At 36.7% G+C, this 144179-nt stretch overlaps 6 protein-coding genes and 2 long non-coding RNA genes across 8 annotated transcripts; 7 read left to right on the top strand and 1 right to left on the bottom strand.

Annotated features, from left to right (window-relative positions):
• Positions 1–5100: 5100 nt before the first annotated feature.
• Positions 5101–10500, bottom strand: LOC114273877 (monooxygenase 2-like). Its single transcript, XM_082866809.1, has 5 exons — positions 8865–10500; positions 8475–8537; positions 7764–7941; positions 6343–6571; positions 5101–5824 (listed from the first exon to the last, which is right to left on the bottom strand). The coding sequence occupies exons 1-5, from the start codon at positions 9083–9085 to the stop codon at positions 5259–5261; spliced, it is 1257 nt and encodes a 418-aa protein (XP_082722935.1). The 5' UTR covers positions 9086–10500; the 3' UTR covers positions 5101–5258.
• A 19833-nt stretch (positions 10501–30333) lies between these two features.
• Positions 30334–35952, top strand: LOC114274122 (uncharacterized). The gene is made up of 3 exons (XR_003633299.2): positions 30334–31106; positions 33332–33409; positions 34623–35952. It is a non-coding gene; the product is annotated as an uncharacterized LOC114274122 (long non-coding RNA).
• A 4388-nt stretch (positions 35953–40340) lies between these two features.
• Positions 40341–41649, top strand: LOC114295674 (uncharacterized). Its single transcript, XR_003640977.2, has 2 exons — positions 40341–40552; positions 41180–41649. It is a non-coding gene; the product is annotated as an uncharacterized LOC114295674 (long non-coding RNA).
• A 4167-nt stretch (positions 41650–45816) lies between these two features.
• On the top strand, positions 45817–51070 carry LOC114274146 (BolA-like family protein). Its single transcript, XM_028216018.2, has 3 exons — positions 45817–46041; positions 50546–50568; positions 50665–51070. The coding sequence occupies exons 1-3, from the start codon at positions 45979–45981 to the stop codon at positions 50861–50863; spliced, it is 285 nt and encodes a 94-aa protein (XP_028071819.2). The 5' UTR covers positions 45817–45978; the 3' UTR covers positions 50864–51070.
• Positions 51071–51146: 76 nt separating this feature from the next.
• On the top strand, positions 51147–57896 carry LOC114274130 (Plastid-lipid associated protein PAP / fibrillin family protein). The gene is given in 8 exon segments (XM_028215996.2): positions 51147–52475; positions 52580–52695; positions 52854–52976; positions 56925–57023; positions 57171–57215; positions 57407–57480; positions 57644–57674; positions 57677–57896. Coding segments are annotated over 8 exon segments (870 nt in total). The 5' UTR covers positions 51147–52147; the 3' UTR covers positions 57731–57896.
• A 9773-nt stretch (positions 57897–67669) lies between these two features.
• On the top strand, positions 67670–114054 carry CDKE;1 (cyclin-dependent kinase E;1). Its single transcript, XM_082922573.1, has 17 exons — positions 67670–68298; positions 75160–75270; positions 86643–86746; positions 86834–86876; positions 86985–87083; positions 88599–88668; positions 88817–88911; positions 89032–89065; positions 89141–89225; positions 89418–89495; positions 91571–91618; positions 92681–92713; positions 92911–93019; positions 104216–104434; positions 104525–104594; positions 112956–113014; positions 113854–114054. The coding sequence occupies exons 1-15, from the start codon at positions 68029–68031 to the stop codon at positions 104591–104593; spliced, it is 1467 nt and encodes a 488-aa protein (XP_082778699.1). The 5' UTR covers positions 67670–68028; the 3' UTR covers position 104594; positions 112956–113014; positions 113854–114054.
• Positions 108302–109358, top strand: LOC145824195 (uncharacterized). The gene is made up of 3 exons (XM_082923812.1): positions 108302–108562; positions 108653–108712; positions 108843–109358. Exons 1-3 carry the CDS (start codon positions 108302–108304, stop codon positions 109356–109358), a joined length of 837 nt encoding a protein of 278 aa, XP_082779938.1.
• Positions 114055–116403: 2349 nt separating the features above from the next.
• LOC114274164 (gamma-secretase subunit) lies at positions 116404–128303 on the top strand. Its single transcript, XM_028216039.2, has 2 exons — positions 116404–117498; positions 127929–128303. The coding sequence occupies exons 1-2, from the start codon at positions 117192–117194 to the stop codon at positions 128087–128089; spliced, it is 468 nt and encodes a 155-aa protein (XP_028071840.2). The 5' UTR covers positions 116404–117191; the 3' UTR covers positions 128090–128303.
• The last annotated feature ends 15876 nt before the right edge of the window (positions 128304–144179 follow it).

Raw genomic sequence — 144179 nt, 5'->3', positions numbered from 1 at the left:
AGATTCGAAAGAAAGAGTTTAGAGAGAGAAAAAGCAAGAGAAATCAGATGCAAAAGTGGAAAAATGAAGAAAGGGGAAAAGGTTTTGTCAAAAATGAAAACGGCGGCAAAAAATAATCAATACGCCTAGAAGAATGCATACGTCAGATGGCGCACGTGAGAAAGAGACGGCTTGCAAGCACGTCATGAACATGGTCCAATAAGGTAAAGACGCGTGAATGAAACGGTTGAGTAAATGATGCATAACAGCTCATACACGTGAAAGAGTTCACTGGAATTCTTGTCCTCTGAAGAGAACATGTCGGCCTGAAATGAATGATCTCGGCTGAGGAGTTCTTAAGCCGATATACAGGAGGAAATATCGATATAGGTTCCATCACCTCAGAATGCCGAGGTAATAGAACCTAGGGGGAAGTTGTGGGGATATATTTTCTGAGGACCAACATGTGGCAAGGTGACGCCGACGTGTCAGCTGAGGTGCCACGTGTCTTGGTCGTGACGCCGAGATGATCTCGGCAAGGCCGAGGTTATCTCCGAAGATATCAGAATCTGAGATAAACGGATAAGGGACAAGAGTCCTAGAATGAAAAGGAGACTTAGTCAAGATGAGGATAAAGCTCTTAGGGAGTTTATCTTTATCTCTTGAAGAATCCAAAGTAAGTATTGAGTTGGAATCCATAGAAGTCAGGCTTCTAGTGGGACAAGGAATGAGTTAACTTTAAAAGAGAGGCACCCCCGTGGGTCTAAGGTATGCAATTTAGGCTTTGAGCAGTGAGTTTAGCACTTGATTATCTTTGAGAGATATACTGACTTGATCGTCGGAGTGCCCTCGGGTGGAAGAGCCACCGCCGGAACCTTTTCTTTCTGTTACAGGTTAACTGAAGCTATCTATTTTGCCGGTGCTCTCTAGCTGATTACTAAACGGGCAGTGTGGTCAGAAAATTTCCCACACAGTACATGTCATCCATAAATTGATGGGCAAATAGAGGTAGTTGTTGATACAGTTTGTTCTAGTGAATGGATCGGACTGGTCCAAGCTCCTCAAGCCCACGTCCATATGATCAAGCCCACCAGATAACCTACAAACAAGTTCAACGGGGAACTGGGTAGTCCCCCAGTGAACCCTCCGACGAGCAAGTTAGGGAGAGAAGTAGAGTGTAGAGAGACAGATTAGAGATAGAAAAGCTTAACTTTCTTCTTGTCTTCAACGTTTGCTTATATCCTTTGGTAATCATTTCGCTGTCCATTCCGACCTGAGCTCCTCGCCGAAAGTCTATGCTGTAGCTTACCTTGTTCAGGGTAAGGGGGTCCTGTTCCAACGAAGAGGTGTTGTCGTAATAAATGCTGTGATGGGCTGCATTAATGGTGATGTGCAGTGGCAATAACTTTGCAGATCTTTGTCTGCTGATGTGGCTCGTCCTTCACCTGCCATGTGTCTGAATGTCATTGGTTCTTTATGCCATGTTGGATTCTAGCTGTCCTGGACCTCACCAGCTGGGTTATGTTTTGGGCTCTGAGTGATGGGCTTGGGTTGTTCATAGTGATTCATGGCCTTTATGGGCTTATACACGTCAGTAGTAAACAAAACCTTGGGAAATATTTTACGCAATTTGTGCCATGACAATCCAAAATAGTGGGACTTTGATGTATCTCATACTGAATTTGCCTATAACAATGTCCCTATAACAGATCGGGTAGCAAATTCCCATTTGCGATTGTCACTACAAGAAAAAGCACCTTTGGCGACTAAATTTTTAGTCGTCAAAAGTCGACTTTTAACTTTTCCCGACTAAATATTTTAGTCCCCGGTTTTGTCGCGAATACATAGTCGCCGGAGGTATTGGCGACTAAAAAAGTTTTAGTCGGCAAAAAGCAGGTCTTTAGCGACCAAAGCTTTTGTCGCCAATAGTCAATTACATTTTTGAAAATTATACATTTAGCGACTAATCTTTTAGTCGCCAATAGTGAATTATTTTTTTTATTATTTATACATTTGCCGACTATTTTTTTCGTCGCCAATAGTCAAGCTTTTGGCGACCACACATTTTAGTCGCCAAAAGCATATTTCAGAAGAAAAAAAAAAAAATTACCCTCTACTAAATGTTTTTAGTCACCAAAAACCTTGACTTTTGGCTACTAAAACTTTTTTAGTCGCTAAAACCCATATAATCGGCGACTAAACTGATTTTTAGTCGCCAATAACTATACATTTGGCTACTAAACTGTTTTAGTTGCCCTAATTCCATTTTACTCACTGAAAGTGCTACTTTCAGCGACGAAATTTTTTTTTTTTAGTCGCCATTTGTGCTTTTTGTTGTAGTGCGTCTATATTCGATCGCCTTTGCACACCTTGGATTTAGTTCTATTGCCCAAACTTCCTGCTACGAGTATATCATTGTAGATCATGTGCCCAAACTTCCTCCGTTTGAGAAGTGGGTTGGCTTTTTGGCTTTTTGACTTTTTTGGCTATTTGAGCCTGGGCTCAAAAACTTAGTTTGGGAAGAGCTTTTTAGCTTTTTGGCTTTTTTGACTTTTTTTGTGAGAGAATAGTGTAATGATTATGAGTTGGATGTGATGTTTTGTCTGTTGTGGTTCAAATAGCTTATTCTGTCTTTTGTGGCTCCGAGAGTCAAAAGAGCCCAAATGAACTCTTCCCAAACAACACCTTAAAATTCATTCAAAGGTTAGACAAAAACATGAAAAGGCTATTGACAACTATAAAATGATTGTTGATCAACATCGTCGGAAACAGACTTTTGAGATAGGAGTCATGGTGATGGTACATTTGAGAAAGGAAAGGTTTCCAGTGGGTACATACAACAAGATGAAACAAAAGAAAATTGGCTCTTTCCGCATCCTGCAGAAATTAATGATAATGCTTACTTGGTGGACCTTCTTATAGACTTGGCTATTTCAAAAACTTTCAGCGTTCATGATCTATTCAAGTTTCATGCATCTCCATCTTCTGTCATTCTTGTGAACCTGGAGGACAGTTTATTTTTTATTTATGGAGTTAGATGCAGAAAAAAATTCTATAATTTTTATATTTCTTAATTTTATTATTTTGAAGTTAGATTTTGATTAGGATTTTAAATAGTTTAGAATTTTTGATTTCTAATCTTTTAGGTTTTTTTAATTTGTGTTGCTTTAAGTTTCCTAATTTATTTTAGAATCACTTTTCTTACAAGTATTAAGTTTAGTTTATTATAAATAAGCCTACAAGTATATGTAATTCATTCAGTCATTCGATCAATAATATTTTTAGAATAATATTTTTAGAGACTTTTTTTTTTCTTTTTCTTGTGAATGGGTGTTCTTGTGAATTTAAGAAGTCTCATCTACTACAACGATATCTAGTCTCCATTTCATCTACTATAATGAAATTTAATTCCTTCCTACACTATTGCTGCGTCAAATTTGGACCAACTAGAGCGTCTCCAACCCATATCAAATATTTCATCAAATTTAAATTTGATGAAATGCGCCTATATTTTTTGTCCTCTAACGTTGGCATCAAAACCATATCAAATGAGAAAAAAATCAAAAAATTTATCAAATTGAGAAAGGCTTCATTGATCATCAAATTACTGTAGATAGCAGTTGGGGATTGTATACCGAACAACCGGCCGGTTGTCCATTTCAGGATTTCGTCAATTTACACAAGTCGGACAACCACCCGGACGTCCACCGGTTAACCGGTTGTTTGATGTAAATTGAAAAATCAACATTGGAACGCAATGTCACTACAAGAAAAAGCACCTTTGGCGACTAAATTTTTAGTCGCCAAAAGTCCGTTTTTAGTCGCCAAAAGTCGACTTTTTACTTTCCCCGACTAATTTTTTTAGTCGCTGGTTTTGTCGCGTATAGATGGTCGGCAGAGGTGTTGGCGACAAAAACTTTTTTGGTCGCCAAAAAGCAGCTCTTTCGCGACCAATATTTTAGTTACCAATAGTGATTTACACTTTTCAAAATCATACATTTAGCGACTAATCCTTTAGTCGCTAATACTCACTGAATCGCTGACTAATCCATTTAGTCGCCAAAATAAAGACTTTTGGCGACTAATAATTTTAGTCGCCAAAGGTGCTTCCATGAAAAAAAAAATTACCAACTTTTTTGCTTTTTCTGAGATTCGAACCACAGACCTTCTACTTTGTACACCTTTACAAACACACTCCCTCCACTATGCCACCATAACATCACATAAACATATATGCAATATATATTATTTATATAGTATATTGATCCGTATTAATTTAAAACTATATATATAAATATAATTATTTTTATTCAATATTAATTTATGTAAAAAATAAATTAATTATTAAAAAAAAAGGGAGCCACTTTTGGCGACTAAAGTTTTTTTTGGTTGCCAAAAACCTTAGTTTTGGCTACTACCAATAATTTAGTCACTAAAAAAATTAATTTCCGTCTAAAAATAACCACTTTTGCCGACTGAACTCAATTTTAGTCGCCAATTGTCCACTTTTAGCTACTAAAAATTTTTTAGTAGCCAAAAACCTTTACATTTGGCTACAACATTTTTTTTGTCGGTGCGATCAAACCAATTTTTAGTCGCCAAAGCCTATACTTTTGGCTACTAATCTTTTTTAGTCGCCAAAAACTTTCACCTTTGGCTACTAAAATTGTTTTAGTCGCTAAAACCCATGTAATCAGCGACTAATCTGATTTTTAGTCGCCAATAAGTACACATTTGGCTACTAAACTGTTTTAGTCGCCGACTTTTGGCTACTAATTCAATTTTAGTCGCCAATTGTCCTACTTTCAGCAACGAAATTTATATTTTTGGTTGCCAAAACTGCTTTTTGTTGTAGTTTGTATCAAATGAATTTTTTACTCAAATTTGATAAAAAAATTTGAGTAAGCGTTAGAGATATTCTTATATACAAATTCTAAAATCCAATGAAATTTTTTTGTAACAAATGAAAGTACATAGACTAAATTTACACAAGGGACATTATATAGACCAATGTAGTTTATTTTTTGTGTCATTGTTCCATTTTCCCAAATAGATGTGACTATTCTTTAAAAAAGAAAATATTAACAGAAAAATTATTGCAAACGAAATTACAGGATCAAATTTACATAAGTGGTATACTCTATTATAATTTGCCCAATACAATTTTAAGGAGAAGAAGTAATTGCATGCAAAATAAAATGCAAAAGTGACTAGTGAAGTGAAAAAGTTAAAAATGTAAAGAAAATTCATGAAAATGTTGCACACAAAGAATCTGAGCGTCAAGCATTAGTGTGGTTGGTTATCTCTGATTCAGTGGAGCAGGAGGAGGGCTTAGGCAGGGTTCCACAGTCATAACGAATAACATCCTTGATCTTCTTGGAGAGAAATCTATAGTGTATCATATCTCTAATGAACTGCATCCACCATCCAGACCCATATTGTTGCAGTACCCAGCCTGAGAGATATGAAGCAGTGATCAACTCGGCTGCACGCCATCTCCGCTCCTTCACGTAGCCGTCTATGGCCTTGTTGGCGTCTTCAGGGACAAACTTGCCATTTCCAATGCAGGATTCGCCAATGTTTCGGCCTAAGGCAACTGCATCCTCTAAGGCAGAACAACCACCTTGGCCTAGATCAGGTGTCATAGGGTGCATGGCATCTCCAGCAACTGTGATAGTCCCTTTGCTTACATTTCCAAATAGTATCTCCCATGGATATCTCAACAGAAGTGGGGCACAAGTAAGTGTTGAAGGATCACAGTGACCAACAACATCCAAGTATACTGGAGGGAAGTTCTTGGCATGCTTGTCCAACACCTCTCTTTGTATCAAATCTACTTCTTCTCCTGCCATGTTTTTCTTAGAATATTAATTGTAAATTTATTTTCAAAGGATATTATTTGTTAAGCTTTTGTAATTGTAAATTATTTTTTATTTTTTATTTTTAATTGTAAGCTTCGGTTTTGGTTTGTGGAGGTTGGGAATTGTGATAAGAAAAAAACAGTTGGGTTTTTAACAAAAAATATGTGACAAAAAAATGATTTTGTCAAATTTTAAACCAAATTTAATATAAAGTTTATCATTTTTTGACAGTATTTTTGACTCACCATTAAATAAGATTTTTTACAAGGTTTAGTTATTTTAACATGTCTTTTAACTTAATTATTGAAGTTGGACCATTTGTCTTTCTGATTAATGTGAGTATGACACGTATGAGATCTTAAGTTCAATTTTTATGAAAGAGAAAAGTTTGATACCTTTTAGTATTAATGTTGTCATATTTTTTTATATTTCTAATTATTCTCTTATCAATTGAAAAAATAAATATATAAATTCTTGACCATTGAAAGAGGACAAAGCTAACCTTTGTTAGTGGATTTGGAAATGAAGAACCAGTAAAGTTCTTTATCATTGAGAGGAAGAAAAGCACCCCTTTTGCCCACATCTATAAACTGCTGCATGTCATGCTTAAACCCATGGCCTTGCGGGTACACTGCTAACCCACGCACTGCTGACCGACCCGAATCCACTGCCGCCCCAAGTCCTAACCAACGAGCCACCACCGAGTTCACCCCGTCACAACCTATCAACACCTATAAACCCCAACAAACAAACAAACAAATAATCAATTAAAACGATTAAAAGCATAAATTATAATTGTATTTAGGAAGTTGGTTATTGTAGTATGCTATTTTAATTGTGTTTGGGAAGGGAATTGAATTTTTTTGTAATTTGATGTAATATTTGTGAAAAAAAATATGAAACGATTATGAATTTAATATAATATTTTATTTTATTAACTATTTTAGCCTATTTTATCCTTTAGTGCTATTTTAACCCAAAAAAATCTTGCCCAAATGGAGCCAATAATTTCTCTTAAGATTGAACCTGAGGTTATGCCACATGGCAAAATTGTATTGGCCGAGGTATCAGACTATATCCTAGTTGAGATATTAGGTCAGAGGATGAATCCTGTTGGAAGTGTGACTCCTAAACGTTGGTATAACCAGCTCTTTGAGGAGGTTTATGACTCCTAGGTTAAGTGTAATTAGGGCAGGTTTATTCTATAGGTTAATTTATTTTATCCTTAATCGTTTGAGTTTGAAATACTTTAGTCTCTATGATTCAAATGTAATTAGAAAGTCATTATGCGATTTTAGACTAAAGTGCTACTATTAATATTTTCATCCAAATTAACGGAAGGCATGTCACACACTTCATTTTTTAGGATAGGTTTGATATTCTAAAAAAATAAAGTGAAATTAACACAATAAAAATATAATTTTACCCTAATTTTCTTCAAAGCTAAAAATAAATTAATATGTTAATAAAAATAAAATAAAATAAAATATAATTAATGATTAATTTAAAATATAAAATATAATTAAGGATTAATTTAAAATATAATTAAATAAAAAATAAAATAATGAACAGCCCTAGTGAAGATTAATTAAGATGAAGGACAAAAAAAAAAAAAAAAGTGAAAAAAAGTAAAGGGGAAGAGAGAAAGGTAATGTGTTCATCATGCTAATGGGAGACTGTTTAATTATATAACGATATTAGAGATACTTACACATTTACTAACAATTTTACTAACACACTCGCAAGTTTTGATAAGATTAACCATCACTTGGTATGGGATTCATATCAACTTGTGAGTGTGTTAATAAGATTGTTTGTATCCCTAACATTTTTCTTAATTATATGTCATATTAACGAGGTTAAGTGTAATTATGTCAATTGTGTACGGAGAGGTCCATATAATTTACACTTGTTTTTTGTTACCTTGGTTTTGATTTCAGTTCCATCTTGCAAGCGAACCACAACAATGGAAGGGTCTTCTTGGTTTTGGGCTTCAATGGAAGTTAGCTTTGAATTGAAACGAATTGTATCAGTTGATAGTTCCTCTGCAAGGGCTTCTAGTAAGGCTTTTCGATGTACAGCTCTAGTTCCAGCTTCTCCCCTATATCATGCCCAAATCAAATACCATTAATTATTTTAGGAGCTTATATATAATTTGTGTTGAATCAAATTGGGTGAGAAAGTACAAGAGAAAGAAATAATTATTTTTTTAATAATAGCTTTTTTTATTTTATTTTATATGTATATACACTGGGAAAGGGATTGAAGGAAATGGATTAAAAGAAAGAGCTTTGGGAACTTGAACCCGAGTGTCAAACTGTTAATTTTTAAGAGTTCGATATTTTTTCACTCCAGTACACAAGTAATCCATGAATTAACTGATTATATTGCTAGACAAAGCATAGATAATGGACAAGGTAGCTGAGATGGTATGTGATCGGTTTGTGGTTGTTTGGATCATGAAATTTGAGTGGAGACTTGAAAAGAAAAATAAAAATGGAAAGAAAGAGAAAATGTGAGTTAAATGTGAATGTAATATAAATAATTTCTTTTTTCAAATTTTTATTTAAATTTAAAATCTAAATACAGTGTCAAGGAACACAATTATCATTGGGTGATAGTTCGTGAGCTAACCTGTCAGCTCCAACCATAGGGACTTCTTGAAAAGCTCCATTGGCAACATTGGTTATGCATGCTCTACACCACTCAAAAAAATAAACAAATAAAACAACAACGTGGACAATAATAGAATATTTGAGAAGAAACACCATGTAAATCTCTCTCTCTCTCTCTCTCTAATGCCAAGCTTTTCATTGTACTTATGAGGAAAAATGACACTACCATAGAATACTTGTACTAAATGTAGGGGCACTGGGCAGTGCTTAGAATTCATGCAAGCAAAACAAAATCCAAACATGGAAATTATCATTACCAAGGAAAGAAAAGGAAGAAGATTTTTCGGGTAAGTAGAAAAGGAAGAAGTTATTTGTAAAGAAAAATGAAGGATACGAAAGTAATAGTTACTTGTTGAAGGGATTATAGATGGAACTGAGCTTTTGAGCAATACCAAGAGCATCAAGTGCAAGCCAAGCATTTGGGAAAAGGGTTAAGGCTGCACCGGTGGTTCTCAGCCCTTCCGATCTCTCTAAAACTAATGCTTCAATTCCCACTCTCTTCAATGCCACCGCCGTTGCCAACCCTGCTATTCCTGCTCCTACTATCACCACATTCGCCACCACCTCCATTTCTCTCTCTTGCCGGCCTGGAGGTATCTCTTAAGATAGGTGTTAGAAGTTTTACAAACAAACACACACACATACATATATATAATTTCAATTAGGGTAGTACATATTTAACTTATATCTCAACATCATTATACCAACGAAACAAAACAAAATTGTCTATGTCAATCAGTGATTGTGATTGTTTAAGAGAAATAAAAATTTCACTTTTAAAACTTAAAATTGCAATACTTCATCAAAATTCAAAATTCTTTATATATTGTTATGCCATTTTAATTAACTTTCTTGATTTTTTAATTTAAAATAAAATTTATGATTTATTGATGTGACACATTCACAATCATTAACTATAAAATGGAGATTGCTATTTCTTGAAATAAATAGGATATGGATTCTTTATTACTTGATAATTTTTCAAAATAATTTTTTTTTTTTTTTTTTTAACTCCACGAATTAGCAATCGAACTCTCCTCCTCAAACTCCTAAACAAACATGGACTTAACCTTATCTAACTTTATTTATTAGTCTAAACTTGAGAAGACAATAAATAAGCAATTACAAACAACTGATAATGGGAGAAAAAATATATACCCCACAAATATTAAGGCTGTGTTTGGTGTGAGTTTTTAATCAATTTTTCACTCTTACATTTGAATGCTATGCTTAGTTTTAGTTTTCAAAAATCAATTCCAATGCCACATTTGAATACACATTCCAATGCATGTTTTTTTGAATTTGCAAATTGGGTCGTTCGCCCGGATGTCCAGCTGGTTGACCGAAACAGTTTTTTTTTTTTTTTTTTTTTTGCAATTACAACCAATTATTTGAAAGCAAAAAATTTATATTTGTTTTTGTTATTTGTTAAATATACAAAAAAAAAAATTAGATTGTTTTCAAACAAAACAATTAAAAAAAAATTCGAACCAAATATACAATCAAAAGTAATTTTAAAACACTAGTTGAATATTTTTTTAATATTTTAAATAAAAAAACGTTTTCAGAATTTTTTAAATTTTTAAAAAAAATTATTTTTTTCAATAATTATTTTTTTGAATTAAATTTCAAAAAGAGTTTGGTTATAAGTTTTGAATATAATTTTCAATAAAGTTTTGAGTTTTGTGTTTGGTTATGAGTTATATATAAGTTTTTCAATTAAGTTTTGAAAACCCTTTTTCAAAACTCATAACCAAACAATTTGTCTTGTTTCAAAATTCTTTTGAAAAGTCTTTTCAAAACTCATAACTAAACAAATTTTTTCTTTTCAAATCATAATTCAAAAACTCACAAATTCAAAATACAATTCTACACTCAAATCATAATTCTAAAACTCAACTAAACGCTACCTAAATTTCTTTTCATAGAAGTTAAACCATCAATCTGACACCATAAAGTAGTATTATTACACACAAGAAAAATGTCTAACACCCCCAGTGGGGGTCACTGGGGGTCGCCCCTGATAGGCTGAAAATTTTTTTTTTTTTTTTTTTTTGAAGTCCACCCAATGGCAGTGTGCCACCTGCCACTGGGGGTCACTGGGGGTGCCCCCAGCTGGGGGTCTGTAGCATAGCCCAGGCCCTAATTATCCAACTTAATCCTAGGATTAGACATGTAAGGATTTGGCATTTGATATATTGACAAGTTAATTAAATAAATTGGCATCCAAATTTTAAATAAAACAAAAAGATAAAAAAAAAAAGAAAAGAAAAGGGCATATTTGCAACGTAAAGTGCAAGATGGCTGGTCTTTGTTCTGTTCTCCAAATGAAAACTGGGAATTTGTCAGTATTGAAGGATTATATTATATATAATAAGTAGTCATCAATTTCACAACGATTTTGATCCTCATTGGTTTATTATATATAATCTCTGGTCGTAAATATCAATGTTAGAAAAATGGTTTATACAAAAGTTTTTAGTGAACTTTCAGCCACAATCAAAATGGGTGTCCAATTAAGAATTCCAAAGCACTCAATGAAATTCACTAAAAGATCTAAGAATACAAAACAAAGTGAAGAGGACTTACAAATTTTACCCAGACTTACTTAACACGATGACTTGTAAAGGATTCTTGATCTTCAGGACACTAAAAAGCTTTAATTTCGATCTATGTTCACAAGCGGCTCCGATTATCCAATCGGCCTTGAGTGTAAATTGAACAATGTAATGATGTAAAGTTTGGGGGTTTTTGAAACTCAAACGGTCGCGTGGGCCCTGACCCCGGAATAATCGGTTGCCAGTCAGGAATTAACTCCCACCATGTGAGGGACCCACCACCGGGGTACCAGGGGAGCTCAACTATACGTCACAGACCGCCGAAGGTTCGAACCGGAATACAAAAAGGGGTCTCAAAAAGAACACTTCCACACTCCCCTAGGATTCGACCCTGGGTCCAGCCTGTGGAGACGAGTTGCTTTCTCCACTGGGCCACCACCCCCGGTGGTAATCAGTGTGTTTGATTTGAATTTTTTGTGTTAGTTTTTAAAAATTAATTTTTTTAATTTTCGTATTTTTTTGTTTTTAGTGAATATTTTTAAATTTTTAAATATTTTTTTTTTATTTTTTTAGATGCACCTTATTTAGATGTATCTAAAAATTAAAAAAATGTGAAAAAATATTTTTAAAATTAATAAATACATAAACTTACAAAAAATGTATTGAATTCTCATATTTTTTTTTTATATTTTTGGTATTTAGTGAATTTTTAAAAAGTTTCTTTCACAAATTTTTTATTTTTTAGGTATATTTATGTTAGGTATGTCTAAAAAATAAAAAATAAAAAATGCTTAAGTTATTAAAAAATTCAGTAAAAATAAAAAAATACAAAAAATAAAAAAAATAGAATTTTCTGAAAAGAGTTTTTAGAAAATTCTAACCAAGTTTTTTTTTTTTTTTTTTTTTTTACTGAAATGAAGCTCAATAGTTGAGATACTGAAAAACAAGTTAAAAAAGTCTTTTAATAGAAAAAATAGTATAAAAAAAGAAACAAAATTAGATTTAGCAAAAATTGCAGCTGCGATCGATCGCACTTGAAAGAGTGACTGATCGCTCAACGATTGTTAGTAAAAATATTTAAAAAATTATATTTTATTGATAAATAATACAAAGAAAATGAGATATAAATAGATCAGGTTGATACACCGATATCTCATTTTTTTAAAAGAGATCAAGTCCACACTGCGGTAGAAAGAACTTAAATACCAATGCAAAAGTTACAAAACTATGACTTGTCCCCTCCAGGATATAACAGTCCAACTACTTGTCGTATGGTTCAGGCCAACTCTACATAAAATGGTGAACCCAAAGCTCCACAAAAAAAAAAAAACACCCTTCTTTGGCTAGTAATTTCTCAAGTATAAAAAATAGTTGGTGTAGAAAAGAGTAGATGAAAGGAACTATTTACAGGTTACTAGGACCTTACAATATACACAAACAAATAATAATGACCATTAAATTAGAGAAAAAAAAAGAGTCTCCAAATATTAGCTCACCACCAAGTTCATGAACTTCCAATTAATCTCCATTCAGAAACAAAACAAAAGGTCACCAAAAAACAATGAATCTCTATTCACCAAGCAAAATAAGATTCATGAACAAGACAAAAAGTCAAATTAAAAAATATAAATAAATAAAAGATATTAAAATGGTCCAACAATCCCTCACTTATTTTAATATCAACAAGGACAAGAGAGATTACCAAACAAAGATAGATTAGTATGCATCCTGAAGGTGTGCTCTGCTTGAACCTTCATTAGTGAAACAACAACTTCTACTCCAGAGTCAGTAGTGGTCTCAGACTTGAATTATGACTACTTAGGGAAAATAAAGTATTACTGCTTACACGTAATAATTCAGGTGTTGACATGAGTTTTTAATAGCTAGCACATTACGGCCTTGTGCCAATCCCAGTTTTCATGAGTATATTTGAGAATAAGCCTTATTCTCATAGAAAGCGGCCCCACTTCCATGCTCACATAGGTGAAATCTATCAAGGATGTTCCTGTAATTTACACACCCCACTTAACAAGAGCTACATAATTTCATTAAGAATATAAAAACTCAACCCTCCAACATTACAGGACAAATGTACTTACATCATAGGGATGGACAAAAAAATATTAAGGAGGGCATTTTTTACAACCACCATATGATTCGTTCTTCCCATTGAATCTAGTTACAAGATCTCTGGTCCTCAAGTTGGATATCCTCATACATAGTTTATGATTTTATAGGCTTCAAACCCATCCCTCTCAATGTATTCCAGATCCTATATCTCGCCAAGGCCTTGGTTAACGAATCCGCAAGATTATCACAAGATTTTACATAATTCACAATTATGATGCCATTACTCAAATAGAATCTCACATTACTGTGTTTCCTTCAAATAGGTTTGGATTTACCATTATAAAAATGATTGTTCATTCTACCAATAGCAGTAGTGTTATCACAACAAATTAACACAGGAGGATTTGGTTTTTCTCAAAAAGGGCTTTCATATAACAAATCTCCCAACCAATTCGCTTCCTCACATGCTAAAGCTAACACTATAAGCCCAACTTCCATTGTAGAATTAGTAGTTATAGTCTGTTTTTTAGACTTCCAACATATAGCACCACCACCCAAGGTAAAAATAAAACCTGACGTAAAGAGAGAATCACCTGACAAAGTGTTCCAATCGGCATCACTATATCCCTCAAGTACCACAGGATACTTGTTATAAAACAGACCATAATTTTTGGTACTAGATAAATATCTCATAATTCTTCGCGTGGCTGGCCAATGATCTCGACTTGGCTTGCTAATAAACCTGCTAAATACTCCAACAACATATGCAATGTCAGGTCTAGTATAGTTAGTAGCATATCTCAAACTACCAATCATGCTAGCATATTCCTTTTGACTAATCATTTTTTTTTTCATTTGTTACAACATATAAATGTATGCTTGCATCAAAAGGAGTAACAACATGTTTACAGTCTCGAAAATTATATTTCTTTAAAATTTTCTCAACATAATACGACTGATCAAGAAAAATACCATCATTAGTCTTGATAATTTTAATTCCCAAAATAAAATTGACTTCACCAAGATCTTTCATATCAAAGTGGCTATTAAGCATATTTTTAGTCTTATTTATAATATGCTAATTAGAGCCAAAGATAAATAGATTAACCACATATAGGCTAATAATCGCATGTACATTCTCACAAGTTCTATAATATATGCACTTATCACATTCATTAGTCTTATAGTCATTCTTAAACATGTAGGAATCAAATTTCTCATGCCACTATTTAGGTGCTTGTTTTAAACCATAAAGGGATCTAGTTAACTTACACACCTTACTTTCTTGCCCAGACTCCACAAAGCTTCGGGTTGATCCATGTAAATCTCCTTATTTAGATCTCCATTTAAAAATGTTGTTTTCACATCCATTTGATGAATTTTTAAATCATGAATTGCAGCCACCGTTATCAATAGTCTAATGGATGTAACTCTAGTAACCGGAGAAAAAGTATTAAAGAAATCAAGATCAACTTGTTACTTAAAACCTTTAGCAACAAGCCTTGCTTTATATTTATTTATAGTTTCATCCGGTTTAAGTTTTTTACGAATGACTAATTTACACGCAATAGTTTTACAACCTGGAGGTAAATCTACTAGCTTCCATGTTTTGTTTGAAAGTAGTGAATCTATCTCATCATTTATAGCCTCTCTCTAGAAAATAGCATTAGGTGATGATAAAACTTCTTACACTGTAAAATGAATTTCTTCCACATTGTAAAGATAATAGTCAGGGCCAAAATCTTTTTCAACTCTAGCTCGTTTACTCCTTTTTGGTTGGATTTGAGAATTTTCTTATTCTTGAAAAACTTGAAATGGAGTAGAAGAGCTAGGCATGTATAAAATATTGTTAGAAATTATTTGGCCCCACTATTTCTAGATTTGAAAGGAAATTTATTTTCATGAAAAATAACATCACCTGATTCAAAAATAATATTATTTTCCTTATAAAAAAATCTATAAGCTGTACTATTCAATGCATACCTAAGAAAAGTACAAGCGTTAGTTCGTTCACCCAATTTAGGTCATTTAGGGTCTGCAAGCCTCACAAAAGCTAAACAACCCCAAACCTTCAAATAACCTAGATTTGGTTTATGCCCCCGTCACAACTCAGAAGGTACAATTTTAGTCTTTTTGTGTGGCACTTTATTTATCACATGCAAACTGTCAAAATAGCCTCGCCCCAAAGATTTAAAGGAGCACCTGAATCAATAAGTATAGCATTCGTCAAGTCAATTAGCGTTCTATTTTTTCTTTCAGCTACGCCATTAGATGAAGGTGAATATAGTGAAGGAGTCTCATGAATAATTCCCAATAACTAAACAAAAGAGTTGAATCGAAGAGATTCATACTCCCAGCCTCTATCACTTTTAATATTTGTAATCTTTTTACCGAATTAATTTTCTACTTCCAGAAGGAATTCTTTAAATTTCTCAAAACCATCACTTTTATTTTTTAATAAATATACGTTTGTGTATTTTGAAAAATCATCAATAAAAGTGACAAAATGTTGGTTACCACCACGAGTTAAAATTTCTTCAAACTCACACAAATTAGTATGAAGTAATTCTAGCAATTCGGTATTTTTCTCAACACTTTTATGTAGCCTCTTGGTAATTTTTGCTTTACTACAAACTTCACATTTACTGTTAATTTTTGCTCTCAAAATTTTTTGTCACTTCAGGAATTAATCCTAAACTACTCATAATTCCCACATATTTACTATTAATATGACACAAGTGAGCATACCAAAAATTAATAGAAGACAACATATAAATGAAACAAAGTTTACCTTTGTAGTGGAATTGTCATTACCCTCTTGTGTTATTAATGCATCTTGGCCTCTAGCCTCCTCTTCGACTCGGATGCGAGTGATCAACACCTCTAAGGAAGTCTCATTTTGTTTGTGGCACATGCTCTTTTGGAATTCTCTTCAAGATGGCAATAACTTGTCAGCAAGTCCTATAACTACCAAGTTGTCACCAATCTTGATGCTTTCAGATCTTACTTCTGCAACTATCATTTGGAAATCTTGTGCCTGCTCCATAACAGATTTTTCATCCACCATTTGGAAGCGAAAAAAAAGGGCTAGCTGCATACTTTTTTTGCTCATGCCTCTTCAGTATCATACTTAGTCTGTAAAGCTTTCTAAATTTTCTTTGTGGAAGTGTAAGTGGTGTCATAGTAATCATAAAATTAATCAGCAAAGCAATTTAACAGAAAAAAATGACATTTATATTCATTTGTATTGTAGGAAGCCACTTTTGCTTCATGTGCCTCGTAGTCTTCATCATTCATCTCCTCGGTTGGGATTTTGTTTGGGTTTTTCTTGGTAAGAATATAAGCAATTTCAAAAGACTGAGGTAAAGAAGAACTTTTCATTTCCGCCTCTTAAAATGAACTCCCTTGAATTTGAAAGGCTTGTTGAGATCTCCAATTCCATCATTAATTTTTTTTGGTACTTGTTCCATGGTTGATCTCCTTAAAATTGTTGGTGAAAATACCAAAAAAATTATATTTTATTGATAAATAATGCAAAGAAAATGAGATACAAATAGATCAGACTGAGGCACGGATATCTCGTTTTCTTTAAGGAGATCAAACTCATTGTGGTAGGAAGAACCCAAATACTGATGCAGCAGTCACAAAACTATGACTTGTCCCCTCTAGGATACAACAGTTCGATTACTTGTCATATGGTTCAGGCTAACTCTACAAAAGATGGTGAACCCAAAACTCCAAAAAAAAAAAAAATACCCTTCTTTAGTTAGTAATCTCTCAAGTATAAAAAATAGTTAGCGTAGAAAAGAATAGATGAGAGGAACTATTTATAGGCCACTAGGACCTTACAATATACACCAAAAAATAATAATGATCATTAAACTAGAGAAAAGAGAGAATCTCCAAATATTAACTCACCACCAAGTCTATGAACTTCCAATTAATCTTCATTCATGAACAAAACAAAAGTCACCAAAAAACAATGAATCTCCATTCACCAAACAAAATGAGATTCATGAACAAGACAAAATAAGATTCATGAATAAGACAAAAGGTCAAATTAAAAAAATATAAATAAATAAATAAAAGATATTAAAATAGTCCAACAGGGATCAACCGTCTAGTGATTTCTAAGTATTGTTAAACAATTAAAACGAAACAATCATTTAACGATTGATCGCTAAGCGATCGCTTGTTTCTACTTGAATTGCGGTCACTAGTCAATCGATCCCTAACAACTGTTAAAAGTGTAATCGATCGCCCTACTTTAGTGGGGCCAGAATTGCACATGTTTTCAAACTCTTTTTTCAAAAATTCTTTTCCAAAACATTCAAAACATGTATGTAGTCCTTGCTTGAGCGGGTAATTGTGCGTAGTTTTCAATCTCGTTGTACGAGGCCAATTGAGTGTGCTCAATTACAATAACACCCTCACACATTTAAACTATTATGACCAGTTTTAATCACAAAAATAGTCAAACAAAATATTCTATTTCATTTCCCCCTTTGGCATTTTTGTGACAAAATATTACAACTCAACTGTCACTTAGTAAGGCTACAGCGGTATATAAGATGGTGGCGATGATGTTAGCAGTAAGAGGTTGGAAAGGCATGAGGTGGCCATGGATGGTGGCACTCATTAGGGTTTTAGAGAGAGAAATGAAACTTAAAGAGTCATTATGGTTTAAGAGAGATAAATAAGAGAGAGAGAGAGAGAGGAGAAAAAAAAGGGAAAAGAGAGGTAAAACAATAAAAAAAAAAATCACATGTTTTTACAATTAATTTTGAACTTTCCACTTTTATTGTATTTATTTTGATTATCCATGATGTTGTATTTTTTAGCCTAGCTTCCATTTTCTAAAAAATAAAATAAAATTGGGCGTGTCTCTTGATGAATAAATAAATAAACAATGTTATAAAACTAAAGTAATATAGAGAGATTAGGTAAGAAATTGCAAGGCACAAATGTACAAAAATAATTTGTCAAAAACTATCAATGATTGATTTTCAGGATCATCCAACCCATATTTTATTTATACGTGTGTGTTTTCCTACTTGTGAATATCTCTTTAAATAGGTCTTTAATATGGCACGATCAGTGTATTAGGTGGCTGTGGGAAGAGAAAAACCTTAAAGGGCTTTATTGAACCTAACATATTCTGGGGTTTGATATGGTCTTTGAAATTACTGAATAAAATAAGCATTCATTACTGAAGGGATTACGTGTTCGCGACTAAGGTTGGAGACTTTGTGGGTTTAGAAATTAGGATAGTGTGTTTGGTAGAAGAGATGTATGTCAATGGGTCATGGAATTTATAAACAGTTCGAACAAGGCAGTGGTTGAGTTACTTGCTGCCATTGTGTGAATTATTTGGGGTAATAGAAACAATGTTCAATCTGAGTGAAAGGGTAGGACCAAAGGTGAACTAGCTGACTTTGCAAGACGTTGGAGTATAAGAATATTAGCAATCGGGTGGCACCTCAAGTAGCACATCAAGGGCTAGTTTGGTGGAACCTGTTGGATTAGGGCATTTACAAAATTAATTTTGACGGTATTGCCTTCAAAGATGGCATGGCGGGAGTTGGTATAATAGTGCGTGATCATCACGGTGCAGTAATTTTTTTTTTCCCTAAAAAATTGGTAGGTGTTATCGGGATTGATTTTATTGAAACTGTGGGGATATATTTTCTGAGTACCAACACGTGGCTAAGGTGACGCTGACGTGTTAGCCGAGGTGCCGCGTGTCCTGGTCATGACGCCGAAATGATCTCCGCGAGGCCGAGGTTACCTCCGAAGATATCGGAATCCGAGATAAGCGGATAAGGCACAAGAGTCCTAGAAAGGGGGAAGACTACAGTTGGGAAAGGATAAGACTCTTAGGGAGTTTATCCCAATCCTACTGGGAGTCCAAGATTAATAGTAATCCTAAGTCCATTAGAGCTAGGCTCCTGTTGAACAAGGATTGAGTTAGTTATAAAAGAGAGGTACCCCCGTGGGTCTAAGGTACGCACTTTATGTTCTGAACAGTGAATTCAACACTATTGATTATTTTTGAGAGATATACTGACTTGATCGTCGGAGTGCCCCCGGGTGGACGAACCACTGTCGAAATCTTCTCTTTCTGTTGCAGGTCAGCCAGGTGTCATCTATTCTGCCAGTGCACTCCAGCTGATTACTGAGTTGGGCAGTGTGATCGGAAAATCACTCACACAATTTGGCGCCATCTGTAGGAAAGAAAGGAGAATAGATGGCCAATAACGGACAGAAAGAAAAGATTGGGGACGACACTCCTGCTGGAAGTAGGAGACCTATTGACCTTGATGTCGAATGAGAGGAATGCAACGCAGAAAATCGTGACCAGAATCACGGAGTGAAAGACGTCGGCCAGACTGGCAACGCACCAAAGAAACCAGATCGAAGTGGATGCTACAACGAGGACGACCTCCAGGTATGGAAGGATAGGTGCCTGCGGAGGGACGAAGAGGTAAAAGAGATGGCAAACAAATTGGCAGACCTGCAGTCGGTCGTCAATTTCATGATGCAAAATAACGTCATGCAGCCACCGTTCCCGCTGCAGGACACGCCGATTCAGCGGCCAACGCCCAAAAGGGAGGGCAAAAACCAATCCCCGTAGCCCCTCAGCACAACGGGAGCGGAAGATACTCTCATCGACCTTCTAGGGAAGTCGGACAAAGAGAGTCAAGAAGAGAAGAATCACGGAGGATGCATTGCATAAAGGAGGCAGACCCCAAAAGACATCGGCATGTTCAGGAACAGGCACTGTGCTTCGACACAACTCATGGAGAAGGGTCGAAAAGGACTCACCACGAAGCTGAAAGTAGTGCACCAAAAAGACTGAAAGTGGGAGATAGCCGAGCTCCTGGGCAGACGAAGGAGGACTTAAGAGATTACCTCAAGAGGAAGCAACAGAACGTCGATGCCGAGGTAACCTCCCCAGATAAGCCGAGGACACCATTCTCGGTGGAATTGGACAGGTTTGAGGCGCCGAAGAGATTCAGTATGCCGAGGTTCCAAATATACGATGGTAAGTCAAACCTCAACTTCCACGTTGGATTATATTTGAACTCAATGGCATTGTATAGTGGGAATGAGCTGTTACTCTGCAAAGTATTCCCCTCATCCTTCGGGGAGATTGCATCAGATTGGTTCCACAAACTACCAAAGGGAAGCGTGAAGACTTGGGAAGGCCTGGCTGAGATGTTTGTGGCCAGGTACATGACAAACAAGCTGCAGCCATTAAGGGTGGACGCATTGATGGCTCTGAAGATCAGCAAGGATGAAGGCCTTAGGGCCTATGCAAAAAGATACTATGAGGTGTTCAACCGAATACCCGAATGCAATCAAGAGGTGGCGGTTGTATCTTTCAAGAACGGCTTGAAAGACAACTGTCCACTACGAAAGTCTTTGGCAAAGACATTGCTAAAAAGTATGGAAGAGCTCATGGCGAGAATTGAGAAGTATGCCAAAGCCAAAGAAGACACGTCGGGGACTAAGGAGATAAAACAAGAGAAAGGAAACGGCTCGCCGAAGCGAGGCCGAGGTAACAATGGATCGAGCAAACAAAAAACAGAACTAAGGGCTGCACAGGCAGTGACAACTGTGTTCCGAATCCCAATTCACAAAATCCTGGAACAAATTCGGAATTAACCCTATTTCAGAGCGCCAGTAAGGGCTCTAGGAGAATTTATGGAAAGAAACCTTGGTAGGCGTTGTGCTTACCACAATGAAAACGGGTATATGACTCAGGGCTGTAAAGCCTTGAAAACACACTTGGAAGGCGTGGTGAGACAAGGCCATCTAAGAGACCTTGTCGATGAAGCCAAACAAGGGAAGAGCAGGCAAGACTGCCTCAGGCACTAGCAGCTCCGCCTCCCCCAGCACAGCAACCACAGACAGAAGGACCTCGGGTAATTAATATAATTCACTCGAAGGTCAACGAGAACGAAATTAGGGGGGAGACCCAAAAGGTGAAGCACTTGCAGCATGTCTACCAAGTCGGAGAGAAGAGACATCGGGCAGAGGAGTGCCAAGGACCAGTAGTGTCCTTTTCTGAAGCTGACCTTGAGATGGTGTAGCATCTGTATAATGATGCCTTGGTAGTATCCCTCCAGGTTGGGGAATGCCAAGTAAAGCGCACCCTGATTGACCAAGGCAGCTCTTGTGACATCATGTACGTCCGATGTTACAAGGAGCTTGGCCTTCACCCAGACGACATGGAGCAATCCAATAACCCAATGATCGGGTTCAATGGAACGCCGACATGGCCACTGGGAGCAACCAGCTTGGAGGTGCAGGCAGGCACCAGGAAAATAACAACAAAGTTCACCGTAATCGACGCACCCTCCCCTTACAACATCATCTTGGGAAGGCCATGGTTACATGCAATAGGGGCTGTTTCCTCAACACTGCATCAACTATTGCGGTTCCCAACAGAGCATGGGATTGAAGAGGTCAGAGGAGATCAGCTGCAGGTAAAAAATTGCTCCATGGCAGCAATAAAATCTACCTGCAGCATTCGAGAACCAGAAAAGGCAGAGATCGAAGACGAGGACGTGGAGGTCCTTGAAGATGTCGGCAAAGAGCCAGCCGAGAAGAGTGAAGAAGCACCGAAGAAAATCCTCGTTCAGGAAGGGGATGAAGAACGCTTCTTTCTTCTCGGCTTGGGGCTTAGCCGAAGAAGAGGAAAAATAATTGGAAGCTTTTTTGAAAGAAAACATTGAGGTGTTCGCGTGGACACTTTACGAAATGCCAGGCATTGACCCCGAGGTCACTTTCCATAAGCTGAACGTTGACAGGTCGGCCAAACCTGTAATTCAACGAGCAAGAAGACCGACGTTGGTACACATCGAAGCAGTGAAAGAAGAAGTAGACAGACTTCTCGAGGCCAGGGCCATTCGAGAGGTAAATTATCCGACATGGCTATCGAACACAGTAGTGGTGAAAAAAAAAACGGTAAATGGAGGGTCTGTGTAGACTTTACCAGTTTAAACAAAGCCTGTCCCAAAGACAGCTTTCCTCTACCCAAGATTGACAGCTGGTAGACGCCACTTCGGGGCATAGGAGGATGAGCTTCTTGGATGCATACATGGGATACCATCAGATAGCCATGTACCCCCCAGATGAAAAGAAGACTGCGTTTATCACCTCCAAAGGGCTGTACTGCTACAGAGTGATGCCTTTCGGGCTAAAAAACGCAAAAGCAACTTACCAAAGATTGGTAACCAAGATGTTCAAACACCTGATTGGCAGAACGGTAGAAGTGTACATTGATGACATGGTCATGAAGACTAAGGAACCTGAAGGTCATCTGGCTGACCTGAAAACAGTCTTTGACATCCTTAAGACATATCGACTCTGACTCAATACAGTAAAGTGTGCATTTGGAGTAGGATCTGATAAGTTTTTGGGATACCTAGTGACTAGAAGGGGCATAGAGGCCAGCCCAGATCAGATCAAGGCCATCCTAGATTTGAAGAGCTCGACGTCAGCAAAACCGGTGCAAATGCTAATTGAAAGGGCCGCAGCCCTGAATAGGTTCATCAGCAGAAGTTCAGACAAATGCAAACCTTTCTTCAACTTAGTGAAGAAAACCACGGACTTCCTATGGATCGAGGAGTGTGAAGCCGCTTTGGCCGACCTGAAGAAGTACTTGACCACAGCTCCAGTTCTTTCAAATCCAGAACCTGGGAAGGAGTTGTTGCCGTACTTAGCGGTTTCAGAACACGCAGTGAGCGCAGTGGTAATCCGAGAAGAAAAATTGGAGCAAAGGGCCGCTTACTATGTAAGCAAAACCTTGGCCGATACAGAAACAAGGTATCTACCCTTAGAGAAATTGGCACTGGCTTTAGTAATGGCTTCAAAGAAGCTAAACCATTACTTCCAGGCCCATAAAATTGTGGTGCTAACTAAACACCCCTTGAAGTCCTTACTGCAACAAGGAGACTTGACAGGAAGAATAGCCAGATAGGCAGTCACCCTAGGCCAGTATAACCTGGAGTACAGACCCAGAACAACAATTAAAGGCCAAGTTCTGGCCGACTTCGTAGCCGAGTTCACACCAGAATCCATCGTACATCGGGCTCCGTTGAGCCAAGATGAACGATATCCAAACAAGTAAGGAGAAGCCCAGGTAAAGGCGAAAGAACAAAAGAAAGAAGAAAAACTCAGACCCTGCAGCATTTACATCGGCGACTCCTTTTGACTATTCGTTGATGGGAGTTCCAACCGACAGGGAATAGGGGCAGAAGTAGTTTTGACATCTCCAGATGGGTGGATAATAGGACAATCGATTCGTTTGGGGTTCAAGGCCTCAAACAATAAAGTAGAATACGAAGCACTCATTGCAGGGTTGAAGCTGGCAGCAGCAGTGCAAGCAGATAAGGTAATAGTTTTTTGTGATTCACAACTGATAGTTAACCAGACAACATGCGAGTTTGCAGCCCGAGATGAACGAATGTCGGCCTACGCAAAGGAGGTCATCAAGCTGTCAGCCTTGTTTCAGAACTGCCGACTACTTCAAGTAAGCCGAGATGATAACAACCACGCCGATGCATTGGCCAACCTAGCTAGTTCGGTACAACCTGGAAAAGCAAGGACCATAATGGTTAATTACTTGTCGGGCCCGAGCATCGAACCACTGACCACAGAGCGCGAAGTGATGTGTGTGGACATGGGACCAAGTTGGATGGATGCAATTATTACATTCCTGAAGAAGGAAAGCTTCCAGACGACCACAAGGAGGCACACAAGATCAGATTGAAGTCGGCAAAATTCAGTCTGACAACAGAGGGACACCTCTACAGAAGATCCTTCACTGGACCCCTTTTGAGGTGTGTACATCCTTCACAAGTTGAAGATTTTTTATATGAAATTCATGAAGGAATTTGTGGAAGCCACTCTGGAGGCAGATCACTTGCCCATAGGGCCATTACCCAGGGGCATTGGTGGCCCTACATATAGAAAGACGCAGAAGCCTATGTGAAGAAGTGTAAAAAATGTCAAAGATTTGCACCTCTAATACACCAGCCAGCAGCAGACCTGAACCCAGTATCCAGTCCCTGGCCGTTTGCCCAATGGGGCATGGATCTCATTGGGAAACTGCCCCAATCAACTGGACAAAGAAAATACCTGCTGGTGGCAACAGACTACTTCACCAAGTGGATAGAAACTGAACCCCTTGCCAAAATCCGAGATGTTGATGTAAAAAGCTTCATATGGAAGAACATCATCACTAGATTTGAAATTTCAAGAGCAATAGTTACCGACAACGGAACACAATTCGACAGCAAACTGATTAAGAACTTCTGTGCAAAGTTCAAGATCAAGAACTACTTTTCAACCCCAAGCTTTCCCCAAAGCAATGGACAAGCAGAAGCATCCAACAAAGTTATCTTGGATGGGATAAAGAAGAGGCTGCAGGCAGGGAAGGGAAAGTGGGTGGATGAACTACCAAGTGTGCTCTGGGCATATCGAACTACGCCAAGAAGATCAACGGGGGAATCCCCCTTTGCTATGGCCTATGGCACAGAAGCTGTCATTCCGCTGGAGGTCGGCATCCCTGGGATCAGAATCCAGGGAGTAGAGAACGGGACTAATGATATACTCTTAGCCCGAGATCCGGACCTACTAAAAGAAAGAAAAGAGAGAGCTGCAATTCAGCTGACAGCATACCAGCAGCAACTTGCCAGAGCTTACAATAAAAAAGTTAACCCAAGGGAGTTCCAAGTTGGCGACCTAGTCTTGAGAAAAGTCGTCGGCAACAAGAAGGATCCCAGGGAGGGCAAGCTTGGCCCAAACTGGGAAGGACCTTACAAAATCACTTCGGTATTGGGAAATGGGGCATATCGGCTTGAAGATAATGAGGGCAAAGAATTGCCAAGGCCTTGGAACACTTGTAATCTGAAATTCTTTTATCATTAGATTTTCCTTGTTTCTTGCCGACATAATGAATAAAACTTCAGCAGAATTCTTCTACATTTCTTAGATACTTGCCGATATTTCTTGAATACCTGGATAATGAGAACCCAAGTAGAACTGAGATTCACATTGGGGGGCAGAGAGACGATATGATGTTTAACACTTGTTGAAACTTGAGAACAGTTTGCAAGTTGAAGTTAAACCGATATGATGTTTAACACTTGTTGAAACTTAAGAAAAGTTTACAAGTTGAAGTTAAACCGATATGACGTTTAACACTTGTTGAAACTTGAGAAAAGTTTACAAGTTAAAGTCAAACCGATATGATGTTTAACACTTGTTGAAAACTTGAGAAAAGTTTACAAGTTGAAGTCAAACCGATATGATGTTTAACACTTGTTAAAACTTGAGAAAGGTTGACAAGTTAAAATTAAACCAAGTCTGTATGACTGAGGTGTGTTGCCCCGAGAAGGTTACACAAAGATTGAAGTACATATTAAAGATACGAAAAATATTCTAAGTATAGAATCTTGCAAAAGCAGTAAAGAGAAGACAAAAATACAAGCATTCAGAGAAGGAAAGTTGTATTAATATTCAAAATAAGCACGTCGGCCAAAAGCTTACAATTGTTTAAAAGCAAAAGTACAAAAGATGGAAGAAAAATACATGAAATTAAGAGTCTTCAGCAGTCGGCTGGATTTGGACCTCGGAGGATTGCTGAGAAGACAGCTCAGCAACCTTCTCGGCTGTAAGTTCAGCATCGATTTCTTGCAGGGTTTCATCTAGACTCTTGTCGGCAAGAGGGACGTCGGATAATGCTTTCTCAGGAGCAGCATCCTTGGGAACCTCCTCAACCTCCTCATCCTGGGTCAAGTCCAGGACTTGCTCATTTTGAGTAAGTGACTTGGCCCCAGTAGCTTTCTTGGGCTTCCTCACCAAAACCTCCTCCTCAGACTCAGAGTCGTCGTCGGCAGGTTGGCTTGGAGTTGGGGAGAATGGTAGAGGAATGACATCGGTATTCCTGAGGGGGAAGTCCTCGGGGACATCAAGCCTTTTCAGCAAGGCCATCCAGCCAAGGGTAAAACCCCTGTTGCATGCCTGCTTCACCTGCTTTTCGTAGTCTGCCGTGACGTCGGCCACCCCCTCGTTGTAACCCTTTTCGTCGGCGACCTTGACCTCGGCCTCTTTGGTGGCCAGGGCGTCTTGAAGCTCCTTCTGGGCTTGGGCCATCTTTTCCTCTACTTCTCTCTTCTGGGCCTCAAGAACCTTTTTGATGGCCTCAATAGATTCTACATTTTCCTCGGCATCATTTTGGGCCTTGAGCCTCAGCCTGGTCTTCCAGCTTCTTCATTTTTTATTGTAAACTTTTGTTGGCTTTTTGAAGGCTGGAGACCTCCCTCTTCATCTCGGCCAGCCTCTCCCGGTTCTCGAAAGATTGTACCGAGAAAGAATAGGCATGCTGGATTGCTTGGGAAAACATAAAACAGAACAGAAGCTGTTAGAAAAATTACAAGTATGGAATGAACAGAAAGAAAGAAAAGTTACAAGATAAAGACACTTACTTGAACGAAGCGTTGAAGCATCAAAGCGTAATTTTCATACTCGCTCAACTCGGCGTTTCGATCAAGGTCGCCGGGGAGGAGTAGAGCGGTGTTGAGGGCTACGCCGACGTTGATATCATCAGCACTATCATTAGCCATAACTGGCTTATCTTCCAAAGTAATTTTGGGGTCCCGGGGGCATCTTGTTTTTTGGACCCTGGGGTGGTTACAAAAGATGACCTCGGCCTCTTTAATTTCGGAGAATCAGATAGTTGGGCCTCGGTACGCCTCTTCTCTGCGGTAGGCTGGGACTTGTCACTCTCAGCCAGTTTGGAGATCGGCAAAGTGTCCTCAGTGTCAATTTGAGTCACCTTGGCCTTTGGTTGAGCCTTTTTTATTCTTTTCTGTTTTGGTGGAGGCTGGGTTTGTGTTGGCTGAGCGTCGACATCAGAAGGGATACTGGCCAGGAGATCTTTTGCAACGGCTCTTTGACGGCCCATCTCGGTGGAAAAAACTGTTCGGCGTCGGCGACGGCGCTGGGATATCAGAATCAAGTATGGAGCCGAGGTTGAAGGTTGCTCAGCTGTATCAGAGGTTGATCCTTGGTTTGTCCAAGATGTGGACGCGGCTAGTGAAGTTATGGCAGATGGTGGAGAAAGGCTTTTTTTCTTCTTTTTTGGGACGTCGGGGAGAGCTGACTTTTAAGTGGGGATAAAGTTAAGAAGCAAAGGGGCCTTCCGCTTGTGAACTGGTAAATTTAGTAGTTTCTTTAAGTCTTTGCTGGGAAAGAAAGACTGATGGAAGCCCTTTAGTGGCTGAGGAAGAACTGCAAAGAAGAAAAAAGCATAGACATTAGAACAGAATGTTAAAAACTTTATACAAGAAAGCAAGAAAATTTGTAAAGGGTGGCCCTTACTAGCTCCTTCCCCGAAAATTGTTCGACTAAAGGGATAAAGATGGAGGTCATCGTTTGGCTGAAACTCCCAGTCTCCCGAGACGATGAAGTAATCATCCCCCGCTCCTTTATTGGAGTCAGGGAGCTCGGCAATGATTTTGTATTCAGTGGACCTTGGCTTGAGGTAATAGATGTGGCCTTTTTCGGATTTCAGGCGACACATGGTATAACAGTACTAGAAATCGGCAAGAGTAATCCTAGCACTCTCTTGTTTGGCTAAAGCTATGGTACCGTTAATAACTCGGTAAGAGTTGATGGCAAGTTGCATTGGGTTCAACTTATAGAAAATGAAGGATTTGACGGAAAAAAGGGTCAGGTGAAAACCTAAGTCCACACTCAATAAACGCAACCACTGGGAAATGCATAAGGTTTTCATCAGGCATGATAGAGTCATCCTCTCTAGCCAACGTCAGATGAACGTCGGCCGGGATTTCGAACTCCTGCCTAAAGTACCCTAATTTTTTCGGGGTGTTTACCCTATGTTCCCACATACCCATGACGTCGGCTTAAATGGAGATATCGGATTTCAGGAAGAAGTATTTTTGGAGGGTTTAAAGGACCTCGGCTAAAAATCTACAAATATGCTATGATAAGGGTTTGTATGGATCAAGAAGGAATTCGTTTCAGTTTTTCCTAAAAATTGTGGGTTCTACAAACAAGTCTCAAACCTAAGCTATGGAGATGAAGATTGAAGGAACGAATCTGGAAAACAGAAAAACAGGGATCCGTTTCAGAAACAAGAATGGTGATGAAGACATCAAGAAATAAAGATAAAAAGTTTGCACAAGTGTATCAGGCCAAGAACAGTGGCAGAAAGCAACAGGCATGTGAACAGTGCGAGTGTTCAAGACATGGACAAAGAGCAAAATTATGAAATACACATGTTCAGATACATGATTCGTGAATTAAATATTCAAGTAAAATAGCAATGGCGACTAAATGATGAAACAGAATTTCATGGAACACAACAAGAACTGAAAACCAGGAGGAATGGTGACTTACCAAAGAAAAGAAGCCGATGCTTGAGATCGCCGAAGTTAGAAGAACGGCGGCAGCAGAACAGATTGGCAAGAACTTCGACGGAAGAAATGAATGGAGCAAGTTGCAGAGCTTCAGAGCTTGGAAAAATGGAGGATTAGAGGAAGCTAGAGAGAAAAAGAGTACTGAATAAAGACAATGTAAAGTGAGAAAAACGAAAGAGGGAAACAAGTTTTGTCAAAAAATTGAAACGACGGCAAAAATAGGGCAATTAATGCGCCTGGAACAGCGAATACGTCAGACGGCGCATGTAGGCGCGAGACGACTTACGAACGCGTAACAAGTACGATCCAGTAAGGGGAAGGCACATGGCCTAAAACGGTTGAGTTGTTATGTATAACAGCTCATACGCGTGAAGAAGCTCTTGGAATTCTTGATCTCTAAAAAGACATATCGACCTATGATGATGATCTCGGCTAAGCCGATGTACTGGCAGGAAGGAATGATATAGGTTCCATCACCTCAGAATGCCGAGGTAATAGAACCTAGGGGGCAGTTGTGGGGATATATTTTCTGGGTACCAACACGCGGCTAAGGTGACGCGAACGTGTCAGCCGAGGTGCCACGTGTCCTGGTCATGACGTCGAAGTGATCTCAGCGAGGCCGAGGTTACCTCCGAAGATATCGGAATCCGAGATAAGCGGATAAGGCACAAGAGTCCTAAAAAGAGGGAAGACTACAGTTGGGAAATGATAAGACTCTTAGGGAGTTTATCCCAATCCTACTGGGAGTCCAAGATTAATAGTAATCCTAAGTCCATTAGAGCTAGGCTCCTGTTGGGACAAGGGTTGAGTTAGTTATAAAAGAGAGGCACCCCCGTGGGTCTAAGGTATGCAATTTTTGTTCTGAATAGTGAATTCAGCACTATTGATTATCTTTGAAAGATATACTGACTTGATCGTCGGAGTGTCCCCGGGTGGACGAACCACCGCCGGAATCTTCTCTTTCTGTTACAGGTCAGCCAGGTGTCATCTATTCTGCCAATGCTCTCCAGCTGATTACTGAGTTGGTCAATGTGATCGGAAAATCACTCACACAGAAACTATAAGTGTTTTGAAGATTGTGGAGTTGGCAAAAGATTTGGGTCTCTTGGATATACACCTAGAAAAGAATTCTCTTATGACCATCAACGACATCAAGGCACAAGGTGAAGATCTTTATACTATTGATAAAGATCTTTTTACTTCCTCCATCAACCCTTTTGGAGTTTCAACGTTGCGTTCACATGTTAAGCTCCAGGAGAATCACTACAACAAAACTGACTTTTTACAGCACTACATCAACGACATACAATAAATACACGCCGTAGTTTCTCACTTTTACGACTTGTTTTTTTTGTACGTTGTAAATACTTTTCTAATCACGGCGTATCTATTGCGTAGGCTGTGAATGGTAGTAACGATGATTTTTTTACGACTTGCAATGTTTGCTGTAAATAATAAAACTTTCTATGACATGCATATGACGTACCGTTAATACATCAACTATACAGGACACATATACGCCAGCCGTGAAAAGTATTGCACTTTTCACAATGCACATAACGCCCGCCATTAAAAAGTATTGTACTTTTTATGATGTACACATCACCTGTCATTAAAAGTATTACCTTTTTACGACACACAATGCATGTCGTGAATTGTATCTTTAAAAAAATAAGCGCCAAAATGAAATTTTCTAGCTTTACCAAAATATATATATATATATTAGAAAAGGAACATATAAATCTTCAGCCCCAACATTAATGAAACCAACTGATGGAATAAAACTCTCACCACCAATGCTTCTCTATTGCCGATCTATATCCTCACCCTTCTTATCTCCGATCTGTCCCTCCTCCCTCAATCTTCCCAGCGTTGATCTACTTCACTTCACCCTTTTGAGCCCTAATTTGAGAGAAAATTCCTATTTGAAGAGAAAGAAAAAAGGCTCTCTCTCTCTCTCTCCAACTCTAAACCCATCACCCCTTCTTTTCTCTTTCTCTTATCTTCCCTCAAAACCCCTCTCAAATCATCCACCTTCATCCTCTCTACCAGGCCCTTCGATTTCCCTCAAAACCCCTCTCCGACCCTAATTTACAACGATTCGGATGCGAAGTCGAAGCCTCAGAAGTGACTCATCAAGAAGAGCACGACGGCCAAGGAGAGCACTCCTGATTTTGGAATTGGAGAAGAGGATGATGGAGAAGAATTAGGGGATTTTGTGAAGGGAGAGTTGGACTACGATGATTCCAGGGATGGAAAGACGAAGAAGCTTGAGAAATATGGTACTGGTAGTAGTAAGAAGAAGGACAGACATTGAGAAACACACATTCACTCTCTACTCTCCTCGTTCTTTACCCTAGCTACTCCCTCTTCAGTGCCGCCGCGGACTTCTCCCATTTTCCTCCTTTAGCGCTACCACCGACATCGTAATTCTCAGCAAGCGTTAGCGCCGCCGTTATTGCTTCAAGTATTAAAGAATTGGGGACAATCACTGAGAAACATCACGAGGTATTTTTGATCCTTTCTCTATCTCTCGCTATTGAGTCGGTTTTGGCTATGAATATACTTTTCATCTTCTCTCTCTTGGTTTGGTTTTGAATATTTTGTTTCATTTCCTTTTTATGATTGCTTTGTTTTTTGATTGTCCCTTTGTATATCTTTATTCTCTATATGCTTGGATTTTATTTTCTTAAATTTCTTTAACTTCTCTTCATGTATGCTACGTGTTTGATCAAATGTCACAATGTACAAGAAGAACTTCTTTGAAAATTTAGACTATTTCATTTGCTTTATTTATTTATTTATTAACCTAAGATACAATGCATTCAGTTTTAATAAATAATAATAGTTTGCATACATGTGAAACTATTATTATTTATTAAATTCATTAAAGGAAATGAAACGTTAGGTGCTCCAACTGTTTTAGACATGGAAAATAATCCCACAACTTTGTTGGTAATGAACTGCTGCAAGAATTTTGGGCAAGACCAACAAAGAGGTTGTTGGTGATGTTGGTGCAGGGGAGTTTCCTCTGAAACTAAAAATTAAGGGAATGGTAGTTAACATGGATGCCAAATGTCTCAAAGGTAAATGTAATAATTGAGAGCATTGATAATGTAGGTTGTAGATTTGTAAGGATGATTAGAACTTGGTTGGGTATGGCTTATTATGAACAATATTTTTTTCATCTTTTTTGGCCCTACTAATTCATACAATTAAGTGGATCAATCATAGATATCAATTGATACTTAGTTGGATAACATTTTACACCTAAGAGTGGCCAATTTTGGAAGAAATTATTCAGTCTCTTGGAGTAATGCTTCAAGCCCGTAGTTGGACTTAGTTGTTGTGTGTTGCTGCTGGGTTACATTTGACTTTATGCTGCTATTGGGTAGCATTTTCAGCTGGAGGGTTGTTTGGTGTGTTTTTTCCCCCTATTTTTCTTATGTTGGTTGTTCGTTGTTGCAGTGCTACTTTTCAGGCTTGTGCTTGGTTTTTTTGGGCACTTATTGATTAGTTTTTATATATTTTAATATTTTATATATGTATATCAACATTGGACTGTGGTTATTATTTTCATTAAAAATTTATGAGATTCTCTTCAACATTAATAAACAAAAACACTTCAGATTTGGTTTCATTTCAAGAATCTATTTTTTGAATTATGATGTCACAAAGTGTTGGATTACTTCGGAGTATTATTTTAAGGAAGCTATTGCGTTCGTGGTAGAGAATTTTGTTATAAACTCTCTTTCTCTCTTTTAATTCTCTTTGAGGTGACATGTATTCTTTTCATGTGGTTGGCAATTTAGCAGTACTTTTAGAACAGTGGAATATATTTCATATTTGAGAAATGTTAAAAGAAGAAATGACTTTTGACTTGTGGTTAGAAAAAGAAGATTCACCAAAGTTTCTTTTATTTCAAAAATAAAAGTTATAAAGTAGAGATATCTTCAATCTATGTATTGTCATATTTATATACTCTAAAGTATACTGATTCCACTTCTCCATAAACTCCACATCAAGCACATAGGTGCCACCAACCAAGTCTTTTGCACCCTCATTGAATGATACCCATCTTGACATTGACAAAGGTTGGTTAAACCCAAGAAATGTGAAAAATGGAGAAAATTGAGAAAATTAATGATCTTCTTATTACACAATTTTGAGAGTCCTTTAGTTGAATCTAATTTGCTATACTATAACATGGCTTCTTATCTTATGGTCCATTTGTGTTGCTCATATAATATTGATGATGGTTTCAATTTTGTTTCACTTAAAGAAAGATACGAAATGGTATAAACCTATATCATCACTTCTCTTAATTGATCAATATCTATCTTGCCTGGCTAATTGATATGACTCCATTTTACATGTTTTTTAAACCAACCCAACGCAAAAAATTGATATTATATGATGTGTAAATTACCTAGTAGTTTATGTCAACCATTATATCTATGCAAGAAGTGAGGTTCCTTAGTCACACTTTAGTTTTGACCTTTGCAGTCTTCTAGAAGATCTGTTGTGTGGATAACAAACTATTTATTAATGACTTGGGTTGGCAAGGTTTTGATTTGTTTACCTTATGTTAACTTGAGGTGTTCACTATTAGTTGGACAAAATTTATTTGTTTGGCCTAAGTTCAACTTTTATTACTCCATTCATTTCCTTTCTTTGTATTCAACACAAAGATAAAAATTACGTATTTACGTATTATAATCTTTGGGGTTTAGGTGTGAAGCTTTCTCCACATATCCAAGGTCTTATGACTTAATTCATGCCAATGGGGTTTTCTATTTGTACAAGGACAAGTGAGTATTTATTTACTACTGCACCTTGAGTTTTTTGTTGAATAGAAAGTATTTTTTTTTTTTTAATATGGTTCTGGCCTTCATTGTATGAAAAAAAAAAATTTCTCTAGCCCTTTAAGTTCACAACTGTGTAGAGTAGATCGTTCAACACCTGTGGCACAAACCCATTTTTGACCTATTGGTCCAGTACCCTTATGGTGTGTTTGATCCGTGATGTTATTTGCATATCACCATTGGCGATAGTGTCATTTCTCACGCTGATTTGTTTATCAAATCTTTGAAACAAGGGTTCAAGTGTTATGTAATCATATGATTTTATTTCTATGTAATTATTCACAGATCTAAATTTATTCTGAAAATTGAGTTTGATTTTGATCCCTAAAGTTCACACCTTTTTTCTATTCTTCCAAGCACTTTATTGAACTGAAGACTTTAATAGAAACTATTCAAAGGATCTATGTGGCAAAATCAACTGTTGCTAGTTGAATTAGATACTAGTGAAAAATTAGAGAATAAGAAAAAGATTAGCTTAGGAATTATTTGCTACTAAATACTCAGGTAGAATTACATCACATTGTCCCAAAAAACGCCTAAAGCTACTAAAACTTACCTAAATTTCTTTTACAATGGATTGAACGTTTCTTTTTAAACTTGTAAATAATATAGACTCTACTTTGACTTGGATTCTTTATTTTGGAACTTACAATGGTAATGGATAAAATCTTTATAAACCTAAACCTCATACATAAAGATCCTTTAACATAATCATGCAAGTCCCAAGTAAGTGCTGCATTGAAGTAGATTAATTGCACCTCTTCCTCTTTTTTTAATTTTTCTCTTGAGCTTCTTATGGCCTAGATTTAGTAGCAAACTATATTTTCCTGTACAAACATAATGGTTCGTTTGAAAATTTCTACTTATTTCCTTTTAGAAACATTGCAACAAAATAGGTAACTTTATCTGAGGCATGAAAAAAAGGTTTTGCTTTATGTAGATTTTATTTGCATATACGTTGAGACTATTGAGATCTTGAATTTTTGCTAATTTTTCATTATGACATTGCTTTTATGGGGCCATTGAATTTTCTTATTAATTTTGGAAATGTTTTGTTGATGTTTTAAAATTTCTTAATCATTTCTTAATACCTCAAGAAATATTTTTGTCCTTGAGTCGTTGGTTTTTGTACTTATGTGAAGTTTATTTTGTCATGCAGACAAGAAATGCAATAGGGTTAGTTGCTCCAGCTATTGCCACTAGGGGTGTGTGCGGTGCGGGTTGGTGCGGTTTAGGAGAAAAATAGAAACCGTATGGCGGGTAGCGGATTGATAAAAGTATTATTAGAAATTGTCATTTTTTCTATCAAAAACCAGCGGTTCGGTTGGCAAATAATGGCAGTTTTGACTTGGTCGTTCGGGTGGATTGGCGGTTTTTAAGAAAACATAATTTAAATTATAAAACTTGAATCAAAGAGTAAAAGATCTAATTTATAAATTAACTAAAATAGTCAAAATTAAAATATTGTGTTTTCATTATGTGCTCTTAGACAATATTATGAGAACACTTTGATTAAAGTAAAATAAATAAAGCACTTTCATGTGTTCACCAGACAATATGATGAGAGCATCACTAATTGATGTTTTATACCACTAGAAAACCTTTGATACGACAAATAAACAACTAATAAAACACTGCCTATTTGTCCACTTTGATAAGAGATAGATATTGAGGAATGGAGAGAGAGCAGAGAGAGAGAGAGAAAGGAAAAATATCCACATACCAGGCAACTCGGCGAGCAGAGAGCAGCAACGGAGAAGAGAGAGCGGACAGCAACGACGACGAGACTAACGGCAGTGATGGAAAGGCTAGGAGAGTGCCGATCGGCAAGGTAAGGAAGGAGGAGGAACAAGAGCATACAGCAGCACCGATCAAAGAATGAGATGAGATGTTTAGATGTGAATTAGGTTTAATTGAGAATTTATTGTGTGTGTGTGAGTGTATGTACATTTGGTATGATAGATGTAATCTTATGGTTGGAAACGTAACTTGGATGTATATACAATGGCAGCGGAAAATCTTTTAACAAAGTGACAGTGCGGGTCGGTTTTTTCAGCGGGTTGGTATTTCCAAACCGTCACTTGCGCCGACCCGCTAGTCCTGGCATCTCAACCCGAACCTGTCTGCCAGAATTGGAAAAAAATCGCAGTTTAGAGCAGTTCGGAGGGGTTTTGGCAGTTTTGACGGTATTGTGCACTGCCTTAATTGTCGTAGGTTTAGGTGACACATAGGCACTCTCGTCCCTGTGATAGGAGCAAGTGAATTTGCTACAACTGCAACTGTATGCTATAAGAACTGTTGTCTGTAGTTTTAGATAATCTCTTAATAGTTGTCGATATGTTTAGAAAGTTTGATATGCATAGTTTTGGATGGTTTAAACTTTTTATACAGTTTAGAACTTAAGGATATAATTTTCGAATATTTAGAATGTATAAACAATTGTTGAATGTTTATAATTTATGGATATAATTTCTTTTTGATGTTTCAAACAATATTTTAATGGTTGATTGATATTTTGTGATACTTATTTGTAATATTTGTTAGATTGTACAAAATTGGTCAAATAAAACATGCTAAATTTAAAAATAAAAATAAAAACTGCATATTCTATGACAGACATAATAAGTCGTTGTATTACATATTTTGCGGCGCGCAATTAGCGTCGTTATTTGTCTCACCAATTAACGGCATGCAAAAATAGTTGTAGAAAAAGTAACAACGATGTACAAAATTTGCCGTTAAATAGTTTTTAACAACGTACTATAGCATGTCATAGAAAAAGTAACAACGCCGCATAAAATCTGCGCTAAATAGTTTTTAATGGTGTACAAAGCATATCGTTGAAAATGAATGACTTTCCATAACTGATCATAATATGACGCGAGCTGCACGTCGTAGAAGGGTTTTTACGGTGTGCATTGCACGCCGTAAAAACCCTTTTTTGTTGTAGTGAGTGAGGCAGCACACATTTTGACTAGGATAGCAATCCAGGTAGAAGACAAACAGGTGTAGATGGAGGAAGTCCCAAACTCTCTAACTAAAGTTGTTGTTGATGAAGTTTCCCTTAATCTTTTGGCTTCATGCCCACTATATAAAAAATAAAAAATGACTCCAGTGAGAAATCCAATGTTGGATTTTCTTTGTTCAAAAGTTCAGGTGCTAATTTATTATGTCCATAGTGACAAGTTCTCATAAAATGACTCCCTCCACTACCTCCATCCTATTTCACACTTTTATTTCGGCTCTCTTGTTCTCTTTCTCTTTCTCTCTCTCTCATCAACATCAAACCTTCTCTCTCTCTCTCTCTCTCTCTCTCTCTCTGCTTGAGCAACCAAACTATTTTCCTATCTGTTTATTTTTCTCCCTCTCTCTCCTCATTCTCTGACTTTAACACTACCAACACACCCACTGCTGGCACCATCGTCGTTGTTGTTGTTATTGTTGATGATAATGAAAAAATAAATTGCAACAAATTTAAAAAATGATAGATAATATGACAGATTTGTTCAAAATTTGAACATATAAGGGCTTGTTATTGCAACAGACAAGGGTTGATTTGGCTTTGTATTTCAACAGATAGTGGTTGATTTGGCTTGGTATTTCAACACAGAGAAAAAAATAAAATACAATAATAAAACAGATAATAAAATTTGGACAAATATTTGAATAGATAGGGAAAATTTGGACAGATAGTCAAAAAAATTGAAAAGATAGATATAAATTTAAACATATAAAAAATAATTTGAACAAATAGATAAATAAAAGTTAACAGATAAATTAAAGGGATAAAATTGAAAACAAAATGTCTTCCCAAAAAGATAAAAATGATTTCTCACCAAATTATTTTACAAATGGTAAAACTTTAACTAAAAAAAAATATCTACTGGATCTAATGCCTTATACCCTTTTTAGATTGGATTTATCATAAATTTCTCAAAATAAAAAATCACAAAAATAAATATGATATTTATTTATAATATAAAAAAATGATGGAGCAAACCAAGAAATGCCTTTTAAAAAAAGAAAATTATATTTTAATTGAATAATGTAAATAAAAAAAAAATCATTTTTATAATGATACAAGTCTCTCGTGTGCATAATAAGTATTTCTTATTTTTGGTATCTTCTTGGCACGTTACGCTAGCACAAAAAATAAAAAATCTTTTCACTTATAATGTAATTATTTTAAAAGTACATCATTTATTTGTAATTTTGTTTTTCTAAAAAATAGTCATAATGATTGAGAAAGTGGTGATGATGCTAGTGATTCATTTATCCATATATATTCATAATCAAATAAATAAATAAATAAATAAAATTCTCAATGGGCTTTGTGGATGAGAGGGCTTTGCTTACGGTCCACCCAAATAGAATCTTTCAAAATTATTTAATTGGGTAAATTTTAAATATTCCCTTGAAATTGATTTAAAATACTGATTATTTTTTATAATATAAAAAATTATAAATATTTTTTTATTATAATTTTTTATTTAACATAATTAATTGAAAAAAATAAAATTTCTAACTACTTTTCTATAAAATAATAAAATTACTTAAATTATTAATTAAAATAAATTTCTGACATCATAAAAAATTATGAATTAAGTTAATAATTTATTAATAAAATGAATTACTTGTTATAAAAATAAAAACTTCAAAGGAGAAGATGTAGTTTTTAAAGGAAAAATTAGTCTATCATCTCTTTTCAATTTTTAGTAATAGAATAGGTCCGCAATATTTTCTTTTGTAGTGTCCCTCACCCTTATACCCTTATATCACACTACACTCTCATTCTCTCTCTACTCTACTCTCCTCTCTCTCTCTACTCTCTCCTCTCTTTCTAGGGTTTCGATTGGGGCGAGAGAGAAGAGGAAGACGATGAGGATGATGATTGCTCCGATGAAGATTCTGATCACTACCCATAATTGGAGGACAAATATCAAGATCGGCTTCGAGAGCTCACTGTTCACAACACTACGTTTGTATACCGTCATCTTAGTGTGAGAAGACTATATGTGTATATATGTACACTCAATTTAACCTTGTTTCTTACAACACCATTCTATCTGGGTTCTTCAAATCTAGCTTGTTAGTTTCCTAAGCATTAACATTTTTCGATTCTATACTTGAAAAGGATTGTCAATCCTGGAATATAGTCATCTCTGGTTTTGCTCAGCACCAAAGATTGCAACAAGCTTTGACCCATTTCGTAAAAATGCATTGTTGTTCGATTAAGCTGGATAATTATACTTATTTGATTGTATTCCCTTGTGATTTTGAATTCGGGAAACAAGTTCATGCAGAGGTTGTTAAGGTTTTCTCTTTATCGGATGAATTTCTTGGGACCAATCTTCTTAGGATGTATTCAGGAGCTAGGGACATGGATTCAGCGAAGAATGTGTTTGATGAAATGCCAATGAGAGATTTAGTTACATAAAATGCTTTGATTTTTTGTTATTCCAAGTGTGGAATGGGTGATGTGGGTATAGAGTTGTTTCGACAGATAGGTGTTAAAAGAGTTATTACTAATGACTATACTTATGCTATTGTTTTGAATGAATGTGCTTTTCGCTCTCAAGGCTTTGAAGCAATTCAAGTACATTCATTGATTTTACAATGTGGGATTTGTTTGGATCGCTTTATTAGTAATTCTTTATTAAATTTGTACTCTAAGTGCGATTTTATGTTTGTCATTATACTCAATTAAAAATTCCGACCATTACTTATAATCGGAGGACAAATATTAAAAATCAATTTCGAGAGCTCCTTGTTCACAACATTGCGTTTGTATACTGTCATCTTAGAGTGAGAAGTCTATATATGTACATATGTACATATAATTTGTCTATACGAGTTTGTCAATATACTAAATTTTATCTGGTTTAAAATTGTGAACGAACACTGAGAAATTTGTAAAATTTCTCTAGTTTGATTAAAATTTCTCTGGTTTAGTTAAAACAATTTCTCTGGTTTAAAATTATTGTGTTAAAATTTCTCTAGTTTGGTTAAAATAATTTTCCCTGGTTTAAAATTGTGAACCAACACAAAGAAATTTGTGAATAAAGCCAGAGAAATTTTTTGTGAATAGAGCTAGAGAAATTTCAATTCTCTGTGAACAAAGCTAGAGAAATTTGTGAACAAAAATTTCAATTTTATCTGGTTTGAACCCAGAGAAATTCTTTGGGAAGTCTAGAATTTCTCTGGAGAGAAGTTCTTTGGGTTTGAAATTTCTCCGGTCAATGTTGAGGGACCTTAGACATTATGAAAATATTTGTTCTCTGTTATGCTATAAAATCTTAATACCAAGGACCCTAAAATAAAATAAAAAAATCCCCTTTTTCAAAAGGGTTAGGCTTCTTTCATGTTTACATCTCAATATAAGAGAACTTGAGGGAGTTGTGGAGCTCACCACATGTTCCGTTTCGATAATCCGAACTGTTCACTTTTTAGAACTTGTTAAGTAGAATATTTATATAAAAAATCAAGATGATAGGATATCGACAACTATATGTTTGAATTAATTTTTATTATAAAAAAATGGATGGTTATTTTTAAAATTATATTTGTCGTTTATTTTTTAAAAAAAATAAATACCATTCAAGGGTTTTTTATTGATAAATTCCATTGAAGGATGTTCTAACCCAATAAGTCCATAAAGAAAATTTATAACCTAATTAGTCCTATATGTTTGTACTTTTATTCCACGAAGTCCTTTTTTTTCCTAATTTTATATTTTTTTGGACTATTATACCCTTATATATTATGTTGATACATAACATACACAAAAAAAAGAAATACACGTTTCTGTTTTGTTTGTTAGCGTTATTCACGTTGATGATTCTGATTCAGTTATAATCAATGTCGATCGTTTATGGTAGGGTTTCATTGTGGTAGGGTTTCAATGCAGTGGAGAGAAGACGACGACGAGTTTCTGTACCGTGGGAGAAAAGACGAAGACGACAGGTTTCTGTCTGTCAGTGTGTTCATTTTCGTAGTTTGGTGTTTTTGTGTGCTTTGGTTCGTTACGTAATTGTTGGAGATCAGTCGTTGATCGGAGGTGGAGAACGATTACAAAATTTCTTTCTCAATGTTAGTATCATTTTGTTTATGAATGCATGTTAATTTATGTGAAGGATTGCATGCTCTGTTTTTTATTCATGTGCATTTTCTAGAATACATGGGCAATGGAAGTGCATGTTTGATGAATGAGGTTCTGATTTTTTTACTAATAATGCATGTATATTTTTGTTGTTTGAGTTTCGGATATTTAACAGAGATGCATATACAGTTGTTTGAACAAATTGATTGTAGTGAATCATTAGTGAAAAGTTACATATACAGTTATTTTGATTTTTTTTGTTAACCTCATTATTAATCAGTGTTAATATTCACATTATCTATAATGGAAATTTGTCATTTATTTTATCAATCAGTGTGAATATTCACACATCTATATAGTATTGAATAGTATATATATTTTCACTATGTTCATTGCCACTATGCAAAATGTTAAAGTTCATATCAAACCATTATATTCAATCATATAATCACAAGCCACAATGTTTATTTAGATACAAAAATGATATGAATATTCACTTCCTTGTTTTGTTTCATCTCTGGTTGGTTAGATAATTCAAAATATGTGAACAATGTAAATGTTCACATATTATTGGCTATAATGTGTTTATTCATTTCCTTATTTTTGTATTTTTGCAGCAGATGGATACATTCATGTTGTTGGTGTGCTCATAAGGGTGTAGTACTATTGTAATAAATGTGGAGCGAGCTCTGTCTTTTTCACTTTTCATGGAGTGTGTGTGTAAAAAATGGAGCGCGTTATCTACTGATTGTGTTTCATTGTTCTATCGGCTACTTAGGATTAATAGGTATTATTTTGGACAGTGATGATGAGCTTCAAAGTATGTTCTTGCTTGCCAAATCAATAAGGGTTCAACATGCAGAGGTTGTTGTTGGATTGATGTAATGTTGGAATTGCATGGGTAGTGATAATGATGAAGATAAGAATGTGGGTGATGGTTTTTTTATTTTTTGAGAGTTTGAGATTTTATGGATTTTTTTGTTTCTGGATTTCTGGTTTTTTGTACTAGAATTTTGTCATATGTATTGTCAATTAATGTTAATATTTACACTTTTATATAATATTAAATGGTGTATATGTTTTTGTTGTGTTCATTACCATTATGCAATATTGATGATATGAATATTCAAGGACCATTTTGTTTTAAACACAAACATGATGTGAATATTCACAATGCAATAAATAAATGTGAAGATTCACATTAATTATGATATGTTTGTTCATGGGTCGTACACCTAATTAATGTATAATGTGAATATTAACATTTGTAGTCAACCACAGTTTGATGTGAATATTCATAATGCAATAAATAGACGTGAAGATTCACGTTTATTCTAATATGATCATACATCTAATTAATGTATAATGTGAATATTAACATCTGTAGTCAACCACAATAAACATAAGACATAATTTGAACATTCACACAAACTTCAACATAAGAAAACAGATGTGAATGTTCACAGTTTATATTGTTTAGCACACGTAACACATCAACACCAAATATACCATCAAAACACATAGGTATGTGAGAAGTATATCATTGATTTATATATATATATATATATATTGTCAAGTGTTTTCAACTGCAAGTTATCAAAGTTACAAAAAAAAAAAAAAAAAAAAAAAAAAAGACACTAGCACTGTATTCTGGTATAGCTAGTGAATGGTGGACAACCCCAACTATCAAACAATGAAGTTTGCCTCAAGTAGTCCAGCTGAAAATTCGAGAACTTGGTGCTTCTCATCGGTTTTACTAAGCCTGTAATGTTTGATCGATAATTGACATGTTGCATGTCGATGTGGGTGTTGCTCTTTTCTTTGACATGATACTCCTCCCTCTTCCTTTTTGTGCAAAATTTAGATGCAACATCTGTTACATGGACATGCACAAATAATGAGTGTTTGTACGGACATTAAATTTGATTTCAATAGAATTGGTAGGGTAGACATGTACATTGATATCAGCACATCATTAATCAGTGTGGATGTTCACATTCAACGATATTCATATAAGGAAAAGCAACAAAGTGCTATTTACGTGACAAATATAGCAATGTGAACATTCACATCATTGGAGATGTGAATATTCACATTACTACTAGGGTACAAATAGTAGTGGTCACACCGAATGTTAATATTTATACATCCATATAAAATTAGGTATGTCTATGTATATAGAAGAGAATGTTAAAGTTCACATCAACATTTGGTTACAACAATTCACAGTAAGGCAATGATGATATATACACATTTATAAGCAAATAGCACCAATGTGAATATTCATAGTGGCTATAAACAACCAAACAACATGACAACATCACCCATTCATTACCCACAAACCACATATTTTCAGTGTACACAACTGTGATGTAAATAATAAGTGGACAAATATGAACAACGTTAAGGCTCACAATGTCAAGGTTCACGTCAAAATCGAACTATAAGTAGAAGAAACATTTTTATTTGGAGATTTGATTGACACAATGTTCACAATCATGTAACAAATTTATTCAGGACATGTCCCCATGTGAATGTTAACATCATGTCAACAACAACAACAACAACAATATCCGAAACAACGACAATTTCTGTTTTCTAGGAAAGCAACAAATTTGAGAGTTTACATAATTTCAACAATACCAACAACAACAAAAAGAGGGAAAATAACAGCAAAATCATGAACAACAAGGACCAAAAATAATAATGGCAACTTGTGAAAAAGTTTGCATTAGGACAAAAAAAAATGTAATTTGATTACACAAAAAAAGGGAAAAAATGTGCTTACATTTGGTCTCCATATTGAGTTGATACACTCTGATATATAGAAATGTTTACAGCGTTGTTTCTTCTTCGTTGGAGTATGGTTCCAGTAGCCGACAACGATTCGATAACGGTGGAATGGTTAGAGAATGGAAAGACACAAATGGTGGGTCGACCCGCCGCATGTCAACATTGTTGCTAGAATTTGCATGTGAGCTTTCTTCTTTGACATGGTACTCATCTCTTTTTCGCTTTGAAGTTTTCTTCTGTGCAATATTTGCAAAATAAAGCATAAAAAAAATTAAGATAAGGCTTATGTGATTAAAATAGCGGCACAAATGTAAACATTCACAACATTGGCATAGATGTGAATGTTCACAGTTGTGTGCATGAGTGTGAATGTCTACAGTTGTGTGCATGGATGCGAATATCCACATCTGTCCATGGATGTGGATGTTCACTGTGTCAACAAAAACACAATGTGCGTAGTGTGTGTGTGTGTAAAAATCAATGTGTGTTTATACATTGATGAACAACATTCAAGAACATGCGGATGCTAACCCAAATAGATTAAAAGATGTTGTGAACATTCACAGTACTAATTTGGCTAACAATGCACAGACTTACTACAATCATGTTATGCCAATTTTATAGTACAACCTCAAAATTGAAATATGGTTTCAAACATGGGATAACAAAAGTGATATATTTCCTCTAAATGTAGTGGTGAATGTTTACAAAGTGTCTAATTAATTTACACATGTTGTGAATGTTCACAACATAATTATATATCACAACAACATCTTACACAAGGAAATTGGACCATGATTCTTTGTTTTCATGTGAATGTTCACTACAGTTAACAACAACAATTTGATTGGCCAAACATTTTCAATCCATGTGAATGTTCATATCTTTCAACAATAACAACAATAACATCTGAAACAATTTGATTGGCCTAAAATTTTTTAATCGATGTGAATGTTCACATCTTTCAACGACAACAACAACAACAACAACTAAAATAATTTGTGTCCAACAATTTTCAATTTCATGTGAATGTTTACATCTTTCAACAACAACAACAATAATATCTGAAATAATCTGATTGCCCTAACAATTTTCAATCCATATGAATGTTCACATCTTTCAACAACAACAACAACAACAACAACAACTGAAACAATTTGCTTGCCCAACAATTTTCAATTCCATGTGAATGTTCACATCTTTCAATAACAATAATAGCATCTGAAATAATTTGATTGGCTCAACATCTTTCAATTCATGTGAATGTACATATCTTTCAACAACAACAGCTAAAACAATTTGCTTGCCCAATAATTTTCAATTTCATGTGAATATTCACATCTTTCAACAACAACAACAATAGCATCTGAAATAATTTGATTGGCCCAACATCTTTCAATCCATTTGAATGCTCACAGATTTAAACACAACATAATGGCAACTGTAATGTTTTTGGGTGAAAAAACCCATATAATTGGGGATAGGGATTGAGAGTTTAAATTAACGATTATGGCATAAACAATAACAATATAAAGTTCCATATATTGTATGAATAGAAATAGGGGATATTGGTGAAAGCTCACAATGTTGTTTGTTGAAGAAGAGATTTAGGGTTTGCATACAAGAATAATTAGATTACTTACGTTTTTGCTCATTTCGATGGTTGCGTTGTCACAAATGGTTGTCGATGGTGATTTTGACGAAGATAGAACTTACAGATGTTCAACAATGGTGATTTTCATGATTTCGGCGACTGACAACGTAGGGATGATGAAGAAGACGATACGACGATGTAATAAGGAGAGTCTTCTAGGCGTTGAGACGATATGGAATTCGGTTTTGGATTTTTGGAATTGTGGAGATGCTATACATGATTTTCTGCAAGAAGAGAGGGGAAGAGAGACATGACTATTTGATTCAAAGATAGGCGCGTGTTTGTTTGAGGGTCTTTTGGTCTTTTAGTATGAAATAAGACCTAATGGAATATTACAAAACATTATGGGTCTAATGGAATAGGACGCTTAGAGAATGGATTTACTAAAAAAGCTCCCATAATTCAAATATACAGCTACCAATAGTTAATCATCTTAATTTTATGCATAAATATTTTACTTAATAAATCTAAAAAATAAATGATTCAAATCACCAAAATTGATTTCAAAACAAGTCTATTAAACCTAAATATTATCTCAAATTGAAATGATAACTTAGAAAAACGTCTTTAAAACTATATAGAACGATTGGTATTTTAAGTAAGGGCAAATTACATATACCTCCCTTGAGGTTTGGCTAAATTACAGATACTCTCTTGAAATTTTGGAAATTACATCCCGTCCCCTAAGGTTTGTATTTTCATAACAATTTGTCTCCTAAAATTTAAATTTCATAATAAATTACCTTTTAATTTATTATGCAAATATAGTATTCAGAAAAAAAATTTATAATTTCCCAAACCTCAAAGTATTTGTAATTTAACCAAACATATAATTTGCCCTTTAAGTAAATATGAGGTATCTAATTTTGTGCCAAATATATATAGCCAGGCGGCAGCTACATATAGATGGCGTAATATATAGTTTTTGTGTCTTCTTTGTCGCAGGGAGAGATAGAGTGAAAGAGAGAGATGGGGGTGACAAAGGAGGTGGTTAAATCTTCATTGACTTCAAAGCTGAACCCTTCTCATCTCGTAAGCTCCTCTCCTCATCCTCTCTTTCCTTTTAGTAATTCTATTTGCTTATTTGATTTCGAATCCCTCTTCTTTTTGTTTTTTGTTTTTTTGTTCATTAATCAAACAAATCGTTGTTCCAGAATTCAAATCCCTTGCTTTGATTCTTCACACTTTTTATTTCTTTAAATTTAAATATCGAGGATTTTCTACTCTTACATGTACACAGGGAATCACAGTGAATAAAATTAAAAAATAAAAGAAGGAAAACCGAAAAGAAAGATTTTTTTTTACATATATATATATTTTTTATAAAGGGTTAATCTCACTTTCTAAGTTTCTATCCCTAAACTTTTGTCAATTTTATTTATTTATTTGTCCTCTCTAAACTATGAATTTCATCTATTTAGCCTCTGAAGTTTTTTATTTCAGTTTATACAATTAGAAACAGTGTCCAAATCAGTAAGGGTGTAAACCTAACCTAATGGGCAAAAAATGTAATTTTATAATTTGGGCAACCTAAGTTATACAATAAAACACAGATCTTCTTATTCACACAGATAACTTGCATCTACAACCAAACACCCATCTTGTTCTCCACCCTTTATTTCAAAATAGTGAATAAAAATATAAGCTTTTGCCTGTATGATTTATGTTGTTCAAATTGTGACATGTTACTGATTTGGACAAACATCTTCAACTGGACAACATTAGCTGAAATTAGAAGGACGATAAAATTAATAGTTTTAAGTATAAAATGAAAAAAAAAAAAAGGGCTATAGTTTTAGGGATGAAAGAAAAATTTTGATAGAGTTAATTGAAATGGTGAACTCATTTATCTTTGTTTTGATTGATTTATTTATTGGAACGGTGAACTCATTGATTTTAGATTCAAATGGAATGGTGAGCTCATTTATCTTTGCTTTGAGTGACTGATTTATTGGAATGGTGAACTAATTTAATTTTCAATTGTTTGCATTTACCTGTATCCTTTATATTATAGTTATTATGTTAATCTATCAAAAAGGACAATAAATTCATCTTAGACTATCTCATTGATATGCAATGCATTTATCCTTTGTCCAATGATTTTGTGAGATATTCGTGCTCGTCTAGTTTTCCACCGTGTACGTCTTGTCTGGCCTTTTTTTTCTATGCCCTTCGGAGTCATTATTGGCTGGTTTTGGCAGTACTAACTGGTCTGATATTGATTTGTTTCATATGCTAAGAACCACTATACTCAAAGTCATTTTATTTATTTGTTAGTCTTGTTTTTTCTTGTCTTTTTTTTTTTTTTGTGGCTGTTTGAACTCTGGCAGGCACATATACCTTCTGATATTCATGTGTCAAATGCTAGTCTGCTCTAGTTTTCTAGAGTACTATTGCATAAGTAATGTTTTTTCGTTTTTGGAATCTATCACATGTTGGTCAATTTCTTCTCAATAATATCCAAAATGATTCTTTCATGGACCTCTGGCCTTGTCACAAAACGGGCAATCTACAGTTCTATGTGAACAGTTTGGGGATTTACTCTGGCATTGGCTAAGTTAGTTGTGTCCCTTTTAATTGGTTTAGCTTAATTCCTTTATACTGAAAACTGTAACTGTGATCAGTTCAGGAAAGACAACTTCTAAAGACTGCTAGAATCCAATCTTTAGCTGGCTTTGCAACTGTTAAACCCATCCTCACTGTATAATGTTTCTTAGAAATCATAATTGATATGATTCCTAGAAAATGCAAGTACACCCACTAGTAGGAGAAGTGTGTCCATCCATAAACTCCTAAAACAAATATTTCCCAGAAATTTTTAAACATTATGGTCTTGCTTGGCACTTGAAAGTTATTCTCATATTTTTGGTAAATGTGTTTCTCGAAAAGTCCTTCGGCATCAAAAAGTGCTTCCACCTAGTAAATTTATATTTGGAAAAAGATTTACCTGAACTGAATTATATATAGTAGTGGTACAATCAATCAATATATATGTGCAAGGATACAACCTATTGATTGATTAAATCCCCATTATAAGCCTATGTTACATGGACTTGGGTATGGGTATGGGTATGGGTATGGGTCCAGAGGTTGGATCGATTAAATATCAAATTTAGGGATTCGTGGACTCGACAAAGAGGAGCATAAAAAGCTTAACGAAGGTTAAATTCAAAGAAGTAATGATATTTGGATGAAGGGATTCTAGGAGTGATTCCTAGGCCTATCTTCTTCTTTCTTTTTCTTTTCTATTTCAATTTACTATTCTTGGGTTACTATTCACAGTCCTTTAGAAGTGTAATTTTCAACCTCAAAACCCTATCCAATCACCTCCAAATCAACCCTAATCCCTTCCCCTATGTATTAGCCTTCAATTTAACCCTTTAAACCCTAAATTACTCACTGTTAAGGTTGCAACTGACCTCTGTTTTCATAATTCAGCACCGTCCTGCATTAGAGGGGGTCATATTTTTATATTTTTAATCTATTATGTTAAATAAAATAGTGTTATTTGTAACAAACAATGTCAAAAAGGCATTTTACATATGTTATAGCAATTATGCAACAATATATATATATATATATAATGGGAGTGCTAAATATAATTATATAAGAAATGTTTGGTGAAAAATATTGGACACATATCCCACACCCTTATTCAAGTGATGCATAACACGGGTATTTGATTTATTTTGAAGAGTCCATGTAACATAGCTTGCAACAACCCCCACTCTACAAACCTATAACTTCATTAGGAGTAGGCATTATACAAATAACAATAAATTTATTTCTCACTGGAAAGATGCACTGACTGCACCAAATTACCTCCACCCTAAAACTAACCTAGATTAACTAGCTGACTTTTTTTAATTTGTTTAAAGTCAGAATGAATCAAAACTTGATTAAACAAATGATTCTATTGGATGGCTAAACAAGTAAAATAGGCTTTGGAAGCACAAAACAAAAGAGTCCCATGATCGACAAGAAGCTTTTTTGGTCAAAAAAGAAGTGTCCATGGTAGTGTTTAGTGATTAAGGATGTTTAAGTAATATCATAATTTCTTGGACGTTGGCTGTAAGGGGTTCATCCATGGATTTTATTTTAGGTCAAGTTATTTAATTGGTCATTATATATGGATTTTATTATGTTTAGAATAATTTTAGTGGTTAAAAAGTTTCAGGCTTCCTATTTTGAAGTTCTAGTAGAATTAGAAGTGATCAAAATTTTCTATTATTATTGGAATTGGGAGTCATAGTCTTAGTTGGTCTAGAATATTGGTTGTTGCAAAATATTATGAGTTTCCAAATTTGAATCATAGTCCTTATTGAAGTAGGAGAGTCTTTGCCTATACATATGTGTGTAATCTCAAATCTTAATGATTCAATAGAAGAGTTGATGTTATGAGAATTTGAGATTGTGTTTGTGTGTGATTGGTCTAACCCTTGCGAGGGTGAAGCACCTCTTCTTCTACTTCTCTTCTTTTTTGCACACATACCCAAGATACTATTCTTGGGTTACTATTCACAGTCCACTAAAAGTGCACTTTTCAGTCCCAAAACCCAATCCTATCACCTCCAAATCGACCCTAATCCATTTCCCTACTTCTTAGCCTTCAATTTAATCATTCAAACCCTAAATTACTCGCTATTTGGCCCTTAAAAAACGTCTGTTTAAAAATCCAGCAAGTTGTCCTACATCAATTTGTAAAGAAGCAAAGACCACTGTGACGTGGATCCACACAAAATTGCAATTGCAGAGATGGAGAGGCTTCTATTCTGTGGAGAAGTAGAGACCAATGGATGAAATTACTTGTACATTTATAGGTTAGGGATTGTAAATATCATAATACAAGGGGTTATTACTAGGAGTTTGTTATAACAAATAAGGATAGCATGGGTATTTAAGTGGATGTCATTTTAGTGGCTGTGCACTTCACGTGAAGTGGATTTGGACGCTGTTTCAGAAGCCACCTGAGCTAGCTTCTTTGAATGGGGCTTCCGAAATCCATGACTTTTGGATGAATACCTTTCTGTGGACTTCATGAAACACAGAGTTATTCAAAATGACTTCTATACTCGGGAAAGGACTTTGAAAAGCCCTTCCAAACATTATATATGTTTATTATCCTCTCTGTAATTTTAGGTAAAGTCTCCCTAAAAGTAGGGCATGTATATGACACCTATGGGAATTATTGGATCAATTGTGAAATCTGTTGGGTTGAACTACTGTCTATTTTACAGAGGAGACCAAAGAATTGTAATGTAGGGTGGTATGTCAGAAGAATTGGCATTTGCGAAGATCAACCCTGCAGTAATAAGATTATTATATTATGTGTAACATGAAGAAAATTACCACAGCTATGTGCAGAGTTACCCATCAAAAGCCATAAAACTATTCTTCCTTGGAGTTGCTACCATATGCACTCTTAATAAGTTTTACTCTCTTTATTTTTTACTGCAATAATGTTCTCCATTTGTAAATTTTTATCTTTGAAAGTTTTTCTTCGTGAACTAATCTCTGTATTTGTTTTGTGTTTCAGGAAGTAATTGATACATCAGGAGGGTAAGTTTTTTCATTCTAGGCAATAGCTGCACTTTGAATGTTGAGGTCATTCTTGTCATTATCTTTTACTAAGAAGAGTTCTAGTGCTGTTATCAGGTGTGGTGCAAGCTTTGCAATAGAAATTGTATCAGAAAAATTTGAAGGTAAGAGGTTGCTGGAGAGGCATCGAATGGTAAATGCTGCATTGGCAGAGGAGATGAAAGAAATCCATGCGCTCTCAATTAAGAAGGCTCTAACCCCGGAGCAATGGAAACAGCAGCCAGAATCCTCCAAAAAAACTCAATCTGTTGCTTAAGAAATGGGCTTATAGGTAGTTAGTACTGTAATTTCAAAATTTCCTGAGACACTATCTATCTTATGCAGTAGAATGTGTGGAAAAAAATGTTTTTGACATAAATAATTGTCCCTAACATTACATAACATTTAGGGAAATTCTCTCTGTGTATCATATATCTCAATTATGAAACTATTGTGGTGTTAATTATGACTTGATTATGAATTATTGTGGTGTTAGTTATGACTTGAAGTGATGTTGGTTATGACTTTTTGTGATTATTATTTTGTTAATGGTCGAAAAGGGAGCTTGGGAAGAGGACAAGAGGGGCCTTAGCGAGAGGTCGTTGCTAGAGTAGGAATGCCATCGCCGTCATCACCTCGGCCTCCTTTCCCATTGCCGATCAACGCTGACGACCCTATCCCTTGATTGCTTTGTTACTGTAAATGTTTTGGTTGCTTTGTCACATTATTGCTATAATGTATTTGATTGCTACGTTTAATTACTTCATCTCCCTACTTCCATTTCATATTGGCTTTTGATGAGTTTAGTTAATATTGTTCCATGAATCAAAAGGATGTTTGATGAACCCAAAATAATTCAATGAATCCTTGTATATATATTGTTCTCATATAAATATAAATAATATATTTACAATGTGTATAAATATTATGTTTGGTCAGGGTTTCATATTCGTTGGAGAAGAAGATGATGAAGGGCATATATGTCGTTTAACAAGCATTTTGACTTTGATTTGCAATTTTTTTCATTGCCCACTCTATATTTTAGTGTGTACAGAACACTTTCTGTCATTTGTCATTTGCAAAATGATAAAAATGGCGAGTAGGTGTATTAGCGATTTGTAAATGATAGGAGATAAAGTATTTTTAGAGTGAAATTATGCTAGATAAAATAAATTTTATCCATATATGAATAAGAACTAGTTTGGTTTTAATTTTTTATTTTTATTTTTTTAGGAGTTGAATAGTGATTGAATATGCCATATTTTTTAGAGATTAGGCTTGCGTAGGAAATCTCAACCACGTGCACTAACAACCTATCCTCATCCTCAAGTATTGTCAAATGCAGAAACCCCCACCTCATATCCTCATCATGTCATAAAAGGCCTAGTCGATTAAGTAATAGCAAATGTAAATGAAAATCTCATCTGTATAAAAGAAGTACATTAAATCCAGATCTATATCTATTCTATGGATTGCCAAAAAGAAAGAAAGATGGAGATTGATAGCTAGGATAAAGAGGCTCTGTGAATGTGTTGTGAGGTTTTAGGGATTGGAATTTGGAATGCCCATGGCTGCTGCTACAACTGCAAAGCTTGCGCAGCCACCAATCCCATCTTGTTCCCAAGTGGTCCCTCAAATGGGCACTAGTATGACAAAGATGATGATGCTGATGATGATGAGAAGTCATAGGCCATTCTCAACCACTCAATCAATGAAGAAGAAAAGTAGTACAAGATTTGGAGTTGGAGAACAGAGGAGAAGGAGGAGGAGCTCTTCTTCTGGCTGCTTACTTGGAAGTGAAGAAGACCAACAACATAAAGTAGCAGAATCATCATCATCAACCCCCACACCAACCCTTATCAAACAAAACCTTTCTCTGGCATTACAAGGTATACCATAGATACCCACATAAGTTTCCAACCACAACTTATTCTCTTTTTTTTTTTTCTTTTTTTTTGATACAATGGTTAATTTAAAAATGTTTCAAACAAAGGTATAAACAGAGGTATTTTTGGAGTTCCATCTGCAAAGAAATCTGAGATTGAAGGTCTGGTCAAGCTGCTGGAGTCTATGAATCCAACTCCAGACCCTACCCTCTTTCTAGACAAGGTGAAACTTCTTAATCCCCATTACTTCTCTGCCCTCCAATTTATTATGAATTTTTTAGAATACAAACTCAACTTCATTTTCAACTTGGTAGTTGATAATTTTAAAATAATTTTTTCTTTTGTATTTTTTTCCTAAAAAAAAAAAAAATTGGAAAAAAGCTGGGTGGATGCTGGAAGCTTGTTTATAGTACGATAACAATCCTGGGATCAAAAAGAACTAAGCTTGGGTTAAGAGATTTCATCAGTTTGGGGGATTTCTTCCAAACCATTGATGTTAGTCAGGTAGCATATCTTCTCAGACTTGTCTCTGCTTGTTTTTTACCCATCCTAATTAAACAAGGTTTTACAATTTTTTTTAGGGGAGATTAAAACAAACAAAAAAATAGAATGTATAAAATTTATAATAAAGTGTGAATCATTACTCACAATAACTTAAAAACATCTCCACTCTATTTGGTTTTTAATTTTTCAAAAACAGTTTCCGAGTTATTTTTTTTATTTTTAATATTTTAATTAATATTTTTTACTTTTAAAATTCACTTAATCTAGATACACTTAAAAAGTATAAAATTTGTATCGAAAAATACAAAAATTAGTTAATACAAAAATTCGGTATATTTTCATTTTTTTTTTTTTGCATTTATTGAATTCTTATTAGATTTCTTCATAAATAATTTACATTTTAAGTATGTTTAAATTAGGTAAATTTAAAAATTAAAAAAAAAATCTATAAAAAATTTCTAAAAATAACAAAACACGAAAAATAATAAACTCAAAAATTGCTTTTGGCTAAAATATATATATGCCTTGGATTTTTTAATTGGAGGCCATCTGAATTATACTTTTAGGACAAATTACGTTAATAGTCCTTGTATTTTGGTCTTTGTGTCATTTTTGTTTTTATAGTTTCAATTGGCTCAATTTTAACCTTAAATTTATGACTTTGTCTCAATTTACTCCAATTTCTTACAATTGTTAGCATTTTTAATAAGAAATATGCACATAAGTGACATATATCATGTTTTTCAAGACAAAATTAAAATTGTTCAACTTAGTGAGTTAATTTCAACCAATTCAGTTATAATTTTTTTTTATCTCAAAAACACTAACGGTTTTATCAATTTGATCAAATTGACACAAAATTCAAAATTAAGAGTCAAAATTGAGTGTAGCGACTAAAATGACATAAAAGACAAAATGTACAGACTATCAGTCTAATTTATCCATATTTTTATTAGGATGGCTTTCAATTAAATTCCAAAGCACAATTCTATTGGGTTAATTTTAATTTTATTTTTTAAATTATCAATTTTATTTATTTAGTCTCTAAATTTTTTATTTTAATTCATATAATCCAATTACGAACCGTTTATCCAAATCAATAAGTTTAATAGGCAAAAATATAATTTTAAAATTTGCATAACTTAAATCATATAATTAGACATACATATTCTTACTTACATCTACAAGCAAATACACATGTTCTTCTCCACTCTTTATTACAAACTAGTGAATAAAAAAAAAAGAAAATGAGTTGGACCCTCTCAAAGAGGCACCCTCTTAACCTCCTCTCTCTTTAAATGGCCAATTTTTCTTTTTTCTTTTTCTTTTTTTCCTTCTCCATCAATCACCACCCGCCACGTGTGGGGGGTTGATTGGAGGCGGTCTCAATCACTTTCCAAAAAAAAAAAGAGTATTTGGTTATTACGGTTTGAGTTGTCCAAATTTGGAAATGGCCTTCTTACTCGTCAAATTAAGTTCTAACAGACACTGATGTGGATAAATGTCTTCAATTGGACAATAGTAACTGAAATATAAATATATATATATATATATAAAATTAGGAATTAAATGGATAAAATTAATAATTTAAGGATGAAATATATATATATTTTTTAAAAAAGGCAACAGTTTAACGGAATAAAATAAAAATAAGGGTACTCACCTCAGAGGCCGATTTTAAAAAAATTTGAGCCAATAAGTTCAAATTCTATTCTTTTGGACTCAAAAGAACAATTATAATTTGAAAAATCATTTTATCCCTGCATAATTTATCTATTTGTTCACTTATCTGTCCTGTGGAGAAATTCTATGTCCACACATTTAATTACCTTTGTGCACATATTCTCTTAGTACACACACTTATTAATTTGATTATTAATTAATTTTCTTAATCCACACAATGAAAGTTACAATTGTACTATTTACTCATTATCATTGTACACACATCATTCAACTCTCTTTTTCATATACTTGTTCAGTTACCCTGCTTTCAATTTGTAGACTACCATTCAAGACCATAGTGTGAAGTGAAGACAAAGTCTTCCAATAAAGACCCTGTTGAACCTCCATTAAAAATACCATTGGAAATCCTTCAAAATATTGTTGAAGATGAGGCATTTTTCTATTTTGTTATTACATGTACTATTTTCAGATCTTTGTGCACTCCATTGCCATAAAACCCTCACTTTTTAAAAAAAAAAAATTATTATTTTTATGTTTTTTGGTTTGGGGATTTCAGCATTGATTTTCCAAAATTATACATTTAATTCAAAACTTAACTTCCGAATAAAAGTGATTAGTTCGACAAATTTGTTCAAAAAAAAATAATGAAAACTTTCGGCAGTTAATGTCTGAATATAATGAAATAATTCGACACTAGTTGTCCGATTGAAAATTGCGAAAGGAAAAAAAAAGAAAAAAGTTCTGCACAAAAAACTAACATTTTCATCACTAATAGAGTATAAATATAGAGATTAAAGCAATATAAAAGTTGTTATAAAAGTATTGCTTTGCAAGCAATAGAGAAGTATAGAGTGTGTTGCAAGCAAAGTAATAACAATGGAAAAAAATAGGGTTTAGTTTTTTTTATTTAAAAGATGTATATTGAGATTTTTTATTTTTAAAAGATCTGTATAGAAAATATTTTCATATAATATTATAGGTGCTAGTGGATGTCCATTATGGTCATTTAGTTTAGGGTATAATTACCGTTAATATAATATTTCATCACTAAGGTAATTAGATCTGTGGAAATAAAATTTCCTGTCCTCTTATTATCTATATATCCATGTGTTATTTTACTATTTGTCCATATGTCACATATCTGTCCATCGAACCTATCTATATGTCTATATCATCACCACTACCATTGTTGCCACCAGCTACTGCCAGTAACTTTTTCGACGAACTTTTCTGACAATAAAGGCATAATTTGAAAAAATATATATTTAAAAAATAATTTATCCTTCTCACTAAATAATTCCATTAAATACTTCTTCATCATAAAAAACACTTAAAACTTTAGACCAAATAATATATGACTTCCTGTCCAAAATAATAATAACAATAATATATGACTCCGTGGGTGTGGACTTTCCACCGATTATCCCTAAAATTAAGCCAAGTCTATATTATTCATGCAATCCATGGCTTTCTAGGTGCATACATAAGAATAGTGGTGTTTATTGGTCGGTTTGATTTGGATCGATATTAAATTTGGATTGATATTAAATTTGAAATTAATCTAATTATGATCGGTTTTAAATTTTTGGATTCAAAATCAAACTAATTATGCACTAGAATCAACCCAATCAAATCCGATGTAGCTCAGGTAGGTGCGAGCTGAAACCACAATTCCACCACACAGAAAATAAGTGAATCAATTAATAATAAATAATTAAAATAAACAAGTATCTAATATTTAAACATAACACAAATAAAATATATATATATATATATATATTATTTAATACCTATCAACAATTGTAAATAGCATAGTAGAGTCCAACTCAAACTTAAATATACCATGAAGACATTTCAATATAAATAGAATTTTGCATTTTATATATATATATATATATGTATGTATAGGTTCGGTTCTTGAATTGGTTTGATTTAAGCAAGTCCTAAACCGAGACTCAATCCAATCCTATCGGATTGATGGTTTGAAAACTAAAACCAAACTAATGTACTCAAAAACCGATCCGAACCGAACCAAACCAACCCAAAAGAGTTGGGTTGATTCAATTTCTCAATTTACAGGTATGTTGTACACCCCTTCATATGAATATAGAGTAAAATATCAATCCGATCCAAAACAAGTCTAAATTTGATTTCATATAAAGAAATTAAAAATTAAAAAAAAAGTAGATAATATGTTAAATGTTTTGATATAATTTTGTGAGTGGTTAACTAAAGTTTGAACATTTTTGTGGTGGGAAAATGGAGGGTAAAGCAATTAATGCGATCATGTTCAATGTAAGGGGTTTGAATTTGTTCAATGGACAGCTCAAAATTGAAGCCTCCTTCAATATTGCATCCAACTCAGTTAAGTCTCTTCTCAACTTGCTCTTCCTCTTCCTCTTTTAAATATATATATATATATACATATTTCTTGTTTCTTCAACAAATTCAATAGACTTTATCTCATGACATTAATAACCAAAAACCATTTTTGTACCAAATCTTACACAGAGAGTTGACATAAAATACTGCAACTCCACGATCACCCCGAGCCAGGTATGCAAGGTTCAAAACTCCCATCCATGTCAAGGAACTAACTACTTAATGCAACTCTTGCAATCTCACACAAAGAGGCTTTGGACGAGCTCTTCTGTTTTGCTCCTTCAAGCTCAATTACAAGTTTATTATTATTTTTAATGAAAAACCAATTAATATAATTCAGCTGTGTTTGGGAAACCAATTTGTAGTTGATGAATGTCTTCCGGAAAAACTATGATCTTCTGCTTGACATCTTCAATCCGGAGGGCTGGCTTGAAATCACGTATCCTTTTTTTTGTTCTGCTCTGCTCTGCTTGTGATCATCGACTCGCCTTACATTAATTTGGTTTTTAACTAGCTAATATATATATATATATATATAGCCAGGGTTAAATATGAACATGTGGACAAGATACTGGTTCCTTAATTGTGGCTGTGGCACGTAGATATGTTGATGATACCCTGAGGATCGGGAGGGAGATGATAAGGGCAACATCTTTATACTTGAGAGATATGAAGAGAACAAAACTTGAGGAGCATTTTCTTTCCTTGACAACTCAGCTACCCAAAATGGAGAGAGTTCATTTTTTGGAGCACTTGGACTTGTCACTCACTGATACATTTTTACATACATAAATTGAAAATATTGGAGTGTGAATATTACATGCCTGCAATGGTGAAGAGGCTATTCAATTAAAATTTTCAATTTTTAGGTTCGATTTAGTTAATTAACCCAATTAACACATGAATAATCAAGTGCACATGAACATAAGATTTTACGGAAAAAACTTGAAAGGGTAAAAAATCAGAGTCCAAACACTCATGAGAAATAAAAAAGCACTCGCTTACCGATTGACTGCTCAGTGATCACTTGTTGCTGCTTGAAGTGCGATTGTTGGCCAATTGATCACTGATCACTGCTAAAAACGCAATCCCCACTTTGATAGGGCTAGGATTGCACAAGTTTTCTAGACAGAATTTTGCATGGGATTCAAACTCTTTTTTCCAAAAAACCTTTTTCAAAACATTTAAAACATGTATGCAATCCTTACCTAATGCTGTGTTTGGTTGATGGATTTGGGGAGGGATTTGGAAAGGGAAATGGAAAAGGCGTGTAAAAGTAGGTGAAATATAAGTATATTTTATTCACATTTCACCAAACTTTTCTCAATCCCTTTCCAAATCCTTCTTCAAATCTTCCAACCAAACACAGCGTAAGAGGGTAATAGAGGGTAGCTTCCAATCTCGATGTGCAGGGTCGACTGAGTGTGCTAAATTACAAAAATACCCTCACACATTTAAACTGTCCCATTACAACTGGTTTTGATCACAAAATTAGTATTTCATATTTCATAACTGTCCAATTTTTCAATGATAATACAGTAGCATTTATCTTAAATATAAACATTTCGGCCTGTATTCCGTACAATGTACAATATATATAATGGAAAGATCACAAACATTGCTAGTCCCTTGCTGCCATCTAATAACTTGTGCTTCATATTTAGTGTCAAATTATTGCTTCCTTCAAATCAAACCGGCATGCTCACCCCACCACACAATACAAGATTTTGCTCCAACCCAAAAGCGCATCCTCCTGTTCTGCTACTTATCTGTCCCTAAGTTGCTTCGGGTCCCTGACATGTCGAATAATAACTAGTGTGTTCATGTTATAATTGTTGGAATGGTTATAAAATTCTGGATAAAACCAGAATTTTTTCCTAAGTTCGGTCTATTTTTTAGGTGGGCCCCGAGTGTCGATTTACTCGGGTCAAAGTGGTAACGCGTTTTATGCCGCGTTGTGATTCACGTGGTATATTTGGTTGCTCAAAACCATTACCGAGTGAATGGGAAATTGAAGCCAAAGTGTGCTCCATGGAAATGGAGTTTTGGTGGAAATTCCTTAAGGTTGTAAATTGGCTTGTCCCACATTGATTTGGTGGGAAGTTTTGAAAGGGTTTATAAGGCTTAGGGTGAGATACTTGGGGTGTGCCCTAAGGGGTACCCAAGTGTTTTAGAGGGAGAGGTTATGGGCAAAATGGGCTAGACCCATTGGACCCAAAAATCACCACACGCGCGTCGCCGTCCGGTCGGGCGGGCTGGGCTTGGGCGCTGGTGTGTGGTTCTAATCTTTTTGGGCCAAAAACATTTGAATTTAATTTTATTTTTTATTAAAATAAAATCCAAAATTCAAATTAAATTGGTTTGGATTTTTTTTTTGTTCATCCAAACAGGGCCCTTCCCGTTTTCAAACAGAAATAAACTGTTTTGGAATTAGTGCACACCCAAACAGGGCCCTTCCCGTAATTGCTATCTGTTTGAATTGTTGAATCTGTTTGAATTCAAAACCCAACAGGTATCATACCTGTTCAATTCAAAACCAAGAGCCACATACCTGTTCAATTCAAATCCAAGAGCCACCTTCACATCTATAAATAGGACCACCCTTATTTGATGTTTTCCATTCAGAAATTTCGTATTTCACTTCTGCTATTTATATTCTTCATCTTGCTGCATTTTATTTCCAAAAGAAAGAGTGTAAACACTTAGTGTGTTCGTAAGGCAAACAATTTGTAGTGCTGCTATTGTTTGTGGTAAGATCATTTCATCCTGGGAGATAGACGTCCAAATTCTGAAAGCACCGTGGAGAGGACGAATCTGTCTTAAGGACACAGTGTCAAACACTGGACTTGATCAGAAAATAATTCAAAGAAATTAAATCAAGTAAGTTATTTAATTTATTTTCAGTGTTGTTGTTATTTATTTAAATCAGATTTTAACTTTGTTTTTGTAACAAAATAAAATCTGGTTTTATTTATTTATTATTATTTCGAGTTTGATTTTTGTAATCAAACAAATTCTCTCCTTTTATCTATTTCTTTTATTCTTGTTGTTGTTTTGTACACAACAGAATTTAATCTTTTTAAATACTGTGAAGATTGTCCAACAATAATTACAAACATGTAGGATAAATTCCCATTATTGGATTTTATGATTTAATTATTTGTGTAAATAAGAAGCGCATACCCACTGCCTTTTGTGCTCTTGCTTTTGCTCTTCAAATTTCAAGCATGGAAAAAGGAGAAAAAAATTGGACAAAACCTAACTAAGCTGGTAACAGGGGCACAGTAGAGCAAGTCGAATAAGTTTAATTGAAAACTGAGAGATATACACAACCCACACCACACGAAGGAAACTAGTTAAAAATTGAAATCTTCATAGACAGAGACAATAGCAAACAGTTGCCCCTAATATATATATATATATATATGAGTGAACTTGATGCCTTTCTCATTCTCTCATGCTATGATCTCCAAAGCCAGTGCCTCCACCCATTTCCACACCAACACAGTTCAGACCAATAAATAATAACATATTAACTGAAAGCCGCAAGTGTAAATTTGACCAAACCAAAATTTTGACAAATGCAACCACAACATATTGACCCATAAACGAAAGCCACCTCACATGTTTCTATATGTACCTGAAAGTTAAAGAAAACACATTTTCAGCTTCTTCAGAGTAGAATGAGCACCTCTTCCATTGTTCTATTGATTTTCATTCAGAACAAGCACCATGTTAGACAGTTACAGAATGAGACAATTGTTGGACAATCTTTACTGTATTACGAATAAATTATGTTTGCATCCTTAACAACAAATAGAAGAAATAAAGAAAAGGAGAGAGATTGTTTGATTACAAAAATCAAACCAAAATATGAAATAAATAAATAAAAACAGATTTTTATTTCGTTACAAAAACAAAATCAAAATCTGAAACAGAAAAAATAATAAAACAGAAAGTAAATTAATTACTAACCTTATGTATTTATTGAACAAAATTCTGATCAAGTCCAGTATTTACCACTATGTCCTTAAGACAGATTCATTCTCTTCACGGTACTTTCAGATTGTGGACGTTTATCTCCCATGATAAAATGATGAACTGCGAATAATAGCAGCACTACAAATTATTTGCACAACAAACACACTTTGTGTTTGCACTCTTTCTTACAGGAAATTAAATGCAGCAACATGCAGAGAGAGCAAGCAGAGTTTGAGACAGAAATTGAGTAAAAAAACCAAATGAGAGACTGCCAATTTATAGATGGCATGGTGGCCTTTCAATTTGAATTCAACAGGTATGGTACCTGTTCGGACAGATCTGGTTTGATTTTCAAACAAATAAAAAACTGTTTTGGGTTTGAACAGATTTGGATTTGTTGGACAGATATGGAACTGTACAGAAATTCTGAAGAGGTGCAAAAAGATTTGAATTCAAAAATTGAAATTAAACTAGACAGATTTTCAAAATTAATTTCGAATTCTGGACAGATTTTATTTTACCAAAAAATAAAATTAAATTCAAATGTTTTTGGCCCAAAAAGATAGGTATTGGGCCTGCAAGCCCAACCCCACACCAGTGCCCTGCCCTGCCGACCTATCCGACGGACAGCGGTGGCGACACGCGTGTTTATTTTTGGGTCCAATGGGTCTAGCCTAATTTGTCCATAATCTCTCCCTTCTACAAATTTGGGGCCCTCCCCAAGTTACAAACTCAAGCCTTATAAATCCATAAAAGTTTTTCCCACCAAACCAATGTGGGACAAGCCTTAAATCAAACCTTAAGGAATTTCCACGAAAAACTCCATTTCCATGGAGCTTACTTTGGCTTCAATTTTTCATTCACCTGATAATAGTTTTGAGCAACCAAATATACTACGTGAATTACAGCGCAACATAAAACGCATTACCACCTAAAAAATAGACCAAAGTTGAGGAAAAATCTATTTTTCCAAAACTTCCAAAACCCATTTCTAACAACAATTCAATACAATCATGAACACTTCAATTTTTGTTAAAATTCATCTAAAGCACTTTTCAATAATTAACAACATCAACTCTTTACAAAAGGTTCCTCACATATTTTCCTATTATGATCACCCATCTGGCCACATCAGCTGCACTTAATCAACTTTTTAAACTCAGCATGAAATGCGATTCTATTTGTCTTCGGCCTCCTAGTTAGCCTGTTACTCAAAAAAGGTAAAATGACAGCAACTTCCATTGAAAAGTTAGGTTTCCCAACTGTCGGTATTGGCGTAATAGATTTTGAGTAACATTTTCGATACAAATCAGCATAGAAAAACTATTCAATAAACACATTCAAATCTTTCACACTTTTCTGAATTGCAGCTACCGCATACTGACATGGAAAGCCCTTAATTTGCCAATTACAACAAGAACAATTACACAATCCAAGATCAATGGTTATAGATGGAAATGAGTGCATTTCAAAAATGTTCTCAAAAAAACAACTAACAATCTATGTAACAATGGGAAAGTCTATAGTATATTTTGTTAAAAAATATACGGTATATAGAAAATCAATGGTTAAGATTGAGCCACATCATTAAAAGTGACCTGCTAAACAGGTCACTTTTTATAGTTATAAGCCAAAATCATATTTCTTCATAACTATAATCAAATTGATCATAACTTAGTCATAACCATATCTCATAACCAACAATATTTTTTTCATAACTAATATCACATATTTCATAACCAACACCATTTTGTTTATAACTAATATCACATATTTCATAACCATAATCACATTTTTTAACTAACCCCTTTGAATCATAACCAACATCACATATCTCATAACCACTAGTCATATATCTCATAACCAACACTTTTTTTTTCATAACCAACATCACATATCTCATACCCACTATTCACATATCTCATAACTAACACCCTTGTGCTCATAACCACACTACTTTGATCATAACCAATATCACATATCTCATAACTATTACCCATATGAATCATAACCACATCTTATAACCAACCACTTTGAGTCATAACCAATATCACATATCTCATAATCACTAGTCACATATCTCATAACTAACAACCCTTTTACTCATAACCACACCACTTTGATCATAACCAATATATCATATCTCATAACCACTAACACATATAGTATAACCAAACACCTTTGACATCACTTTACTCATAACCAAAATTACATATCTTATAATCACTAATCAAATATCTCATAACCATTAACTACATATCTCATAACCAACATCTCATGTATCATAACTACTAATCACATATCTCATAACCACACCACTTTGATCATAACTACTAATCACATATCTCATAACCAAACACCCTTTGACTTATATCTATACCACTTTGCTCATAACCAAAATCACATATCTAATAATCACTAATCATATACCTTATAAGCTTTACTCACTTATGTCATAACCTCATCTCATAACCAACACCATTTGCCTCATAACCAACATCACATATATCATAATCATTAATCACATATCTCATAACCACTACCTACATATAGGAGTGTAAATTTGGCCCACGAGTTCGCGGCACACCCCAAGTCCAATCGCGCCCTAAGTGGACCCAACTAGGCCTGAGCCTAAGTCCAACCTAAGACCCTGGGCTACGTGTTCTAGAGCTCGGCCCGACTCTGGTGTGTTATGGAGTGTGACCCATCTCGTAAGCTTGACCCGAAATTTTTTTCCCCACTTGGCCGACCCAACCCCAACAGCTCCCTGCCCCTGTTAGTGCAACGGTCAAAAATTTAAAAAAAAAAAAATTGATATAGTCATATAATCGTTAATTTCACAAACAACCAAATTTTATTTTTTTATTTTTATTTATATATATATATATATATTAACCATTCCCTCCCAAGTCTTATAAATACCACCATTCTCTCATTTTATTTCTCACAAACAAATTTGTCTCTCAAACTCTCATTATCTATGAATTCTCAACTCTCTCAATTAATGTTGAAGTATCATCCCTAAGTGACAATTGCAATTGATCACCTATCTCTATTTTAGATTTATTTTTAGTCGTAGTGTCATCATTAAATATAAAAGAAAGAGTAATATACAAACAATATACTTTTTAAAATATCTATATACACTTATAGACACACACACACACACATATATATATATATATATAATTTGACTAAATTTTAATAAAAAATATGTTGAAAAAAATTATCTATGACGTGATTTTATTTTGTTCTACTAAATAAATTTTCTCCTAAATTTTTTTCCCAACTTTTCTTCGTTTTTTTCTCTACTCTATTTTCTTTCCCTTAATTTGTCCTACTTGTACCTGAGTTTTCTTTATTTCTTACTCAGACTTCTTTATTTCGTTCAAATTATCTAACGACCATTGTTGATAGTTCTTCTTCACTGGATTCTTCCTCTCTGTACTCCTATGTCTCTGCAATAGATCCTTGAACTCGTCACTACTCTCTGTCTATTTCAACACTATTCATTCTGGTGATATTTCTCTATCTAGTAAATGCATCTATCTCAAAACTCTAGCTCTTTCACATTAATATGTCACACATACACAAACCTTTGGGCGTAGTTATGATTTAAAAGGTTTTGTTATCATCAATTTGTACACGTGTTATAGAACTGTCGAAAAATGAATATTACGCATTTTGTTGTACTGTTTTGCTAGCTCAGTCCTCTTTATCCCTCAAGCATCTCTCTCATTCTTTACTGTCATTGTAGATATCTCCGACGTTCCATATCGGAAACGACAGCACATTTGATGTCATTTTCACAGGTGATAAACCCCGTTTAGTCTTTCTTTCTCATATTCCCTTTCCTCTCGCTCTACTAGCTAATCTTCTCTAACTCTCATTGTGATTGATGTTATAAAATTTTTTAGGTTGGTTATGGCATTTGTGATTTGTAAAAATTTTGATTTTTTTTATTATGGCAATTAGTGGTGAAGTTACGTATTTTATAATTGATGTTATTAAATTTTGTGAGTTGGTTATGACATTTGTGGTTTTTAAATTTTTTAGATGTTTTGTGGATAGTTACATAATTTTTGATTAATGTTACGAAATTTTGGGAATTAGTTATGATATTTGTGATTTTCTATAATTTTAAACAATTTTGTTATGCCAATTAGTGATGGCTTTATGTATTTTGTGTTTTATATTTCAAAACTTTGTGGCTTGATTATGATATTTGTGGTTTCTAAAATTTTAAATATTTTTATTACGCCAATTAATGATGTGATTATATATTTTGTAGTTGATGAGCAAAATAGTCTTTTTTTATTAATTTTACTTAATAAAAATAGATGAAGGATTTATATTAAAAATAAAAAATAAAAATTTCGGTATAAATTAACAAAATTATAAATTAATAATTTATTTTATTATAAGACTCTATTCATAAATGCTTTAATTTGGTTTTTTATAATGATTATTACATAATTTCGGCTCCATTTTCTCCAAAAATTTGGAACAAACATCCAAATTTTGTCAAAATCAAAATTCCCTCATTAATTGTTTTTGACAAATCCCTAGACCCTTTCTTTAGCCCAAATGAGAGAGAGAGAGTAATTTCTGAACTTGGAGTGTGTTGTGAGCTCGTGGGCTAAATTTACACCCCTATATGTGAGTAATAGTTATGAGATATGTGATTAGTAATTATGATATATGTGATGTTAGTTAGGAGGCAAATGGTGTTGGTTATGAGTTGTGGTTATGGCATAAATGGGTAAAGGTTATGAGATATATGATTAATGATTATTAGATATGTTATTTTGGTTATGAGCAGAGTGATGTAGTTATAAGTCAAAGGGTGTTTGGTTATGAGATATGTGATTAGTGGTTATGAGATATGTAATGTTGGTTATAATCAAAGTGATGTGGTTATGAGATATGTGATTAGTAGTTATGATATATGTGATGTTAGTTATGAAATATGTAGAGAATGGTTATGAGATATTTGATTAGTTATTATAAGATATGTGATTTTGGTTATGACCAAAGTAGTGTCAAAGGGTGCTTGGTTATACCATACGTGTTAGTGGTTATGAGATGTGAGATATTGGTTATGATCAAAGTGGTGTAGTTATGAGCAAAGCGGTTGTTAGTTATGAGATATATGACTAGTGATTATGATATGTGATGTTGGTTATGACTCGGGTTGGTTATGAGATGTGGTTATGATTCATGTAGGTAATAGTTATGAGATATGTAATCAATGGTTATAAGATATGTGATACTGGTTATGAACAAAATGGTGTGGTTATGAGCAAAATGGTGTTAGTTATGAGATTAGTAGTTATGTGATATATGATGTTGGTTATGAGATATGTGACTAGTGACTATGAGATATGTGATATTGGTTATGAGATATGTGACTAGTGACTATGAGATATGTGATATTGGTTATAGGATATGTGACTAGTGACTATGAGATATGTGATATTGGTTATAAGATATGTGACTAGTGGTTATATGATATGTGATGTTAGGACTCCTGAACTCCTCTGATTTTCTTTGCCCTCTTTTTAATAACCGGTTACACCAGTTGCTAATTCAAAATTAAATTATTAAAATAATTTAGTTATGCGCTAGTTATAAAATAATATAATATGTATAAACAACTAAATATAATTAAGTTATAAGTTAATATGATAATGATTATGATCTATATGATATTAATGGATATCCAAATATAACATAGCATCACCCCAAAACAATAATAAAAACAGAAAACAAAGCTTCCACAACTAAAAAAAATACAATTAGAATCACATTCAACAAATCTGAAAATATATATATATCAAATATTGTAAAGAATCGTAACAAAGAATTGTAAAGCTAACCTGTTTCGACACAAATGTAATCTCATTGCAAAGAATTAACAACAACCTCAAACAAGATCTTCTTTTAAACCAGATTTGGCAAAAATCAATACAAACTCCTTTCAAATTAAATTCTCTAAATGAACAAAATATAGAATTGTAAAAAGGTATTTATAAGATTCAAGTATTTGAATGAAGGGCAAAAAACGGAAAAGAAAAAAATATCAAAAAAGCGCATAAAATGATCAATTCTAACAAATTTAAAACACTAATGCTGTGTTTGGTTAGGGAATTTGAGGAGGGATTTGGAAAGGGAAATGGAAAAGGTAGGTGAAATATGAATAAAACATGCCTAAATTTCACCTAGTTTCACACACCTTTTCCCTTTCCCTTTCCCTTTCCAAATCCCTCCCCAAATCTTCCAACCAAACACAACATAAGAGACCCCCAACTATTAAAAACATTTTCACAATCCTTAAACTTATACATCCCCTATGCTTTGATATATGAGTAATATATCAAATTTTTTTTTTACAAAAAATGATTATTTTGGATTTTTTTTCCCCACTAATGTGTATTTTATGATTTTCATATTTTATCTTAAGAAATGAAATTAGGTAGGAGAGCTAAATTAAAACACTTTTTATATTCAAATTGATATGATTTAAATATTAAAAATAAAAATAATATAATTTTTTACTTTACATTAATTTTATAATTGAGTTTTCATATTTATTGTAACTTTAATGGTATCTACCAACGAAATTAAGTTTTTATTTTTTAGATAAGAGAAACAGAACAAACCAAATTAAAGTTGGAGAACCAAATTAAAAAAAATATATATTTTTTAATAGATTGGGAAAATTATTAAAGAATGAAGCTTTGAGTACCAAAAAAAAAAAAAAAAAAACAGGTAACCCTACTCTTTATAATTGTGTTCTCTGGGTATTGTGGCATCAATCGCAACAAAACACTTTGCAGCAGCTAATCGAAATTCAAAATCGAAAGAGAGATTCGGAGTGTATATAGCGGTTCACTATTTAAGCCTTCAAATTGGGAATTGGTTGTTGGCTGCAGAGGTTTCCCTTTCTTTTTCTGCGTAAGTATATATGTATATGTGTGTGTAGGAGCTTAGAAGGTAATTAACAATGGGGGATGGTAACAGCAACAACAACAACAATAACAATAGGGGCATTTCAGGGAACAACAATAGCAGTAGCAATAGCAATAGCAGTGGTAGTAGTCGGCCTGAATGGCTGCAACAGTACGATCTGATTGGGAAGATCGGAGAGGGAACATATGGTCTGGTATTTCTAGCGAAGATCAAATCCAATCGGAGCAAATCCATCGCTATCAAGAAATTCAAGCAATCCAAGGACGGCGACGGCGTCTCCCCCACTGCCATCCGCGAAATTATGGTCCGAAACAACAGGGGCATCCCTCTTTCTCTGTCTATTTTTTAATTAATTTATTGTGTTTGCTGGTTATGGGGTTTTGGATGAAAACGTGCAAACATTAATTTTGACTCAGAAAAGTTCAGCTCTGCTAGGTATTGTATCATAGGCTCGGTTTTTTTTAGAAAAACAGAAAGAAAAATAAAAAATTTCAAGTCTCTTTTGGCTTTCCATGTATTGGGTGATTAATGTAATATATTTTTTTGGGTGCTTAATATTGTTAGAATTATAGGGAAAGAAGAGAATTGTATTAATACTGATTCCTAACTATTACTAAGGTCGTTTATTTATAGATGTACAATAAATTAATATAGCATATATTGGTGAACAAGAAATCCTAAATAAGGAAATAGAGAAAATAAGGCAACACAATATTTTTGGGAGAATATGTATTAGCATCCCCTCAAAGTCAACTAGCTAATTCAACTTGAGTTTGGAAAGTGAGACAAAGTAGAGAGCAACAGAGATGTTGATGGAGGCGGTGGTGGTGGTGGTGGTGGTGGTGGTGGTGGTGATGCTGCAGCAAATAAAAGAGGTTTGACTTCATTATGATGCTGTCCTGTTTGAAATTTAGCGGAGAGACAAGGAACGTGTGTGTGCGAGATTTGAGAAGAGCCCACCCAAAGTAGAGAGATCATAGAGTCTGAGAAGTTGGAGAAAACAGTGAGTAGATTCCGGAAGGCCAGGACACACAAGGTGAAGAGTTTGACAAAAATAGTTAGAGATTCAGGGTAAAATTCAAATGTGGAGTGTATGGAAGCACTTGAGAGAGATTTGAGGCAAAATCCTAATGAGACGAGCCAATGCATGGTTAGAATCTGACTAGGATTTCTCATGTTAGGGTGAGCTAGTTTATGGTAATGGTTGGACAAACAGAGAAGACAGAGTCCGTCTGCATTGCATGCAGCAAATTGCATCTAAAATGATGCTCTTAATTAAGCACGAAGAGAATACAGTGAGCCCAATGAGATAGGTGGTGGCTCACAACAAGGATTGATCAAGATTTTTGCCACCGGGAGAGTGTATTAGAATTGCACAAGGCCACTAGGCAAAGAATCACTAGTGTAGGTGATTAAAGACTAAACATGATTTTCCTCCCAACGGAGTGCAAAAAAATGCACTAGAGAGAGTCCAATATGTCTAAAAGAAAATTTAGATGATAAGTGAAGTCCGTGAAAAGAGACAAATATCTTGAGAGAGGAGAAACACATATAGAGTCAAAAGTATAAAAAAGATAGTGAAAGTGGATAACAAAAGTATGTTTCTTTTGTTCTTATTTTTTATTTTTTAAATAAAGATGAAGGTGGGGGACATGCTTGTGTATTTGGAGGAAAAAAAATCAGTGATAAAACAGAGGGAGGATCTCTTAATTGAGAAAAAAGAGAGAAAGGGAGAGAACTTAGCGAGAGATGAGAGAGGAAAGAGAGAGTTATTGGAGAGGGAAAGGTCTTAATGATCCCTGAGTATGTAGGAGTTAGAGTAAGGTTAAAGAAGGACAAAGCTTCGATGAGGAAGTGAGGATGTTCTTAGTGACGATAATTGCCAGAGATGGTGGTTGGAAAAAAATGAGGGATGAGAGTTCAACAAAAAGACCATCGATTGTGGTGGCCAACACACTAAAGATCTAGTTAGCATTGGCAATGGCAGGGAGGACAATGAGTTGCTATTAATTGTAAGTTTCAAAGGGAGAGAGAAATGTGAGTCAATTGAAGAAACCAAATTGCAACAACTGAAGGGCAATAGGTGATGCTGTGCTTGTGGTAGAAGTGAAGGCAAAAGACAAGTTGCTGGAAGTAGCTACAAGTGATGGTTTTTGGGAGGCGACCTCTATTGAGGAGTGGAACCAAAGGAGGCCAAGAAACTTATAGGAGGTGGTGATGCTGGTTATGAAGGAGAGATAGCAAGGGAGATTAAGCACAGCGATCCAGTTGGCAGAGTAGATGAGGTAGCAGCCAATGGGGCTATTGCTAGGAGTCATGCGAGGAGGGAATCTTTGCATTCTAGTAGGTCGGTGCCAATAATGATGAGGTCGATGTTGGAGGGTTTGATCGCTACACAGAGCAGATTGAGAGGTGAATAGAGATAAGAGCGGTTGGACCTATGGGCTCGAGTTGCTTGATGGCAACATTGCAGATGGAGTGGACAGTTGGAGAAGACTATTGCATCGATTTGTGCGAGGTGGCAACCTAGTGTCAACAATTTGTGCAAGGTGGCAACCTAGTGTCAACATGGTTGAGTTGATCACGACTGAGGGGGTTAAGTTGATCACGACTGAGGGGGCTGAGTTCTAGTTGGTGAATTTCGACTTACACGAGGATCCAATGGATGGGGGCTCAATAGGCAGAGATGACAAAGAGGTTGGTCATTACCCACCAATTAAGCACAATGCATAGGGTTTAACCGAAGGGTGGCTTGATACCATGCTAGAATTACAGGGAAGAAAAGAAGATTGTATTAAGACTGATTCCTAACTATTACTAGAGTAGTTTATTTTGAGTCTTAGAAAAGAGTGCTAACTAAGAAACCTAGCCTAGAGCAGTGTCACATGGACTGCTTACTTCTCCTAATGTACCCAGTTCACTGAACACTTCTAAGAATGGGCTAGAAAGTACGGACACTTCTAAGAAGGTAAAGTGTTGTGTCATGTCGGACATTGACACGACACGACACTCGTCGAACACTTTCCAACAATTCGATAAACATGAAACACATTACAAGTTTGAATAAATTAACTTGGAATCCAATGATAAAGAAAAATAATATAAATTTATACTTATTCTCCTCATTTAGTCTTTAAAAATTATTATCTGACTTAAATATTCATATTATGGCATATAATAATTATTTACCCTTATATATGGCATATACACTAGACTAAATAGTAAGGAGGAAGAGAAGAAGATATAAAAACTTGCTAAGATAAGAGAGAGGAAAATAATAGATTTTAATCCGGGTAAGTGCATCAAGGGTGAGGACGTTAACGTGTGGGTGAAGGATGAAGAGATTAAAGTGAGGTAGAAGAACTATTTTGAGAAGTTGTTAAATGAGGAACATAGAGGTAGGTCAAAAGGGGAGAAAATAGACAATAATAAGGAAAACGAAGACTATAGGTTCTATCGTAGGATTAGGGACTTTGAAGTAGAGTTTGCATTTAAGAAGAAGAAATTGAATAAGGATTTAGGACCAGATGATATACCTATTGAGACATGGAAATGTTTGGGTAAGAAGGGGGTTGTTTGGTTGATTAGGTTATTTAGCAAGATTTTGTTGACTAAGAAAATGCCAGAGGAGTGGAGGAAGAGTATTTTACTGCCAATATATAAAAATAGAGGAGATGTCTAGAATTGTAATAACTATAGAGGAATCAAGTTAATGTGTCATACAATGAAAGTGTGGGAGAGAGTGATGCATTGTGAGATATAACAGAATTGTCAGACAATCAATTTGGGTTTATGCCTGGTAGGTCAACAATAGAAGCGATCTATCTTTTGAGGAGAGTAATAAAAAGGTATAAAGAAAAGAAAAGAGACATTCATATGGTTTTTATCGATATTAAGAAAGTATATGATAGAGTGTTTCGGGATATAATATGGTGGGTGTTAGAGAAGAAAGGGTGACAAAATGTTACATTAATGTGATTATGGATATGTATGAAGGTGTGGTGATCACTATTAGATTGCCTGTTGGAGAGATGAGCGAATTTTCAATTTCTATAGGGTTACATCAAGGATCAACCTTAAGTTCTTATCTTTTTGTTTTTGTTATGGATAATTTGACGGGCAATATTCAGGATGATGTGCCATGATGCATGCTTTTTGCAGATGATATCGTGTTAGTGGATGAGACTAGAGAAGGAGTTAATACTAAGTTGGAGATTTGGAGAAAAGCACTTGAATGTAAAGGATTTAGAATAAGCAGAACTAAGACATAGTATATAGAGTGTAATTTTAGTAATAGTCACAATGGAAATAGAGGAGAAATGAAGATTGAGAATCAAGAACTACCTAAGAGTGAATATTTTCGTTATTTAGGATCGATTATCACAACGACTGGGGAGATTGGGGCGGATGTGGTCCACAGAATTAAGGCGGGGTGGCTTAACTGGAGGAGTACGTTTAGAGTATTGTGTGATAAATGAGTGCCCATTAGACCAAAAGGGAAGTTCAATAGAACGACTATTAGACCAGCAATGTCGTATGGGACAGAAAGTTGGGCAACTAAGAGACAACATGTGGAGAAAATGAGTGTTGTAGAGATGAGGATGCTATGGGGAATGTGTGATAAGACTAGAAAAGACAGAGTTATGAATGAGTATATTCGAGAATGGGTAGGAGTAGTACCCATAGAAGATAAGTTGGGAGAGAATAGATTGAGATGGTTTGGACATATACAACAGAGACCAATAGATGCAGTAATGAAGAGATGCGATTCAGTGACGGTAGATGATAGTATTAGGGGAAGGGGTAGACCTAGATTGACGTGGCTAGTGTAGTAAATAGAGATATGAATCTCCCTAATTTGACTAAGGAATGGTCTTGGATAGAGTCAAGTGCAGAAGAAGGATTCATGTAGCCGACCTCATTTGATGGGACTTAAGGCTTGACTTGGCTTGGCTTGGTTTGGTTTGGTTTATATATGACATATAATAAGTACATTATATATTTTGCACGATCTCCCATGTGTTCTACATATTTTGAAAATTTGCTTGTCGACGTGTCTGTGTCCGTGCTTCTTAGGGTATGGGATGTGTCCAATGCCTAAAATAGTCGCTTAAAATATTCTAAGTTTTACAATTTTTGAAGAAGAAGAATATCCTATTTTGTAGTAAAGAAAACTGTCCAGCCTCTGACATGAATGAGAGATGAAAATCCCTTTTGTCCCTAAATCCCTTATAATTTAAATTATATTAATAATAATTTACAACATCTTATATTAGAATATCATACAAATATGATACAATGCACAAGATATTTTAATATTTCAGACGTGTCTACATATCTGTACTGAACTTTTACGTACATGACCAAAATATCCAAATATTTAAGTTTAGGAAGATCTGATGCTTGGACACATGTGCACCCAATATTCATACTCAAGTCTATGTAACATTGGCCTAGAGTGGTGAACAAGAAATCCTTATTAAGGAATTAGGGAAATAAGGAAAAATAATATTGCTGGGGAATAGAGATTAACTAATATGAATAGAACCACTAAACTTCGACTAAAAATTTTAAAAATAAAAGAAAAAAGCTAAACTTTGCCAAATAATTGTATAACAGGCACAAATTATGGTTTTATTTTTATTTTTAAATTTGGAAAGTGATATATATATATATATATATATTCAACACACATATACATAAACTTCTATATATGTATGTATTTTGCAACGGTTCAAAGTTCATATTTTTTTAGTGCAAAAGAAATTTGTTAAACCTTGGTTTGGTTGCTGAAAGCTAAGATGAAAGAATGATGAATCTTTGGTCTTGTTTTTTTAGTTGGTCTTTGTTTGGTTGCTGCAAAAATGGTGGAAAAATGAATAGAAATTTATGTTTCGAGGGCTAGCATTGGTTTTATTTCGATTGGATATTATGGAAAAAGTTTGTTGTATGAGGATTAGTACCTTAAATAATAATTAGCTTCCCCTGGGTTGAAAGGTAACAATATTAGATGCCAGTCTTGCTAAATTTGTAAGCTTATCAATTATTACTATGGTGATGACTTATCAAGCACTTGTGAAGTGGATAAGAATGAGGTTTGTACTAGGTTATTTTTTTTTGGGGAGCAAAATCTACTTTACCCCCATGTGGTATAGTCCTAAGTTGACTCACTTGACCCACCTTATAACCCCATGTGTTTTTGGACTAAATTGCTACCGTTAGATTTTCCGTCCAAAATAATAGAATGTGTGGCTCACGCACCTTTGTTGACAGTGTGGAAGAAAAAATATTGGTTAAAGTCAAATTTTAATATGAAAAGACAAAATAACCTTGTCTTCATCTTCTGCTTAAACAAATAACCCTAAACCACCCACCCAAACCGCCACCTCGTTACCTATATATTATTCAAATGGAACCCAAATTGTGTATTGTTACCTTTGTTTTTTTGATTCCTTTCATTCACAAGCCCAAATTGTATATTGTTACCTGAATATATCAACATATCTATACATATAAAAAGGAGTTTTGTTTTGTTAGATTTATAGTAGATTAGGAGTCTTGATTTACAATAGATTAGTAGTCTTGTTATCTTTCATTCATTCAAATGGAACTCAGATTATACACATAGATTGATATGTGTAGATGAGGAGTCTATGTGATGCTTGCTGCAGGAAAGAATGGAGAATAAGATGAGTTGGCTTTGATTTTGAGGGACTGATTTTTAAAAAGAAGATGAAAGTTTGCAATCTATTGTGGTCCACCACCTCCTTTCTCTTTGTTTTTTATTTTTTACTTTTGCCGTAGGAATTGGTTTGGTGAGAGGATGGCTGAAAAAAATGGAATTGGGGGTGGAAGACAAAGTGTATGAATGCCTTTTTACAAGTAAAGTTAACAGACTTAGTGTTTAAATTTAGTCCAAAAACAAATGGGGTTATATAGCTATTTTTAGAATACTGGGGTAAAGTGTTTTAAGGCTATACCATAAGGGGAAAAGTAGATTAAATTTTATGAATTTTAATTTGGTTACTATTCTTTTATTTCTTCAATATATTCATTGCAATAAAATGGAGCATTGCTAGAAAATTGAAATCTAAGAATAATTCTCTTGGTAATGGTTGATTCCATTTTGTGAAGTTGAGAATATTCTTACTTGTTAATGATGCAGTTGCTTCGGGAGATAAACCATGAAAATGTGGTGAAGCTTGTGAATGGGCACATCAATCACGTCGATATGTCGCTCTATTTGGCTTTTGATTATGCTGAGCATGACCTTTATGTGAGTACATGTTTCTTGAGGTTGATGCTTATTGAAATAAGTTTCCTTTGGGCGATGTAATATTTCTTGCTTTCCTGTTCGAGTCCATCAATTGTAAGAAAAGGGTTTGATATATGCGTGTTTTTGGGAATCCAATTGGAGTGTGCAATTTTGTGCTCTCATGAAAAGGCAATTGTTATGTTCTAACATGTATATGGGCACACATGCACCGGCTTATGTTAGGATGATTTGAAGTGTTATTTTATGTTGGCCTTTTCTTTTGCATTGAAGCAAACTCAAGTTCATCTTTTAGTACTCTAGTGTCACAAAGTCATATGTTACACCTACAACTCTGATATATGTAGCTAGTTGAGAAGAAATATTCTGGAAAAAATAATGCTAGAATTGAAAAAATGCTAAAAAATGCTATGAATTTCTCCAATAATACTACTTTTATTTAGCGTTTCTTGAGGTCTTCCTGTTTAGTGCTATTCCTTTTGTGTTTTTGGTTAGTAGTTTGGTAGTTAACTCTGATTCCAATCAAGAAACGTGTTTATGTTTCAAATATACCATGTCACATACTTGGTCAGAAGATGCATATATGCAATAATGTGAGTGTGTATTGTTGCTTCAAAATCTTGAAGAATTTTGAGAACCTTTTTGTGGAAAATTTTCTTATTTTGGCGAGGACATTGAATGATTATTAATAAAATGACATTGGAAATAATCAAAATACGTTGCATATGTTTTTAAAATTTATTTTGATAGTCAAAATGATTCAGGAATTTAGGGGGAATGTTGTTGTAAATAAAGATATTAGTGGAAATGAAGTCTTGTAGAATGAACTCTTTTTATTCAAGCTCTGAGTTTTTTTTTTTTTTTTTTTTTTTTTTTTTTTTTTTTGGGTGGGATAGTAAAATTTTACTTTGTCACTAAAGTTCTTGGTAATTAACAAGGGGAAAGAAGATCTCCACTTATTTCATTCATTTAGTGCTTGCGGGGAAGTATGACCCACAACAAACAAAGGGGGAAGGCTTGCTTCTTGTATTGTAGCCCTATTTTAGTAGATTTGGCTTGGTAAGCTAAAGCTATTTAAGTAGGCTCAAGAAGGTTAGGCTTGTAGCTTCACTTAGCCAAAAAGCCTTACTTTCACGTTGAAATACTGAACTTGTCCATGCCAACAAATCAACTACTTAAAATATGCCAACTATTTTATTTTTTCTTGTTCCAACTAATCTTTATGGTCAGGTGGTTGACGAGGTCCATCAAACATAGATTCAATACGCAAAGAAAATTTCAATAAAATCAATCCTTTTGATCTTGATGAAATAGTCTATTAGTAGCAATCACTGGCCTATTCTGCTGGATAGTTGGGGAATTCGGAGTGGTCCTTGGCCTTTTCAGTTTGAGAATATGTGGCTTCATTCAGATAGCTTCGTTGATAGGGTGGGCTAGTGGTGGGAGTCTTATGCTGTTTTGGGTACTCCTAGTTGTAGGTTGGCACATAATTTGAAGTTGCTTAAGCAGATTTGAAACAGTGGAATAAGGAGGTATTTGGTCATTTGGAGGGGCAAAAGGCATATGTGTTGGCGCAATTGCAGGTTCTGGATGTTATTGAGACCGATAAGGATTTGTCCAGTGAGGAGGTTCTGCGGAAAGAGAGGATGCGGGGTGATTTTGTTTGGATTGCTCAGATAGAAGAGATTAGTTTTAGACAAAAGTTTAGGTGTTTGTGGCTGAAGGATGGTGATCTCCATCGAATGGCTAATGCTCATCAGCGAATGAATCAGATTGGCAAGATCCATGTTAACGGGATGGAGTTGTTGTCTGATGAGGAGGTGAGGGCAAGGATTGTTGGCTTTTATCAGAAGTTCTTCAGGAGGATAGAAGAGGAGTTGCAGTCGGGGGTCAAGGGTTTGGATTTTGGTGTGATTTCTGATTTGGATAGTTAGGCTCTAGAACGACTATTTTCCGAGGAATAGATGGTCGGTGCTTTGAAGGGGATGTGTGGTGATAAGGCTCTGGGGCTGGATGGTTTCACATTGACATTCTTGTGAAGGGGAACATGATGGAGACAATGGAGTAGTTCTATCAAACAAGTCAGTTTGAGAAGAGTTTTAATGCGACCTTTATTTCTTTGATTCCTAAGGTAGGAGGGGCCAAGGACATTTGTCAGTTCAAGCCTGTTGGTTTGTAGGGGAGTGTGTACAAGCTTTTGGCTATAGTTTTGGCGAATAGGCTTCGAGTGGCGTAGGGTCAGTGGTGTCAGAGTCCCATAATGCGTTTGTGGGGGGGTCTCTAGATTTTGGATGCGGTTTTGGTGGCTAATGAGTGTGTTGATCCTCGATTTTGGCAAGAGCGCTAGATGTGATTTGTAAATTGGATATTGAGAAAGCTTATGACAATGGTAGTGGAGAATTTTTACTGTCTGTGATGGTGCGTATTGGTTTTGGGTTGATATAGAGGTGGTGGATCCAGTTTTGTGTTTTGACTGTGCGGATGTCGGTGTTAGTAAATGGGACACTTGCTAGTTTTTTTTCCAAACCTTTCGAGGGTTGTGTCAGGGTGACCCTGTTGTCCCCTTTGCTTTTCTTCTTGGTTATGGAGGCGCTGAGTAGGTTGTTGTTTTGGGCCATGCAAGGTGGTTTGTTGGAAGGTTTTCGAGTGGCTGCTGGTGATGTGGATCCATTTGTTATCTCTCATCTTTTGTATGCTAACAATGCCTTATTTTTTGTGGGGTTGAGTCGGAGCAGTTGGGGAATTTGCATTGTGTTTTGCTGTGTTTTGAGGCAATTTTGGGTCTTTAGGTGAATTTGAGAAAGTCATATTTGATTCTGGTAGGGGATGTGGATCAGCTTACGACTTTTGTGACTATTGTGGAGCGTAAGGTGTCTGCTTTGCTGATGTCATATTTGGGTTTGACATTGGGGACTTCTTTTAAGGGAAAAGGGGTTTGGGATGGGGTGTTGGACATGGTTCAACGTCGGTTGGCGAGGTGGAAGAGGCAATATTTGTCCAAGGGTGGGAGATTGACTTTGGTTAAAAGTGTGTTGGGTAGTATTCCGACTTATTTTATATTGGTGCACGTGATTCCTGTGTCGATGGCTTGTCAATTGGAGAAGTTGCAACGGGATTTCCAATTGGGAGGAGGTGGGGGGGAGTTTAGGTATCATTTGGTTAGTTGGGATTGGGTTTGTCGCCCAAAGCAGGAGGGGGGTTTGGGGTAAGATGGTTGTGTACGTTAAATTTAGCTTCGTTGGGAAGTGGCTATGGTGTTTTGCGTGGGAGAGGGATTGATTGTGGTGGCTATTAAGTATGGGTTGGGAAGGGGGGAGTGGAGTACAGGGGATGTGGAAGGTCCTCATGGGTGTAGTCTTTTGGAAAGGTATTGGGTTAGGGCGGCGGAAGGTTTGGGATCATGTCCAGTTTCGGGTGGGTATAGGTGATAGGGTACGATTTTGGCAGGATCGGTAGTGTGAAGTGGTTGCTTTGTAGTTTCGGTTCCTGTTGATTTTTCGTTTGGCGATGGATCTTGAGGCTCTGGCGGTCTTTTATATGGGTGGTGGCAGTGATGTGGTAGTTTGGAATGTTATGTTGTGTCGGCATGTTCAAGAATGGGAGGTTGGGCAGATGGTGGACTTATTGAGTTTTTTATATGGGGTGAAGGTTGGGGAGGTGGGGGAGGATGCTTTGGTGTAGAGGGGGCCAGATTTGAAAGGTGTTTTTTCGGTTTTATCGTATTATTAGGATCTCTGTGGGGATGTGGAGGGGGAGTTCCCGTGGCACCGTGTTTGTGTTACAAGTGTTCCTTCAAATGTGGTTTTCTTTGTGTGGACCGCAACTTTTGATAGGATTCTTACTATTGATAATTTGATTCATCATCATCATATTTTGGTTAATTAGTATTGTATGTGTTATAGGGATGCAGAGAAAGTGGATCAATTGATTGTTCATTGTCCGGTGGCTTGTCAGCTTTGGGCACTTATTTTCTCTACATTTGGAGTGGTGTGGGTTTAGCTGAAGGGGATGATGGAGGTTCTTTGTAGTTGGGGAGGGGGTCGGGTTGGGAAGAAGCGAAGGAAATCTTTGGCTTTGGCTCCTTTGTGTTTGATGTGGTTGCTTTGGTTCGAGTGGAATTGGCATACTTTTCAAGGAGTTGCTCGGACGTTGTCTTGGCTCGATAGTCGGTTTTTTGGTGTTTTGTGCAATTGGGTGTCGGGGAGGGTGGATCCGAATTTGTTTTATTTTTTGGACTTTGTAGATGACTTGATTGGTTAGGTGTTGCCTTTTTCTTCCGGGTTTTTTATTTTTATTTTTTATTCTTTAGCATCTTCTTGATTCTTTTGGCAATAAATTTTATTTATCAACAAAAAAAAAAAAATAATAATAAAATAAAAAAATTTCTATTTGTAGCACATCCTTAAGATCTAACAATTTGAGTGCATCTTCATGTTCAAACTCTCCTTATGGTAGAACCATTTTTTGCATGAGATTTTCTTGCACATCAATTATGGCTTTTGTGTCTTCGATATTTTCTATTTTTTTGGGGTCAAATTCACATCACCTTTCACGTGCTTTGGAATTCTTGGTCAACAATTTTCACTTAATCTTCATAATCTCTTTGAGGAAAAACTTGACCAATGTTGCTTTATCCGAATCATCTACTCTTAACATTTGCTCATTCCAATCTATTATTGGCTTATAACTTTGCCTTATTTCTTGTTGGCTCTGAGTAAAGACTTCAAGCTCTGAATTCAAGTTGGCATTGGTCATCATGTTGAAAGTTAGGACAAAACAAAACAATAAATAGGGGGAAGGAGTTTTTTTTTTTTTTTTTTTTTCTTTCTTTTTGGTCTTTCTTTTTTTTTTTTTGGGGGGGGGGGGGGGGTTGAATTTGTGGGCTAAAAAGGCAGGCTAAGTCTTTAAGTTAGGTTGAGTTTAAGGTTATTAAAAGGTCAGTTGGGTTAAAGTTTAATGGTTGGACTTCTTTTAATAGAAGATGTGCTAGATTAATTGGGTAATAGGGTGGTTGAGTGAAAAAATAGGTTGGTTAATGTAAAATAAATTGATGTATTATTGATTGATGATCTAGATATGTTACAATGATTCCTATATATAGAAGAGTAGGTGGTAGTAGGTGGTAGGTGGAGTAGGTGAAGTGGAGGTGGTAGTGGTGTAGTGGGTTAGGTTTAGTGGAGTAGGTGAAGTAGGTGAAGTGGAGGTGATAGTGGTGTAGTGGGTTAGGTTTAGTGGAGTAGGTGAGGTGGTAGTGGTGTAGTGGGTGGATTTTAACAGCCCCCGCAAACTCAAGGGGGATAGGAACTAACCAACTTGAGTTTGGAGAGAGTAACAAAACAAGAAAATACATAAAAATAAAAGAGGATAGGAGACACTGTATGGTCGTGTCAGACCATTGGTGAAGACACTGGATGGTGGTGTCATAACGTTGTAGAGGACACTGTATGGTGGTGTCATAACGGTGTAGAGGACACTGGATGGCGGTGTCAGACCGATGTAGAAGACAGTTTATGGGGTCATGTCGGACCGTTGTAGCAGACAATGTTGTGACAGTTTACGGAGTCTTGCTGGACCCTTGTAGAAACTAACCGGAATCAATGTCGGGACAGTTTACAGAGTCTTGTCGGACCCATGAAGGAGCTAACCGGAATCAATGTCGGGACAGTTTACAGAGTCTTGTCGGACCCTTGAAGGAGCTAACCGGAATCAATGTCGGGACAGTTTACAGAGTCTTGTCGGACCCCTAAAAAGTCGCACCCTCAAAAGGTGTGCCCAATCTTTCAAAAGGCGTGCCCAATCCATAAAAAGACGTGCCATCAAAATGCGTGCCCAATCCATAAAAAGGCGTGCCATCAAAAGTTGCGCCCTCAAAAGGTGCGCCCAGTTCATCAAAAGTCGTGCCCGACAGAAAGCGTCGAGCCATCAAAAGGTGAGCCGGAGACGCGGCGAGGCACGTGAGCGACAGAGCGGCGTGTCGGCCGCGTCGTCTGTGTCAATATAAACCAATGCGGAGGCGGAGGAAACCAAACCAGACTGAAACCTCTGAACTTGTTATTCTGAAACAATCTGTAAATACTCTGTATCCAACCCTTCTCGGAAACACTCAGCAACCCAAAAAACATGGTCTCTTCTTCCCGTTCAGCTACCCAGAATATGGCCTCTTCATCCCGTGGTCTACTCATTCTCTTTCCCGACCTCAATGAGTCAACAAGAGAGAGAACTGGTGCGGTGGCCAGTGAACCTCAACCAAACACCTCTGTGTTTGCTCCGTTGAACTTTCCGATGCGGTCGGTGGAGCAAAAAATGGCGGTGCAAACTGATATTGAGGCCAATCAGTATACTCTGAAGTCATGTGTGGAAACCATGACTGCGGTCACAAACTTGTCGCACCGGCTGCAGAGTAGGACAAATGAGGTGCAGCAGTTAAACGCCCAACTGGCTCTGCTCCAGCGCATGTATAAGGATGCGCGAGTAGAGATAAGTGTGCTAAAGGCGGAAAACAAGGAGCTGAAGCGGAAGGCCACCGTGATGTTCCGATTTGGAGGTCCGCCATATGCTGCAGTGGAGGAGTATGGGGGAGTGAACGTGCTCGGCGGCGTGGAAAACACGGAGGCAGCACCGTCAAGGGCCACTCAGGACGGAGGCAAGAAGAAGAGGCCGGCGGCAGAGTAGAGAAGAAAAATGTCACTGTTCCGATTTGTGTTGGTTTTGTTTTGTTTTGTGTTTTGTGTTTTGTGTTTTTTTTTTTTTTTTTTTTTGTTGTTGTTGTTGTTGTGGTGTAAAATGGTGATCGGGCTTGATCCCGATATGAAAAAATGACAAGTTTGTGGAATGAAAACCGAGTTGGTTGGGAATGGATTTTTTTTTTTTTTTTTTGATTACGAAAAAAAAAGGAAGATAAAATAAAATAAATAAAAGGAAAGTGGGGGTAATGTGAATCAGTAAGATTTTTTTTTTTTTTTTTTTTTTTTTTTTTTTTTTGTGAAAAATGGAACACAAGAAAGATAAGATAAATAAATAAAGGTATTCCTTTTGGTGGTGAGGGAGTCGGTGAGTGGGGTGCAAAAGGTGAAAGAAGATAGGTTAGAAAGTTGACAAAATGGTGGGTGTCCTTGTGTGGAGAGAGAGAGAGTGTGAAAAGTATGTTTTCAAACTGCCAAAAAAGAGGAGAGAAAATAATAATAATAATTATTATTATTATAAAATAAGTAAAAAGTTGCTAGAGATATGGTGAGGCTCTTATGCTCTCTAATAATATCCAAGTTGAATAGCCGAAGGCCCAGTCGCCGACGAAGTTCCCTGGCAAGTCTCTCAAGCAAAGGTCGTGGAGGAAGCTCAGCAACCATGGGGTCCAGATCTGCATCATCAGCAGATGCTGCAGCACAAGAAACCCTTGGAAAGCGGAATACCCCAGTATTTGTTGATAGCTCACGTTTACTAACATCAGGTAAAGAGAAGCGCCTGACAACCTTAATAGCTTCCCCAATGATGTAAACCTTGAAGAGAACACCTCCATGGTTAACAAACTCCTGTAGAACAAGTGGAGGTTCAAGTATCTGGAGGGAGTATTGATCATATGCTAGTGACAATTCATGTGACTTTGCACTTACATCGACAACCAAAGGCTTTGCAACAAGAGGTAGCATCAATCCAGCTCTGTTAACTGCATCGGGGATAGATGATGGGTCTTTTTTTTGATAACTAATTGCCTCGGAACAACCCAAGAATGCATTTTTGGTAACAGAGATATTGAAGGCTGGTTTGGTTGCTAAGCAATGGGTGGCAAACCAGAAGGAGGAAGTGGCTTCATCAGCCATTGAATAGAGTGAACGGCTTGCACGGCTTCGAAAATGCGAGATTCCGACGGGTCGGCCCTTTTTGCAAAAAAGACAGAGAGAGAGGCCTTGGTCTTAGCTCATGTGTGTTGGTGGAGGTGACCAAGATGGATGATGGTGATGATGCTCTGATCTTGAAGGTGAATGTTGAATTGGGTTTAGTGGCAGCGGAGTCAAGGTATGTGTAGAGGTCCGGCGGGCGGCCAAGGCGAGGCTGCCGCCCGCAGGTGAAGCAAAATTACTAGCTTCTTAACCTTGCTCTGATACCATGTAAAATAAATTGATGTATTATTGATTGATGATCTAGATATGTTACAATGATTCCTATATATAGAAGAGTAGGTGGTAGGTGGAGTAGGTGAAGTGGAGGTGGTAGTGGTGTAGTGGGTTAGGTTTAGTGGAGTAGGTGAAGTAGGTGAAGTGGAGGTGATAGTGGTGTAGTGGGTTAGGTTTAGTGGAGTAGGTGAGGTGGTAGTGGTGTAGTGGGTGGATTTTAACAGTTAAGATTAATAACAAGTCAGATTATGGGTTAAAAAACTGGGTCTGATCAAGTTTGTTGTATCAGGTAAAGGGCTACACATATAATCTAAGTATATTGTGTCTTCTTCATAGAAGACGGTCGAAGCCCTGGGCTCATGCGATGAACAACTCTAACAAGAATGCACATGCAAAGAACAAGAAGCAAGCAGTGGTACTGAGGATAAAGAGAATAATGAGGTGATGGACAAAGGCTCGGAACATTGATTGTTGCATTTGAATCAGGAGGCTCCATTTGATGGACGAGGTTGTGAAGCTGGCGATGGCCTAACTTCTTTTTTCTTTTTGCATTTTGTTACTGTTCTACTTGCTAGAAAATGAGGTTTGTGGTTTGTTGAATAGTGACGATGCGAAGGTGGTGTTGTGACACTAGATCGAGTGTTTGCTCTAGTACCAAATTAATGTAGAACTAGGAGGTAGAAAGCCCTAATATTTATAGGCTAGAAAACCCTAATGAAAATAGGAAATTGAATCCTAATGTTGTTTGGAAATTTAATTCCTAATAAAATTAGAAACCAATTAATAAACTACATAATTAATTTAAATAAACATAAATATTAAAAAATAAAATTATAAGATTGTAGTGCCAAAAATGGTAAGTGTCCGTTCTGTATTAGGTGAATTTTTCTTTTCTTTTCTTTTCTTTCTTGTACTCGTATTTATTTTATTAGTAAATTATCTTTGTTGCTGATGAAAAAAAGGTATTAGACATATGTTTTACAAATAATAAGATATTGTATATTTATGATGTTTTGTGATGGGACAATGGTAGTTACAATTTTTTTAGTTTATTTCACCGAGTCCAGTGGAAGCGATTTATCTTTTGAGGAGAGTTATAGAAAAGTATAGAGAAAAGAAAAGAGACATTCATATAGGTTTTATCGATCTGGAGAAAGCCTATGATAGAGTGCCTCGGGATATCATCTGGTGGGTGTTGGAGAAGAAAGGGGTGACAAAAGGTTACATTGATGTGATTAGGGATATGTATGAAGGTGCGGTGACCACTATTAGATTGCCTGCTGGAGAGACGAGTGAATTTCCAATTACTGTAGGGTTACACCAAGGATCGACCTTAAGTTCTTATCTTTTCGCTTTAGTTATGGATGAGTTGACGCGCAATATTCAGGATGATGTACCATGGTGTATGCTTTTTGCAGATAATATTTAGGATGATGTACCAATTACTGTAGGGTTACACCAAGGATCGACATTAAGTTCTTATCTTTTCACTTTAGTTATGGATGAGTTGACGCGCAATATTCAGGATGATGTACCATGGTGTATGCTTTTTGCAGATAGTATCATGTTAGTGGATGAGACTAGAGAAGGAGTTAACACTAAGTTGGAGATTTGGAGAAAAACACTTGAATCTAAAGGATTTAGGATAAGCAAAACTAAGGTAGAGTATATGGCGTGTAATTTTAGTAACAGTCACAATGGAAGCAGAGGAAAAGTGTAGATTGAGAATCAAAAACTAACTAAGAGTGAACATTTTCATTATTTAGGATCAATTGTGGCAACGATTGAGGAGATAGGAGCGAATGTGGTCTACAGAATTAAGGCAGGGTGGCTTAAGTGGAGGAGTGTGTTTAGAGTATTGTGCGATAAACGAGTACCCATTAGACTAAGAGGGAAGTTCTATAGAATGACTATTAGACCAATAATGTTGTATGAGACGGAATGTTGGGCAACTAATAAACAACATTTAGATAAGATGAGTGTTGTTGAGACGAGGATGTTGAGGTGGATGTGTGGCAGGATTAGGAAAGACAGAGTTAGGGATGAGTATATTCGAGAATGGGTAGGAGTAGTACCGATAGAAGATAAGTTGACAGAAAATAGATTGAGATGGTTTGGTCATATACAACGGAGACCAACAGAGGTAATAGTGAAGAGATGTGATACAGTGACGGTAGATGGTAGTGTTAGAGGAAGGGGTAGACCTAGATTGACGTGGACTAGTGTAGTGAATAAAGATATGAATCTTCTTAATTTAACTAATGAAATGGCATTGGATAGAGTCAAGTGGAGAAGAAGGATTCATGCAACCGATTCCATTTGGTGGGACTTAAGACCTGGTTTGGTTTGGTTTGGTTTGGTTTGGATTGGATTTCATTGGGTCCAGTGGATTATACGATTAAAATCTTTAATTTGCCCTATGTTGCCCTTTACCTTGCTCGCTTGAGGGTTAGAAGATATCACATGTTCAAAAGTGAGTTTCTTCGTTTGGAATGTGGATGGTTTGGTGCATGGAACGGGAAAGTAATATGTCAATTGCTCTAAAATGTAACACTTTATTATGAGCATTATAACCCATTTTTGATGTTTTGTCTTGTCAAAACTTCACCCACCTTAGATTTTAGTTCATTATATTTGATTACTCCTAAGGAAATCTATAGGAAGTATATTGGAAAAAAATAAAAAATAAAAATTGGGATCTCTTTGTATGGTTAAATCTACATTTTGGAATGAATGTGTACCATGATTCAGAGTGTGTGTTCCAAAATGTGATTCACTAGGGCATTAACATTTTCTGGTAACACTGGTGGAATCTTATCCTCCTCAGCAGAGCGCAACACTCAATAGGGGAGAGGAAGTTTGGTGCTGTAACTTTTGCAAGATATTTTCATTTATGTCTGCTATGTTCTTCCAATTTGTGTTCCTCATCTTCCCTACATTCCTCTTTTTGGATATTCAGTTGTTCTCTCTACATTTGTCAATGTTTGCAGCTAATGCCAAATTGTATTGCTGATACAGTTCCATATTGAAGTTCACTAATTTTAAAATAATTCTTTCATATTTATTTTAATTGGTTTTGGAAAAAATAAAAGAAGTGAAAAACAATAGTCACTCTTCTTTCATGGAAGTGAGTTGTTACTGTATTTGATCCTAGACTAGAATCATCTGACAGAAACACACCGTATTCAGCTTTGGACTTGTATAGTCTGGTCAATTTTACCAAATATGACCAATTCCCTGACCATGTCTTCTTGAGCATGCCAGGAAATCATTAGACATCACAGGGACAAGGTTAACCAACCCATCAATCTGTACACTGTCAAGTCATTGCTATGGCAGTTGCTTAATGGGCTGAACTACCTCCACAGGTAAGGTATATTGTCCCTTCCTGACACTCATACCAGTTGCAGTATCCATATTAACTGACACTAGTATGTATTGGAACATTGATGCAGTAACTGGATCATACATCGAGATCTTAAGCCATCAAATATCTTGGTAGGGTTCTGTCATTGTTGTCATTTTTTGAAGGTTACTTAGAAAATTGTCCTCTTTGACATCTGAATGTGCATATTCTGCCTTGTTTTCATGAACCTCGACGACCAGGTCATGGGTGAGGGAGAAGAGCAAGGAGTCATTAAAATTGCTGATTTTGGACTTGCAAGAATTTACCAAGCTCCCTTGAAGTCATTATCGGAAAATGGGGTACGATGCTTTAGTCATGTTTCCTTTGCTATATTTGCTGGTTTGCTTTTGACTTTATTTCTTTGACGATAAGTACCGTGAATACTCCTGCACCCCAACTGGGACTTCCCTTTGGGAGTGGCCAGAGATGCCAACCATGCTAATAGATGATGTTCCTCATGCTGATTTTTTTTGGGATAGCTTACATCAATTTAATTGATGAGCGCTAATGCTGATGATGTAATACTAATATACCTTGTGATAACATAATTCTCTTTGGCTTACCTATAACCATATTATCCATTTGAAGTGAATATTTGTTCCATGAGGTACTTTTTCTTGTTTACTAAATGTGATATATTTTTCCATATTAACCGTGTAGCTTGCCATGACAGCTTACAATGTGTCTCTGTAGTTTACCTTAAATTTTTAACATGTACGGCTGTGTTTAGCAGTTGAAATATGTCTTTCTTGTTCAACAAAAAATCGTCAATGACGTGTATCAGGAACCGAATAATTGTTACTTGGGCATAGTTCTTCTTTATCCTAAGTTTGTTTTATTATACTTACTGGAAGATGAAATGATGTGCTTCATGTGCAATATTTTCTTGGAAACAACATGGGTAGAATCTGGTTTAGATGATTGGAAACTAAGGACAGAGTATTTCGTCTCATATAATTCAAATGAATTGAATCCTTCATGCCATGCTATTGTGATTATCTTCTTTTTCTTTATTTATTGTCTTTTTTGTATAACTTATTTAGTAGTGCCTTTTTTGTCCTTTTTTAATTTATAAAATGAAATGCTTACTAATTGTTTTTTTCTTGTTCCGGTTATAGCATGTGGATTTATCAGAATGTAAGACAATTCATAACATACTCTTTCTAGATTAGGTCACGGCTATAAACAAATGAATTATGTGGTGGCTTTTTCCCATATGATTCTTCCACTTAATCAACTCCACTTTGTAATTCTCATATTCTTTGGCAAATGGTGTGGGTACGGTCATTCTGGCCTGCCATGTAGACCCACCACAGCATTGCCACTATGTTCTCCCTGTAAGAAAGGCGCCAACATGGGCCAACCATAGGCTACAATTCCTCTTGTAGCAAGGATGAGCCGCTTCAGCTCGAGGCAAGCTCACATGGTGCCGTTTACGTCAATAAACTCCCAAGCATTTGACAAAGGAATAATTATTAAGTCCAGACTATCAATAAATAGCATTTTATGTGAAGTGAAAAGAGAAGGAATTAACCACCAAATATGTAAGGAAATATGGAATTCTCATCCCTTCCCAGAGAAAGAGTTGCTGTCTAACATGGGTACTTATTTGAAGTTTCGGTATGCTACAAATGAATTTCCATGCTTTAGATTCTTATTACAATTGCCTCTCTATCTATGTGTTTTTTGAACTGGACTATATTTTTACCATGGCCACTCATGTTTTGTGTACTTGGATCATAAAGTTGAATTGTTTATATTGATCCAAGAGTTTCATATGCTACAAGATTTTTATGTGCCAATGACTAATGCAGGTTGTGGTGACGATTTGGTATCGTGCGCCTGAATTACTTCTTGGGGCAAAGCACTACACTAGTGCTGTTGGTATCCTTTGGCATCAGATTCCACATTCTACTCATTAGAAGCATTAGAATCTCTACAATTTATTTTTGTGTTTGTGTCGATCAGCCAAAATGTTATGCTTATTGTTAAATGTACAAAAGAAACGGTACTTCCTTAAAATTGATATTAGACATGTGGGCTGTTGGATGCATTTTTGCTGAGCTTCTGACTCTGAAGCCACTCTTTCAAGGGCAAGAAGTAAAAGCCACACCAAACCCTTTTCAGGTATGAAGTAATTTTTCCTGTGGTTTTCCTTTGTGTCATTTTCTTTCTCAGTACTTAACTTTGAAGTCTGATGTTATAGCTATTTATTTTTTTCCCTAATGTAAATTTCTATATCTGCAGCTTGATCAACTTGACAAAATATTTAAGGTCTTAGGTAAGATGGTTCATTTGGTCAGTTTCACCCTTTTCTGAATTTTCTGATCTAAACTGCGGTTGTCCATGGCACTAGGGCACCCCACTCAAGAAAAGTGGCCAACACTTGTGAATCTTCCACATTGGCAATCGGATATGCAACACATTCAAGGGCATAAATAGTGCGTTCCATTCCTTTTATAAAATAAAGAAAAAATCATATTACAATCATACTGGTCTCTTAATTTGTATAACCCTTGGTTGTACTTTTCAAGCATACTACTGTCAAATCCTTCATTACCTTTATTACCCTGCCTTGTTTACAATATATCTCTAATTTGTTTCCCCCTTCTTTTTGTCTTTGCTCCTGGCAGTGACAATCCTGGACTTTACAGTGTTGTTCATCTCTCTCCTAAAAATCCTGCATATGATCTCCTCTCAAAGATGTTGGAGTATGTGCCTTTTAGTTTCTGAACTGCATGTTTACTGTTTGGTATAATATTGATAATGATGCAGATGTAGAATGACGGCATCTTTACTTGTCCAAAAAAAATAAATAAATAAGAAAAAAAGAAAAAGAATAGATGGTGAGATACTAGAAGTGTCCTTTCCTGCTGATTTGCTTTCATCCTTCAGATGCGAATATTCTTTAATTTACATGTGGATTTAGTGACAGTTTGTCAAGAACATTACTATTAGAAATCTTTACCTAATGGTAATGAAAGTGGTTTGGGTCAAAGATGTACACACTGTCTGATGTATGAGTATTTACTGTAGATTCTTGGCCTATGAGGCTGGTCATATTAATTTAGCATAGCACTATTAAATTTCTCTTCATAGAAGAGAGAGAGAGAGAGAGAGAGAGAGAGAGAGAGAGAGAGAGAGAGAGTTTTAAGTATTTCTGGTTCTAGAGCTGTTCAGATCATGGCCAAAAACCTGCAAAATATGTTTTTTCTAAGAATTAACAACTTTTGGTAAGGAAGTATTGAAATACATGAGTTATGATGCTTAAAAAATAGTGCAAGAGAAGACACTGATATTCTACTGTTTGAATCTGTAATTTTTTTTTTTTGGATAATCAAAAACAAAAACTTTATTGATAATTCAAAAAAAGCAAGCGAGGATGAGGCATCCTCTTACAAAAGGACAATGGTAATACAAAAAATACGAAAAAATGAAACCCATAACAAGCTAAACCTAAGCAAAAACTTACATATCACACGCCGCCAACCAATCCCTACCTAACAAAAAAAGTGGGACTCCCTTAAATAAAGAGCTCCCTGACACCCAAAAGGAAGTTAAGGAATCTGTAATTTTATTCTTAAAGAGCTTGCAAATATATGCTCTATTACAACCTTGTTTATAAACTTCTCAGCTTACTTGGGCCTAAAGTTGGCATAAACTTGTATATTTCCAAGTGCATTAGTTTGTTAATAATTTTGACTTGTTACAACTTATATGAACCATACAGAATCATAAAAATAGATTCCTTTCGAGTATGACCCATGAACCCCTTGATGTAGAACAACTATTAAGAAATCTGTGCAATTAACTATTTGTTACTAGAAAACATGTGGAGAATTGATCCAAAAGAAAAATATCAAAAAGTTTCAAGAAGAATAATAAAAGAGAAGAACAAATGGGCCATCGCCCTAATCTCACAAAAATGGCCACAACCTTAATACTTAATATCAATAATTTAAAGGTAAATAATACAATGTAAACCCTAATATTTATAAGTCAAGAAAATAGGAAACCAAATCCTAATAGAATAGGAAAACAAATATTAATAAAACTCCTAACCAAAATAAAACTTTGAACTAAACTATAATTAAAAATTTTAAATAAAAAAAAGGGCCCAATTAGTATACATTAATGTGTGTTTGGGAGGGGAAAGATTGAGTACACATTTAACCTTTGGCATAATGCACAAAGTGATGGTCCCAAAACTTGAACCCATAACCTCAAAGTTATTAGGCCAAATTTTAAAGGACAAATTATAAAATCTTCATGGTGCACACACATTTCGCATTATTCTCCCTGGTTGCTTAAAAAGAACTCGTCCTCAAGTTCCCTTTTTAAGTATTGAACTCGTCCCACACCAGAGAATAAAATACTTCGAATATGTGGTTTGCTTTGTTTTCTTCCTGGGCCACCGACTCCTGGTTCCCAAGGTGTTGACGAGATGCACTAAATACTTAGCTTGATTTGCTCTTTGCATCCTGGACTAAATAAGGAAGGAGATATTAGGTACACTACATTCACACTCTGAAGCACATCTCCATGATTTTTACTTTTTTGAAGTTGCACGTACTGCAGTCTGCGTGATTATCAGTATCCATGAGTAGCTAGTTGCATGAAATTAAGTTGATACATTAACCCGTACCATGTGCAAAAATAATTGCTTTAGGCGTATATTTTACTGACATTATAATATATTTGTTATTTTCTTGATCTATCTTTGGAGAAGTTAATCATACCATTGATTCTTAATCAGTGGACAATCCATGGCTTATCTTATTTGCAGATATGATCCTCGAAAGCGCATAACAGCGGCACAAGCTCTTGACCATGAGTATGAGATATGCTCTTGCTTATATTGTGTACATATGCGCATATATATATATTCAAGTTCTTTGATGCTTTACGTGTTTGACAATGGTGCATATTTCTGTTTAAAACATTTTCTTCAATGGAATTTATCCTGTAGTAAGAAATTAATTATGTTACTGATCTTTTGATGCATTTGAAGACACTTTGTATGGTTCAGTATTTTCTTTTTAAAATTAGTTCCTTTCCTATGTTTTATATGGTCTCTTGTCATTTCATTCATAAAAGATCAAAAGTAGAAGTTTGCTTTTCTTGCTCAAAGCTATCATTGAGCGGGAAGCTAGGGGATCATTTAGGGTTTATTGGATACCATGTTTCATGGGGTCTAGTAAATTAATTGGGTTCAGGTGCATATCAGGTGTTGGATGTCTATAAACCCACAATATCATGATATGGGGGACTTGGCTTGAGATGTGTCCAAAAGTTGGGTACATGTGCATGCGCAAGTTTGAAAAACAATAAAGATTTATAGGAGTTAGTGTTACATTGCGTTTTGCAATTATTTTTGAATGATATATTCATTTATATGACATATAACAAATATATAAAATTATATATTTTGTGTATATCCTCCACGTGTCATGTCCGGTATTTTTTTAAAATTGTTGTGTCATTATGTGAGAGTTGTGTTGCTTGTCCATGTCTTTGGTTATTAGCTAAATATCAATTTATCTGCCTCATCTATGAACCAGTGCATTTTGATCCATCAGCTATAAAAATACATCACTTTCACGCCTTCTAGAAGCGGGAATTTGTACGATTTTTATATTTGAGTGAGTCAAATTGTCCTGGTTCACAGGTGACTTGAGTAAATTGAAATTCGCTAATAGCTGAAGGGCTCTTGGTGTAATTAACCCTTTCAATTATTACTTCAAAGTTTGTCATTCATGAATATGCAATTTGGACAGTGTAATGTATACTATCTTTGCTGGTTCAGTAATCACTGAAATTTTCTCTGTACTACTTTCCATTTCTTTATTCCTTTTGTTATGTACTATGGGCTGAACATACCAAGTTTTCTCCTTAGGTACTTTCGGCTTGAACCACTTCCAGGACGCAAGTAAGTATTTTCCCCTATTTAGATGCATGTTTTAAAAGAATTTTACTGTTTTGTTGCATATGTCCAAATTTATTTATTTATCTTTCACGCATAGTGCATGAAAATAGAAGAATGTGTTAGTAGTTTTACTGGTAGAGCATATATTCCCTCCTTATTTCCTTGAATTTGACTAAGGTAAATGTAACATCAATGCTCAGTGCACTTGTACCTTCCCAACCTGGAGAGAAAGTTGTAAATTATCCTACTCGACCGGTTGATACGACGACGGATTTTGAAGGAACGACTAGTCTTCAATCTTCGCAGCCGGTATGCATCCATGATTTTGAACCTTTTTTACTGCAATAACAATTTGAAGCTTTATGAAGTTCAAATTAATTTTTGTTTGCCTTCGGTGAATTTGAAAGGCAAAACTGTAGTTATCTTCTATTATGAATGAACAACAATTTTTTTAAGATTAGATTTTTGGCTTGCTAACCCAACTCATGGTTGCTTAGAACATCATGTAACCAGCTGTGACCACTGAAAAATTAGAGCCAACTCTTTATGAATAATGATGAGATTTCATGTCTCACAAATTCATGTATTAGTGAAAAGTTACCAGATCCACTCCACCATCTCTTACTCTAATAATTTTCTTCTCCAATTGTGTCACCATGTACATATATATATATATGTATATATGTGGGTGTGTGGGTGTGTGATGGGTCAATCAAGAACTAGAGAGAGAGGAACTTAGAGAGAGATATTAGAGAGAGAAATTCTCAATTCAATTCAAATTCAATATATCCAAGTTGGTTACAAGTGATGTGGTACTCCTCTATTTATAGGATACACTATCTAACACATGCTATGCACATGACACTACATCATACTCCCCTTCTTAAGAAAAGACTTGTCCTCAAGTGAAGACAACAAAATACAACCAATACTAGAAATGAAAGGCACAGAAACCAAAGTACAAGATGACAACTTTTCAAGGAATTATTCTACAAGGGTAGAGGTATCGTCAATGGAAGAGGCATCCGGAAAGCAGGGTACAAGATGTTGCACGTTAAAGGTATTGGAGATGCCTAAATGAGGTGGTAGCTTGACGTTATAAGCATTGTCGTTAATCTTCTGCAAGACCTCACAAGGTCCCACCTTCTTGTCACTCAACTTAGTGTAGGTGCCATATGGGGATATCTCTCTTTGCTCAATACCACCCACACAGGATCCCCTACTTCAAACACAACTCTTCGCTTATGCACATCACCGGTCGCCTTATACTTTGCATTAGACTTTTCAATTTGGGCCCTCACTTGAGAATGAACGCTCTTCATGAACATAACCATCTCCTCCGCCTTAATGCGTCCTCTCCTTGAGAGTGGCAAAGGCACCAAATCTGCCACACTTGAAGGCCTTGTCCCATAAACTACTTAAAAGGGAGAAGTATTTATGGTGCGGTTGATAGATGAATTGTAAGCAAATTCAGCCAAAGGAAGGATGCCATCCCAATTCTTGGGGTGATCCCCCACAAGGCACCGCAACAAGTTGCCAAGACTACGGTTCACTACGTCTGTTTGACCATCGGTTTACGGATGGAATGTAGTACTAAAACTCAAGTCCGTACCGATTTTCCTCCACAAAGTTTTCCAAAAGTGAGCAAGGAACTTAGTATCTCTATCGGGCACAGCAGAAGTAGGCACCCCAGGCAACTTGTAGACTTCCTTGAAAAAGAGATTAGCAATGTTTGTAGTATCCATGATCTTCTTGCAAGGTATGAAATGTGCCATCTTGGAGAAACGGTCCACCACTCCCATGATAGAATCACTCCGTCTTTGAGTATGCACCTCCAAGGAGCATCCGGCACTAGCAAAGGTAGATATAGTCCTGCATTAGTGGCAGTCCCCTTGCTCCTTTGACAAATTTGACAACGGTTCACATGACTTTGCACATCCTTGGTCATGCCGAGCCAATAATAAGCATCTTGAAGCAACCCAAGGGTCTTGTCCTTACCAAAATACCCCATCTTATGATGCTCAACCAACAAATGTGTCCTCAAGGAACAATTAGGAACACACAACTTAAGTTCATGGAAGAGGAATCCATCCCCTATCATGTAACTTAAATAAGCCGTTCTATCCCCCTTCGCAAAGCATCAAAGATCTTGGAAAAGTAAGGATCACTTGCATAGAATGTGTGAAATTCATCAAAACCCACAACTTCATTTTTCATTTCAATCAAGAGAGCCATTCGCCTACTCAACCCTTGGCGTATGTGTGTGATTGTAATCTTGATTGCACGGCTATCCACACACATACGCCAAGCGCTGGAACACCACAAGGACTAAGGCTAGGCCGGATATACCCTTTAGCCAAAAGCTCTTCCACGTGCCATTGCAATTCCTCTTTCTCCTTTGGAGACATGCGATAGGCCGGATTGTTTGGAAGTGTCGACCCGGGTACCAAATCAATACGATGTTGAATGTCACGCATAGGAGGTAAATCGGGAGAAAGCTCTTGGGGAAAGACATTGGAATACTTTTCCAAAAGAGTAGCCACCGCAACCTTGTCTTTAGAAGCACCCGTGTGTACAACCGGAACCAACTCCAATACAATCCAAAATCCTGACTCTACTCCACAAACTCCTTGGAAGCAAGCAACGTAGTGGCACTAGGAGATGGCTTGGAAACATCCTTGGAAGTAACTTTTTCCTTCATTGGAAGCAAGGTAAACCGGATATCATCCTTGACAACGGTGTAAGTGTTCCATTTGCCATCATGCAAAGATTGCCGGTCATATTGCCAAGGTCGCCCAAGTAGAATTTGACAAGCATCCATAGGCACTATATCACACCATGACTCATCAAAGTATTTTTGCCGGATAGAAAATGAAACCAAGCACCGTTTGGTAACCTTGATCTCATTGCCTTTCTTGAACCAAGATAGAGAATAAGGATATGGACACCGAAATATTGAGTTTGTCCACCATTTCTTGAGAAACTACGCTCTCACAACTTCCACTATCAACGATCATGTTATAAGCACGGCCACCGATGTTGCAAGTGGAATAAAAGATATTAGTACGCAACCAATCTTCTTGGCTCTCTAGTTTTGGTGAGAGAAGAGTCTTCTTCAACATAAGAGCAAGACCCTCTTCTTCATCACTATCTCCACCAATTGCCACATTACCCGAAGGATCAAAGATTGGAGCATCTTCAAAGTCACCATGCTCCTCAACTTCTTCAATGAGAAGTGCCTTGTTCCTATTATTACCCATGTTCTTGTGGCAATCGGACGATCTATGCCCCGGTTCACCACACATAAAGCATTTGAATGTTCCACCTTGTGGTGGATTTTAGTTTCCAGAAGCACCATTAGGACGAGGAGCTTGAGAGGAGGAAGCACCCTTATCCACAAACTTGGAAGGAGGAGGAGCGTTGGCAAAGCTAGGAGTGGAAGGACCTGGCCTAAAACCACCTCGAAACCCTCCTTGGAAGTATTGTCCTATTTGGGAAGCGCGACGGCTTTGTTGCTTCTCCACGGCTAAGGCCCGATTATAAGCTTCGGAAACACTATATAATGTGTGCAAGGCAAGAACATCTTGGATGGAAGATTTCAAGCCGCTCACATAACGGACCACCCGTTGCTCCTCACTTTCACTTAAATCAACTCGTGCAATGAGTTGATAAAAGGCTTCCGTGTATTCATTCACACTACCATCTTGCTTGAGAACATGAAGGTGTTGATAAACACTTTGAAGGTAGTTGAATGGTAGAAAATGGCCTTTCAACTTGTTTTTCATTTTCTCCCAATCATGGATTTTGCCTTCCCACATCGGCGGCGGTTGAGTTGAAGTTGTTCCTACCAAGCGGAAGCTCTCCTTTTCAACCAAATAGCCACAAGCTTAACTTTCTTTTCATTGGAGACCTCTCCATAGTCAAAGATCCGCTCAATGGTGTTGAGCCAATCGATGAATGCATCGGGATTGAGGCTTCCATGAAATTTGGGAAGTTTAATCTTGATATTGTTCTCCCATTTGTGTTCCATCCTACCTACATCCGTTCAACGCCTTCGTGCAGCCCAAAAGATATTATCAAAAGAATGATGAGTACCACCTTCAGTATTATCAGAACCATCACTACCATCGGTAGAAGGAGGAAGGAGACGTTGCACCGTCTCGGTTAGAATGGCGATTTGCCATCTCATCTCTTGGATACGGAATCCCATTACCCTCGAACCATCACCCAAATTCGGGGCATAACCCCTACCACGACCACCCCTACGACCTCAACCCCGATTAGCCATAACAACAACCCAGTATGTTTCCAAAATAGTCCAGATATACAGATTTCAGATAGCACAATTCCAGACCCAATTCACAAATTAGGACAATTCAGTGTAACTACCAACTCATAGCAGTATGAAGTATCAAATATTTAAGAATCAACAAGAAGACAATAATATCAAGAATTGGGAACCTAGTCTTTATAATAGAATTTGAACAGCCTAAGAAGTGAAATAGGTGATCGAATTACCTCAATCAGATGCAGAACCAAAACAGTCCCCTTGTGAAGAACCTCTGCTTCAGTCTTGCGAAGATGACCAGAAATCTCCTTCGACCAGACACAGTTGTGGTGATCAGACACAGTTATGACGATTCACGATGACTGAACAAATCACGAAGTTGAACCAGGTGCGATGCTCGATTTGTGAAATCAAATCACAATGGTCTTCGCAGACTCTATTGTCGAACAAGAGTGTCGAAGATCGAAGGTCTTCTCTCACAAAATCAGGTTGCGATGTTGATTCCAGCCCAAACCAAGATATTAACTGTGTGTCGAATTCAAACTCGATTTCTCCACTAGGGTTCCTGCAGATTCATTATCTGTAGATTGCAGATCAAAACACTCCTTCAAGTTGCGAAATCAACGGCTTCGAATTAGGTACGTAGGTCCTTGTGTAGAGTTAGATGATGAACCAACCAGATTTGATATCCAAACCTTTGCTCTAATACCAAAATATGATGGGTCAATCAAGAACTAGAGAGGAACTTAGAGAGTGAGATTAGAGAGAGAAATTCTCAATTCAATTCAAATTCAATATATCCAAGTCAGTTACAAGTGATGTGGTACTCCTCTATTTATAGGATACACTATCTAACACATACTATGCACATGACACTACATCAGTGTGTGTATTTGGTTATAGCTTTATATGTGATTAACTTAGAAATTAAAGTAAAAAATGAGGAGAATTCAAATTTAATTTTTCACTTAACTTGTTTAAATAGAAATTAGGATTCATTTTCACAAAAACATTATAACTTTAAGAAGACAAAGAGGGTATGTTATGAACATCATTCTATAGTCATTAACAAAGTTAGGGTAACGTTGTAGTCCAAAATCACATGAGGGGTCTTTGGTTTATTTTTAAATATGAGGGAGGTGAAATGCTCAAGAGCCATACCATAAGGGGGTAAAATGGATTTTGCCCATGATAACAATTGCTCACGTATAGATGTTCTCCAGTCGCTTATGAAATGCAATGCATTTGCCACTCTTCCTTTGAATCCAAAAATAAAACAAAAATAGTTGAGAGGCATTGAACTTATAAATTTTGTCAAGGTGATATCGCCATACTAGTTTGTTTTACTTCTTCATAAACTTGAAATTTCTGAGCAACAAATTAACCTTCCATGCGTTGTAAGAAGCTTGGATTTGGGAATTACACAAGTGCTGGAAATTTGTGTTATAATAAGATAGTGGCATGTATATAATATGATAGTGGTGTTGGTGGTAGATAGTGACATGTATAGAATATGATAGTGGTGTTGGTGGTAGATAGTGGCATGTATAGAATATGATAGTGGTGTTGGTGGTAGATAGTGGCATGTATATAATATGATAGTGGTAGATAGTGGTAATATATAATATGTAAGTGGCATATAATGGGTTATAATGATGTTTGTAATATCTCCTATATAAGGAGTGTCATTTGGTCTTGTAAAATAAGAAGTTTTGAATATAACAGAAATATATTCCTTCTTCCTCATATTTTCGGAGTTTTTCTTCCTCATATTTTCTAAGTTGGTATCAGAGCAACAAAAAACACAGCAGCCCTAAAACCGTCATAGCCATGTCGGAAGTCACGTCCGAAACCACTTCAACCCCTGCCGCTGCCATTCCGGTGAAAACGTCCAACTCTCACTCTGTCCAAATCACCACCATCCGCCTAAATGGTGATAATTTTCTCCGCTGGTCACAATCTGTCCGGATGTATATCCGTGGGCAAGGAAAGATCGGTTACATCACTGGTGACAAGAAGGCTCCTGCTGTTAATGATCCGCTGTTCGACAGTTGGGACGCTGAAAACTCCATGGTTATGACATGGTTGGTCAATTCCATAGAGGAGGATATAAGCTCTAATTACATGTGCTATCCTACTGCACAAGAATTGTGGGATAATGTTTGTCAGATGTATTCTGACCTAGGAAATCAATCTCAAGTTTTCGAATTAACTTTGAAGTTGGGAGAGATTCGTCAAGGAGATGATTCCGTCACCAAATATTTCAATTCGTTGAAAAGGTTGTGGCAGGATCTTGACATCTTCAACACATACGAATGGAAATCGGTTGACGACTGCAACCACCACAAGAAAACTGTGGAAGACAGCCGTATTTACAAGTTTCTTGCCGGCCTCAACATTGAGTTCGATGAAGTGCGAGGAAGAATTATTGGCAGACCTCCTCTCCCATCCATTGGCGAAGTATTTGCCGAAGTCAGAAGGGAAGAGAGCCGAAGGAGCGTCATGCTTAAGAAAAAAGGTACTGGTGAATCAATTGAAATTTCTGCTTTAATTAGCGATGCTGCGGCCAACAAGGCTGCAAATTACCAGCGCAGGTTTGATGATAAGCCACGGGTCTGGTGTGATTTTTGCAACAAGCCTCGCCATACACGCGAAACGTGTTGGAAGATCCATGGCAAACCTGTCAACTGGAAAAGCAGCAAACAAGGAGAGAAGAATCGTGGCTTTCCTACCGCTAATGAAGCCGATTCAGGTCCCTTCAACAAAGAGCAGATTGATCAACTTGTAAAGCTGATAAAATCCAACTCCTCATCCGGTACTCCTAGTGTTTTGTTGGCACAAACAGGTAGAAATCCTAAAGCCTTCTCTTGCCTAAACTTCTCTCCGTGGATCATAGATTCCGGTGCCTCCGATCACATGACTAGTTTTTTCCATTTATTTAGTACCTATTTCCCTTGTTCTGGTCATGACAAAATCAGAATAGCCGATGGTAGTTTTTCACCTATTGCAGGAAAAGGATTTATTAAACTAACTGAGAAAATTAATCTCAATGCTGTTCTTCACGTCCCCAACTTAGCCTGTAACCTTTTGTCTGTCAGTAAACTATCTAAGGATTCTAATTGTCGTGTTACATTTTTTGAATCCCATTGTGGATTTCAGGACCAGAACTCGGGGATGATGATTGGGCGTGCTAGGATGCTTGAAGGTCTTTACTACTTTGATGAAGTACCTGTTAGTAATAAAAAAGCTCAGAGCTTTAATAGTACTAGTTCAATCTCTGTTCGAGAAAAAATAATGCTATGGCACTATAGGCTAGGACATCCTAGTTTTCTTTATCTGAAACATTTATTTCCAGAATTATTTAAAGGGATTGATTGTTCTTCTTTTCATTGTGAAAGTTGCATTTTTGCAAAATTTCATCGCTCTACTTATTTGCCAAAACCTTACCAGGCTTCCAAACCTTTTTATTTAATTCATAGTGATGTTTGGGGCCCTTCTAAAATCACTACTCTTTCTGGTAAAAGATGGTTTGTTACATTTATTGATGACCATACCCGCTTATGTTGGATTTATTTGATGAATAAAAAATCTGACGTGAAAAATTTATTCACAAATTTTTACAATATGATTGAAAACCAATTTCAAACCAAAATTGGTATTTTACATTCTGATAATGGAACAGAATATTTCAATGAGCAGTTGGGTGAGTTTTTGGAAAAAAAGGGGATTTTTCATCAATCTACATGTCGGGATACCCCTCAACAAAATGGCATTGCAGAACGAAAAAATAAACATCTACTTGAAGTAGCACGTGCTATAATGTTTTACATGCATGTTCCTAAATATTTATGGGGTGAAGCAATTTTAACAGCCTCTTATTTGATAAACAGGATGCCTACAAAGGTGTTAACATACAAAACACCTTTCGATTGTCTCAAAACTTTTTTTCCTGACACGAGGTTGTTTTCTGATTTACCCACCAAAGTTTTTGGATGTACTGCCTATGTTCATGTTCCCAGCCAATTTCGTTCAAAACTTGACCCCCGTGCTATAAAATGTGTTTTTTTGGGTTATTCCTCAAACAAAAAGGGGTATAAGTGTTTCGATCCTCAAACCAAGAAATTTCATGTGAGTATGGATGTGTCATTTGTTGAAACAAAATCCTATTTCCCCAACACTTCTCTTCAGGGGGAGACAAGTGGAGTAGAAGACCGTTTTTGGGATATTTCTATCCCGCTCCCCAATGTCATTTATCCTACACAAAAACCACATCTGTCTGATAATGATCACTTTGGAGAACCAAGTTCTATGGTGCCTAGTCAAGAAGATTCTTGTTTAGGGGGAGAAGTACTACAAAATGATCTAAATCCTGAGCTTCAGGTTTATACTAGGAAGCGATTTCATCTGAGGAATAATGACCCGAATGTCCATCCTAATGACCCGAATGTCCACCCGAGTTCTGGCATCGAAATTTTAGGTAATCCGATTCCTTCTATTTCTGACCTTGATGTTCCTATAGCAATTAGGAAAGGTGTCCGAAATTGCATTAAACATCCTATTGCAAATTACCTCTCCTATCAAAGACTGTCTAAAAACCATAGAGCTTTCACATCTAGGATTTCACACTTGTTTGTTCCAAGGAATATACAGGAAGCATTGGATGATCCGAATTGGAAATTAGCAGTCATGGAGGAGATGAATGCTTTAAGGAAAAGTGGTACTTGGGAGATAGTTGATCTACCCAAAGACAAGAAAACAGTTGGGTGTAAATGGGTGTTTACGATAAAATGTAACGCAGATGGAAGCGTTGAGAGATACAAGGCGAGACTGGTGGCTAAAGGCTTTACTCAAACTTATGGGATCGACTATCAGGAGACGTTTGCTCCTGTTGCTAAAATAAATTCCATCAGAGTACTGTTATCTCTTGCAGTAAATTCAGATTGGCCTCTACATCAACTTGACATTAAAAATGCATTTCTCAATGGTGATCTTGAAGAGGAGATGTTCATGAGCCTACCGCCGGGATTTGAGCAGAGACTTGGAAGCGACAGAGTATGCAGATTGAACAAGTCATTATACGGACTCAAACAATCACCAATAGCGTGGTTTGAACGCTTTGGGAAGGCAGTTATCAGTTGTGGCTTCTCGCAGAGTCAAGCAGATCACACAATATTTTATAAACATTCAAAAAACAGTAAAATTGCAATTTTGATTGTTTATGTTGATGACATCATTTTAACTGGTAATGATGAAGCAGAGTTAGCAGCCCTCAAAGAGAAACTCGCAAAAGAATTTCACATTAAGGATCTGGGAGCCCTCAAGTATTTCCTCGGAATGGAATTTGCAAGATCCAAGGAAGGTATATTCGTTAATCAGAGAAAATATGTTCTTGATCTCCTTGGAGAAACAAGTATGCTTGGTTGTAAGATGGTGGAGACTCCGATCGAGCCTAACTTGAAGTTACAAGCTGCTAAGGCTGAAGAAGTCAGAGAGGGAACAATATCAGCGACTTGTCGGGAAATTGATTTACTTGTCTCATACGCGGCCTGATATTGCCTTTGCAGTCAGCATGGTAAGTCAGTTCATGCACTCACCAGGGGCAGAGCACTTTGAGGCCGTTTATAAGATCTTAAGATATTTGAAAGGAACTCCAGGGAGAGGCTTACTGTTCAAGAAACATGGACATCTTCAAGTTGAAGTATACACAGATGCAGACTGGGCAGGAAGTGTTACAGACAGGAGATCAACATCCGGATACTGCTCCTTTGTAGGTGGGAACCTAGTTACATGGCGGAGTAAAAAACAGACTGTGGTAGCTAGAAGTAGTGCAGAAGCAGAGTTCAGAGCTGTTGCCCATGGAATCTGTGAAGTAATGTGGATTAAAAGAATTCTTGAAGAATTAAAGCTTTCTCACCCGACACCTATGAAGGTCTATTGTGACAACAAAGCAGCTATATCTATAGCTCATAATCCAGTTCTACATGATCGCACAAAACATATAGAAGTGGATAAACATTTCATCAAGGAGAAAATCAATGCTGGCATAATCTGTATGACCTACCTTCCAACAGGTGAACAATTAGCTGATGTGCTAACAAAGGGACTACACAAGAAGCAATTTGATAAGCTGACTAGCAAGCTGGCTATGGAAGATATCTTCAAACCAGCTTGAGGGGGAGTGCTGGAAATTTGTGTTATAATAAGATAGTGGCATGTATATAATATGATAGTGGTGTTGGTGGTAGATAGTGGCATGTATAGAATATGATAGTGGTGTTGGTGGTAGATAGTGGCATGTATAGAATATGATAGTGGTGTTGGTGGTAGATAGTGGCATGTATATAATATGATAGTGGTAGATAGTGGTAATATATAATATGTAAGTGGCATATAATGGGTTATAATGATGTTTGTAATATCTCCTATATAAGGAGTGTCATTTGGTCTTGTAAAATAAGAAGTTTTGAATATAACAGAAATATATTCCTTCTTCCTCATATTTTCGGAGTTCTTCTTCCTCATATTTTCTAAGTACAAGAATATGCCAACCCAAAAAATCAGCTCATGGATTTTGTAGGGACATTTAGAGAAATGAGTGCATTTGTTCATAAATTTATGAAGGTTATAATAAATTATTCAGTTTCTGTGTAATAAGTTGGATAGGAAATGGGAACCATAAACCCTAATGTCCATTACAAAATTACCAAGTATTCACATATAAGTGAAAGTTGTTAATTTAAAATGCCTAAAGGAGAAATTAATTGGTATATTTTAACAATCAAAGTTTAGTAATAGAGCATTTTAATTGAGGTCTTATCATCAGTTGATAATAGGGAGGATGAGGAGTTCTTTTTCTTCGAAGTTTATATGGAAGGCAGGGTTGCCTACAAATGGAGCATCTTTTTTTATTTTTGGACTGCTGCTCTTGACTGCATCCTTGCTTGTTACTTAATGGAGTTTGCTTCTAGCTCTCCTTACCTGTGACAACTTCTATCTCTTGTTTATGACATTTGACATGCACAAGTCAATAAATAAGAATGATCTTTTTTGCCCAATTTAAGATTATGTGGCCTATATTTGCTGATCATGATCCCGGCATATATGAACAACACTGATCCTTATACTTGTTTGCTTGAGAAAAGAGGATTTGTTTTTTTTCAAGTTGAAAGTGCATTCTCTTGCATTATGTACACTCATATTTTGGTTGATTTGACCAGGTATCATCTGGGAATGCAGTTTCCGGGAGCATGGCAGCCCATGCAGTGCCAAATAGAGCTGTACCTCGGCCAATGCCAGTGGTTGGCATGCCAAGGTTGCAACCTCAGGGCATGGTGGCTGCTTATAATCTGACTGCCCAGGCTGGGATGGGTGGTATGAATCCTGGCAGCATCCCGATGCAGCGGGGTGTCGCTGCACAGGTTCATCAGCAGCAGCAGGTTTTCTCTATATATTGTCCAAGCTTGTTCTATTGTTGTGGAGGTCATTGTTCCTTTTTTTCTGATGCATATCCCATTATTTGGAAATAGATGAGAAGGAAAGACCCAGGAATGGGGATGCCTGGATACCCTCCTCAACAGAAGTCGAGACGCTTTTGAGGTAATACTGCTCTTACAATCCCTGTACTGATGCATCAATCCAATCATCTGGGACAATATTCTTGGAAACTGCTTTATTCATTCTTTTTAATAAGAGGATAATGGCAGTAAATAACCGGTGTTATTTTCATATTAACAGCAAACTCTCTCCCACAGCTAATGCTATAAACTCTCTTCATGAAATATGCATATATAACCTTTGTTATCAGAGTCTTACGATTCGCGATTCGATTTTATAAAATCGATATGAATCTATGGGTGAATCTATTTTTGAAGTGAATCTATGGTGAATTGCATGATTCACGATTCGATTCACCTTTTACGTTTTATGCAATTTTTGAAATTATTGTGTCCAACATATTTCAATTCTTTTTTTCTCTCTCTTTTTTTTTATAGTGAAAATGACATAAATATAACTTCTAATAGTGTTTAGTACGAAAATAACCAATATGTATACATGGTTTGTTGTTATTTTGGTGATCATGTTGTTTTTAATACTCAGATTAATCAAACCCAACATGTTTTTAATATCTCTCTCTTTTTCTTTTCTTTTTTTTCTTTTCATTTTTTTAGATGTTCAAGGTTAAAATAACTTGCACCATAAATTATCTATTGCTAATTTATTGAAATAAATATAGTTCAATATTATATGAGTGAGCATAGTTAAACCTAATAGTTAAACCTAAAAGTTCAACGAGTTTTTTATTTTTTAATTAAAATAAAATAACATTTTTGAATAAAGGATTTGAACTAGGCCTCGTCGGCGAATTCTGTTCCTCGGTGGTTGGTCTTTTGAACTGAATGAGTCATCGGTAGACTCGATTGGGCGTCGTAGTTTATCGATCGTAGAGCGGGGGTAGGGGTTCAGAAGTGCGGTAGTGTTGATTGGCCAAGAAGCGAGATGGATTGTGGCAAAAATGTGGGCAGCCTCACGAGCACCAGAAGTTCTCAAATTTCTGAGTCGACTTAGTGGGGGCAACCGCAGTGTAGCAGTTTGGGTTTGAGGGAGGAAGGAGGTATTTCTTCGTTTCAAATAGTGGTGACGGTAGGGAGCCGGAGGGAACAAATTTTCATCCCAATGTCAAAATTTGGAGGTGGGTGGGGGGATGTCGCTCTGGTTATTGAAGGGTTTGGGTTTGGGTTAGGGGATGGATGGGTGAGGCACCCTGGTGGATTGAAGGGGAAAGGTGTTACCCACTTCTGGGCCAGAAGTGATGTCAAATCATGGTGTGGCTGGAGGGGTCAAGGCAGTTCACACGACGGTGGTGGCGGACTGGTTTCGTATGTTGGATCGATCGCTGGTGGGCCAACTACGGGAGATGGGTGGCAAAGGGACCAGCTTCACGGCTATCTCAAACTAGGTTAGTTGGTGGTGGAAGCTTTCGGGGAAGGTGGAGGTGTGACCCATCGGAGATCAGGTTTTCTTGTTTGTTCTGCCAACTAGAGGTGAGGCGGAGGAGTTATTACGGCGGCGATGGACCATCGGTGGTCCTGATCTGATTTTGGAATGGTGGACGCCTCTGGTGCGTTGTGCTTCGAGCAACACGTCATCGTTGGAAAAAGGGGTTTGGATCCAAGTGGTGGGCTTGCCATATCATCTTCGTGGGGAGGAGGTTTACCGTCAAATCGGCAATTAGTGTGGCGGTTGTGGAGGCTAACGAGTCACCAGAGGATTTGGGCTCTATTTGGCTGTGTGTTAGGTATTCGGTGAACACACCATCGCAAATCTCCATCTGATGGGGGTTGTGGAATTACTCGTTGCCGGTCTGCGTGGAGGAAGGGCTGACAGTGGAGCCAATGGTGCTACCGGTTGTGGCGGGTGCGGATCTTCGACTGGGAAAGGAAGGCCGTGAGTCACGGTGATCGAATCGAAGAATCCTAGAGATTTTGGAGGTGAAGGAATATTTGCAAAAATTTGAGAGATTGTATATAGGGGCCGTTAATTTCGGCCTCTGGTCTAGTTGGGGCGTGGAGTGGGCTTAAAAGGGGGCTTTAAGTCCAGACAAGTGGGCCTTGCTAAGGCCCAAACAAACATGTCTTATCTAGTGGGCAAGCAATGGCGGGCCACCACAGAAATTAGGGGTGGGCAACGGTTTATCCGATCCGCACAATCCACCCAAATTGACCCTACCTGCACAAATCCGACCCTACCCGCGCACATAAATAGGGCAGATGCAGGTCTATTTTTCTGCCCAAAATCGAGTTCGGGTTAGACCCGACCCTACTCGTACAGATCTGTATCCGCCCGCAAATTATGTTTAAAATAAATATAAAAAAAAATTCTCCACTCAAAGATTTTTTTTTGTTTTGAACAGAACTCACTCCTAGATTGATCAAAAAAAATCCTCTTTGGTCCTCCTCTCTCTCTCTCTCTCTCTCCCCAACTCTCTCTCTCATCTCGCCATTGTCTTTCTTTCTCTTTCTCATCTCACCTAACTCTCTCCTCTCCTTCCCATCGCCGTCACCACCACCATCTCTCGCCTCCTTACTTGCGGTCTCTTTCCTCTCGCCGTGACGTCGTCGTCTCTTACAGATCAACCCCTGCTCCTTGTCGTTTCCCACCGCCGTCCCCTTCTTTTCTCCCTGTTGCCATTGCCGATCACAAACCAAATCTGCAGATTTCTAGATTTGGAAGATGTAGAAATTGCACAAAAAAGCTTTGCTGACCTGATTGTGGGTTTGCTGATCTTATTTATGTTTTGCTTTATGTTTTTTTTTTGGGGGGGGGGCGCAAAAGCATATCTCAAAAAGCCCAAGAATAAAATTTTTCAAAAAAAAAAAAAAAAATCCAATTTACAAACCACCCACACATCTGCACTACCCACCCGTACAACCCGCAATCCGCATTCCGGGCGGACGCGGTTTCATTTTTTCCTAACCCGCACCCAATCGGGCAGGTCCAACCCGCCACCCGAACCGCGCATAACTGATCCGTGGACGCCCCTAACATAATTGAATGCTAAATTGGGCCTGGGAAGTGTGGATTGTGAGATGGGTCACTTGGGGTGGGTGTTAGCCCAACCCAACCCAGAGGAGAGTGTTTCAGGCAAACCCAGTCAAACCAACCAGAAGCTTAGTCGGGTTTTCGCCTCACTCCGCGACGGAGTGTTGGCGGAGAAGACGGGAGTTCATAGGAGGGACGTCGACAGACGACTAGTGGGCCCATAGCAGTCGACTTTCTCTGCCGATGCTGGTTCTCCTTCTCACTATGCTGGTTCCATGGCACATGAGCGCTACGCGGAGGAGGGTTCTTAGGGCAGGCGATAGGCAGTGGAGACGAATGACGAAGCTTGCTGGGTTGATATAATAGACGAGATGGCCTTGGTCTGACATGACGTAGTCTGTAACAGGGCAGCTGGGAAGGATGTCGTGGATGAGGATGTTGATTCAGTGATAGAAACTGAGTTTCAGGGGGATGGATACCTAAGTACAGAGGAGGTTTTAGAATGGGTCCTCTCTCATATTAATGAGGTTAGCCAATTTTTGGAGGTTCCTTTCGAAGGGCGCGAGAATGAGGTTGAAATTATTTTCAGCTATAGAGGAGTCATGGCGAGACGGTGCTCCTATACGGGAAGTGCTGAAGCTTGTGAAACACAATGGGAATAGTGTTAGGGAATAAAGGAAACTGGAGTGCTCCATAAATTATGATCGAAGGATGGGGATGGGCGGGGGTGCTAAAAAGGGCCGCGGAAACCAATTGTTGTTGCAATGCAGTTAAAGATTTTGACTTGGAATGTGCGGGGTTTGAATGATAGGGGAAAGAGGGTGTTAGTAAAATCGGTGCTCAAAAGTGCAGGGCAGATGTGGTGTGCCTTTAGGAGACCAAGATGGAGTGTCTGGAGGGAGAAGATAGTTAGGGAGTTGTGGGGTGGTCAGCTTGTGGATTGGGCTTTTTTGCTGGCTTTAGGAGTGGCAGGGGGAGTTCTTCTTTGTTGGGATAGGAGGGCGGTGGTGAAGGAGGAGGAAGAGGTGGGGGCTCTCTCGATCTCGTCTATTTTGGTGTGTCGAGGATGACTTTCGTTGGGCCTTCACAGGGGTATTTAGGCCCGTTCATGGCAGGGAGCAACTGAGCTTTTGGGAGTAGTTGCAGTGTATTGCCTTTCGGTGGGGGATTCCATGGTGTGTAGGTAGTGATTTCAATGTGGTAAGGAGTACGGAGGAGAAGTTAGGGGTCAGTTCGGTGGTGAGTTCTATGCGGGCATTTTCTTCATTTATTGATGAGATGGAGCTGGTGGATTTACCATTGCAGGGTGGTCGCTATATGTGGTCTGGGGGTGGAGCGATGTCTCGGCTTGATAGATTCTTGGTAACAGGGGAGTGGGAGGAGCATTTCTCACAGGTGACTCAACTCTATTTGCCACGGCCAGTATCAGATCATTGGCCAATCTTATTGGATAGTGGGGGAATCAGGAGTGTACCGGCGTCGTTTCGGTTTGAGAGTATGTGGTTGTTATCTGAGGGTTTTACGGAGCGGGTGAAGGGTTGGTGGGAAAGCTATTCTGTTTCAGGCTTGCCAAGTTGTCGTCTAGCGCAGAAACTCAAACTTCTCAAGTCCGATCTGAAGCAATGGAATAGGGAAGTGTTCGGCCGCCTGAAGGCTCAAAAGGCATCAGTGTTAGCTGTGTTGCAAGAGCTGGATACAATAGAGACAGCGGGGGGATTGTCTGTGGCGGATTTGGCTCGTCGGCAGAGGGTTCAAGTGGAGTTTGCTCAGGTTGCCCGATTAGAGGAGATTAGCTTCCAACAGAAATCTAGATGCTTGTGACTGAAGGATGGGGATCACAATACTAAGTTTTTCCATCGTATGGCAAATGCTCATCGTAGGGTGAATCAGATAGGCCGATTACGAGTGAATGGTGTGGAGCTGTCATCTTTCGAGGAGATTAAGGCAGGTATATTGGGTTTCTATGAGCATTTATTTCGGGATGAGGGGGAGGTGTGGAGACCGGGCCTGGATGATGTTATGTTCGATGTTATTTCAGAGGCAGATAGTTGTTTGCTGGAACGGCTTTTTGCAGAAGATGAGGTGTTTGAGGCTTTACGGAGTATGCTTGGTGGTAAGGCGTTTGGACCATACGGTTTTTCGCTAGCCTTTTTTCAGCAATGTTGGGGGGTGGTGAAGGCAGTTGTCATGGCCATGTTTGAGCAGTTTCATTAGACAGGGGAATTTGAGTGCAGCCTCAATGCCATGTTTATTGCTTTGATTCCCAAGAAGGGTAGGGCTGCGGATATTCGGGACTTTCGGCCTATCAGTCTTTTGGGTAGTGTGTATAAGTCTTTGGCAAAAGTGTTGGCGAATTGATTACGTGGTGTGTTAGAAGTGGTGGTCTCTAAGTCTTAGAATGCTTTTGTGGTTGGTCGCTAAATTTTGGATGTGGTCCTACTGGCAAATGAATGTGTGGATCCTAGAATTCGGTAGGGCCAGGAGGGGCTTATTTGTAAACTCGATATAGAGAAGGCATATGATAATGTCAATTGGAAGGTTTTACTGTATATGTTGCACAGATTAGGTTTTAGGGATCGATGGAGGAAGTGGATTTAATTTTATATCTCCATAGTGCGGATGTCGGTTCTCGTTAATGGGCCTTCAGCGGGTTTCTTTCCTACTTACAGAGGGCTATGACAAGGGAATCCATTATCTCCTTTGTTGTTCATCTTGGTGATGGAGGCGCTGGGGCAGTTGTTATCTAGGGCGGTGCAGGGAGGTCTGTTGCAGGGGTTTAACATGGGAGTGGATCTTGCAGTTTTGACGGTTTTCTATTTGTTTTATGCGAATGATGCACTTATTTTTTGTGGAGCAGAAGTTGCTCAGATTGGCCATTTGAGATTTGTATTGTTGTGTTTTGAGGCAGTTTTGGGCCTTCGAGTGAACCTGGCCAAGTTGGAATTGATTCTAGTGGGCGAGGTGGCATAGATGCCGGTGTTGGCAGCTATTCTGGGGTGTAAGGTGGCGTCTTTGCCAGTTTCATATCTGGGGTTACCTCTAGGGGCATCCTTCAAGACTAAGGGAGTATGGGACGAGGTGGTGGATCAGGTGTAGCGACGGTTGTCAGGATGGAAGCGGCAGTACTTATCTAAAGGTGGCAGACTCGCATTGCTTATCCAGCATCCTAGCTTACTTTATGTCTGTTCATGTGATCCCAGTGTTAGTGGCAAAGCGGATTGAGAAGTTGCAGAGGGACTTCCTTTAGGGAAATTGGGGGGGGGGGAGGGTTCTTATCATTTGGTGGCTTGGGATCGGATTTGTAATCCCAAGGTAAATGAGGGTTCAAGGATTCAGAGGCTGGCCATGTTTAATGTGGCTTTGTTGGGGAAGTGGTTGTGGTGTTTTGTGGAGGACAGCACCCGTCTTTGGAGGAGGGTGGTGGTAGTAAAGCTTGGTGAGGGAGGGGAGGGTGGTGTTCAGGGCGGGTGGGGTAGTCCCATGGTTTGTGGAAAGGGATTTGGTTGGGATGGGAGGAGTTTTGGAGGAGGGTTAAGCTGAAGGTAGGAGTGGGGGATAGAGTTTGGTTTTGGTAGGATAGGTGGTGTGGTGACCTTACCTTTGATTTTTGGTATTGTTGCTGATACGGAGGTGATGGTAGGTGGTGTGTGGTTTGGGCACTGGGACTCGACTGTTTGAAATTTGCATTTGCGCCGCAATGTACAGGATTGAGAGCAAGATCAGCTAATGGAGTTGTTAGGTTTTTCATATGAGTTGCATGTTGGGGAGGTTGGGCAGGATTCTTTGGTGTGGGATTGCCCTAGGGCTAAGGGGAAGTTTTCTGTATCCTCGTATTATGGTGTGCTTGTTCATGAGGAGGCTATTGTATTCCCTTGAAGATGTGTTTGGGTGTCAGGTACGCTGTCCAAGGTGGCCTTTTTTGTGTGGGCGGCCATGTTGGGATGTATCTTGACCTTGGATAATTTGATTTGCCGTGGCCTCATATTGGTCAATTGGTGTTGTTTATGTTGTGATGCGGAGTCGGTGGACCATTTGCTGGTTTATTGTCCGGTCGCTTCCTGACTTTGGATGCTTGTTCTTGCAACCTTTGGCTTGGTTTGGGTGCAACCGCATTCAGTTAAGGCAGTTCTGCAAAGCTAGGCTAGGGGTCGAGTTGGGAGGAGGCGTTAGAAGGCGTGGATGCTCGCTTCTCATTGTCTTGTGTGGTGGGTGTGGTTGGAGTGTAATACGCGTGTTTTCCAAAGGCTATCTCATTCGGTTCCTTGGTTAAAAAGATGCCTTCTTACGGTTTTGTATAATTGGGTGACACGCTTGGTTAATCCTAATGTTTTGGCTTTTTTAGATTTTGTGGAGAATTTGATTTGTTAATTCCTTGAGCCTTGGTGGCTTTCAATTTTGTATCTTTTTGCATCTTCTTGATGCTTTTTAATAAAGTTTGGTTATTTATCAAAAAATAAATAAATAAATAAATAAAGGATTTGAATTAATTCATTCTTATTATTAGGTCATTGTTACTAGGTTTGCATGGGTGCTTATTGTCCAAATATCAATATCATTGTTAAATCATTGTTACTTTGCAATTGAGAGTTTGCCTTTGTTTACTTTCTTTATTAAGAATAGTTGATATGCAATATCTAAAAAAGAAAAAAGGGATGATGGTGATGCTACATGGGAATCTATGTTAACTACTTACTTTTTAGACCACATAATTATCATTTAAAATAATATTTTCATTGATTTAAGTCTAAATATTTCATATTTATAAGATATATTTCCGAAATTTCATTGTTTTGAAATTTTATTGCATTTTTTTTTATTAATTTAAATTTGGTGTTGTTTGTATATATTTATAATTATAATTTTGGATTTATCGATTTAGTGCATAATGAAATCTATTGGTGTGATATTTCACAAAGAAATTCCTTTGTGAAATATGTTACATTATTGAGGATTGGATGCAATTTAGTTACTGAATTAAATTATAGCAAAATTTCATTGTGTAATTTTGGACAGATAAATTTTTGTGTTATATATTGTATTAGGGTGGCTAATTGATTATGTACAAATTTAATTTGTTGGTTCACAGTTGAATTTTGGACAGACATTTCTCTGTGCTAAATATTGTATTAGGGTGGTTGATTGTGCACGCATTTAATTTGTTGGTTCTCAGTGGAATTATGGACTAAGATGTTTCTATGTCGTATATATTATATTAGGGTAGATAATTGTGCTGGCATTTTATTTATTGTTTGATTTGGAATGCATTGAATTCCTTGTGCAATGTTGCACAGTGTGCTTTGTCTATTGAAGAGACTATATTATTGTCTATTGGTTTCACACTATATTTATTTGTGATATATATGTTTAGTTAACTATTTTTTATGTTATTTTATTTTATTTTATATATTTTTTTTCCAGGTCCGATGGACAGTGCACTTTTGTTATGCAAGTATGGGATTTTCAGTGCAATTATAAAGGTATCATGTGCGCATTCACATTTAGGGAGTTTATTGATGTTTTGTCTCTTAAGCGAGGAAAAAAGGAACAAGAAAAAAAACCTTGGAAATTTGGATCCATTTTCTATTTATATTCTCTTCTGGGACATCCATACTGCATTTTCCAAAAATGAAAATGATTTCCAAAACATATATAGTGTGCACTTGGTCTAGATGATGTTTTTGCTTTTGGAGAAAGTAAGAGTGATGATAATGATGAGTTAGTCTAATTGTTCGGAAATTGTCAATGTTGAAGGAAATAAGGATGGAATTATTTAAAATAGTCGACTTTCTAAGTTTTCTCGTGATCAGTACGTGATAACTACAATACATATTTCATTATTGCTGATAATATATAAATTCTGTGTTTAGAATTCAGGTAAAAAAATCTCTAATTCAAATGAAATTTCACTTACTGCTTGATTGAATTCAATTAAATTTCGTTAAGTTCATTGAAATTTAATCAACTTATTTCAGTGAATCAGTGACATTTTACTGAAATTTCTCCAACTTTAGTAAAATTTTACTGCATAATTTATTGAATTCAATTAAATTTAAGTGAAAATTTCACTGAATTTAGTGAAATTTCATTTAATTCAGTGAAATTTGACTTTATTTGGGTGTGACAGTAAAAAATTCTTTGTTTTCTGACTTCAATGAAAATTTATTGAGTTTAATGGACAGTGAAAACTAAATATTGACAAACATTTGAAATTCAATGTGTTTTTATCGATTAAAAACTAAAATAATCCTTATCGTGATCATTATTTGTTATTTTAATGACTTGGTTTGCTTTTCATCTTCTTCTTCAATTTTGATAGGCTCTATTGAGAGACATTGGAAACTCTTCTGCAGCATCTTCATCCATGATTGTTGATTGCTCATAAAAGCAGTACAATCAATCAAAATTTAAATGTAAGTATTAGAAACAAAGAAATTTCATTGTGATTACTTTTTGAGTATTGTAAATCAAACAATGTTTACTAGTGCTGCAATAATATATCTCGTAACCTTTTTTTGTAGTCTTGTCGATTGATCACAACAATGTACTTTGTATTGCATGTAAACTCATCCAATCGCGTTTTCAATCATTGCCAAGAATAATGTGACACATAAGTATACATAGGGCATGTTTGATTGGGTGGATTAGAGCATGAGATTGAGATTTTTAATCCGTTGGTCTAATTATCCTATGTTTGTTTTAACATTTTGATTTAGGATTATTAATCCAATGGATAATTAATCCAACAAATTTGTAAGATTATTAGTAATGAGGTAGGGGTGGAATTATTAATCCAATGGATATTAATCCAATTGGATAGTGAATATCACACTAATTTAATAAGATTATTAATACTTCACTATTAATCTTGTGAATCAAACATGACCATAGGGTATCGTGGCTAAGTCTTCAAACTGAATTTGTTGTTTTCTTTGCTACATCTTCAAGATCCTCTTATGTAGTGGAACAATTAACATTGTCATTGATGTTTGTGGAAGGAAACCTCTTCTGATGAATGGAATGGGGTGTCTGGTTTTGTTGAATAATATAATTCATGGCCTTGTCACCACATTCTATTTCAAACATCAGAGAAATATATCATTGCTTCTTACTTAATAGATTTTGTCCCCAATCTTCGAAGTTTTTATTCTTTGATCATTTCTGTAAATAATTGCTACAAGATTATCATTTAACCTGCGGCAATTTATTATCAACACACTTTTTGAAATTAAAGATCAACACACATGGGGGTAATCATTGTTTGCTATCACTTTTGGTGGATTTTTTATGTCATAGTTCCACTTTAATTGTAGATATTACTCATTTGGGAATAGGCTAATTTAGTAATTTTTTAGTTATTTGGCTAAAATATGAGCTAAAAAAAATTAATATGTTTAGAATGACTTTTTGATTTTTTACGAAAAGATGTGCAAAAAGTAGAAAGAAAAGAGAATTTTTGATTTTTTGGTATAAGTTGTTGGCTTTTTGACTAATTTAATAATTTTTTGACTTTTTGACTAAAAAGAAGAGTTCCCAAACGAAGTATTTTGATTATCTAGTTGTATGTAAGGTTAGGCGGCAGGAGGTTAAACCGGCACATGACTTGGCTCGCTCTGTAAATCATTTCCCCACTTAATATAATTCTAGCTGGTTTGTTTTGTTTTCCCAAAAAAATCATTGTTTGCTATCAGCATTTTCAGAACAGAGACACCTCAAAAGGAAAATCTAAAAATCATTATCAAATCAAGGAAAATGCTATGGTAACCAAATATTTTCTAATCAAAAAACATGCAACATTATCACAAAATTGCATTTTATCATCACAAAATGCGTAATTTTATTTTTAAATTACAGATTATCATAATTTTACCAAAATATGTGTTATATATAAACACTAAAATTACTATTTTTTTATGCATGGAAATCTTTTAAAATATTAAGTGAGAAATCTAATTTTATATTATTATATTAGTAAGTGCAGCTATTATAATTTGTTTTTCACAATAATTATAATATTTTATTTCTTGAGCAATTTCATTTGATTTTTATAGATGACTTAAATCATAAATCATAGCTATTGAGATTGATGCAAATCATAATTATTGAGATAAATTTTGAATATTTTTTATTGTTAACATTATTAATTTATTCACACATTTTCCTGATGTAGATTGAATTGTAAAATTTAATCAACTTCAACTTTAAAAAACATCTCCGAAAACAATTATAATTGGTATAATCAAATAATTCATACATTGGCCAAACAACGATCTATTACTTTTAAATAATTCATCAATTCTATTTTTTTTTAATATTTAAAATTTTATTTTTAAAATACTAATATTATAATGTTTGACTTGCTGAAATAAAATTAAATTGAATAAAATGATCATTTTTTAATCTCTTTATAGAATGATTATTCTCTCACAATAATGAATGATAATTTTATTTGTAATATTTTCTATTACTTTTTAATAAACTAAACGTGAAGATGGATATTATGATAGAATGATTTCAGTTCAATAAATCAGACATACAAGACCAAAATAATTAACTAATGTAACTTAAGGTCAAAATAATTTAAAGACCTATTTTTAGAAACAATTAGAAAGCTCTTGACGGAGAGGCCTTGCCTCATGGCCCGGTCCTGCTATAACTACAAGCACAGAATATACAATTACATAAAACATATATAATGCAATTTTAATGAAATTATATATTCTATAATTAGTCTCACCACTAATATGCATGTCCAGTTATTCATAAATAAATAAAAACAAGTAAATTAATGCATGTCCAAATTTTATTTTATTTTATTTATTTATTTATTTATTTTCTATATTAGGGTTGTTTTGAGTATATTTATATACAATTTGTGATGGAGAAATGAAATTATGCATTTTTGTAATAATATTATATATTTTATGGTATTATTACCGATTTTGTGATTAAAAATATTTGAATAAAAAAATGTATAATATTATTACAAAAATATATAACACTATTACAAATGTATAATTTTATTTTGAATCACAAATTATCATATTTGGTACCACAAATATATGTAATATTTTCATAAAAATACATGGCATTTATTACAAAAATAAGTAAAAGTGCATTTATGCAACGAGAGATGCTACATCCCTATTTCATAATCCCAATTATGTGTTTAATGAAATGACAAATAACTTTAAAAGGTGAGAAAAGAGGTTAAAAACAATTGATAAGTTGAAATTGATCAATTGATTTTACAACAATGATATGTAGTTTGAATTTGAGTTTATGAGAGTGGTTGAGTTTTGATTTGTTGATCATTTGATAATAAAGTGACATTCCTGATCGACAAGGGTAACAATTATTTTTTCTGAACGATCGATCAATATGCACAAATTCAAAAAATACTGACAAACTCAAATTAGCTGCCAAATATTTTTCATGATCTTATTTGCCAAATGAGAGATGAGCCATTTCTCTTATGCAACCTTTGAAAGGGTTTTTTTTTTTTTTTTTTTCTTTTTTCCGAACAATCCTTTGAAAGTTCTGTCTGTATAAATAGTGTTTCAAGATTCCAATTTTCCATACCTTTTTGTCTTCCTTCCCCCATCAACAACCAAGCACAGGTAGAGAGAGAGAGAGAGAGAGAGAGAGAGTGAGTGAATGGAGAGGTCAGAGAACAACGCTCCATCTGAATCAGCGGAGCTGATACTTCCCCGCATCAATCCCAATCCCAACACCAACAACAACCCTAATTCTTCATCTTCTTTGTCATCACAGTCGCAACAACGAGGTCCTCAGTGGCCAACAATTGATGGGCCGCTGGGTCTATCGGAGGAAGCTTCGATAGGATACGCTCGTAGGTTCTTCAAGTTCGGCTTCTTCATTATGCCCTTCCTTTGGGCCCTCAATTGCCTTTACTTCTGGCCTGTCCTCCGCCACTCCCGTTCCTTTCCCCAATTTCGCCACTGTAAGACTACATTCATATTTGCTCTTTTTTCTTCTTGTTTTATGCTTGCTATTGTTATGCTTTTTTAGATTACAATTTTTTATTAGTTTCAAATTTGTTGCTCTTTGCATTCAAATTGTTTTCCTTTTTGATGAAATCAACAATACCCATGTTCTTATTTTTGCATTTTCTGGGGCTCTTAAATTCTAACGATTATAATTGTTCTTGCTCATCTTTGATATTTAGTTCATACATACCTTGGCGTTGTCTACTCTCTTGTTTATCTGTCTATAATTCAGAATATCAGGAGGAGTCCACCCCATTTTGAAATTTATGAATCTTCAGATGTGGGTTTATGCTGATTCTCACTGTTTATGCTGATTTATTTGTTTTCGAACAAATTGTCCAACTATTGAGTTCATAATCATCACATTGCTGGATGTATATATTTGATATCCCAGCAGAAGCCATTTGAGATCACTGGAAAACTTTCTTAAAGATTCGGGAATTTCTTGAGATAGGTGTCTCTCTTCTTAGTGTTAATTTGTTTTTTCTGTCTTGAACAGTGGATTGGATAAAAATGAGGAAAGGTTTTGCTTGCCATTGGTGTGCTTATATGCATTTGGGTGTATCTGTTGTTTGATTTTGAAATGTTATTATTGTTTGTGCGAAAATCTTTACCTAAAAGATAGACTAACACATGCTTAATGATGCTGTCGTTTTCACACCAAAATATTCTATTTAAAACCAAGTAATAACTACTATTCCGAAGTATTGCAATTAAGACCAGATGTCGATCCTCAAAGACTAATCGAGTTGTTTTGATACAAAAATAATAATTAAAGTAATTTTAAAAAAATAGATTTTGAAAATATTAAAACTAAAATTAATAAAACATACAACAAATAAAATAAAATAAGAAATATTTCAGAGTTTTGAATCCATCACTAACCTTATAATTAGCGGTTATTGTATTAGTTTTTAAAAAATCATTAATTTAGATAATATGATGTAAGTTGATCTAGAATATATCGTCAAGAGGATTTGTATATTAAAACCAAAAAGTCATGAATCATCTTCACTTAGCACAGACCATCACCACTAAACCAAACTAAACTAAACTATAAATTATGATTGATACACGACATGTCTTACTAGGTATGACTCGTCTAACAATTTTAATACACAACAGTAAAACCAATTGTATAACATGATTTGAATAAAACATTTTTTGCACAAAAATATCTAAAAGTTATACAATTTATCTAAATCAAATCAAAACATCTAATTCAAATCAAAACTAAAAATGCTAAATACAATAAACCCTAATAATTTTATCAAGTTTCATCTCTACCCTAAGAAGAAAATATTAGCTCCGAACACCCATATAACTACCACACTCTAATATATACAAATTACACTCTCCCACTTTTTCTTTCTTTCTATTTTTCTCTCTTTCTTTCCTTGGCTTGCTTGGCCGAAGCCTCTCCCTCCCTCTCTTCCTTTCTTGTTCTTCTCTTCTTCTATTTACAAATAAAAAATCCTACAAAAGAATATAAACATAGTAAAATAAATAATATAATATTTTATTATATATATATATATATATATAATTGAGAGAGAGAGGTGTGGGAGGCGTGCTCTCTCTTCTCTTTTTTTTTTTTTTTTTTTTCAATTTTTTAATCTTATTTATTTTATAATATATAATATAATATATAAAATATTAAAAAGTATTATTTACACTAATTTATTTACAAACACCTAAAATATATACAAATATACAAAATCACACAAAATTATAAAATAATACAAATTAATAGACTAATAAAATGTATGTTAGTGGGCCAAATGTGTAATATTTAGGCCCCGATCACTTAATCTTATTCAGAAAAGTTCTCTCCTTAAATAGGAAAAGTACGATAGCTCTGCATTACGTTGTGATCCCCTTGTTCAAAGATGTACTTTCCGTATCATCAATCTCATACTCCATGTATTTTTCTAACAAACAAATTCCGCTTTGCGTGAGTTTGTAAATTTTCAAATACATTACCACAAAATTGTCCAAAAGAAAGCTTCAAGACTCAATTTAAGCATGGCCGAGAGTAGTACTAGGCCAAGCCAAGATATCTGACACCTCTGAGGTATCATATCTAACTCTATACCTCCCATGATATGAACCCCAAGGTCTAAATCATGTGAAATAGGCAAACCCGATATTTCCATTCTATTAAAAGCAAGGGGATTCAACCACTTGTCTATAGGTGAGTTAGCCTCTACTAGTCTAGGACCTTATAAAATGGGATATCCATTGAACATAAACCATTTCTTATTGTCTTCTTCCTCTTGCTCCTACTTTGGTGACATGGGTCTCTCTCCATCGCCACCCTCTTTACTCTAATACTGAATTGGTCCACTCCTCTACCTCCAATGATTCATGACCATTGATATGCCACCATTTTCCCAGAGGTCCATGATTGTCCACCTCACTAACCATTCCCTACATTACACTCCATTGGGAAAGTGGTGCTCACTTCTCATGGCCCCAAAGAAGAATGCTTAATGTAACATCCTGGGTAGTGTTATTAAAGGCGATAGGCGCATTGAAACTCCAAGGTTTCTTAGGGCCTAGGTGGTAGGTGCAATGCAAGGTGTGAGCTTCATCGAAGCGAGGCTCATGTTGACGATAAAAATAGATAATTTAATATAAGCAAATAATTCAAGGTTCAACATTAGTAAAAACTAAAATGAAATATTTTAAAACACACATACCAACAAATACCAATATTTTATCATAGACAAATAATTCAAGGTTCACATAAACACAAAGATCTAACTCATAAATTATACCCATTTAAAAATAGTGACAAAATTAAAGTATCGAACACGATAAGCATAGAGAAAGAGAAGTAGGGGAAGGAGATTGAGGAGATGAAGAAGAATAACGACAGCTGTTAGTCTAGTCGAAAAAAAAAAGCACTATCCAACGTCTTCGTATAATTAGGGTTAAAAAGGTGTTTGGTTGCAATATATATTTAGGGGTTTAGTCCCTTGTAGCCTAGCCGCATGTAAAAAAATGAAAATAAAATGAGATTAAGTGAAATCAAAGGTAGTAATTATAATAAACAAACATTTTAAAAGAAGCGCACAAGTTGTGTGCTTGCAGCCTAAGCCTAAAGTGCACACCTTATGCTCCTCTACAGTGCCTATTTTACATTACCTAGCCTGAGATGTTCCGAAGCACACTGATTGGGCCGAGGCACATGCCTAGGCGTGCCTTTAATCCCGAATTTCCAAAACCTTCTTTTAATCTATATATCCCTGCGTTCAAACCATTTGTAATTGAATCCATGGGTTGGTACGATTCATGGAGTTAATTGTTTATTTATCTTTTGTGTCCTAATGTTGTAAGGATGCGATTGAACCTCCTGAGATGCTATACTGAAGAACTAACTATTACGATAGTACTTTCTCTTTGACTTAAGTATTGAGAGACTAGCACGACCAACCTACTGTGGCTGTGGAACTCACATGGTATAACCACTGCAGTGAGTTGTGTTGTGGTCAAGTGAATCACTTGAGTCACGCTAAGTGTGTGGCTAGATGTAAGTCTTTTGTTTGATGTGTCCACAACACGTCACTAGCCATGTATGCAACTCCTGTGAAGAGATCAAAGATGGACACACATACATATGTACTTACATATTGTGTATATATATTGATAGCAAAATTAACTATTAACATTAAGTCTTACAAATTATATTTAGTTTATTGGAAAATTAAATATATTATAAAAATTCCCTTATATTGAAGGTAAGCCATGTTGCAATACCCCATGATTTCACTGCCGCTTCAGGAGGGTACATCCAGCATTAGTGGATGTGGTTGCAGAGAATGGGAGCAGTGATGATCTTCTTCTTGTATTAGCATTTTGACTATTCTCTTTTCATGTGGTGATACGGATTGAATTTCTTGCATTTAGTCATGTGGGTTAAGTTGTTATATAATCTTGTTAATTATAAAATTTGTATCAGGAGAACATATTTAGTTTAGTATGTTATTTTGGCTGTTCGCACATTCTTTGTTACATATTTACATACAAGTAAGAGTCTCTTCATTTACTTATAAATAAATCAACTACAAGTTTTTATATTTATATTTTTTTAATTATTATTTTTAGTTGTGAAAGAACAAAAGGTAGAAAATCTTAAACTATCGTTATTTTGAATTGTGTTCTTCTCTTCTCTCTCTTTTATTTATTTATTTGGTCTTCTGATTTTGATAACTCAGAAAGTTGTTTAAAAAAAAAAAGGAAAAAAAGATGATATATATTTCAAAGGATAAGATACGTTTATGGTCCTTGAAGTAAGCATTTTATGTTTCTTTGATCCTTTAAGTTTCAATTTTGTCTTTGAAATTTTCAATTTGAGTCAATTTGGTCTAATTTCAAACTAATCGTCTAAATAGTTAACGGAATAATAATAAGATACACATGAAGCTTGGGTAACCAGCTTAGGGAATGATAGAATATCACCCCTTATTTATAGATGAAGATTAGGGTTTACAAGGAAGGCAATTTACAAGATGATCCCTGAGTGCTATCCCTGAGTGCAAAAAATGATTACAGACAAACCCTAGTGTACCTTTCGGCTAATATAATATGCTAACACTCCCCCTCAAGCTGGTGCGAAGATATCTCTCATGCCCAGCTTGCCTAATATGTCATGAAATGGTTTATTCCCAATCCCCTTGGTGAGAATGTCAGCAAGTTGTTCACCAGACTGGACAAAGGGAGTACAAATGATACCACTAGTGAGTTTCTCCTTAATAAAGTGGCGATCAATCTCAACATGTTTTGTCCTGTCATGTTGAACTGGATTGTGAGCGATGTTGATGGCGGCCTTATTATCACAGTATAACCGCATGGAGTCTGTCTGAGCAATACCTAGATCATGCAACAATAATTTGATCCATAAAAGTTCACACACACCTTGTGCCATAGCTCTAAACTCAGCTTCTGCGCTTGACCTGGCAACCACATTCTGTTTCTTACTCCTCCAAGTAACTAGGTTGCCGCCAACAAATGTGCAATACCCTGAAGTTGATCTCCTATCAGTTACTGACCCAGCCCAGTCAGCATCTGTATAGGCTTCTACACGAAGATGATCATACTTTGAAAAATACAGACCCTTACCAGGAGCAGACTTCAAATACCTCAAGATTCTCATGACAGCCTCAAGGTGAATCTGATGAGGAGCATGCATAAATTGACTAACTATACTGACAGCAACAGCAATATCAGGACGGGAGTGAGATAGGTAAATGAGCTTACCCACTAATCGTTGATAGCTCCCCTTATCCACAACTTCTCCTCCTTCATCATCTCCTAATTTCTGATTGGGTTCCAGGGGGGTGGCACATGCCTTGCAGCCAAGCATCCCAGTTTCCTTCAATAGGTCAAGCACATATTTTCTCTGTGAGATAAATATCCCATCCTTAGAGCGAGCAACTTCAATTCCCAGAAAATACTTCAAGCTGCCCAAGTCTTTGATTTCAAACTCTTTAGCTAAATATTTCTTCAACAGAGGTATTTCCCCACTATCATTGCCTGTAAGAACTATGTCATCTACATAAACAATAAGTGCTGTAGTTTTACCATGTGAGGAATGTTTCACAAACAATGTGTGATCTGCCTGACTTTGTTTGAAGCCATATTTAAACATAGCCTGAGTGAATCTCTCAAACCAAGCCCTTGGAGACTGTTTGAGACCATATAATGACTTCCGAAGTTTGCATACTTTGCCTTCTGTTTGATGATCCTCAAAACCCGGAGGAATGTCCATATATACTTCTTCTTCGAGGTCACTATGGAGAAAAGCATTCTTGACATCAAACTGATAAAGCGGCCAATCTAGATTAGCTGCTAGAGAGAGAAGTACTCTGACTGAATTCATTTTAGCCACGGGTGTGAAGGTCTCCTGATAATTAATGCCATATGTCTGAGTAAACCCTTTTGCCACAAGTCTTGCCTTGTAACGCTCAATAGACCCATCTGCTTTGTGTTTCACAGTATATACCCATTTACATCCCACAGGTCGTTTGCCCGGAGGTAATTCAGTCAATTCCCAAGTGCCATTCTTCCTAAGTGCTTTCATTTCCTCAATCATGGCTAGTTTCCATTCAGAGGTAGCAAGGGCATCCTGAAAATGGTTAGGAATGCTAACAGAGGAAATATTGGACACAAACGCTCTATATGAGGATGACAAATGAGAGTATGATACAAACTGTGAGATAGGATGTTGAGTACAAGATCTCACACCCTTCCTCTTGGCAATAGGAACATCAAGATCAATGGACTCGAGAGATTCAAAGTTACCTCGACTCTCATCAGAAGCAGGAGATGGCAGTGGGGTAGCAGAAACGGTCCCGTGTATCCAGTTAACTTGTTTTCTGTCTATGTCCCGGACATAAACATGCCCGTCCGTATTCTTGGTGACAGTGGGTTCTATAGTCCCAGTAGAAGAGGGGGGTTCAAGAACAACTGGTTCCACCATAGGAGGCACAGAGGGTGGTGCAAGAATAACTGGTTCCACCATAGGAGGCACAGGACTCACTTCACACCAAGGCTCCCCCGGAAATGAGGACGGTGACACCGGAGAGGACAAGAAAAAGGACTGGGATTCAAAGAAAGTTACATCCATGGACACAAACCACTTACGAGAAGAAGGGTGGTAACATTTATACCCCTTTTGAGTAGGAGAGTAACCAAGGAAAACACACTTAAGGGAGCGAGGGTCCAACTTACCACGAGAGGGGGAGTGATTATGGACAAAACAGACACAACCAAATATTTTGGGAGGAATAGAAAACAAAGACGGAGAACCGAGGAGGACATGAAGCGGAGCCTGTTTATCCAAGACCTGGGTAGGGAGACGATTAATAAGATGGGCAGCGGTGAGAACAGCGTCGCCCCAATAGGGCCGAGGCACATTCATAAAAAAACACATGCACCGAGCCATGTCAAGAAGGTGCCGATTCTTGCGTTCGGCCACCCCATTTTGTTGAGGGGTATTGGTGCAAGAGGTCTGATGGATAATGCCATGAGTAGAGAAATATTGCCCTAACCCTGAATCGATGTATTCCCCGCCATTATCAGAACGAAATATTTTGATAGTGGCCCCAAACTGAGTACAAATCATCTTATGAAAAGTGCGAAACACAGAGAAAACCTCACTCTTATCTTTCATGAGATACACCCAAGTAGCACGAGAAAAATCATCAATAAATGTAACAAACCAGCGATGACCTTTTACAGACAGAACACGAGAGGGACCCCAAACATCAGAATGTATTAATGAAAAAGGAACGGAGCTTTTATTCAAACTGGGAGCAAAAGAAGCTCTATGTTGTTTTCCAAGTTGACAAGACTCACAAAGAAAGTCAGACACTGATGATTTGCGAAACTAGAAGGAAATAAATGCTTAAGTAAATGAAATGAGGGGTGCCCAAGACGCCGATGCCACAGCCATAAATCAGCGGGGGTAGTAGAAGATGTGGTGGAAGAATAAGCAAGTTTGTCCGGTTGATCTAGGAAGTAGAGACCATTTTCGGCACTACCACTGCCAATCGTCCTCCCCGTGACAAGGTCCTGAAAAAGACAATGATCAGGAAAAAACGTCACACTACAATTCAAATCTTGGGTAAGACGACTTAAGGATAACAGATTAACAGAAAACTTGGGAACATGGAGAACAGAAGATAGATGTATGGTAGGAGTGACTTGGACTAAACCTTTTCCAGAAATGGAAGAAACAGTACCATCGGCAATCCTAACTTTGTCCTGACCTGAAGAGGGCTTATAGACAGAGAAAAGATCAGAGGAGCCAGACATATGATCTGAGGCACCAGAATCAATAATCCAAGGCAAGGATGTATGACATAGGAAAGCACAAGGAGAAGATGCTAAGTTACCTGAGCGGGCAAAGGACGAGGAAGCGGTACTGAGAGCAGTAGAAGATCGGCGTTCCAACAATTGGCGCAATGCATCCTCCAGCTCAGTATCAGAAGTTTGGGTAACAGAAGTAGAATTAGAATCAAGGGTATCGACGACACTAGACTGATGAGCCTGGGAATAGGAACCACGTCCTCTAGATTGGCCTGACCGACCTCCTCGAGAACCAGACCGATCACCTCGACCCCCGGATGGAGTCCCATGAAGCTTCCAACACGTCTCACGAGTATGCCGCGGCTTTTTGCAATAATCACAGAATACAGATTCCTTATGAGCAGACGGAGGAGGCAGGCTGAGGCTATCTCGAGGAGTAGACAGTAATGCGGAACGGTCAGTAGAGACAGGGGACATCATGGCAGACCGGCGACTCTCCTCATTTTGTACATAGGCAAATGCCTCCTGAAGTGAAGGAAGAGTATCCATACTCAGAACTCGACCCCTAACTGGATCATACTCCACATTTAGGCCGGCCAAAAATTTAAAGACCCGTTCCCGTGCGATGAACTTTTTGTACCCGATAGAATCAGTAGGGCAAACGGGCTTATAGTCTTCCAGGTGGTCAAGGCGTTTCCAGCCGTTGGTGAGGAAAGTGAAGTACTGAAGAACAGTTTGCTCCCCCTGAAGTGAGCTCTCAATAGAGCGGCGCAACTCAAATGCCTGTGAAAAATTTCCTTTGCGGGAATAGGTAACAGCCACAGCCTCCCAAACGTCCTGGGCAGTCTCCATAGACAAGTATCCCTCACCAAGTTCTGGAACCATTGAATGGATAAGCCAACTCATAATCAAAGAGTTGGTAATCTCCCATTGGTCATAACCTGAGTCAGTGGTACTAGGTGCCTGTATCCTGCCATCAGCATACCCCATCTTTCCTCTGCTTTTCAAAAACAAAGTCAAACTTTGAGACCATGCTAGGTAGTTTTGACCATTAAATAGAGAGGTGGTGATTTTCAGACTAGGATTGGGGTTCTCAGTCATGGTAGTAGGTAGAATGGGACTCTCACTCTTTGGTGTTTGAGAAGAAGGGGAGACACTGGTGGAATCTGTCATGGATACAATACTACCGAACCCGCAACAAAACTAGTGACAATCACAAACCCGGAAGGTGGTAGTGAGATAACAGGCACAATGACTACTATAAAGACATAACAAAAACTTAAGAAACCATTTTTTTTTTTTTTTTTTTTGGTTTTTTTGTTTTTTTGTTTTTTGTTTTTTTTTTTTTTGTTTTGTTTTTTTATTTATTTTTTTATTTTTTTATTTTTTTTATATATATATATATATTGAGTTATTTATATATACATATATTTATATATATATAAATATATATATCAGGTTATATTTATATATATATCAGCATATATATCTATATATATTTATATATTAAGTGTGTGAGATACCAGAGTGACGGGCTGAGGCGAAGCAGGCGATGTCGACAGAGAGAGGCGAAGACGACAAGGGCGATGGCGGCTGGAGGAGATCGACGGGCTGAGGCAGGAAGACGAAGCAGACGAAGCAGACGACCAGACGAAGACGAAGCAGACGAGCTGAGGGACGAAGACGAAGCAGACGAAGACGATCCAGACGAAGACGAAGACGACAGAGGATGGCTGGAGGAGATCGACCTAGCAGATGATCCAACTAGGTACGTTTTGAACCCTAACCCTAGAGGTGTAGCTCTGATACCATGAAGCTTGGGTAACCAGCTTAGGGAATGATAGAATATCACCCCTTATTTATAGATGAAGATTAGGGTTTACAAGGAAGGCAATTTACAAGATGATCCCTGAGTGCTATCCCTGAGTGCAAAAAATGATTACAGACAAACCCTAGTGTACCTTTCGGCTAATATAATATGCTAACAACACATACACATATGGTTCCTAAAGTATGTGTTCCTTGTCACTTTGGTCCTTAAAGTTTTTGATTTTGTCAATTTGGTTCTAAAACATTGATGACGAAGATGAAACTTAACCTTACAATATTGAGGGAAAAGTTGAAACTTTAGCGACCAAAATGACACAAAACTTATATTTTAGAGACTATAGTTGAAATTTTTAATTATTCCACCAATGATTAAACAACCATTTTGAATTGGACCAATTTGACTCAAATTGAAAATTTCAGGGACAATTGACAAAATTTAAATTTAAAGGACCAAAGTTACATGAAGCACATACGTTAGGGACCACCAGTGTATTTTATCCATATTTTGGATATTTCAAATGCTGTGAAAATCAAAGATATTGTTTCAAATGCTATCCTAGACATTGCTTCCGTGTTTGATTCATATCCGTAAACTTATCTTTTATTTGTATTTTTGTTTTCCTTTTTGTCATCATTTTATGTGGCTTACAAGGTTTTCTTGGTGATTTTGTCTTTAGGAACTTCAATCCACTTTCCGAGAATTATGCTATTGATTTTAATAAACCTTACCTTTTTGTAGATGTGGTTGGATCAGCAGTAGGTTTCGTGGTGTTCACAGCTCTGCTCTCATCATGGGCCCTTACATTTGCCATTGGAGGGGAGCGCCTCTTCGGCCATGTATGGAATGATTTAGTAATGTACAATGTTGCTGAAAGGTTTGGATTGACAGGTTGGATCTAGTAGTTGCATGCATGCCCTTCTTCTTGTTTATCTGCCGTTGTTAACATTTTTAACACAAACACATAGACTCCTTGGCACTGAACCAATTGTAGTTAATAGCTTAATATTCTCCCTATTTTTCTGTGTTTTGACTGTTGAAAATGATGTTCCATGACATGAACTCATTCTCCCTCTTGATAAATTATAAATGTCAAAAGGGGAGCATTTTTCATCATTAGGAGTACAGGACAGCCAAACTAGATGAGAACTGATTTTCTGAGTTTTGATTGTTGATTATTTGGTCATCTAACCTTTGTGGAAAAATGATAGAACCATGCAGGCTATATGGTGGATCTAATTTGATAAAATGGTATTTGAATGGATCTTCAATAATCTAGTAGGTTTATGCATATGATGGAAAAACGAAGGAATATGAAAATTTTAAGCCGATTGTGCCTTTCCTGAGGCTGGTTGCGCATACAGCTGTGGTGTAATGTGTCCCCTCCGAAAGGATGGATGACATGGAAAGGTTGGGTGAAAACAACTTTTTAATGGAGGATTGGTGTGCTTAATGGCAATGTTTGCATTTTGTGTCCTTTTTGCAAGTCCACTGTTGAAATAGTTAGCCATGATCTATTGTTCTATGATAAATTGGTGGGATCTTCAATGGGTAATGCCTGAATCAGTGAAAGGACTGCTTCAGTGGTGGTTAGGAGTTAAGTTCAAAAAACTGGAGTTGCGAATATGGAAGGCTGCTCCTCTTGTGCTGTTGTGGTCTATTTGGAACCTCATGAACGATTGTGTTTTTGCCAACCAAATTTTGTTGAGTTGGGTGAAATTGTTAGGTAAGAGTTGCTTTACGGGTTAAGTACAATTCAAAAGGGGTGCCTTACTCGGTGATTTTGTCTCAAACCTCAAGCAATTTAGATACTGTAAGAGAGGTGGTTGGTAATTTTGCATTTTTGTTGTTTGATGACTGATGCTGCTTTGTTGCTGTTTGGATCTTTCAACCTCACGGCTGCTGCTTTTTTGATGATTTTACATGAGATTTTAGTGGATCAATAAAAGGTGATTTGGTGTCGAGTGTTGGTTTTTGTTTTCCAGGTGGTGATTAGGGGCTGTTTGGTTTTGTTGGTTTTTCTTGTTTTGCTTTAGCTTTGGTTGGTCTCTCACCAATGTTTTGGTGTTGCGCTAGCATATGATTGGTTTTTCTTCATGGTGCCAATCTAATTGGGATTATTTAGCTTTTCTTTGATATTTTATGAACTCACCTCCCTTTATTAATGTTTGTCTACATTGATGTTGATCAATAAAATTTTAGTGAAAAAGTATTGGGTACCTAGTTTTTGTAGGACAAACAAGTTATCAAAAAGTCAAGTAATCAATGAAGTATTCATACAAGCAAGCACCAAGCCCACCATACTTCATTTTCTTCTTATCAGTCTTAACGAAATTGAAAAATCAATGAAACTTACTGGTCTCTAGAAAAATGAATTACTATTTATTTTTATTGAGCCTTTGATTCTTCTTCAATCATGCTGGTCAACAATATCTAATCACGGCCACCTAACAAGGGGGTGCTAGACACTATAAAGAAAATGAATTTACAATGTCTAATCACGCGGTCAGCTACATGGGGGTCCTAGACACTACAAAGAAAATGAATTACTAACTAAGACTTATAGGTATTATTTCTTGGCCCTTGGGTCTAACAAATAAAATGGTGAATTTGAAACACTTGTTTTCATAAAAATATGTTTGAGGTTAGAAATCTTGGTGTGACAAGAATAATAATATATATAGAGAGAGAGAGAGAGAGAGAAAGAGAGAGAGAGAGATGGTTTTGCTCTTAAAACACTCGCAAAACCATTCTCGTTAGATTTGTGAATGTGCCCATGCATGGAGGTTCATTGAGGTTATATTTACATCTCGAATTTATTAAAGAAAAAGAAAAAATAAATAAAAAAAAAATACTTCTACTCTACTCCTCTTTTTTTCATTCTTTCAACAAATTCAAGAATTAAGCACAATCTAAGGCGCTAAAGTGATAGAAAATTGCAGCAATAAATTATGTTGCTACTATGAATTGATGGAAAATGTCTTTAAAATAGTATATGATGTAAGAATTAGTGTTTTTTTTTTTTTTTTTATAAAAAGGATGGTGAGAGCATAGTAGAGCCTATTTTGAGGAGGGTTGCTATTAGCATCTGTCTAAATTCATTAGACACCTCCCCCATTCCCCCCCCCCCCAATTTCTGAGCTTCCACCCCTAAATCCTAAATTTTGATAAGATTTATTTGAACACTCCACTTAATACCAAATTTATCCATATTCATAATATTGTCACACCTAAAGCACACCCACCTAATTTTGCACACTCTCTCTCCTTCTCCTTTTAATAATCGTTTATCTCCGATTGAAAAGAACGCCGGCAGTCACTGCATCAGTAAACATTGCATCGACGGTCTATCATTGAAATTCCTATCACCTCTCAACGAAACGAGAAATTGACTTGACGATGGCCAAAGAATACCGTCGAAAAAATTGTCGGAAATTCATGTCCACCATTGAAAACTCATCAGAAATTCCTCTCCAATAAATATCGACTACCCATCTTATCAACAACATTGCCTCTCTTCTTCATATCACATTCTTGTTTTTTTGTTTATTTCAGCGTAAAAAAGGGTATTAAAGGAAAAAAAATCCTCACGAAAAACATAATCTGGTGTTGAAAATACAAAAATTAAACCATTCGACACACCAGTGCCGAAAAATAAAGGTCATGTTCAGTTCAACAGTACATACCGACTATCTGCATTACTGTTTTGAATCCATATATTGAACTAAATGTTTGTGTTTAGTACTGGCTAACCAAACATAATCTTAACAGTCAGTAAACTAATACCGAACAACTTGAACAAAACAACAACAATTGAAAATGACTAAGAATTTATTTATTTATTGAACAACGACTAAGAATGTTAATGCAAGATAGATAAACTTACCAATGGAACACCAGCTTTATCAGAATTGTTGTCATCGTCCTCCATTGCTCTACAAGTTGAAATAACTGATGAAGAGCAATACATTGGACTTAAAAAGAGTTTTTTGGTTTAAAGTTTCTAATTTAGGGGAGTTTGTGATGGTGATGAAGAGGATATATTAAGGATTTAAGATGGTTATGAAAAGTAACAAGTTTAGAGTTTAGATTGGTTGATTATAAAAAGTAATATGTTTAAGGTTTAGAAAGGTGAAATACGTATAGCTAGAGATGGAGGTGGAGGTGGAGGTGGAGGTGGAGGTGGAGGTGAGGGTGGGGGTAGGGGTAGGGGTAGGGGTGGGTGTACAATATTATATAGTATTAATTCTTATTTGGTAGGTAAGTATTCCATTAAATAATATCTTTTAATGTACTTTTATTTTAAGATATATTTATAATAAAAGAAAAATTAAAAATTAAAGGATCTAAAAATTTTAGATAAGTACTAATAAAGCACTCGTTGTGAGGGTTAGCTGATTTTTTTTCATGTTCATAAAAAAAAAAATGACCTCCGTAGTCCAAATATTATTCCTTAGTTGCCTACATAGAAGTCCATGTATGTTTGGTATCAGCCCTTTCATTATTTTTCAACCAAAAACTGTTTTTTTTTTAACAGCAACCAAATGCAGATTGATACAACATCAACATATGATTAGAATTTGAGAAGAAATTTAGAAAGAGAAAAGATAAAGATATGTAAAATAAGGTGAAATATATATATTTTTTATTCATATTTTACATACTTTTTTTCATTTCTATTTTCAAATCCTTTATCAAATCTTTCAACTAAACACAACATTAAAATATGAGGAATGTAAATATAAACAGAAATGAAAATGATAATTTTTAAAAATTAAATATTTTTTACATGAACAAAAATACCCTTACTCTTACTTTTTAGAATAATGAAATTGACTTATTTTTAAAAATATAACAAATAAAATGATATTGCTCTCTTGAATAAAAAACAAAAACATTAATATTTCATTATAAATAAAAACAATAATTTATTAATCACATAAAATAATAGTACTTTTCATATTTGGAAGCTCATTTACGTTGAAACAATTCTCTAAAATGGATTAATGAATTTCACTTATAATTAAATTTTTATCCATTAGTCTATTAATGCTACAATATTATGGCAAATGCTAACAAGTGTACCATGGCATTATTTAATATTGAGAAGTGTGCAAAAAGTCTATTAAAAATATATAAAAATATTAAAAAGTATATTAATTTCAATAAAAATGCAATGAAATTAATAAAAAGTGAATTGTATTCTACTAATATTATACCCCCCAAAAAAACATTGATGCTATAATATTACAACAAAAAATAATAAACAAAATAAATAAAAATACTTTATTCAGAATTATATAAACACGTGTTGCAAATTATATATATATATATATATATATATATAAAATTAAAATAAAATAAAATAATAGAATGGAAATACAAATAGGATATTTTTGATCTCTATGTAAAAAAAAAAATTCTTTAATTTTAACAGTTTTAAAAGCTTTTACTATTTTCTATACAAATATAAATAATTGTACCCATTTCATGTCGTATTTAACATATGGTCCTTTAGGCACATTTTAAATTATAAAAATAATAAATAATCTCTGAAAAAATTGTAAAAAAATTAGTAAGAAGTCAAAAGAATTGCAAGTCAGTTGGATGTTTTTCAAAATTCCAGAATAGATGACACGTTTAAAGTTAGAAAAAAGATTTAGACCCATTTTCCCTCCCATCCCCTTGACCTCTTTCTGCCTCTCATTGGTCAAATTTTCTTTTTGTTTCTTTTTTATTTTTCTTCTCCTCCAATCACCATCCGTTATATGTTTGTGGGGGTGGTGGAGATAGTGATTAGAGGGGATCTCTATCAATGCTCTTAAAGTTAATTGTAAAAAAATGGTATCTGAATTTATCTTTTTCCATCTTTTTATTTTCAACAACTTCGGCCAGTCACCACCGCAGCTCCTCTCTCTCAAACTGTCACAACATCTCTCTCACCTCAACATCTTCCTTAATTTGCAGCCCCATCTTTTTGCAACATTTCCCTCTCACCCCTTCGCCATCGCAGCCACATCTCCACTCTTTTCTCATTATTGCAACCTTTGCCCCACTTCTTACTTTTTGCTGATTAGCCTGCACTGCCAGTAACCTCTACCCACCATTGCGAGTGCCCAAACAATCTCTGAGAACCAAATCTCACCGTTGAATGACCTCCGATAACAAAATTGCAAATCCCAATGACCAGATTGTGACAACAATTTCCGACAAACTAGATCGTGAACCTCAGATCTCTCTCTATATCTTAGGTCACGTTTGTTTGACTATAAGATGGAGAGTGAGAGGGAATAAAAATAATCACAAAAATTATGTGGGTCCAGCCATTGTCACGTGGCATGGTTATGGATTATCGCATATATGACAGTTGTCAAATTCTTATCAAATATTGTATTAGTGTTTTATGTTATGCAAACCTCATCAGAATATAAAATCTTGAACAAACGGATATTATTTGGGGTAAAACTTTTGGAACATTCAAACTACTTATAAGCTAAGTCACTAAATATTATAAATAGGCCATCCCATGAGTTAAGGTACGCAATTTCTCTTTGTGAATTAGTTTATTAAATATTTTGATAATATTGGAGGATTGACTTGGGCGTCGGAGGACTCCCGGCTATGGCTGGGGGTGTTTTATCTTGTAGACGGCGATCATGTTGTGGTGTTGACTATCTTCTTCGTTGGATTTCTTTATTATCAAATACGGTATTTTTTATATCTGTACAATTGGTGCCATTTGTAAAAACAATTGAATCCAATGAAGAAAATTATATTTATATATTATTATATCCTGTGTGGTACTGGAAGAGACGATCCTCGTTTGTTTTTTTCTACACAAACTGTGGGGATGTATTTTCTGAAATACCAACACGTGGTATGGTGACGCCGACGTGTCAGCCGAAGTTGCACGTGTCCTGGTTGTGACGCCGAGGTTATCTTGACGAGGCCGAGGTTATCTCCGAAGATATCAGAATCTGAGATAAATGGATAAAAGATAAGGGACAGGAGTTCTAGAGTAAAGAGAAGACTTTGCTAAGATAAGGATAAAGCTCTTAAAGAGTTTATCTTTATCTCTTGAGAAATCCAAAGTAAGCACTGAATTGGAGTCCATAGAAGTCAGGCTTCTAGTAGGACTTGGATTGAGTAAACTATAAAAGAGAGGCACCCCCATAGGTCTAAGGTACACAATTTATGTTTTGAGCAATAAGTTTAGCACTTGATTATCTTTGAGAGATATACTGACTTGATCGTCGGAGTGCCCCCGGGTGGAAGAACCACTGCGGGAGCCTTTTCTTTCTGTTACAGGTTAGCTGAAGCCATCTATTCTGTCAGTGCTCTCCAACTGATTACTAAATGGGCAGTGTGGTCGGAAAATCACCCACACAATTTGGCGCCGTCTGTGGGAAGCCTAGAAAAATAGATGGCCAGTAATGGACAGAGGGAAAACATTGGGGGCGACACTCCTGCTGGGAGTGGCAGACCAGTTGACCTCGACGTTGAAGGAGACAACCACAATATAGAAAATCATGACCAGGGTCACGAAGAGAAAGACGTCGGCCAGGAGGGCGACGTTTCAAAGAGGACAGACCAAAACAAGTATTATAATGAAGATAACCTTCAGGTATGGAGGGATAGATTCCTACGGAGGGATGAGGAAGTAAAAGACTTGGCAAACAAGTTGGCAGACCTACAGTCAGTGGTCAACTTCATGATGCAAAACAATGTCATGCAGCCACCATACCCGCTGCAGGATACGCCAATGCCAGCAACTAACACCCAGATGGGAGGAAGAAGAACAATCCCCGAAGTCCCTCAACACACCAAGAGCGAAAGGCACTCTCACCGACCTTTCGGGGAAGGCGGACGAGAGGAGCCAAGACGAGAGGAGTCCCGAAGAACGTATCACATGAAGGATCCAGAGCCCAAAGAACATCGCCATGTTCAAGGGCAGGTGCTTTGCTTTGACACAACACATGGAGAGAGATCAAAACGAGCCCACCACGAGGCCGAAAGTAATGTGCCGAAGAGATTGAAATCCTGAGATAGCCGAGCTCCAGGAAGGAGTAAAGAAGACTTGAGAGATTACCTCAAGAGGAGGCAATGGAATGCTGAAGCCGATGTAACTTCCCTGGTTAAGCCGAGGATACCATTCTCGGTGGAACTGGATAAATTTCAAGCACCAAAGCGATTCAGTATGCCCAGGTTCCAAATACATGATGGTAAGACAGATCCCAACTTCCACGTCGGGCTATACCTGAATGCGATGGCATTATATAGTAGGAACGAACCGTTGCTCTGCAAAATGTTCCCCTCGTCCTTTGGAGAAATTGCATCCGATTGGTTCCATAAACTACTGAAGGGAAGCGTAAAGACGTGGGAAGGCCTGGCCGAGATGTTTGTGGCCAGGTTTGTGACAAACAAACTACAGCCCTTAAGGGTCGACGCCTTGATGGCTTTAAGAATCACCAAGGAAGAAGGACTTAGGGCCTACGTGAAGAGGTACTACGAGGTGTTCAATCGAATACCCAAATGCAACCAAGAAGTGGCGGTCGTGTCTTTCAAGAACAGCCTGAAAGATGACTGCCCACTACGGAAGTCTTTGGCAAAAAATTGCCAAAAAGCATGGAAGAACTCATGGCGAGAATAGAGAAGTACGCCAGAGCCGAGGAGGATGCGTCGGGAAATAAAGAAACAAAACAGGAGAAAGAAAACGGCTCACCGAAGCGAAGCCGAGGCAACAATGGACCAACCAAACAAGAAACGGAATTGAGGGGTAAACAGGCAGTAACAACTATATTCTGAGTCCCGATCCACAAAGTCTTGGATCAAATACGAAACCAATCCTATTTCAGAGCTCTAGCAAGAGCACCAGGGGAATTCATGGGAAGAAACGTTGGTAGGCGTTGTGCTTACCACAATGAAGAAGGGCACCCAACTCAGGGTTGCAGAGCCCTAAAAGCACATTTAGAAGACTTGGTAAGGCAAGGCCATCTGAGGGACCTTGTTGATGAGGCCAGGACAATAGAAGAACAGGCAAGATTGCCTCAAGCACCTGCAGCTCTGCCTCCCCCAGCACAACAACCACAGGCAGGAGGACCACGGGTGGTTAATGTAATTCACTCAAAGGTGAACGAAAACGACATTCGGGGAGAAACCCAAAGAGTAAAACACCTGCAGCACGTGAACCAGGTCGGACATAAAAGACCTCTGCCTGAAGAGTGCCAAGGACCGATGATAGCCTTCACTGAAGTTGACCTAGAGATGGTCCAGCATCCGCATAATGATGCCTTGGTAGTATCCCTCCAGGTTGGGGAGTGCCAAGTGAAACGCATCCTAATAGATCAAGGCAGCTCTTGTGACATCATGTACGTTAGATGTTATAAGGAGCTGGGCCTTCACCCAGACGACATGGAGCAATCGAATGGCCCGATGGTCAGCTTCAATGGAACGCCGACGTGGCCACTGGGCGCAACAAGCTTGGAAGTACAAGCTGGCACTAAGAAGATCAGGACAGAATTCATGGTGATTGATACACCTTCACCATATAACATCATTTTGGGAAGACCATGGTTACATGCAATGGAGGCAGTTCCCTCAACATTGCATCAACTACTGCGGTTCCCAACAGAGCATGGGATTGAAGAAGTCAGAGGAGATCAACTGCAGGCAAAAAGTTGCTCCATGGCAGTAATGAAGTCTACTTGCAGCGTTCGAGAGCCAAAAGAGACAGAAATTGAAGATGAGGACATGGAAGTACTAGACGACGTCGGCAAAGAACCAGCCGAGAAGAGCGAAGAGACACTAAAGAAAATTCTCGTCCAGGAGGGCGACGAAAAGCGCTTCTTTCTTCTCGGCTTAGGCTTAGCTGAAGAAGAGGAAAGAGAACTGGAAGATTTTTTGAGAACAAACATAGAGGTGTTCGCCTGGACACCTTACGAAATGCTTGGCATTGACCCCGAGGTCACTTGCCACAGACTGAATGTCGACAGATCGGCAAAACCTGTGATTCAACGAGCTAGAAGACCGACGTTAATGTACGTCGAAGTAGTAGAAGAAGAAGTGGACAGACTTCTAGAGGCCAGGGCCATCCGAGAAATTCATTACCCGACATGGCTATCTAACACAGTAGTGGTAAAAAAGAAGAACGGTAAATGGCGGGTCTGTGTAGATTTTACAAGCCTGAACAAAGCTTGTCCCAAAGACAGCTTTCCTCTGCCCAAGATTGACCAGCTAGTAGATGCTACTTCAGGGCATGAAAGGATGAGTTTTCTGGATGCATACTGGGGGTACCACCAGATTGCCATGTACCCTCCAGATGAGGAGAAGACCGTGTTCATCACCCCTAAAGGCTTGTACTGTTACAAGGTAATGCCTTTTGGGTTGAAAAACGCAGGAGCAATTTACCAAAGGTTAGTAACAAAGATGTTCAAGCACCTGATTGGCAAAACGGTAGAAGTCTACAGCGATGACATGGTCGTGAAGACCAAGGAATCTAAGGGTCACCTTGCCGACCTAAAAGAGGTCTTTGATATACTCAAAACATACCGGCTCCGACTCAACGCATCAAAGTACGCATTTGGAGTTGGATCAGGTAAGTTTTTAGGGTATCTGGTAACAAGAAAAGGCATTGAGGCCAGCCCAGACCAAATCAAGGCCATCCTAGAGCTGAAGAGCCCGACGTTGGCAAAACAGGTTCAGATGCTTACTGGAAGGGCCGCAGCCCTAAACAGATTCATCAGTAGAAACTCAGATAAGTGCAGACCCTTCTTCAACCTGGTGAAAAAAGCCACAGACTTTCTGTGGACAGAAGAATGCGAAGACGCTTTGACCGACTTGAAGAAGTACTTGACCACAACTCCGGTTCTTTCCAATCCAGAACTAGGGGAAGAACTGTTTTTGTACTTGGCAGTTTCAGAACACGCAGTCAGTGCAGTACTAATCCGAGAAGAAAAAGGGGAGCAAAAGGCTGTTTACTATGTAAGCAAAACCTTGGCCAACGCAGAAACAAGGTATCTACCACTGGAGAAATTAATGCTAGCCTTAGTAATGGCTTCAAAGAAGTTGAACCATTACTTTCAGGCGCACAAGATTGTGATCCTAACAGAGCACCCATTGAAGTCCTTGTTGCAACAAGGAGACTTAACAGGAAGAATAGCAAGATGGGCAGTTGCCATGGGCCAGTATGACCTGGAGTTCAGGCCCAGAACAGCAATAAAGGGCCAAGTTTTGGTCGACTTCGTGGTAGAACTCACGCCTGAAACTATCGAACATCGGGCTCCGTTGAGCCAGGATGAGCATTGTCCCAGCAAGCAAGGAGAATCCTAGCCAAAGGCAAAAGAGCAAAGGAAGGAAAAACTCAGACCCTGCAGCATCTACATCGGCGACTCATTCAGACTATTTATCGATGGAAGTTCAAACCGACAAGGAGCAGGGGCAGGAGTACTGCTGATATCTCCGGATGGAGAAATAATAGAACAGTCCATCCGTTTAGGGTTTAAGGCCTCAAACAATGAAGTGGAATACGAAGCATTAATTGTAGGGCTAAAACTGGCAGCAGCAGCAGAAGCAGATGAGGTAATTGTTTTTTGTGATTCACAACTTATTGTTAACCAGTCAACAGGAGAATTTGCAGCCAGAGACGAAAGGATGTCGGCATACGCAAAAGAGGTCATTAGATTGGCAGCCCTATTTCAAAACTGCCGACTACTCCAAGTTAGCCGAGATGACAACACCCACGCCGATGCGTTGGCTAACCTGGCAAGTTCAATGCAGATTGGAAAAACAAGAACAATCATGATCGACTATATGTCGGGCCCGAGCATAGAACCAGAGAGCACAGAGCAGGAAGCAATGTGTGTGGACATGGGGCCAAGTTGGATGGATGCAATTGTTGCATTTCTGAAAGAAGGAAAGCTGCCGGAAGACCGTAAGGAGGCACACAAAGTCAGATTGAAATCAGCAAGATTCAGTCTGACAAAAGATGGACACCTCTACAGAAGGTCCTTTACTGGACCCCTTTTAAGGTGCATACACCATTTGCAGGTTGAAGATTTTCTATATGAAATTCATGAAGGTATTTGTGGAAGCCATGCTGGGGGCAGACCTTTAGCCCATAAGGCCATTACCCAGGGGTATTGGTGGCCTTACATGCAAAAGGATACTGAAGCCTACGTGAAGAAGTGTGAACAATGCCAAAGGTTTGCACCTTTGATACATTAGCCAGCTGCTGACGTAAACCCAATATCCAGCCCTTGGCCATTTGCCCAATGGGGCATGGATATTGTTGGGTAACTTCCCCAGGCAACTGGGTAAAGAAAATACTTGCTGGTAGCAACAGATTACTTTATGAAGTGGATAAAGGTAGAACCTCTTGCCAAAATCCAAGATGTGGACGTCAAGAACTTTATATGGAGAAACATCATCACCAGATTTGGGATTCCAAGAGCAATAGTTGCTGACAACGGAACACAGTTTGACAGCAAACTCATCAAGAACTTTTGTGCGAAATTCAAGATCAAGAATTACTTTTCAACACCAAGTTTTCCCCAAAGTAATGGGCAAGCAGAAGCATCCAACAAAGTAATTTTGGATGGAATAAAGAAGAGGCTGCAGGCAGCAAAAGGAAAGTGGGTAGACGAATTGCCCAACGTGCTTTGGGCATATCAGACTACGCCGAGAAGATCAACAGGAGAATCCCCCTTTGCCATGGCTTATGGCACAGAAGCAGTCATTCCACTAGAAGTCGGCATCCCAGGGATCCGAACCCAGGGAGTTGAGAACGGGACAAATGACATACTCTTAGCTCGAGATCTTGATCTGTTAGAAGAAAGAAGAGAGAAGGCTGCAATACAGCTTGCAGCATACCAGCAGCAGCTTGCCAGAGCTTACAACAAGAAGGTTAATCTGAGGGATTTTCAGATCGGCGACTTAGTCCTGAGAAAAGTCGTTGGCAACAAGAAGGATCCCAGAGAGGGCAAGCTTGGCCCAAACTGGGGGGGACCCTACAGAATCACTTCGGTATTAAGCAATGGAGCTTATCAGCTTGAAGATAATGAGGGCAAAGCATTGCCTAGACCATGGAACACTTGTAATCTGAAATTTTTCTATCATTAGATGTGCATTATTTTTGGCCGATGTCATCAATAAAATCTTTTCCCTTTTTCTTTAAACAACATATGATTGATAAAGTTACATATTGGTGTTTTTGGAGACATGAATAATGAGAACCCAAGTAGAACTCAGGTTCACATTGGGTGCAGAGAGAAGACAGAGACACTTAATTCACTTGTTGAAATTTGTAGCAATTTACAAGTTGAAGATAAGTTGATTCCTTATCTTCACTTGTTGAAATTTGTAGTAATTTACAAAGTTGAAGTTAAACTGATTCCTTATCTTCACTTGTTGAAATTTGTAGCAATTTACAAGTTGAAGTTAAGTTGAGGTGGTTCATTATCTTCACTTGTTGAAATTTGTAGCAATTTACAAGTTGAAGTTAAGCTGAGATGGTTCCTTAATTCACTTGTTGAAATTTATAGCAATTTATAAGTTGAAGTTAAGCCGAGATTATTCCTTATCTTAACACTTGTTGAAATTTGTAGCAATTTACAAGTTACAGTTAAGCCGATATTACTATTTCTCTTCATTTGTTGAAATTTGTAGCAATTTACAAGTGGAAGTGAAGCCGAGGTTATTGCTTAAACCCTTATGACAATCTATAGGTTGGTTAAACCTAAAGAAGATGCTTAACACCTGTTGAAATTTGTAACAATTTATAAGATGACGTTAAGCCAACATATGATCATTTGTTGAAATTTGCAGCAATTTACAGGTTGAAATAAAAGCTAAGTATACTGTTTAAACACTTGTTGAAATTTTTAGCAATTTACAAGTAGATCATTGTTTACCACTTGTTATAACTTGAGAAATGTTTGCAAAGATAGCATTGAATAGTATATACTTGTTTGAAATTCATGAAAAGTTTGCAGGTCAGTATCTTGCCGAAGTAAAGCTTATAGTTACTATACCTGAGGTCTTTAACCCCGAGAAGATTGCACAAAGGAGGCAAAGTATGAAAGGCATGCCAAATGTTCTAAGTATAGAATCATACAGAAGCAATCAAGAAAAAAATAAAGACTAAAGCATTCAGAAAAAAACAGTTGCAGTTATGTACAAAGAAGGCACTACGGCCTAACCAAAAGCAAAATTGCTCGGCAGTGACAAAGATCGGCATATTGGCCACAAAGGGAAGCTTACATTGTCTAGAAAAAAAAAAAAAAAAAGTTCTAACAAAGAAAGACATCGGAGTCAGGCTCCTTCAGCATCAACAACTGGATGGGCTAGAACCTCGGAGGATTCTGGTGGAACCACCTCGGCAATCTTTTCCGCCGCCAACTCGGCGTCAATTTCGGCAAGTGTTTGATCAAGACTTCTATCAACTGGAGGAACATCAGATGATGCTTGCTTAGGAGTGGTCTCCTTGATAACCTCCTCATCCTCCTCACGAGTCAAGTCTAGGACTTGATCATCTTGAGGAGGGGACTTGGTCTCACTAGCATCTTTTGGCTTCCTTACCAAAGCCTCATCATCATCTTTATCCTCATCCTCAGATTCATCTTCAGCTTGGATTGGCGGTGGAGGTGGAGGAAATGGAAGAGGAATAGCGTCGGCTTGGGGCAATGGTGAATTCTTAAGAAGATTAAGTTTTTTTGCAAGGGCCATCCACCCAAGGGAGAAGCCCCTGTTGCATGCCTGCCTAACTTGTAGTTTATATTCCTCTGTAACATCGGTCATTCCTTGGGCATAGGCTTTTTCGTCGGTTGCTTTGATTTCAGGAGTTTTAGTAGCCAAGGCCTCCTGAAGTTCCTTTTCGGCTTGGGCCTTTTTGTCCTCGGCTTTTCTCTTCTCGGCCTCGGCAACCTTCTTGATGGCCTCAGCAGATTCGACCTTTTCTTCGGCAAGGGTTTGGGCTTTGGTGGCAGCCTCAGCCTGGTCTTCCAGTTTTTTCATCTTTAATTGAAGAGTTTTGTTCTCCTTTTTAAGGGCAGAAACCTCTCTCTTCAAGTCGACCAACTTTGCTCTGTTTTCAAAAGCTTACATGGAGAAAGAGTGGGCATGTTGAATGGCCTGAAAGAGCACATGGTAAAAATTATTATTACAAAATTTTACAAAGTAAAAGAGAAGACAAGTTTCCATGTAAAGACACTTACTTAGACAGAACGTTGGAGCATAAAGGCATAGTTCTCATACTCACTCATCTTGGCATTCCGCTCAAAATCACTTGGGAAAAGTAGGGCGGTACTGAGTGCTACGCCAACATTGATGTCGTCGGCACTATCACTGGCAAGAACCGGCTTATCTTCCAGAGTAATTTCAGGCGTCCAGGGGACTTTTGGTATTTTGGACCCCGAGGTCGTCGCAGACGATGACCTCGGCTTCTTTGATTGTGTGGACTCTGATGGCTGTGTCTCAGCAGACCTTTTTTTGGGAACGGAGGCCGACTTCTCACTCCCTGCCAATTGTGAAATTGTCAGAGTATCCTCAACCTCAACTTCAGCAGCTTTAGCCTTTGGCTAGGCTTTCTTGGTTCGTTTCGGCTTTGGTGGGGGGATGGTTTGCGTCGGCTGAGCATCAACATCAACAGGGAGATCGACAATGAGGTCTTGAGCAACGGGCTTTGGGCGACCCATCTCAGCAGTTTTGACAAGACGTCGCTGACGTTTTCGTTCTTGTACTGGGACCAAGTATGGGGCCGAGGTAGATGGTTGATTGGTTGGGTCAGATGTTGACTCTTGATCTGTTCGTGATATAGAGGCGGTTTGAGTTGTGGCAGTAGGAGGAGAAAGGCTTTTCTTCTTTCTTTTGGGGACGTCGGCAAAGTCGATTTGTATGTAGGAATAAAGTTGAGAAGAAGAGGTGCTTTTCTTTTGTGAACTGGCAAGTCCAAGAGTTTTTTCAGGTCCTTACTGGGAACGTAAGATTGGCGGAAGTCTTTCACTGGCTTGCGAACGTCTGCAAGAAGAAACAGACATTAGAAACAGATAAAATATTGAAGACTTGAACAGAAACAAATAAGTATTGACACTAGGCTCTTACCCTTGCCCTCTTTAACTGATCAGGGAAGAGGGTAGAGATGGGCGTCCTCGTCTGCGCCAAACTCCCAATTTCCCAAAGCAATAACATAATCATCTCCAGCCCCCTTGTTGGAGTCTGGAAGATCGGCTATGATTTTGAATTCAGTGGACCTCGGCTTAAGGTAATAGACGAAGCCTTTTTCCTTCAGGTTAAGGGGGCACATGGTATAACAGTACTGGATGTCGGCAAGGGTGATCCTAGCGTTCTCCTGCCTAGCTAAAACTATGATGCCATTGATCACTCGATAAGAGTTTATGGCAAGTTGCATAGGGTTCAACTTATAAAAGTGAAGAATTTCGCGAAAGAGAATGTTAAGTAGGAGCCGGAGTCTGCACTCAGTAAAAGTTACTATGGGAAAGGGCATTGAATCATCTGTGGGCATGATGGAGTCGTTGTCTTCAGCCAGCCTCAAATGGACATCGGTAGGAATAGAGAATTCTTACCTAAAGTACTCAAGTTTGGTCGGGGTGTCTACCCTATGTCTCCACATACCCATAACGTCGGCTTAAAATCAGAGGGCTAAGTTTCAGAAAGAAGATGCTCTTAAGAGGATTGTCGGACCTCGGCGAAACCCTAGGTATATGCTGGTAAGGATTGTTTCAGTTTTTTTCCTAAGAATTAATAGGTTCTATAGACAAATCCCAAACCTAAATCTATGAAGGCAAAGATTGAAAGCAAAAATTGAAGGTAGAGATCTGGCAAAGACACAAAAAACAAAGGCGAAGTTTCAGAAACAAGAACAGGGATGGGCTATCAAGAACATGAACAATACGAGAAATAGAGGACCAAGATCAGTGGCAAAAATATAGTAAAGTGGTGCAACGGTGTGTGTGTTCAAGATATAGGCAAGGGCCAAAT

This window comes from Camellia sinensis, chromosome 4, assembly GCF_055761805.1.
Source record: "Camellia sinensis isolate YWXY chromosome 4, ASM5576180v1, whole genome shotgun sequence".
NCBI lineage: Eukaryota > Viridiplantae > Streptophyta > Magnoliopsida > Ericales > Theaceae > Camellia > Camellia sinensis.
Note: the sequence above shows the minus strand (reverse complement) of the source record. Positions and strands in the feature narration are given on the sequence as shown.

Coding starts and splice junctions, on each gene's coding strand:
- LOC114274146 (XM_028216018.2), top strand. CDS start 45,979: ATGGGGGTGACAAAGGAGGTGGTTAAATCTTCATTGACTTCAAAGCTG. Junction 46,042..50,545: donor AGCTGAACCCTTCTCATCTC/GTAAGCTCCTCT, acceptor TTTGTGTTTCAG/GAAGTAATTGATACATCAGG. Junction 50,569..50,664: donor GTAATTGATACATCAGGAGG/GTAAGTTTTTTC, acceptor TGCTGTTATCAG/GTGTGGTGCAAGCTTTGCAA.
- LOC145824195 (XM_082923812.1), top strand. CDS start 108,302: ATGCAGTTAAAGATTTTGACTTGGAATGTGCGGGGTTTGAATGATAGG. Junction 108,563..108,652: donor TGGTGAAGGAGGAGGAAGAG/GTGGGGGCTCTC, acceptor CGTTCATGGCAG/GGAGCAACTGAGCTTTTGGG. Junction 108,713..108,842: donor TTTCGGTGGGGGATTCCATG/GTGTGTAGGTAG, acceptor TTACCATTGCAG/GGTGGTCGCTATATGTGGTC.
- LOC114274164 (XM_028216039.2), top strand. CDS start 117,192: ATGGAGAGGTCAGAGAACAACGCTCCATCTGAATCAGCGGAGCTGATA. Junction 117,499..127,928: donor CTTTCCCCAATTTCGCCACT/GTAAGACTACAT, acceptor ACCTTTTTGTAG/ATGTGGTTGGATCAGCAGTA.
- LOC114273877 (XM_082866809.1), bottom strand. CDS start 9,085: ATGGAGGTGGTGGCGAATGTGGTGATAGTAGGAGCAGGAATAGCAGGG. Junction 7,942..8,474: donor CCTATGGTTGGAGCTGACAG/GTTAGCTCACGA, acceptor GGCATGATATAG/GGGAGAAGCTGGAACTAGAG. Junction 5,825..6,342: donor TTCCAAATCCACTAACAAAG/GTTAGCTTTGTC, acceptor AAAACATGGCAG/GAGAAGAAGTAGATTTGATA.